General features: G+C 45.5%; 2 protein-coding genes and 2 long non-coding RNA genes across 4 annotated transcripts in view; all 4 read right to left on the reverse strand.

Annotated features, from left to right (window-relative positions):
- Positions 1-26,440: 26,440 nt before the first annotated feature.
- Positions 26,441-54,218, reverse strand: LOC144105022 (venom metalloproteinase antarease-like TserMP_B). Its single transcript, XM_077638236.1, has 9 exons — positions 54,087-54,218; positions 52,819-52,890; positions 52,190-52,311; positions 51,605-51,654; positions 47,350-47,458; positions 38,664-38,831; positions 31,844-31,979; positions 29,980-30,111; positions 26,441-26,719 (listed from the first exon to the last, which is right to left on the reverse strand). The coding sequence occupies exons 1-9, from the start codon at positions 54,165-54,167 to the stop codon at positions 26,618-26,620; spliced, it is 972 nt and encodes a 323-aa protein (XP_077494362.1). The 5' UTR covers positions 54,168-54,218; the 3' UTR covers positions 26,441-26,617.
- A 10,678-nt stretch (positions 54,219-64,896) lies between these two features.
- LOC144103506 (uncharacterized) lies at positions 64,897-94,786 on the reverse strand. Its single transcript, XM_077636206.1, has 8 exons — positions 94,660-94,786; positions 85,491-85,651; positions 83,727-83,819; positions 79,997-80,120; positions 72,234-72,293; positions 70,244-70,318; positions 67,239-67,416; positions 64,897-65,053 (listed from the first exon to the last, which is right to left on the reverse strand). The coding sequence occupies exons 1-8, from the start codon at positions 94,718-94,720 to the stop codon at positions 64,897-64,899; spliced, it is 909 nt and encodes a 302-aa protein (XP_077492332.1). The 5' UTR covers positions 94,721-94,786.
- Positions 92,162-94,050, reverse strand: LOC144105023 (uncharacterized). Its single transcript, XR_013308692.1, has 2 exons — positions 93,465-94,050; positions 92,162-93,230 (listed from the first exon to the last, which is right to left on the reverse strand). It is a non-coding gene; the product is annotated as an uncharacterized LOC144105023 (long non-coding RNA).
- Positions 94,787-136,816: 42,030 nt separating the features above from the next.
- The window catches only part of LOC144105025 (uncharacterized), a 13,374-nt gene continuing 6,011 nt past the window's right edge, over positions 136,817-144,179 (reverse strand). Inside the window, exons 2-3 of the long non-coding RNA XR_013308693.1 lie at positions 141,913-142,044; positions 136,817-137,098 (exon numbers count right to left, since the gene is read on the reverse strand). This is a non-coding gene — a long non-coding RNA (uncharacterized LOC144105025). The remainder of the gene's footprint in view (positions 137,099-141,912; positions 142,045-144,179) is intronic.

The raw sequence follows: 144,179 nt of genomic DNA on the forward strand, positions 1-144,179 counted from the left end.
ACCCAGAGTCTGTTAACAATACAAACTAAATAAACAACAAAAACGCCACCACTCTCTCTCAAGTGAGAGTATACACAGGCTCTCTCTTCGGAGCTAATTCACTAGCGCCTGTCTTTCCACATTCTTGGCGAGTACTGCCTGTCTGTCTGACAGGTGTCCGTCACGGCCCTTCTGGGAAGCTGTGGGTGCCTTCCCGGCGATAGCCCACGACAAAGGGGGAGGAGGGAAAGAATGTTGTCTTCGCGGTAGCGCATAGCGTCGGCTGTGGTACGGCGCGCTCTGGCCCGGAAATTGGGGAGGATAAAGCCTGTTTCCCCGGGGCGGCGGCGGGTCCGGTTGTTCTGGTCGTCACTCAAAGAGCATGGCTGGGTAATTGATGATGCCGCTGTCACGGGTCTCCGTCTACGCCGCGCCGTCGAACGTGGATCCTCGTAGCACACACGGAATGTCACAGTACTCTATTTCCCAGGAGAAATGCAAAACTTAAAAATTAATCGTTAGGGGCTCTGTTTGATATCCCTTATAACGAGTGCCTAAAGAGCAATTTCTTTTTGTGGCTGGAAGCCTGCGCATGAGTGAATGCTAATGAGTAGTTGCTCCTTTCTTTCGTAACTGGTTCGAGTTGGCAAGCAAGATACCAGTTGTTTCTCGAAAGCATGCTACAAATACTTGAAAACAGTGCAATGCAATGTTAGTATTTGGCGGACAAAATGCAGGTGCGTCATCCTAACTACAGTTGAGAGGGAGGGGGTAACTTGAGAATGAAGCGGTAGATGCCCTCAACATTGCCTAGAGTGCCTCCTCATCGTAATTTGATTGAAATAGCAGTCTATGTACGCTGAAATTGAAAAGCAGCAATGATTTGTTGGAAGCCCTTTTTATACTCATGCGATGTGAACATTTCGGAGGCCATCAAAACAAGTAAAAAATTCATGATCGCATAGCTCTGTTAAGACAGGATATTCGTAGCGCAAGTGCGGCAACATCTCGTTCGGAAGAGTTGATATATGGAAGGCGCGCATTCACTGCCTGCGCCTTTATTCAAGGGTAAACCTTGAGCCGTCGTGTAGGAGTGGCAGGGTACCTGCCTCAAACGCCAAAGGCCCTGGTTTGATTCCCAGCCACGACACATGGTTTGTTTTATTCAGTGAGTGTGCCGAGGGGGTTGACCACGTGGTTGGCCACGCGGTCGGTCACGTAGAGCGGAGCAGCTGCCGGCGGCGCGGCGCCGTGGCTGGTCACGTGACCAGTCCCGTGGATGGTCACGTGGCGCGGCTTCCAGAGGATGCGCAGACTGGCGAGGCGCTCCCGGTGGCGGCTCCGGCGCGCCAGCTGTGTGCCCTGTGACATCACTGCTCCTCACGCATGCGCAGTACGGCTCTCCAGGAGCCACGTGAAACTGCTCAACCTCGGCCAGCGTAGCTTACGCTGCAAAATGCTAATGGCCAGTTGAGACCTGCTACACAGGTGGACTGAATGCCATAGAGTCAGCAGTCCACCAAGTCAATGGCACAGTGCAGAACATCGAGATTTCAAGGTCCTTTGCACAGCAGCAGAATGCTCCAATAAACATGGAGCAGTCAGTTACTTGATGAGCAACAAAAATTAGAGCAGTATAATCACTGTGAAACTGCTTTACTCAAAAATATAATCCATGCTGTGGTAATTACTACGAAAATATCTGATCAATGTGCACCAAAAAGTGCACGAGTGCTACAACAGTGTGCCAAAAGAATCTAGTTGGTGTGAAAAGCAATCAGGATCACACTTGGATGAAACTTTCATTACTAAAATGCAATTACCACATAAACTTTTCCCTCTCTGTTCCCATGTCATTTTGTTCTTCCACTGCCCACATAATCCCGAAGGTAAAATACATAATTTCCAATAAGTTTCTAATTTAGGCTCTTTGGGTGTACAACCTGAAGCAACTCAGGTGTTTAAATCGCCAGTTACCGCCTCAACACATATATCCAAGCTTCTAGCTTGAAAATATGTGTTCTAGCATCAGCTTCCAAAACACTGCTGTCCACAATAAGCACAGATAAGCGACGGCTTCACGGCTAAAGGGCAGCATGCATAAACAAGGAACAGAGCTGGGACACCTAACCACAAGAGACCTGACTCGAGCTGATTGGTTCCTCTTCAGTAAAAGACAGGAAGTAGTGCGACGAAACTAGCCATAGGAGACGACAAACGACTGTTCTTATTCCATCCAAATGGTTTGTTGCTACAGGCTGAGTGAACATATAAAAAAACAAATTCAAAGCGAACATTAAAAAAAACCTGAATATGAGATTTTTCCCACATGACAGCAAATTCCTTTGAATCACGCTACAGTGGAAATCATTATACCTCTGGTGGTTCTTCTTGCAGCCTTGCTATCTTTCTCTTGCACAGCCCTCACAGTTTGTACCAAGCAGAAGAAAGCACACTCACTGTGGCTTGCAATCTTGAACACACTGCACAAAACTGTGTGCACACTGAGTGCCGGAAATGTATTGCTGGGGTGGCTTGTGAGTGTTGACGCACATGTGCTTCCTTACAAACTTCAAGGAAACAATCCCCTAGATATGACCACATTATTAACTGGATTCCTGCAGTGGTAGGCCTCTTCCCTTGGGTGACAAAACTGGTGTGCACTAAACGTACTCATGACCTAAACAATTCGGTGTGCATGCACACTCTTGCTACCTTTTGTTTGACTAACTTAAAATGGGGACACTGAAGAGCAGCAGGCTCTTCCATGACTGTGGCTAATAGGGCCAGCACGTTTTGCAGTCACAAAAGAAATGTTCCAGATCTGAAAACCTAAACGAGCTCTTAGAAGGAATCTTTGAGGTAAATTCGGTCGCTAAGTCATGAGCAGAACATGTCGAAAATCTGGAAAGCAGTTTGCCAAGCATTGCTTGTGTGGTAAAGAACTAAACTGCAATCAACATATCTTATATAAAATTAACAATGGTCTTGTCAATGAGCCGGGCTAGAAGACGCCTGTTGTGAAAAACCATCAACTTATTAAAAACAGGAGCAAAGCTGGAAAAAATGAAACTTTTTTTTTTAATTTTCACAGCAATGTCGAAGCTCACCAGACTGCTCGTCAGATTTTCAACATGCTCAGCTAAGAACGTGGTGAGGTGACCGAAGAAGTGACCGTAATCTGATTTTTTTTATTTCTGGAAACCATATGTGCTGGCACTTTGCCAAGGCCCCGAAAGCTGTTTTGCCCTTTCAGAAGGCTCACATGAAATCAGTCTGGTCTGGGGTAGCAAAACCATGCTGAAAGCTGCATTGTTGCGGTCACATGTACGTTCAGTGCCCAACTGGAGATGCCAAATATTGTGAAACTTCCGTTAAAATTGTTGTCAAGCATTGGAAACTCTTCGCTTGGAGATTGTAAATTCTGAAGCTTGTCAGCCTTGACCAACACCCCAAGCAACATACTGCTTGCAGCCCATGTGCAAAGTTTTGCAAAATCTGAACAGTCTCAAAGCAGAGTAAGCATTGGAGTCCATTTTTCCACCCGAAACAAAACTGTGCAAAAATGAATCAGAAAGAAAGAAAGGCTGCCGGAAGAAACACCAGAAATACTTTGTCACCGCAGAACACGGTGTAAGAATATATTTTGGCGCGGACACTGCCCCCGGAGGCGAAGTGTCAACATCACCGTTCGATTATTGTTTTACATAACCGAACAATAGCAGGGCTATTAAACTTCCAGCAATACCTATATTTAACCGGCATCGTGGCACTGAGAAAACAGGCAACTCAGTTGCAGGCCGAAGCAAAGACAACGCGCTGCAACGATAGAAGGGCGCTTTCCCGCAACGCAGTATCGGTGGGCTCGGGCGCTGTCAGCACACAGTCTGGTGCGCTTCAGTGCAATGCAAGCATAGTGCGCTCCTGTACTGTAGCAGACGGCACGAAGTACCGCATCCGGGCCCCTGAGCGCCTGCGCCGCTTTGTTTCGATGCGCGCCCGCGCCGGATGCGCTGACGCTCCGCAGAGCACGGCCACGCTGAGCCGTGTTCGCACATATTTTGGACGGCCCTGTGCATTTCAGTCACGCACTAACGTGCCCTTAGTTGTCCAAAACGTTGGGCTGTCGAACGTCAGCTTCCCGTGAATTTCATATAGTGCAGTTTCTGTATGAGCCGTACATGTCCGTATCAACCATGCAAACGGAGTGCGTATGGTTCGTATGACGTCAGGAAGGAATCGGTATGTTCCTCATGTAGACGTCCATATCGGCCGTACAAGCTCCATTATGGTCCGTAAGGACCGTATGACGCCCGTATGCTCTCCGCATGCAGCCGTCCGCAGCCGCAGTATATAATCCGTAAGTTCCACAAGGACCTCTGTACCGACTGCATAGAATCATTTTGTTCTCCGTACGCGCGATATTGAATACATACAGAATCCTGCAGAATCCAAAATCTAAGCAACTGGCTGCCAGTGCTCGCCGTGCAACTTTCTAAGTGCCGCCCCAATGCTCCACCTGGCGTAATCTTTGATTGCTTTGACAGGTGTCAGTACCAAAGTTTCGCACAGGTGCTTCCTTTCCTTGAATTGAGCACCTGATGAGTAAAACACGCAAAAGTGTTTTAACAGGGCTCGAAGATTATTAGTCCGCTTAGAAAGGTTTGGTATGAACCGTCCAGAGTGGTTTACCGTGCCCAGTAGTGTTTCATTCCATTGTTATGATGGTGGTAGGAAATCTATTACACCGCTAATTGGCCTGTCATCTGGCGGGGTTCATTCTTTTTGAAGTGACGTCACCAAAGAACCCCCGTTCCTCTGTGCCAAAAATCTATTTCTTAGGATTGATGCTTAGTCGCGCCGACGTTTCTGACGGCAGTGCTGCACCGAGGCGCTTATCATACTCCGGTTGCGTTGCGCTCAACAGATGTATGCATTCATTTCAGACGCAGGCTTCTTCCAGCTTGTCAGAAATATTGCCGATCGCTTTCTGGAACACTTCAGGTGCGACACATAACACCAAAAGGCTGCCTTCAAACACGATACATCCTGAGCGGCGTCGAAAAGGTACACATTTTTTAAGCCTTCTTGCCCAAGAGCAGTTCATGATAACCACTGCTAGTATCTAGCTTCTCGGGACGGCAACTGTGTGTCCTCACAAAATTTTAATAATATCCCTAGAAACGTCCACTACCAGGCGGTGCTGAGTCGGAACAAGACGACGAGAAAGCACGCTAAGCCAAGGGCCTGCTCAAAGTTTCTGCTGGTGCAAAGCAACCAGCAGAAATGCAAAGCAACCACTGCCGATCATTGACTGTTATGCATTGCAACCGCAAGAAACTGCAACCAAGTCTTTTATCAGTTGAATATAGCGTTTTGCTGCTGAAAAGAGAACGTATTTGCCATAAAATGTATAGCATGGCCAAGAAACCAGTTGCAATCGTTACTTGAGGAAAACTGATTTTACTGACAGCATTACCGTCATTTAAAAATGCTCTGGAGACGCTAGCTTTAACGGAAACCTCAGTCTAGCGTTTTGGTTGGAGTTTTACTCGTTTGCCCCAGTCCAGGGTCACAAACCCGCAGCAGATAGAACACCACGCAAAAATCCCCAGAACTCGGTCATAACTTGCTTCTCAGGTGTAGCTTCGCATGGAGAACACCCAAGCAGACAACGCTAGGTCCTGTGCTGTGATTGGTGCGCTTGCTCGTTCGCTTTCCCATTTTCCGCTCTGCTTCTCAGCGCCGCTGCGCCGGGCAGTCAACGCTCACACGATATTGGTAAAAAATTGGGAGAGTGAACATGTCTTAGGCTATACTTAGTTTCTCCTCGTCTTCCTTGAGCAAGTAAGTACATTTGAAGAAATGAACAAACTTACCTATAGAAAAGCACTTTTTGATAATGAACGCGTTTTACTCACCGGTTCACGTGTCTAGGGTTCACTCAAACATTAAAACAACCGTCCTTTTTTCCAACGATGGAAACAGATGAAAGCACTCAGTGGCGCCTTGTGCTTTTGTATGTCTTGACATTCCATGCCAGCCAGTTCTTGGCGGAGTAGCTCCCGAACATCATGTGGTATTCTACATCAGGTCAGCGCAACTGGGCTTGCTCCTTCCTTCAAGCGGATACTGTAGGTCTCCCTTATGCAACTAAGGCCTACCAAAAGCTTCAGAAATTGATTGCGTTATGGTAAGAATTTGGGCTAATTGGTACGTATTCATGGTTAACGGGCGCAAAAAAGACGAAGACGAAGGGAAGAGAACACGACACGAGCGCTTGTGTCTTCTTGCCGTTTTCTTCTCTTCGTATTCGTCTTTATATGCATATATATATATATATATATATATATATATATATATATATATATATATATATATATATATATATATATATATATATATATATATATATATAGGAAATGAGGAGCTCGTTTAACAAATATATTAAGGAAGCCAACAGTCACCGAAACCAAGGGGCATAGGGGAATGTTTTTAATCTTTTTTTTTATTTGTAGTGCCAATCAATCGGTTTAAAGAAAATTACTTTAAATAAAGCAGCAGGAAAAACAACCATGCCTCCGGTGGGATCCGAACCCACGACCTCCGAATATCGCGTCCGGTGCTCTTACCAACTGAGCTACGGCGACGGCTGTCCAATCTACTGCTTTCGTGGGTATTTATGCTTACTGCGTGTAAGCGAACCTTGGGAGTGTTCACCAGCGCCACCCTCGACCATAGCGGTGGACGTAGCACGTCCTGTAATACCGCGAGTGTGACGTAGAACGTTATCTAACGGCGGAAATCTGTTTGTTAAACGAGCCCCTCATATCCTTTATCTTGTCTGCTAATAGCTTAACGGGGTTCTCGGCTCTGGCAGTCTTGTTGCCATAGGTAGCATAAGAGGGCTCTCGCACAGTTTCCGTCCTCGCCGTTAGATGACGTTCTACGTCACACTCGCGATATTACAGGACGTGCTACGTCCACCGCTATGGTCGAGGGTGGCGCTGGTGAACACTCTCAAGGTTCGCTTACACGCAGTAAACATAAATACCCACGAAAGCAGTAGATTGGACAGCCGTCGCCGTAGCTCAGTTGGTAAGAGCTCCGAACGCGATATTCGGAGGTCGTGGGTTCGGACCCCACCGGCGGCATGGTTGTTTTTTCTGCTGCTTTATTTAAAGTAATTTTCTTTAAACCGATTGATTGGCACTACAAATAAAAAAAAGATTAAAAACAATCCCCTACGCCCCTTGATTTCGGTGACTGTTGGGTTCCTTAATATGTTTGTTAAACGAGCCACTCATTTCCTTTATCTTGTCTGCTAATAGCTTAACGGGGTTCTCGGCTCTGGCAGTCTTGTTGCCATAGGTAGCATAAGAGGGCTCTCGCACAGTTTCCGTCCTCGCCGTTAGATGACGTTCTACGTCACACTCGCGATATTACAGGACGTGCTACGTCCACCGCTATGGTCGAGGGTGGCGCTGGTGAACACTCTCAAGGTTCGCTTACACGCAGTAAACATAAATACCCACGAAAGCAGTAGATTGGACAGCCGTCACCGTAGCTCAGTTGGTAAGAGCACCGGACGCGATATTCGGAGGTCGTGGGTTCGGATCCCACCGGCGGCATGGTTGTTTTTTCTGCTGCTTTATTTAAAGTAATTTTCCTTAAACCGATTGATTGGCACTACAAATAAAAAAAAGATTAAGAAACAATCCCCTCTGCCCCTTGGTTTCGGTGACTGTTGGCTTCCTTAATATATATATATATATATTGTCAAGGCGTTTATTTGAAGCACAGGTCGGTTGATCTTGGTTGACCGGCGACACGACGGGCACACTCACAAGCGTCGTTCGAAAAACCCAGCTGCACTTCGTCTGCTTCTTCGTTGTCCAGCTTGAACTCGTCCGCTTCATCGCTGCGCTGCGCCTGTCGGTCCCATTACAATTACTCTCCCTCCGAAAAAGGAGCCATCCTGGCGACTTACGGAGAGGAGAGGATTGGCGGGTCATAGTAAGGCTTGAGGCGCTCAACGTGCACAGTTTCGCGGCCCCGGCGACGGTGGTCTGAAGAGGGAACGAGCGGCTCAACGATATAAGTCACCGGAGAAGTTTGGTGGACAACCCGGTAAGGTCCGTGAAGGCGAGACAGTAGTTTCGTGGCGAGGCCGGGAGTGGAGGAAGGCACCCAGAGCCAAACGAGGGCGCCAGATGGGTATGACGCTGGAGGGTCCGGGGAATCCCGACGGTGCTTCTGATCCCATTGTTGCTGTGTGGTGAAAGAGCGGGCAAGTTGCCGGCATTCTTCGGCATACAGGTGAGCTTCGGAGAGTAAGGTGGTCTCGGAAGGGTCAGGGTGATAAGGAAGGATGGTGTCCATGGTGGATGTAGGCTCCCGGCCATATAAGAGGAAGAAAGGAGAAAACCCCGTTGTTGTCTGAGTAGCTGTGTTATACGCGTACGTGACGAACGGGTGCACTTGATCCCAGTTGGAGTGGGCGGTGTCAACGTACATGGCGAGCATGTCACTCAGAGTGCGGTTGAACCGCTCAGTCATGCCGTTGGTCTGGGGGTGATAGGCGCTGGTGTAGCGATGAACGATTTGGCATTGCTTGAGCAGGGCCTCGACGGCGTCCGAGAGAAAAACACGGCCGCGGTCACTTAGAAGTTCTTTCGGGGCGCCGTGACGAAGAACAAGACTGTGTAGAATGAAGTGAGCGACATCGTTTGCGGTAGCAGATTTGAGAGCCGACGTTTCGACGTAACGGGTGAGATGGTCAACGGCAACGATGATCCACCGATTATTAGCCGAAGTATTTGGAAGCGGGCCATAAAGATCAATGCCGACGCGGTCAAAGGGACGGCCAGGGCAAGGTAACGGCTGCAAAGGAGCGGCGGAGGGGTGGGGAGGTTTCTTGCGACGTTGGCAGGCGGTGCATGACCGAATGTTTTGACGTATGTAGCGGTACATACCTCGCCAGTAGAATCGCTGACGAAGGCGAGCATATGTTTTCAGTACACCGGCGTGGCCGCATTGTGGAGCGGCGTGAAAAGAGGCAGAGATTGTAGCACGGAGGTGTCGAGGGATGACCAACAGCCACTTCCGGCCGTCGGGGAGGTAATTACGGCGGTATAAGAGGCCATCACGAACGGCGAAGTGGTGGGCTTGGCGGCGAAGGGTCCGGGTCGAATGATGCGGCGAGGGAGTGTTCAGGAAGTTTAGCAGCGAGGTGATCCAAGGATCCTTCAGTTGTTCGGAGAGCATATCAGGGATGTTGAACGAAGAGAATTCGTAGGCACAGACGAGGGCAGAGGTTGACTCGCATGGGAGTGGTGAACGAGAAAGGGCGTCGGCGTCCGAGTGCTTGCGGCCGGAGCGATAAATGACGTGTATATCAATCTCCTGGAGACGTAAAGCCCAGCGGGCGAGTCGGCCAGAAGGATCTTTGAGGGAGGATAGCCAGCATAGGGCGTGGTGGTCTGTGACGACATAGAAGGGCCGGCCGTAAAGGTAAGGGCGGAACTTGCCAATTGCCCAAATGATGGCGAGACATTCTTTTTCTGTGACAGAATAGTTTGATTCCGCCTTGGTGAGGGCGCGGCTGGCGTAAGCGACGACGTATTCCGGATACCCAGGCTTTCGCTGGGCAAGAACTGCGCCCAAGCCCACACCGCTCGCGTCAGTGTGAACTTCTGTCGGACAGGCGGGATCAAAATGGCGAAGGATGGGGGGAGAGACCAGCAGGCGGCGTAAAGTGCTGAACGCGGTATCGCAGGCGGGGGACCAAGACGAAAGGTTCGGGCTGCCGGCAAGAAGCTGCGTTAAAGGGGCGATGATACTGGCGAAATTTCGGATGAAGCGGCGAAAATATGAGCATAAGCCTATAAAACTGCGAAGTTCTTTTAAGGTGGTTGGTTTGGGGAAGTCAGCGACGGCGCGAAGTTTGGCTGGGTCAGGTAGAACGCCGTCTTTGGAGATGACATGGCCTAAGATTGTGAGCTGCGTTGCACCGAAGTAACATTTTTTCAAGTTTAGTTGGAGGCCGGCGTCAGTAAGGCTAGTGAGTACGCGCTGAAGGCGGTGCAGATGGGAAGGAAAATCTTTGGAAAAAACGACAATGTCATCTAGGTAACACAGACAAGTTTCCCATTTGAGGCCACTGAGAATAGTGTCCATCATCCTTTCGAATGTGGCTGGAGCATTGCAGAGGCCGAATGGCATCACATTGAACTCATACAAGCCGTCTGGGGTGACGAAAGCGGTTTTCGGCCTGTCGTTCGCTGCCATCGGGACCTGCCAGTAGCCGGAGCGTAAGTCGAGGGATGAAAAATACTCCGCTCCCTGCAAGCAATCCAGTGCGTCGTCGATTCGGGGTAGAGAATAAACATCCTTGCGTGTGATCTTGTTGAGACGGCGGTAGTCCACACAGAACCTGATGGAGCCATCTTTTTTCGTCACCAAGACAACAGGAGAGGCCCAAGGGCTGTGAGAAGGCTGTATTATGCCGCGCCGAAGCATGTCGTCAACATTGTCACGGATGACGCGGCGCTCGCTCGGCGAGACTCGGTACGGTCGCTGACGCAAGGGAGCGTGGGTACCAGTGTCAATTGTGTGAGAGACGGCCAATGCGCGCCCCAAGGAGGGCTGGGAAAGGTCGAAAGAGTTGCGGAAGCGGCAGAGAAGTTCCAAGATTTGGTCACGGTAAGCGGACGGAAGGTCGGGAGCGATGTTACGACGAAAGACGTCGATGGAAATCGGATCGGGCGCTATCGCACAACAGGCTAAGGCAGTAACTGGGGAGCAGGCACGGGTATCGGAGAACTAGGAAGCAAGAGGAGGGTCCAGTTCTTCAACAGAGCCGAGGCATTCGCCGCGAAGAACAAACGACGGGCAAGAAAATGGGTTGGTGACATAGATGGCGCAGTGGCCATCGGAAATCGAGACAACGGCGAATGGAATGAGGAGGCGCTGATGGCGAGTGGCTGCTGCGGTAGGTGTGAAAAGAACAGGGCCGCTGAGGAAAGAGTCGGGGCGGAGCGGAACGAGGGCTGAAGAGGAGGGAGGTATGTCGGTGTCGGCAGCTACAAGAAGCTTAGCGGAGCACACAGGTAGGTCACACAACGAAACATCACACAGGGGAGATAGCTCAAGTTCCGCACGGGCACAATCAATCACTGCACGGTGGGTCGAGAGGAAATCGCAGCCGAGGATGACATCGTGAGAGCAGGCGGTCAGCACAACAAACTCGATGGTATAGGCGACGTCGTTTATAGAAACGCGGACCGTGCAGGCTGCGATGGGGTGGATGCGCTGAGAGGTGGCCGTACGTAGTGAAAAGTCAGACAGCGGCGTTGTCACCTTACGAAGTTTGCGGCGAAGAGCATCACTAATTACTGACACTGCAGCACCCGTGTCGACGAGCGCGAGAACGGGGACGCCTTCAACAGACACCTCAATCACGTTAGCAGGAGAACACGGAGGACTTAAAAAGTTGGCAAAACACGCAGTTCTTGCCTCCTGAACTGCGGCAGTCAGTTTTCCTCTGGGAGAGGGTCCGGGCGGCGGAGCATCGGAGAAATGGAACGTCGACGAGGGGAAGGCGAGCGGCGAGTAGGGTACTGGGAGCGATGTGTAGACGAGGCAGAAGAGACATTAGGCAAGGGCGGCCTGGAATCGTAGCGGAAATTGCGCATGAAATCGCCAGAACGAGGAGATCGCTGACGGCAAAAGCGTGCGACATGGCCCGGAAGACCGCAGGAATAGCATATCGGTCGACTGTCCTCGGTACGCCAGGGGTTCGTAGGGTTTCGGCGGGGTCGACGAACCGGGGCCTGCGGCGGGGGTATAGACGGCGGTGGAGCACAAAAGGCCGGGCTGCTAGGGTAGGCGGCAGAGGTGGGCGAGCGCCGTTTACCGGTGACTGCTTCAGCATAGGTGAGCGGCGCTGCCACAGGAGGCGGTGGGGGACTGGATGGCAGAACTGCAGCGACCTGCTCCTGAATAACACGACGGATAGTGGGAGTGAGAGATGGCGCCAGGTCGTGCGGAGGGCAGACGGGGTCGGGAATGTGGTGCAGCAGAGAAAGCTGGCGAGCGATCTCTTCGCGGATGAAGTCTTTAACCTGCTGCATGAACAGGGACTGCTCAGCAGACGAGCCACCAAGGGCCAAGCCAGCAAGACCCCCCGCAGGCGCGCCGGACTGCCGCGTAGATGCGCGTTGCTTGCGGAGTTCGTCGAAGCTTTGGCACAGCTGGATGACGGTAGCGACGGAGGTGGGGTTCTTCGCCAGCAGCATCTGGAAAGCGTCATCGGCTATGCCTTTAAGTATGTGGTTGACTTTATCCGCTTCGGACATGGAGGGGTTGACTCGCTTGCACAGGTCAACGATGTCCTCGATGTAGCTTGTGAACGTCTCGGAAGGGAGCTGAGATCGAGCACGAAGACGTTGCTCGGCGCGAAGCTTCCGGACGGCGGGGCGGCCGAAAACGTCGGCGAAGCTCGTTTTAAAGGACGACCAGGTGGGAAGGTCGGCCTCATGGTTGCGAAACCATAGATTGGCAACGTCCGTTAGATAGAATAGGACGTTGCTAAGTTTCACGGAATCGTCCCACCGATTGTAAGTGCTGATGCGCTCATAGGAGGCCAGCCAATCGTCGACGTCTTGGTCATCGGTGCCACTAAATGGAGACGGGTCACGCTGGCGCTGCACCCCGTGACAGAGTACGGTGGCAGGGATGGGCTGCGATGGTTCACTCGGACCTTCCGGCATGGTGGCGGAGACGAGGAGCGTTCCACTTCGAAGTTCCAGGATGAGGACCGGGACGGGAACCGAGGCACCTCCACCAAGTGTCAAGGCGTTTATTTGAAGCACAGGTCGGTTGATCTTGGTTGACCGGCGACACGACGGGCACACTCACAAGCGTCGTTCGAAAAACCCAGCTGCACTTCGTCTGCTTCTTCGTTGTCCAGCTTGAACTCGTCCGCTTCATCGCTGCGCTGCGCCTGTCGGTCCCATTACAATATATATATATATATATATATATATATATATATATATATATATATATATATATATATATATATATATATATATATATATATATATATATATATATATATATCCGCTGATTATTCGTCTTCGTATTCGTCTTTATAAACATATTTGTATCCACCGATTAGAGATAGATAGATAGAGAGGAGGAGGGAAGGCAGGGATATTAACCAGAAAGGGGTTCCAGTTGGCTACCCTGCACTGGGGAAGAGGGATTAGGGGACTAAAAGGAGGAAGAGAGAAGGAAAAAAAGGCTTAACACACACACGCACAACGCTGTCACAATTTGTCACTCAATCCAGTCGCTCTCAAGTAGGCAAAGAGTGCCTTGTATGCCTTGAGGGCAGTCGACTGCTGTGGCCACGGACCAGGATCTTTTGCTCTGATAATGGGCGAGGATCGAGGCGGTCCAGGGCACAACACAGTGTATGTCTTGCACTCGCAAATGCAGTGCACTCACAGAGAAGATGAGCGATGGTCTCCTCACAACCACAGCTCTCACAGGCAGGGCTGTCGGCCATCCCCATCCGGAGAGCATAGTAATTGGTAACTGCAACACCGATACATAAACGGCATAACAGTGTTGCGTCGCGACGTTCTAAGTTACGTGGAAGACGAAGGCGCAGTTCAGGGTCCAGTGCCTTGAGGCGGAGGCTGCAAAACTCCCCCGTGTTCCACGCTGAAAGTGTGAGCTCCAGCGCCAAATGGCGAAGCCACACGCAGCGTCAGGTCTCGATATCGGGATCCTCACTGGAAGTTCGTCGTTGTGAGCAGAACGCGCAGCCGCATCGGCCTGGTGATTACCCTTAATACCACAGTGTACTGGCAGCCATTGAAAAATGATGTCATGACCTTTGGAAACGGTGCCGTGGTACAGTAGACGGATCTCATCAACAAGTTGCTCCTGCGACCCGCAGCGTAGCGCCGCTTGCAGGGCTTGAAGGGCTGCTTTAGAGTCGGTGAAAACCGTCCAGTCATGTGGAGGTTCCTGACTGATGAACTCTACGGCAGCCCGTAAGGCTGCGAGTTCCGCACCAGTTGAAGATGTTGGACGGGTCGTCTTCACTTTCATGAAGATGGATCTGGCCGGTATCACCACCGACCCCGCAGAACTGGTCGAGTGAACTGATATATCTGTGTAAATATGTATTCGGTGACTGTGGTAAGAATGCAGGTGATTCAATGTTAGTTGTTTGAGAGCGGGCAGTGACACACCAGCTTTCTTTGTAATGCCAGGAATATAGAGGTGAACCCAAGGTTGATGAGGATTAAAACCCACACAACACCTATGTAAGTAGCCGTTACATTTCCAGTATTTCTCTTTCTTATCGTATTCTGCTTTGCTAAACGCGGACTCCTCAGATGAACAACGGGCTTTAGCAAAGAAAGCTCTTTTTTAACTACGTCTCAGTAGCGGATTTAAATAAAGTATCCTCCTCCTCGGTCACCTAATTGTATATAAAGCTCTAGGCATGCTTTAGAAGTTGTTTTCAACTGGACGACTTATTAGCTACGTTAATTACATACTGCAGAACTCCGCTGTCAACCCCATTTTTCAAAGCTCCCAAAAAAGAACCAACCGAATAAGGTTCAGTGTGTGTGCAGAGTTAAGTTTTTGAAACGTCTGTGAAAACACAATGTCAGAATTCTTAATGACTATTTACATGAGCGGTGAAATAGGAACATAATGCTGTATTTTTTCGTTCACGCACTTAACACAATACTAAAATTCTTGCAGAGAGGAAAAAAAGTTTGATTATGAGCAAAGGTTGGAGGAAGGCCCTCAGAGAAACTGAGCCTTTAGTCCAGGGCCCCATTTGATGTAGCTGTCTGGGTGGTCCTGGCTCTCAGGTCATGCGGACCCCCCAGCGCTGCGCTAGACAGGTCGGTTTCCCAGTGGGACGGGGAGGTTTAGGGTATGAGAGTACTGAGCGAGGATTGGAGCATTCTTATGTGGATGGTAAAGTGTTAGATTTACTACACAAAAAAGACAAATTTAGATCCTTTTTAGCGCTGTTCCCAACATTATCGTAAACCAACAAGCCCAACTCTCCACTCTTTACAATCCTTGGTGTAGCTTGTTTGGTAGAATGTGTACCTAAGCTCAACTTGGGAAAATTTTTAGGCACGATTTGGCGCCAGGAGGCCGCCGCATCTCGTCGGAGCTTTTTGTGAGCTGGTCATCGTGTTCTCCGGTTGTCGGTAAAGTGGGAGTATGGGCGAATAGATGAGTTCAATGGGCTCCTCCTCCTCTGGGTCGGGATGACCGTCTACTAACGCCCGGAGGACACGTTCTCGAGATATTACATGAACACCTTCATTGCCAGGGAGAGACGCTTGCGAATGTGTCCAGACAAGGTATGTTTTCGGGAGTTGATGTGTGCGATGGAGAATGCTATGCGTGGTAGGGGAGATGTTTGCTTGTGCATATTTGCGAAAGACAATTTTCTAGTGAGTGATGATAATCACTCGTTGACGCGATGCACTTGGTCGTATTGCTGGGCTTACGGTATATTTTCCCGCCTCTTTGCTCTTTAAAGTGCATCCTGTGGATTCGGAGATTGCGTCACCCTTCCAGAAAGCTACCGTGGTCGTCGCCATCATTGCCGTAGGCTGTGTCACGGCGTCTGTGCATGAGGTCTACTTATTTTTACTGTAGGTATGATGAAGGGGGCTTTTGCCTTTGCCTAAGTTCTTCCCTCGCAAAATTCCAGTTCAACGTTTCTCGGTAATGGGGAGATGCAGATGTGGTATTTGAACACAGGCTGATGCTTTTAGATTCGCAGCATCAATAATAGAGGTAGCGTACCCAATTTACTGCAGAACATACCTGCCCGTTGGGAGCATTTGTCTTTCAAGCAGACTTATTTTATGGGCTTCAGTAAGCTAGGCGACTGTATTGTGGATGCTTAATTTTAGCGGTGAGCACGCTGCATTGTTAAAAGGTATGCCAGTGGCCATTTTCACTGTTGTACAGATAAGAATATCTGATTGTTTGGAGTTACTTTGCGTCAGCCGATGGTAGGGGGCGTAGTATGATAGGTGGCTGATAATAAGACGTTTAAGGCGGTCAGTTGGGCTAGTTGGTGATCTTTAGATTCAATGCACATGGTAACTAGCGCTAACGAAGAGAACAGAAGAGAGACAGACACCACGAACACTAGTGGTGTTCGTCTCTCTTCTGTCCTGTGGCTCAAGCGTTTGCCTGTGCACGCAGTCCAAGTAACAGGAACTTGTTGACCTTCCTAAGAGGCTCTTCCTTCATTTTAATTTATATGTCTGGTGCCCCTGAAAGCGCAAGATTAGTCAGCCGTGATTTTTTTTCTCCTGCTTTATGACAAATTATTTTAAAAATCTTTGCCCTATTTATCCAGCCCAGATCCCCACCACAAATTACATTTACTGTAAGACGGGCGTCTATTTAAAGAAACTGGGACACCTAGACTAGCGGCGAAAGCAGACCGAGGTTAGCTAGGTCGAACACAGACACATGCGGCGATGGCAATGCCGCTGAGGAGGAGGTTGGTCTTCGTCTTTCCCACGAATATGCGTCGTATTCTTTGCGGTCGCCTCAGGGGAGAAGAAGAGCCATCCTGGCTACTTACAATGACAATAAAGAGACGGGATCGTAGTAGAGTTTCAGGCAATGAACATGAACTGTCTCGCTCCCGCGGCGGCGTAAATCGGTAGTAGGCATGAGAGGTTCCACGACATATTTACACACTGTTAGCCATTTACTGCCGCCGTGGTGAGGTGCGGTGCGACAGCACCCGCTGGTATGTACTGCTATGCAGGATAGCCGCAACCTCTGGAGCTCCTTAAACCACTGAGCTGTTGCGTTCAATTGATGCTTTGCGCGAACAGCACGCCTGCATGTCTGCTCAGAATAAAGAAAAGTGCGTAGCTTAACGAATTTTTTACGTGAGCGACGAAGATATCTTACACCTACATCAGTTAAACGTCCCAGCTACTAGTTCAAAAAGTAAATTACTGCGAAAATTGCATAACCACCCTATGAATGCGATAGCAAAAGAACCTTTGTATTTAATATAAAAGGAAATATTTCAACGGAGGCACAGCCGTTCAGTGATAAGCAGTAGCCACTAGGGCAATTAGAAGCAGAATATTTTCATCGATCCTAGCGTGAATACTTGAATCTCAATTGGTGGTTCACATGAAGGTAGCCGGCTTCTTCTGTCCTGGTCTCGCCTGGCGCTCGCATTGTGCGAATGAAAATAAAATAGAGACAGAAAAAATGTGCAAGACAGGCCACCACCGGCTTCACATTTCGAAATCTTCGCTGTTCTCGCAGCACATGGTGGTGAAAACTGAAGCTTGCTGCTGGAGGCACTGCAGTGGGAGCCTTGCGCGAAGCTCTTAAAACAATGTCATGTGTAACAGGGTGAGCACGGATGTCACAAATCAGAGCGTTTTTAAGTTAGAAACATCAGTGGGCATGGTAACAAGAAAAGTAGGAATCATATATATTGAATATAACTCCTTCATGTCCTTGTTGACGCGGGACTACGCAAAAGGCAGCGCCTTTTTTTCTGACCTTGTCGACATACATGATGCGAGTCAGTAAATGAATCGGAATACGCACGTAGCCTTCTTGGCTCCAACTTAGTTTTATACATAGCCTGCTCGGTAGAACATGCTGATTGTCCACCTCCGCCGAATGCAGACAAATGATGCCGATATTGGGCATAGAAAAGAACAATTGGCATTCGAAATAGCTTGACAGGGAGCATATGCTTAAAAAAAACGATGTTCGTAGACAATTTCCGCGTCACACTTTTCGTTCCCCGATGCACCAGTGAAACTGCATATGCGCAAAGCAGCCTTCCATAAACAATTCCTCGATACTTCCCGCTTGAGAGTTTAGAACAGGCCTTCGTATTTTCAGGCCAAGTTTCTACCCAAAGCGCTGGCTCATTACCAAAGTTTAATCTACATCAGCGCCCGCTGTTCCTTGTGCTGAGCTGTACTCAGATTCGTGAAGTTGCAAGTTTTCACAAGGCCAGTATTGTAACTAAACCTATATGGTAGGTCTCTGACTATGGTCTCCTGGGCGCGATGGCTGCGGTTACATTGTGCAAAGGACAACGACCTCATTTAAATGTCGAGAATGGGTAAAAAATTTATGGTAGGTTTCCGTAGTGAGGTCAAATGCAAATTAGGTGCGCTAGCAGTTCTGTTTACACTTCGGTTTCTGGGTTTTTGGATGGCAGTTGTTCAGATAGCGATGGTGTGTTAAACTCCATAGATGCGGAATTGACCATTCTGTACATTCATAGATCCCTTGGATCCTTTCTATCAATCCTTGAGCAATGGTGCAGCGGTCAAGCGATGCGCCTCTGCCCTTCTACGACAGATTCTGCCATAGGTGGTACTTGGATTGCATGGGTCGGGTTTTAACCCAGGTTGCTCTTCTGGAGCAGCCTATCACGGTAAATTGAGCAGCTGCCTGACGCGGAGGGCAGGTGAGCAGCCAACCAGAAAACTGGATTCAGAAAACCAGACAGACAAACATAGAGAAAAGCACACAGAGGCTAAATTTGTGGAATGACTACTATAAGTGCTGGCACGCTAAAAACTTCGGTAAATGGAAACATCATAAAACACGCGCAAACAATGAGGCCTCTTGAAATTGTAGCATTTAAAGAAACTGCATACGCCTGCATATGAAAGGAAATATTTTCCTGCACGCGACTGGCATTTGTATGCCTGTTAAATCAATGAAGTAAAAAAGTTCAAAAATTCTTTCCGCTCTAAACATTCTAGTAACTGTGACAGAAAATTCTCTGAAAAAAATCGACTGATGCTCACCTTTCCATGATTATTACATCTTTATACTTCTGCCATAAAGCATATCTGGCAAAAGGGCCACACAAGGCGCAAGTCTTCAAGTATCCCTTTCCAGCAGGATTTCACTTCGCACCTTCTATGACGGTGGAGATGCTGCTGTGGGGATGGAAACTAGATAAAAATGACCACATTGATGCTCAAATACACAAGAAACAGCTCAGCGGAGCAGTGTAAGTTATGTAGCCAGACTACTCAGGACGTTCTATCTGAAAGGAAATTAGGTTAAAGAATTTTCTTGCCACGCGACTGTTACCAATTGACACCTTTTCGTAATAATGGCGACAAGTCTCTAATAACTTCCGCAATCTGCGCAGTAATTTTTCTGTGGAAAATATTTTTCCAATGCCGCTTTAATCGCTTCTATAAGCAAGTTGCGAGTTGCAACGTTATAAGCAGACTTGAGACAAAGCGGGTAGATTTTGTTTGTACCAAAAAAACGCTCACGTAGCTTGGAGAGCCCACGAAACACGAAAGGTACCACGTGTAAGCTTGCCCACTTTAGTTTTTCCTAACGCTATCTCTTAAGAATGAAAAACGCGCATCTTTCTGGCCAAGTAATGTGCACTAGGAACTGTATTTCTCTTCAGAAATACAGCCTCATTCCTTTTCTTTTCACAAGTTTGTAGTGTCAAAACATTTGCAAGGGTGTTTTTACTGAGGCAATACAGTTCGGTTCATCTGACTTCAGACGCTTTTTAAATTTAGCCTTTTGAGTTAGAAAAGCTCTTTTTCGGCGTAGGATTGTCAGCGGTGGAGTACATCAGAATGCATCTTAGACGTGGCAACTAGCAGGCTGGTTAACTAATATTAGATAGTTAACATTTTGATTAATATTTTTATTACATTTAATTATTGAGAGGTGTGTAGCCTAGCGTAAGTAATATCATTATCAGTTTTTTCGAAATTAGAAAGCACAATTACTCTAAGCGCTGTAGCCCTACAAATTTTGGCTAGTTCAACGAGTTACAAGCACCGAAGGGATTACTTTGCCTGTAAGCTTTTCGAAAGCGCATGTATTTCGGCGTGACGTTTGCTAGGTCAGAGCACCGAGGGTAACCGTGTTTTCGAAATTATAATTACGGATATGGATATTACTTCCGGTGGGCTACACGCTTCTCAATAAAACAGATAACTAATAGATGGAACGTAAATTATTCATTATTTGTTAACCAATATATTGTTTAGCACGCGTTTGCTCTATTTTGATGTGCTACACCGCTAACTATGCTATACAAAAAAGTGCTCTTCTAACTCAAAAAGACGATTTTTAAATAATGTGTAAAGGTTTTGTTAAAACGCCCTGCATAGTGTAGTGTGGTCTTGCTTATTTTGCACGAGGAGCCTTTCGCTAAAAAAATTATAATTTATGCATGGAAAATTTGAAACGCGGGCCTGTCACGAGCTCAGCCCCCATTTCCCTTCCGGTAGTAACCCGGTACGAATGCTCGTTCTACGTGCCAGCAACCACTGCCGCTGGCGCGCCTCAGAGATCCTCGCTTACTCGAAGCCTCCTCAGCGCAGTACATGAAGCATGATCAGATTCAAACCTGTATTTTTTTTCCTGCGCTGAGGTTGACACGCTTTCAGATATTTGCTTCTTTCAAATAACTTTCTTTTTGAGCTATTTATGATGAATTTCGGTCCGAAGCTGAGTGCTCTCTTGGATCAGTTTTCTGCTGTTTCCATTGCAAGGCTATTACAATTGCAGGTCATGGTCGCGGGCCGCTCTTTCTTTGGCAGGTACAGAACAGACCGCGAGCAAATGTCGCTCCGTCGAGCAGTTGTGACTGGCTGTTTTATCCTTGTCCGTATACAGGCAAAGAAGAATACCGGATTCACGAAGGAATTCCACCAAGTTCCAGTGGTGCGGCTCCGAGATTCAGCCTTCTACATGCGGGGCTCGACCCGGATGCGGTCGGCATTGCATCTGGTATTTCTGCCGGAAGGCGTACAGACAAGGGCAAGTACAAAGTGTTGAGTGTCCACGTGGCAGACAGGGGAATTAAAGAAAGGGCAGAAGTCGTTAAAGAGGGCATGCTACTCCACCGGCCACAACTCAGCTACCTCAGAGACGATGGCGACACAGAGGACTAACGTTCGAAGGAAGACGGCTACCTAGCGCGCCAAGCCGCCAGGGAGGTCAGTGCCGCATGACGAGAGAAGTGCTTCGCGGCGTTTCGATAGTGTTTTTTTTTTTTCTGTGAAGAGGCTTCCTTCCGGACGGGTTAACTCCGTTTTAAGAGCACGTGGATGTGTTTAATTCTGACTTCTTCGATGCGCCAAGGTTTTTGTTGTTATGCATTGCTAGGGATCGATTGTAGATTTAATGCGTCGCAAATTGTTTTAGTTATGTGCTCAATGTGCTATTGCAAAAATCGGAACTCATAACACGCCGAAGGCTGCGAGCAGCATCTGAGAAGATTGTGATGGTGCCAATGAGGCTTCTAAATGACACGATCAGAGGACCGCGAATGAGTAATGCGCTTTGAATAACCAACACTTCTCCTGTGTCGACGACGAGGTATGGGAGCTAACAAACGAGTAGTGTGCTATTTCTGTGTATATTTCAGAACAAGCGAAAGCAGAGATCCTGTGGTCTTCGTTCCCACTAATATCCTCCACGTGTCCCAGGAGACATCTCTCAGTTGACGCGCCATCCGCGGCCACAATGGACTCTCTCAAGTGGCCAACAGGTCGTGTGTCTATTCGCGTTATAGGCATTCTCCATAACTTGTTGATAAAGCCACGGCTGTTGTGGAGGGCTGAAAACAACAGGCGGCAAATAGATCTATCTTCAATATATTTTTGCAAGAACTGTGGAGCCCTCCACTACGGCACCTCTCTCTATTTCTTCTTTCACTCACTCCCTCCTTTATCCCTTCCCTTACGGCGCGGTTCAGGTGTCCAACGAGATATGAGACAGATACTGCGCCATTTTCTTTCCCCAAAAACCAATTATAATTATTATTAGAGCTGTGGCTCCAAGGATGTTACGGCACTTTAAGCATCATGCCCGGCGGTAGTGGTGAATTATTTCGTCCAACGCATTTAACCCTTTCCGCCCGGGATTTCCGATTTTGATCGTAGATTTTCTTTGCTCTGTGTTTTTCAAATTCTTAAGGCCCTATAAGCACGTAGTAAGAAATTAAAATTCGTGGTGAAAGCTATAATAACTTTACAGGTATCGTGTCAAAATAGTACATCAGAGTGCAATGGGTGTAAAATGAGAAAGAGATCGTGTTCGTTACCGCAACCGACAACAAAGAAATGAGCGGAAAAAAAGTCTTGTTTTGCAGTGTGGAGAGCCCTAAAGCAGCTTCTTTTCTCTCTAAGGAATAAATGGGTCTTGCCGTTGCCACAAAAGACACCACTCTCTAATGTTTACCTTGTGTTTTGTATCATGTACCTCCTCGTTCTTGTTGCTGACAGGCTTATGCTCCAGCTTGTGTACGTCACATCAACAACACACATGATCAAAACTTGTATCGCATTCCTGGAAGGCGACTGTGGACAGATTTAGGCTTGTAGCTGAAGATGAAGGATATGTATGAACCAACTCTATCGAGCTTCATGAAGCGCTTGCATAACGCCCAGCGCGAAGCTTGGCCCATGAATGTTCTAAGCTTGCACAAGGCACAATGCATCTGGCTTTCACCTATTTTTAAACCTGTTTTAATCAAATCAAAAGAAGCTTTATTTCAAAATCCAAGGAAAATTTGTACGATATATTTGGACCGATAGCCTACATGGCTAGTGTCCGGTCCATTACAAAACAAGACATTTAGGCAACCGCATGAATATGTAAAGTAACGAAAGGAAAAAAATTAAAACAGAGAAAAAAGACAGCAAAAGCATCCAGTGTCCGATCGGATGCAAAACAAGTCATTTGGGCAAAGCTACACGGAAGCTGCACACCAGCATTTCAGCAAACTGTACGCGGGGAATTCATACAGAATGCAAACACAGAAACTCAAAAGAGAAATCACAACGTTACTTGATTAAGCAAGAAATATAATTTCTAAGACAGTTTAAAATTTCTGGAAAGCTTAATTTCTAGTGGCAATGTGTTCCAGTTGTTTACTCTAGAAGAATTCACAAACTTGAAGGTAACCTGTCGTGTCTATCTTGACCAAATGCCGTTCTCTAGGGGTGACAAGAAACTCCTTCTCATCCATAGGCTTATGAGTTCCGGATATCTCTGAGCTGGGGAGAAAACAGAAGTTGTTTGAGAGCACACCAAATACGCTTTCTCAAGAAAACATAGCCAAACACTCTGCATTGATCCCAGCGTCGTGGGCGCGCCACGCGTACTGTTCGAGCGGCGGTGCGCGAGTTGCAGTGTGAATACCACGGTCGCTACTTACATTTTGCAGGAGAGGAGAGCAGTAGAAAAAAAAAGAAAGGAATAAAAGCGCAAGGTCAGGCGTGCATTTATTCTCGCTATTCCTTTGCTCCTATTGCTGTTCGCCGACATCCGCATTGTGACTTCATGGTTCAATCTGAATATTCAATTTGTATGCTAGCAAGAATTTTCATTCTTCAGATTCAGAAAGCATTATTGCAGATTTTTTTCATTTGCCTCGATGATCATTAATCACAGCAGTACAACCAGCTCTTCAGTATAAGCGCATCCTCAAAAGACTAGCAGATTCTATTCCACAAATATCACCTATCATCACTCAATGGCCACCTCTGGCAGCCGTTAAGGCCTGGAAGTGTCATAATCGCACATGTCACAAATTTGGCCAAGTGCAGTGTCTACGCATTCAATAGTATTTACGAAGGGGATGTGTGTTTGGATAAGGGTTTTGCAAATGACTTAAAATCTGGGCCCAAAAGAACGAATGGTTAGCGAAATATAAGCCTACAAATTTGCTATACCTGGCTTCTTCACGGCATGCCTACAATGCTGCTGTTTCTTCTTCCTTAGACCGCACAGCTCAATGAGCATTCTGAACAGTGACGCCGATAGCAAAACGGGTCCCGGAGGAACTATTGAATTAAATTTAATAGCATTTACTTTCGTTACTGAGGCGCGAGTGGAATACTTGTATGTGGTGTCAATTGACACCGCCATGGCTGAAAGGGTTAATTGAGTCTCTGCCTGGAGGGCGTCACTGAAGTAATTCTTGGGAGGCCCAAAATAGAACGGATTTCGGCTTGACTTCAAGGTGCTCGACTTCAACACCTCAAGATATTTCAATTGCTTCTGCACTGCTCGTGTCATGTGTTGGAATTGAGCCTCGTACATATTAATCTTGTCAGTAACACCAAAAGTATGAGCAGGCGGATGACGCTGGATGTAGCCCCACCTTACTTTTGAGCAATCCCACTTATGCGATGCAGCATTTATACGCATTCTGGTGTGTTGTGTTAAGCCAGAAGTCGGCGGTGCCGGAACCACACAGGTGTAGGCCTAGGACTCTTAGTGTGTTTCAAAGGGAATTCTGTTTCCGCACAAATAAAGGCTGATAGCGTAGCTAAACGCACGTAGCCATGCGCATTCACGACGGAAAATTCGGCTGTTTTTTGAAGTGACAGCAATAGTCCTAATGTACAGCATCATATATCTAATTTTTAGCCATTCGAAGGTTGCAGGAGCGCCATGCAGTAATCACGGAAAGACAGCAAGTCTTTTATTAACTAAAGACGCTTTTCTTTTCGACTATATCCTTTCTGCAATTCTCGCTGCGTTGCTAAACTGGACAGCTCATTAGTTTTCTTTCCAAGCGCTCAAAGCTTTGGTCGTGTACTCACACTAATTTGCGCACCCTTTCTAAGTACTTTAAACAAAGGACTACAATACCGCCCTTTCTATTTTTCTTATTTCTTCCTTCCCCAGTGACACAAGAGTCTTATAGTGGTCAGTCTCCTTCCAGCCATAAAGCTGTGCTTGATGAGATGAATACTTATGCCGCGAATTTTGCAGTGTTTGATTGTTCGATCTTTAGAAGTTCTCCGGAAGTTTGTTCATTCTTGGGCAGTTCATTCTCCAACACGGATATTGGAGTAGAAACCGTTGTGGGGAAAGTCGGGAAGGGAAACACAAGCAACCATTCTCCCACTCTTGCTTCTCAACCAGAGGTTCCGGTCGTGCTGCGATTCATATAGAGGTTTTTTTTTTTAGGTCAAGCTCGATGACCACATCAGGGATTAGTGCTAACCCAACTAAAGTTGTTTGCCCTCTTCCCAATTGGAGGGAAAGTTGGGAGCGGAATTTCAATTGTCTCTTGGAGGGTGTGCACACGTCCCCCCCCCCATGAGGATGGGTCCCCTGGACAAATATTTCTTTCTACATTTATTTGCTTTCTTTAGTACCGTTCGTGGCCCACATCTAAATACCTGATAAAAATTGTAATAGCCAGAAATTTAGCAAATTGGGGGGCCAGAGTGCAAACTCTCGCGGTGCTTTTACGGCTTTTTTCTTCTAACCGTACCAAGAAATAAGCAACAATTGTACTGCTGGTAAAGCCCACCGATCAAATTGCCTGGCTTCAACGAATGCGAGCCCTTTTTTGCTGAACAGTGTCTCTTCCTGTACTCGAATTTTAGGTTTCTTCAGCATGGTCAATCTGTTATAAACACAATGTTGAATTTATTGATGATAGTATGATATGAAGCCATACTGAAGTGTCAATCCCGGCTGTTCAACAGGTTACAAATTTTGCTCAGCTCAATAATTGTGCAAATTTTACTGATTCATTTTTATAACTCGACAAAATCAGCAAATGTCGTTGCAAAGTCCCACTGCCGATGAAGAGTGGAGCGCTGTGTATATAGTTCGAGCAGTTACAGTAGGTTATGTGCATATGGCTAGCACACGCCCAAGAAAGCTGCTTTTCAGTGATCACCTCTGAGGCATGATAGTCTGTTCATAGCAAAATGTTCGAGTTGCGAAACTGTCCGCTAAGAGAAGTACACGATTTTTCTGGAAACTAGATGAGGTCAAGAGGAAAACAAATACTAGCATGTGCTGCTGCGCCTATGTTTCTGTACTTCTTAAGCGTTCTAACTCCTAACCATTCTGAGTTTGGTATTTTTAGAGTCAAGTTTCGCCTTTAGACACTATTTGGAAACAACGAACCAGAAAGACAAAACACTACCGCAGCAGTAAGGGTTTTCGTCGTCCCTGGTTCAGAGAAGGAGCGCTCAGTCGAGGACAGTAACCGCTTGTCCCCACAAATGGTGACCAGTTAGGGTGAAATTGCATGTAGCGCTCGCAGTTAAAAAGTACTGTCGTTTATTTCATTCTACCGCAGTAACCGATATGAATTTCTGGATATTTCTTTTTGTCTTCGATGCTAAATAAAGGACAAGTTAGTTGTTGCTCAAAGTTTGAGCTTATTTTCATTCAGGAATTGATTTGCGCATTTTGAGTAAAAAATAAATTAGTTACCGCCTCAGAGCTTCATGAAGTTAGAAGCCGAAGCAAAATGAGCTGCTGGAAAGGATACAGTGGGAACTGAAAATATTTGAAAAGTTCAAACATGTGGAAGTTAGTTACAGGCAACTTTATTAAATTCAAAACAGTTCTTGCGTTTTCCAGTTTTAACCTAGCAGATATGTTGAAGGCGTCACAACTTGATGGTTGGCACTAGTGCCACTGACTGACGTTAGCCGCTCATGTTTTGGAGGTTCGTGTGTAATACTGTCCAATGATATCACAGGATATTTCAGGGTTTCATTGCTTGCTGTTCGAAAGAACATTGCGCATTTCAGGGCAGTGCTATCAAAGATGGCTGTAATCTCCGGAGCTTCTTTAACCGCCGTGCAGTTGTGTTCCAGTCATGTCTGCCGCAAACACCACGTCTGCATGTCTGTGGAGAAGAAGGGTAAGTACATTGCTTCTGGGAGTTTTATACGTAAGAATTAAAAAAACCTAACACAGTGTTTTGAAACGACAGTCAACCACTAGTTAGACTGTAAAAGAGTGATAAAATTGCCTAATATTTCTATCAGTATAATAGGAAACATAGGTTTGTATTCTAGCAGTGAAGCAACTGTTTCAGCGAAATGCGCTTTCGTATGGTCGAAAGAATTACCGCAGGACAGAAAAAATAAAGTTGTTCGAATCTGTCCTCGCGTTGCAAAAACAAACTCCATAAAGAATCAGGACGAAGTTGACTGATGGTACTGATGGCTCCTGGAACCATTGTTACGACAAAAGGAATAAACTAAATCCGGATGATAAATACGACAGAGAAAAAAATTATGAACAATTGATTAAGTAAGGCAGATCATTACCTCTGCCACAGTAGTTCGAATAAGCCGCTATTATAGCGGCATGTGATGATGAAAATCGAAGTTTCCTACTGGCAGAGCACTAATGAAATCCTTATGCTGAGATATTGAAAAAAATGCCAGAAAAAACACGGGTAACACAGAGGTCCCAAACGATAGATTACTCAAGACAGGAACTCCTGCGTTTGTGGTGATCTCAAGACTACGATTCATAGCCTTGAGTTTATCAACTTTAGGCTCGTATTAACACGGGGCTAATCATAAGCGCCGCATCATTTTGTCTAAATTGCTACGGCAGAGAATAAAGGAGTCACTTAGTAAACCAGCCACAGTAACTTCTCTGTGGCGTCTGATTATGCACACAAAATCTGCGTAGCCTGTTTTGCTATACAATGCTATTTATCCAACTCAACCGACTGCGGCCAAATGTTCCGTTTCTGAGCGAGTTTAAGAACAATAGACAGAAGCAGCTTGATAAGGAGAGGCCCATGAGCTACGAATGCCTGTTTTAAAGGACAAAGGTACGGAAGGCTTCCTATGCCGAAGTTTTCATTGTATCGGGCATCGGTGGCCATATAGGCGCATAAGGAAGCCTTTGCAGCTTAGGCTTCCTCACTGGAGGATGAATACGTGTTTGCTCCATCGCTTACTTGCAGAAAAACGACTTCATCAGTGACAGGGTTCAACTATCGTTACGAAAGCAGAATTTATCGTACGTCACAAATTAAATAGGGTCCGATCCGTTATCTAATGGCACACGTTTAACAGCATACAGCAGGTGCTTGGGGTGTAGCCATAGTGGAATCAGAACAAGCAGCATAGCAATATGCTGCCGATTCAACTAAAACAATTACAGTCCATGCTGTTTTGTAGCCTTAACTCAAGTACCCTTCTTTTGCCGTATACGGCGCTGCAGAGGCTTCGAATCATGTGTATATAAAGTAAAGTGTAAAGTCAGGCGAAATGCATGCCGAGTGGATTTTAGAGGCGCCTTTATAAAGGCCTGCGGATTTGTTTAACCGATTGGGTTTCTTTATATGCTCTAAGCACGCGCATAAAAATACCCTTGAACCATAGTTAATCGCAGCACAAGGAAAAAAATTAGATTTATAGAAAAGATGGTCTATATGATCCCCATGTGATTTTGTCGAATTGTTGTCGCCAGTTTTTTATATTTCTTGAATTTTGTTTTCATGATGAAAGTATAAAAACGATGCGCCAAGGTACCCCTTCAAAGAAAGCTGAAGAGCGTGATGTCATAACGGCTCTTCAGGCAGAGCTTTTTGAGCATACGAGAAAGGAATCTCCGTTTTCAAACCTCACGTGTCCAAGTAGGCCCTTCGCGATGGTGGCCAATTGTCGATTTCCACCGGCGCCGATTATTGTCGTCATTTACCGTCATTTAACTTAGAAGGGCTAATTTTTTACACGGGCTCCGGCATTTCAGTTACCCGTATGACTATTCGATACAGACATTTTTGCAACTACATGTATTTTAGTTATTTTGTTGGCAGGTGCTAGAGCGTTCATACTAGCGCGGGATTTTAGCAAGGTTCACGTGATCGCATGTTGCCGCCAAGCCTGGTGAGCTCTAATTTTTTACTCCGTCATACTGCGAAGATTTCACTAAAAGGTACCAATGGGAGATACCCCTTCGGATGAGATCGCTTCAGGCAATTAGATGGCTGAAGCCATGAAAGCGCGCCTTCGCACTGCTGTGCGACATGAAGCCTGCTTCTGAGGACGGAGGAACTCGCTAATGCAAGCAACAGTTCGTCATTTAGGATGATTTATCTGCGTCACACTGCAGCGAATAACTGAGGTAAGGGGATCTGCCGCTAAGCCTTCGCGGACCGTAAATTCGAAAGCTTTTCTAGCACATATTAAATGCCTTTTAGGGCAACAGGTAAAATAATGACGAACTCATTAGTTTTGCAGTCGCGCTCTCGTTTGGGTCGAAAAGTACACTTGAAAAGTTGACGACCAGTGTCCCTTTGCTAAGCTAAATCACAGCAATTGATGCAACTGAGGCGTGAGCATGTTGCAAAAATGCTCAGTTTTTCATCAGCGACATGGGAGTTTATTTTAACACCGGTGAACGAGGTAGCTTACGTCGCACTCTTTTTACTTCGACACACCCAAAAATGACTCGTGGTGCTGGTTAGGACGAGAATGATTTTATATTTCGGAGTTTATTGTAAAGCCATTGTTTTGTGCCTAATTCTGAGACTTTTAATTCAGCTCGTGCCCGTGCCCGGAAGGAGAGCACAATGAAGGGCTAGAAACAGGTAGTCAGGAACAGCCTTTTATTTCACTTCGACTTCTATGTCTTCAAAAGACAACGAAGACATTATAAACAATTCCATGACAGTTTCAGCTTGACATATACACTCATGCCTGTTTAATTGTCGGCCGTAATTCTATCTCTAGCGGCCTCCTAAAATTACAAAATGCTCTTCATCAGATCCCGTATTTCCTTCCGCGAAGCTGTAATAGCATTCTTTATTTTGCGCGCTTTCATAAGCATGATAATTTTCTTCCACAAACAATGTAGCTTGCTGATTATTGTCTACTGGATGTAACGGCTTCGTTTACATTTTATTGAGCGCAACGTCCATAGCTAAGGACCGAGACAAAAATCAACTGGCAAAAAGGGAGACAGCACAGAACAAGAACAAAAAAAAAGAACTTTCAAAAAAGTGGTATCTAAAGGACACTCCATACGCCTGCGCATTAATGTTTGAATGCGCGTGGCTGGCATCTGTGTGCCTGTTTAATGAGGAAAATGAGAAAAAACTTCTATACCTCAAAATAAATCAGTGACATTGGGGCTCACCTTTCCAGGTTCACATCGTAATCCCTCCGCCATGTAGTGTATCTGGCATGTTGTTAAGTCATAATCATAGTCTTCAAATTTTTCTTTCCAGCAGCACTTGACTTCGCATCTCTTATGGCGGTGGTAACCCTTCTATGGGGATGAAAATAGCGTAACTATAACGAAGCTTAAGCGATACACATGAAAACGCAGAGTGCACCTGCGTATGTCTAATATGTTTCTGCACTATGCATAGAATATCATCTGAAAGGAAATGACGATAAAAAAGGCGCTTTTACGCGAGTCTAACAAACTGAGTGCTTTCAGAAAGGGTGGCGACAAGTCCCCAATACATTCAATGCATTCTTTCATCAAAGTAATAAATTGTTTTTTGTACAGTGTTCAGAAAATTTCGCAGTGTTCGCTTCAGTGGCTAGTTATATGTTTCAACCTTACAAGCAGCGTTACCATACAACCAATCAGTTTTGTTATCAGCCAAAAAAAACGGTCATGTGCCTTCTTCATGGGCATTGAATGAGTAGTGTCCTCGCGAGCGGTGGTTGCGCATGTGTGCCAGGAATTCCAGGCCCGCTAAGAAAAGCGACAAAGGAACTTTTTTTTTGTGGAGGAAGTAGTGAACGTGAACGGCCATAATAAGATTTCTTTCTTCATCTTGTGAAATTATTCACGTGGGTGCTATTTCTTTGTGCCCCACATCTTTTACTCTTGTATAGTGTAGCGCGTTGGTACTAAAAGGAGTATGATTTATATGCGGCAATCTGAAATGCCAAGAATCGCCATGACCCCTGCTCGTATTGCACGTTCGTTAGTAACGGAGTACGACCGCTCGTTCGAGAAGCCAGCAGCCCCAGCCCTGTCGCATGAGTGGCAATGATCACAAACTGCAAGCCTCCTCGGCTCAGTTCCGGAAAAATGAGAAGATTCAAAACCTTCAGAGGGCACCTGCACACGCTGAGGTGGCCACGCCTATTTGGTTTTTCTTCACTTGGCTGCTTTTGTTTCTATGTTACTTATAGTCAATTCCAGTCGCAGGTTCTGTGCACTTCTTCATCAACTTTTTCTCCTTTCGTACACCCTTTCTTTGCTCTACATGCGGCATGTTAAAATTGGTTGCGCTGCTCGTCAACATTGGTAACTGAGGCGCTGGCCGAATGTATGCACAACAGGTTTCATGATTTTATTGACACACTGAGCCTATTCTACGTAACAATTTAAAGAATTTATAAAAAGAGGATTTTTGAGTTACGAGAGCGCTTTCTTCGGCATAGCGTTGTCAGTAGTACAGTACATCAGAATACAACTCAGACGTGCTAACTGGCTGGCCGGTTAACAAATGTTGAATAGTTAGCTTTCAACTATTACATTTAGGTTCATTAATCGTTAAAAGTCGTGTAGCCTATCATAAGGATTATCTAAACGTTCATAAAGTTTCATAAGCGCGGTTACCCTCGGCGCTGCGGCCCAACAAATTTCGGCTATTTGGACGAACTACATGAACTTGAGAGGTTGCTTTGCCTGCAAGCTTCTCGAAAGTTCATGTATTTTGGCGCGATGTGCCCAAAATATTGTAGACAGTTACTTTTAGTAATCATGAAAATCGTTCCCTGCGAAGAATATTGTAAGGAGTGCCTTTGCATGCCCTAAAATAAGGTTTATAATGAAAATGCGGAACCTAATTGATTTGAAAATTAATTTTATGCTGTTGTTTTATGTGCGAGAGGCTAACAGCTTGAGATCTGATGCAATGCTTTCCCGCATATTCCAAAGCCCTATAGTGATCCTTAAATCATGCATATTGTTATTTGTTACTCAAGAAAAAAAAACATTTTTTTTTCAGCATTGAGAAGGTTTGCTGTGCACGTACGGATTCTGGCTTCACGGCGGCGACTCCTCTATGGACCATTTGACAAAACCTTTTGCGGGTCATATTCTGCCCTGGGTATACTTCACTGGTATAGTTTACTTTGTGGCGAATTTCAATGCAAGATCTGGAAATATTTCTGAAAAAAAGGGAAACATCGCTGCTGTAATGAGTGCGACCAGTGTCTAGAACAGTGGCTGTAAAGTCGCCAGCAAGGAGCAGTGTAACAGTGCACATTGCTTAATAAACGGTGGCAAAAATAAAGCCTTATTATGCACATAAAAGATTCACGTGCCATATGTGAACCAAAATTCAATGTGGCTCTTCAAGTAAAACCCCATTTACATCATTAATTATGATATCAATATATTTTGAGTAAGAGAAAAAAAACAGCTGCAGCGTAGTTATATGCGCAACTTAGTTCATTTTTTCCAATATACTAAAGGGATTCAGTATGTCAGCTTGTTAAAGAGTGCCAGAGAGATTTGCCTGTTTAGCCGATGCATTCTTGGTTGTAGCAAGTGCCTCCGATAACAGCGCACCGGTCTATGTCACGATCGAGGTGGACAAAAAACTGGTGAAGATAATTGAACGTACCTGTCTTATTTTTTCGAATAAATATAGAGAGGTCATAACTAGGCCGGCTTCAGGAATCGAGCAAAGAACGCCATATTTACGGGGCTGCTGTGTGAACTTTTATGTCACAATGGAGCTGCCACAGATAAGTAATACCGTTTTCTTCCTCCAGTCTTCTCGCCGAAAGAAAAGTTGCATTTAGTTACATGAACTGACATCAGTACAGGGTAAATTCAAGTTTACATTAGGTGATTGCTTATAAATGACCAAACAATTCATACGGGCACTGCAGCGCTTGTTTTCAAATGGCAGGGTTTACTTCTGTTCATTTTCAGATTGGCAGTAAGAAAGCTGGCCGCTTCACGAGTGATAATCGCCGCAATGTTCACCATAGAAAACGTAAACAAATCTTAAATCTGCCTTCCGAAACGGCGACGCGCGAAATAGGAAGACTTTACCAGGCATTCGGCAATGGTTGCTTCAAAGATACAGCTGTTCAGTGCCCATTACCTGTGTTTCACATCTCAGTCATAGCACTGGTAATAGTCCTGGTAGTGGGCGCATCGGATGGGGCGTTGCCCCAGGAAATACTCGGAGGGTGGCTGCCGTAGTAGGAGGAGGGCATTATATGAGAGGGAGTGCAGCGATAGCGTAGAGGTAGAGCATCCGCCTCGCTTGTTAGAGAGCCGGGGCTCGAATCCTTGTGCCGCGCAATTCTCCCCGGGCTGAAAAAAAGCTCCGCTTGTCGATGGAATTGCACACCAAGGCTTAGGGTGCAGCCTAATCTCAGTGACAAGGTCAAACAACACACTCCCTCACCAGAGCAGAATTTGGCCATCCTGGTTTAGTACTCGGCCCAAAACTTCTATTAAGAAACCAACTAACCACTGGTTCTCAGTCCCAAGCGGCTACGGAGGAACTGACCAAGGCGCCGGTCAGACTTGTGAAGCAGTGGAGAGTGCTAAGAATCCCTGGCTGCGAACAGGCAGCCATTCGAAACTGAACTTCGCAACGTTTAACGCTATATTCTTATCCAGTGATGCTAGCCTAGTAGTGCTGTTCGGGGAACTAGCGGATATTCACTGGGATGTGTTAGGGCTTAGTGAAGTAAGGAGGACAGATGAGGCGTGGAGAGTACTAAGCGAAGGGTACATGCTTTAGAGGACAGAAGAGAACTAGGTGTGGGCATCCTCATCAATCAAGATATAGCTGGCCACATAAAGGAGTTCTACAGTGTGAACGACAGGGGGGCAGCTATCGTAATTAGGCTTAATAAGAGGCAAAAGCTCAAAGTGGTGTAGGACTACGCGCCTACATTCATTCATGTTGACCAGATCGTTGAAAGCTTCTACCAAGACGTCGAACCGTAAAAGAACAAAGTAAAATGACAGTACTCAGTTATGATTGGCGACTTCAATTCGATGGTGTGCAAAAAGGAGGCCGGAGACCAGAGGGTAGGTTAGTATGGCATAGGCTTCAGGAAGTGCAGGTTGGAGCTTGTAGGGTTCGTAGATAGAAATAATTTACTGATCATGAATCCCTTCTTTCGAAAACGAGATAACAGAAAATGAACGAGGGAGAGGCCCAATGGAGAGGCTAAAATGAGATAGGCTTCATACTATGCACTCACTATGGCATCGTGCAGGACCTGGAGGTCCTCGGTAAGGTGTCTTGTAGCGACCACAGAATACAAAGCCTCGAATTATCTTAAATTAAAATAGGAGGGAAGAAACTAGTTAAGTGGAAGCCCGTGAATGAGTAAGCGATAAGAAAGTAGAGAAATTCAGGCTATTGCTGCAGAATAGATAATCGTCTTTGAGGAAGACCAACTTAATGTTCGATCCAGTGTCACAGCTATCATTACGGAGGAGGAGGAGGAAAGGTAGGGAGGTTAACTGGAAAAATAACCGGCTTGCTACTCTGCATGGCGGGAAGGAGTGTGAGAATAAAAAAATGAAGGAGAAAAGAGAGTAGCAGGAAATCACGGTCACCAAGCGTTCGGTAAAGTCATAGCCTGTAGGGCAGGCCCGAAGTTCTCAAGAACGTACAGTGTAGTATTTAAATATTTCCATTATGCATAATCTTTTTCTTTAAACCTATAATTTCTATTATATTGTTTTTTACCGCCTGCGTTTTATTTACTCGTTGGTGCTTAATTATCTTTTTCTTTTATACCTATCCTGCTTTTTGTTCCTTTGATTGTATATGTTTTTACATTGACCCCCCCCCCCCCCCCCCCCGCGCCCTATGTAATACCCTCGAAAGAGGGCCTTTACGGGTATCCTGAAAAAATAAAATAAATAAATGCCTTGGAGGATTTCACCGCCGACGATCGCCCCGGCCAGTTGCCAAGAATCTTAATTTCCGTCAGTGTTTGTTGATCTAGACGCCGTAGCGCACAGTATAGAGACTGCCTTTCGGCGCTGTCGGAAGGGCATTCACAAACAATGTGGGCTATAGTCTCGTCACACCCGCAGATGGCACATGCAGGGTTATAAGCCATAACGATTAAGAAAGAGTAATGCTTGGTAAAAGCTACACCAAGCCACAGGCGACACAGCAAAGCTGCTTCACGTCGTGGCAGGTTGATGGAAGCCGGATCTTGAGACCTGGGGTGGCAGGTTGATGGAAGCCGGATCTTGAGACCTGGGTTAAACGATTTTAAACGTGAGTTAGAAAATTGGCCTGAACTCCAAGCGGCAAATATGATATCCCGCGCAAGAACGCGAAGCCTTCCTGCTGTCTGATCTCGAAATGGGGATCGACACAAAATTGCCGTCGTGGTGAGCAGTTCGGGTGGCCTCGTCCGCACGATGATTGCCTGCTATGCCGCTGTGTCCTGGTAGCCATTGGTAGATAATGTCATACCCTTTATTGATGGCAAAGTGATGTAGTTGTCGGCGACCAGTTCTTAATGAGCTCAGCGGCGAAAAGCAGCTTGCATGCCTTGGAGGGCAGCTTTGGAATCAGGGAAAATCAATACGGAGTGCGCAGTAGAAATAGAGGGTACGACGGTTCGACACGAGAGCGGCAAGCTATCTCAGGAGAAGAAAAAACGAATTATGAAACGCCAAATTATGAAGGCGTCTAACCTGAGAGGTATTAGAACTGGCAGAGTTATCAAAGTTAATCAATAAGCGCAAGGTAGCCGATATAAAGAAGTTAAATATGAAGAGAATCAAACATTCGCTAAAGGACGGAGGTAGCTTAAAAGCGGTGAAGACGAAACCAAAGTAATGTTCAACAGTCTCGAACGGAAAATCAGTTCACATTTGGTAACGAGCTGATGGAAGTGGTAAAGGAATACGTCTACATGGTGCCGGTTGTTCCGCTGATCCGCCACATCAGAAGGGAATAACTAGAACAATAAGGATGGAGTGTAGCGCATATGGCAGGTTTTCTCAGATCATGAATTGCAGTTTACCAATAACCCTGAAGAGAAAAGTACACAACAGCTGTATCTATCGGCACTCACCTATGAGACAAAAACGTTGAGGATAACGAAAAGGGTACAGCTTAAGTTAAGTAAAGCGCTGCGAGCTATGGAAAACAAACGATAGGTGTAACGTTAGGAGAAATATATTAGTGTGGGCAGAGAAAAAGAAAGAAAAATTATTGCCCAGCCCGCACCGCCTATGTGAGATGGCAGAGCGGGTGAGGGAACAAACGCATGTTAATCATATCCTAGTCGAAATCAAGAAGAAAAAATGGGCTTGGGCAGGGCATGTAATGCGAATGGAAGATAACCGCTGGTTCTTAAGGGTAACGCACTGGATTCCAAGAGAACGCAAGCGTAGCAGGGGGTGGCAGGAGGTTAGGTGGGCGGAAGAGATGTAGTTTGCGGGTGTCGGGTGACCGCGAAACGGCGGTTAATTCACTCTCCCTTACCTTTAATTGGAGATGCAATCCCCGGTTAATTTGAGAGACGTGGGTGAGGCCTTTGCCCTGCAGAGGGCATAGAGAGGCTGATGATGTTGAGGACGTCAGAGTTGGAGTGCGTAACCAGTTGGTGGTTGCGGTGGAAAGTGGACCGCGAACTTTTCCCCGCCGACTACGATTCGGATGTGCGTCGATAGCAGAACGCCGTGTCTGCCTTCAAGTTGATGGTATATTGGCCTGTGCATTGACTTTGGTGTACCACAACTACCGAACTCTTGCTGGGATCTCTATTGACCTCCTTCCGTATTGCGGATATTTCTCTCCTTCAATGCTACCGAATGGTCGGGCTCCCTTCCCAAACGGCGGCGAACGAACTTTGTGCAAAAAGCTCTTGGCACACGTCGCGCCATATGCTGCGCGTTTTACTGCAAATGCTCAATAAGGCCAATATAGCTGCCTGTTTCTAGCAGTCGCATAGGGTCGGCTCCGAAGTGACGGCCAGCACTATCTTGTTAGGGGGAGGGGGGGGGGGTGCTACGCCGCGTACGCTGCGCACCAGGTGAGCATTTCTAGTTTCAATCCCGACCCCAAAACCCAGTGCAGCGCAGTGATGGTAACAGTTTCTGAAAAAAAGGCCACCACCGTCTGGAAGACGTTGAAGTATCGAGCGTTAGTTGTTTGGTTTACTAGATGAAGAAAGCGATGAAGAACGCGTCGCTCGTTTCGACAAACGGAATGTAATTCCCTTTGAAACGGGGCGGATTTCCACCATGCTCAGCTACGCGTGCACGCACACCACATAGCCGAACGATCTACCACTAGCGCCATCTATGAGAGAAATTACGATGCACGTCTACCCATTGTCGAGTTCCACCCCCTCAAGATACGTCCCAAACGGAATTTGCTTCGTTTTATGGGGTCAAGGCGAGCCTAGAATTCGGCTTGCGGTGCGATATGGTTATGTTTCAATGAGTAATTTAATGTATAGAATGTTTACCTATTATTTAATTGCGCTTTTATTTCTATACAACAACCCATAGCGTTTTATTTGCCTACAAAATAATTCGGTATACATGTGTCCCGGAATGGGTGCCCGTTGTTGTCGGCGTATAATTGCGAAACGAATGTACACCTGTACAGCGGCCCCGTAACAGGACAGTTTTCCGTTTTAGGATATTTTTGAAAGAGCGGGAGAGGAAAGAAATGAGACGACAAAACCAATTAAATCGACGCCATCTTGGATTCTAGAAACCAAAACTATGCCGTCATTTCGTCTCCTGATGTCATACTCACATAGTTCCACCTCTATCCAAAATTTTTGGCCGTGAAGTCATCATTGCCACTCGGCAGGTAGTTGTTTCTACAATGTTATTGTAGATGGCGCTACAAGTTTCAATGCGAAATGCGATGTTTTCTAGTTGCAGCCAGAGATGACGCTTAGACCTCAGGGTGGTAGGAGACCTCACGAAATCTCGAAACGTGATGAGTAGTTGCTGCCACAGATGGCGGTGTGATCAACGGTGGTAGGTAACCCCAAGAACATTCCAAACATGATGAGTAAGAGCTAAAGCTCTTAAAATACACAAGCTCCATGTTAAAATGTGGTAAAACCACTCCCTCAAGATGTCTACCATGACCTTCAGGCGTGAAACACACAGGCAATCGTTTAGGCCCTCAAACTCCATTCCACATTCATTGGCGTGCCTTCCTAAAACTACAGCTTGACACTCGTGTCACTAATGATTCCTTCAAAATATTTCTTTGTTTTTTTGTGAACTGTTTTTGCATGTACTGGCTTAGGTTTATTATTTGGGAAACAGTTGTAGCATATTTTTTCCCCTCTCAAGCCTCTATTCATTTTTCTGAAACCAATTGCAACTGTACTATGAAAATGCGTCTGTGTGCTGTTATCCGCGAGGCAAAACAGGCAGTTATGTTTAGAATACTGAAGCCTAAAAAACTCGCTTAAAGGAAGCATTTCACATTGAAGTTCCGAGATCGGCAGTGGTGCTGATGTGTCAGTGCTGATCGGCACACTGCTGTCTTCAAGCACACAGGGAATCATTCGCACGATGCTTGCTTTAACAAATATATGGACTTTAAAGTAGACTAAACAATGTTGCTAAGACCTATTTGTAGCTTTCCCCAAAACACAATAGTATCACAGGATATAAGCTGGAACCCAAAGCATTATATTCACTTAATCCAACACGAAATGTAGCTGTAGTATTCTAAGTGTAAATAACAAATTGCAAATGGGACACTGCACACTCATTCTGGCACACAGCATAAAATCAAATATAGAAACTACGGGCAAAGTTCAAGGACAAAGAACTCACTGAAAAGTATGTAAAAAAATAATGCTTACTTGTACATAAACTGTATTTGTTCCTTAGAGCAGTTTGATAGTCGGTATCTGTTTCTGTAGTGGTCGTGGTAGCTCATTAGGAATCCATCTTTCCATGAACACCTCTCCGCTGATGGGTAATCCGAAATATTGAGGATACCCTTTTTACTGTCATGATTGGCCCCCAATCTAGCCGAAATGATGGGAAAGCAGTCGCACCATATGGTAAATAAAACAACTTTATAAAGACAGCACTAGGATTATATTAGTGAAGAGTCTTCACAGTTGCAGCAAAAAGTATCAGTGCCGCGCGTATTTAAAACGCTCTTTCGTGCTAAATAATTTGAATAAAATGACGTCCACAACCATTCAAATTCCGGTAACGTTCTTAAATATGTGGTGTTCCAAAACCAATAAAGTTTAGTTGCCATTTCACCAACCGTGCAATCGCTTTTATACCTTCGCTTGTAGTCGTCAAAGCGATTGGAATTTGTGTAATGGTGTTCACCGCGGAGCCTTGGAATCTACCAACAACGTCCCATTAGTAGCACGCACAATCTCTCACAAACCAAACTTTTCTTTACCATTTGCTGCAAGCTGAGGCCAGTAATTAAAATTATGAGCTCAATTGCCACGCATTAAATAAAGAAATAAACGCGAAAGGAAGCATTGAAAGCGGTCGTTGCAAAGAACCATCTGTTCTGAAGCTCAAAAGTGATTTTCTATTTTTGGCTCGTCTCCTGCTTTAAGTACCGCTGATGTTGAGATTGGACGGATGGTTTTCAATGCTGTCAGATTTTAGTCATTATTGCTCTCAGCTGCTTGAATGCGGTGTTTCATAAAAAAATTGGAGAGGGTACTTAAGCTACGATTTAACGGTATGACGCGATAGCGTAGTAGGTAAGGCTTTGAATTCTGAGCAGTTTGACTGACACCTTTGAACGAATTTTTAATTTTTAAATTGTTTCAGTTCATTAATTAATGACACGCTCTAAATTTTCTTTTTACCATCATCAAGCATTGACTTCTTATTTTGAGCATTTTGACACCAGTGAACCCCCTTTTTATTTTATTTTTTATTTTTCATTTTCTTAAGTAATTTATTAATTAATTAATTAATTAAAATGAGTTCATTACCTCGTCATCACGTATCACACACCAATAAAGCACCAATCAATAGAACTAAAAATATCATGATACAATTTTTATACGCAGCCTCAGATTATTCCGACACGAGGTGCTGACTATGCCGATGGCCTTCGAACAAGCAAGCTGTAGACGCTTTCGCGTAGAAGTAGACTACGTCGATGCGTTACATATTTTACAGATGCCCTTAGGCGATTCCCTTCCGATGGAAAAAAAAGGCTCTGTTTTTGTCTACCGATCTAAAGAGAACTTTCCCATTACATTGGATTACAAAGATCTCTTAAGTGGTAAATATTTTATGCCAGCTGTAACTTGGCCATTGCTTTTTCCTCCTTTGTCGGTGTCTGCTGCCCGGGTAGCCCATGATAGCCCGCAACATTAGAAATGAGTTGGCAATGCATGAACCTAAGAAGGCCCACAGCTCCCAACGAAAATCTGATATTGGCTGAACCACTCATTAACACAACAATGATAGCCTTGGTTGCCCGTCGCTTTCCCAGTAATGGCTGTGTGTCATATCCTGGCTATCATGGGCCAGATTAGCCAGAATAATCCGACTCTTTGCAATTCCTGACTGTTTCATCTGATAATAATGGCTATCATGGGCTATGTAAACCTTAGAAGCCCTATTGTTTGCTAGAATTGGTTGTGTCATTATAGAAAGCTATCTATATTGGCCTAGCTTTGCCATCACTCATCCAGTGTTAAAAGTACATTGGCAAACGCTGGTCAAACCTGTGCCATGTAATAAAACAACATGGAAGCGTTCAATATTCCTACCACAGAGCGAGACAGTTTATAATTTTTCGTATTCGTAAAAACTGACTTGAGCTCTCTATAAGAAGTTTTAGGCATTTTTATACATGTCTTAGTTTAACTCAAATTTAAATGTATGCGTTTCCAAACCAGATTTTTAAGTTGATCCTTGAGGTAAAGACACATGTTCTTGAAGCACATTATGGCATACGAGCAGTATTAAGGCTGGTTCACATGCAACCGACTGAGCGATTGAGCCGCGTGGCGCAAGGGAAAACTTCCAGCTTATTTGAACCTCGCCGCTCATCGCCGTGAAGACTCAAAATAAGTTTCTCAGCGGGGAGGCAGGATTCGGTAGCATCCTTTCTTGCATGCGAAACAGGCTTTACAGCAGTAGCGTTGTGCTATTACTCTACTACTCCTACTGGAATTCTATCTTAATACCCGTGCTACGCGGACCTTTAGGTGGAATTTGAGTAAAATGGTATTCGACTCTCCGAATAGCATTCGGACCTAATGGAGTGCTGCGATGAATCACAATTTCCTAACGCATTCCAAACGCACTCGCTCGCTGTTTAGCAATAATGCTGCTGCCGTCGAGGTTTGCTGTCCGTTCACTGATTTTGAGTGATACAGCGACATGCGACGTCTTCGGTAGTGGCCAGTGGACTGTGCATATTCCGCCACAGAGGTACCGGTATGTCTCGCAAGACCGACAACAACACCATCCAGACAAACGATCACCGCTGTATAGCATTATATCGTTAATACAGGGCAGCTAGAAGAGGCTGCGACTAAACACTAAAATTTATTTTAAAGGTCCCATATATTGAGTAATTAATGAATGAGCGCTGGCGTGACCCAGTGGTAATGATTCGTGCAATTACGTATGGCTAAGCCAAGTCGCTAATCAACAAATTATATTCTTTGTTTCAAAAGTGCACATACAGAGCTCACGTTGTTGCCTTCGTCCGATTTTTGGGCATAATAACCCGCCTATTTGTCATGCAACATTATGCGTTCGAAAGCCTTTATGCGCGTCCTAGTCTCATGAGTATCTGGAAACCAGCCCAAAGGCGCTTCCTCCTAAAAAAATTCATTTTATAAAGTTTTTCAATTAAGAGAGACCTTTTTTTACTTCACCCTAGAGAATTCACTGCCACACACAGCACAGCCGGCGTCTGCTTATTTGAGATCCTGACTCAAACGTCATAGCTTAGTGGAAGTGAATTCGCTAAATCTACTTTGTGCGCAGCTTCAGCAACGCACAGAATCAAAGCAGCGGCCTCGTAATTCGGAAAGGCTGGCGCTTCATAAACGCACGCCGCCACGTGCTGAGAGACTTCTACGCTTCCGCACATCGTGCCCTGCGATCTCGCCTTTACCCGTGCTTCCCGGTTTGATATTGCCTCCCTTTTCTGGAAATCGTAATGCTGCAAATTTTTGTGTTTTTTATAGTTCTATTGAGCAATCGGCATTAAGCGCTGTAGCTGTTGCTCACGTCTTTGTGTATTGGCTCGGAAAATGTTTTTGATTTCGAACGTCGCCTTTATTGATTAAAGCGTCGGAACTAACTGCGAATCGCAAATTAACTTGATTTTTGTTTTTTTCGTGAAACTTCCACACGAACAAAAAATTTCAGGATTCTTCTACTACCAGTGAGTAAATCTGCTGACAACTGGTGTTAGACGCATGATAACATAGGTTGTTTGCCACATGTGCCGTGTATAAAACTACGAATGACCGTGCATTCTGCTTGCATATTATTTTATTGCTTTTATATTTTTGTTAGCTTGTGGTAACATATTTTAAGCCACCTTCAACTAATAGAAACCACATCGTACGGCCCCACAAAATACGCGAGTGTTTGAAGTCGTTTTGGTGAAATCCATCTCTAAGCTCCACGTTTTTCGCTTCGATGTTTTCGGGCCCCCAACATGAAGCTTTTCCATCGGCTTTGCAACAGTAATTTCAAGCTACCGCATTTCCCATCTCCTTGCGCGTTCTCAACTGCCCATGACTCTTTCTTGGAGAATTTCACACCCCTTTCACACGTTTCGGCAGCCATCGCCTCTCTCTTTCAAGTACCATATCTCCCCACCTTTTATCCCGCCGCGCCCTTTTCTAGATAGCGTGCGCACTTTCCAAACCTTGAAGGGCTATTGTCCTTTTTGATTTTGCTCACTTTCTCTAAGCTGTTTTTTTTTTCGCGCGCAGCTAGGCGCTTCGCCGTTCGTGCAACCCCCCCCCCCCCCCCCCGAAAAAAAAACAACATATCTCCCATCCCCCACCTATGAGCTGGAAACTCTTTTTGGCGACCATGAAAGCTGTGTAAAAGATAATGACAGTCCCCCTTCAGCCATCCTCTCCCCTCCACCGTCGTCCAACGGGCCACTCGCCTTGGAAAAGTGCTTTGTATCACCATGACACATACTTGACTGGACGCGCCTTGCCTTAACTGGCACGGCGGCGCCCAACCGCACAACCAGAGCAACGAAAAAGCACGCGCACTCGGGCTGGCACCTTCCGTAGTCTGTGCAAGTGAACAGCCACATCTGATACTACATGAGAGCTTCGACTCGGTTCAGTACCCTGGCCTATAAGATCTTAGTTGTAAGTAATGCAACTTTTTTTTTTTTTTGAGGTACGCTCGGAAATGAATGTGATTTTGGGAGTACATGTTGCTTTGACATCATGCGGCTTTATTTCTTCCGGCAGGGACAGAGGACGAGACAACGCACGAGGACGACTTCTGTGTACCTAATCTCTTTTAGAAATGTATGGCTTGACATCGTGCGCAGTGCAATCTGCCCGAATGGTAAGAAGTTTATTTTTCGTCTTTGGATAGATGAATTCACCGAACATTCACTTCTTTGCCCAAAAGCAGGCTTCAATTCATGTGAGCTGACATCTGATGCATTCGGGAATACTGTTGTTATATCCCACTTATGCACGACAGGAATCAGAACAGCTTAGTGTTCTACTGCAGACCAGTCGGTAAGGATCATCCTTACCGGCTTACCGGCGAAGTGTTACGCATAATGTATAATACTTGCGTATTGTTTATCTTTGGTTTACAAACTTGCAGGTGCCCAGAAAATGTGAATTTTCTGATTAAAGCTAATTTTGCTGGAATTTTCAGTCAATGAAAAAGAAAGCCATTACTCTTGACTGTCAGACGGGTGTTTTTTTGTGGTTTTCAAGTCATAGTTTAGAATCCTGTGTCAAATGCATGCCAGAAAAGAAGCTTGGTGCAGTTGGTGACGGTTCACTTGCGACATAGCGGTAAAGAGACACGGACGCAGGGATACAAACAGGACGTGGGTTATCCTGTTTGTCCTCTTTGTCTCGCTGCATCCGTGCCTGTTTAGCGCTATGTGGCAAGTAACTCCTTGACATTTTTAGAACAAAAGTGCCCTTAGTTTCATGCGTTCAGCTTATTTCGCAAAAATGCCAAAGCCGTATTTTTAAACCCATCAAAAATAAAACCTTGTTCAAAAATATTGTTTTGATGTCCTTGTGGACGAGATACTATAACCAGTGCATCTTTACTTGAAAAAAATGAGCTCGCAGTTAAGAGATACATTGTTATGATATTATAACAAAATAATTTATTAGTTGCTTACATAATCACATGAATTTACTTTTGTCACACGACGCATCGAACTAACAATCAACCATTTGGTACAAGAAAAATTTAGTGAATTAAATTCTACTTGGTTAAATTAATGTGGTGTTAGTTTTTAAACATAAATTGCAAATTATTCTTAAAATGTGTTGCAAGCGTCTTCACGCAGATTGTGCCTCATAAAATTCATGGTCATTTAATATTTTTCCTTTTCTCCTGTCACTTTCACTAATTAGGCTCATCATGACACCATGCGTCGATTTGCAGGCTCGACACATCGTGAGATCGTCGAACAAGAGCTGGACGAGGAAACTGTTTGAATGCACTGCACCAGCCTTTTTGCAAAACAAGTGCAACTTTCATTTCTGATATGACTGATCAGTTCCCGTTAAGCACCTTGGATGCCTATAGCCGCGCCACCGCAGCTTGCAGAGCTGCGTTGCCCAACATTTATGATAGACACGCAGTGAACTTGAAAATAAATGATTTGCTCACAGCCTCTACAACTATGCTCTTGAGCCCTCCTTTCCCCTAAATCCCAGGATGGCTAGTGGTAGAGCAAGTCGCCTTGCATGCTCTAGAACCGTGATCCTTGTAACTCGACGCAACAAACAGCTCTTCCTCCAGTTTTTTTTTGGCACCCTCTTTTATGAATATTTGCAGGCTAGAATGGTACTTCCAGAGTGCATGTTATTCATTGGCCAGTGGGATATATCGCATGTGCCAATTTTGAAAGCACCATAGCAATATTTGAAAACTAGATATAAATGTATTAAATTTGGATGTGCCAATGTTTGAAGGCAGGTTACGAAAGTCCGAAAGCTCGATGCCAGTGTTCGAACATGCCAATGAAGGAACATTTTTCTGAAAAACATTTTCGCAACAATTTGCATGTTGCGTTCATTAAATGGGATAAAATATTGTGCAAATCTGAACAGCTATGTGACAAACAGCTGTCTTGACTAATTAATAGAGACTTTACGTGACATCACTCCACAAACAAAAACACAACACACTCTTCAAAGCAGCTTCAATGGTCGAGTGCTTAGTCAACAATGTTTTCGCAAAACCACGCCTATCACTTGTAAACCAGCCCGTAATTTCGTACGAAGAGAGTACTACTAGAGTTATCCTGGCACAACTGGCAGCCTTAAGCGCTATATACCGCCAACCAAAATAAGTTGCTGCTGTCAGTATTATGGCATGTAGGAGGGGAGGAACCCTTTAGGGCAACGCGTGCTTTCGATTTTTTTGGGGATTCCTTGTGTAACACTGGCACCGCTTTTCTGTCGCCTACACTCTAAAGGAAAGAGTAAAATGAACGGACTATTCCTACCGCGCAATGCATAAATGGGCTAGGTATTTTGCCCATAGTACGGCGTAGATTTTCATCACAAAAATTCTGAATACTTGCGGTTGGCAGCGCGACAGATTTCTTCATATTCGGCGATATTCTTAGCCGACGTTTCGATCTGCCCTAAATTCTACCCTCCAGGCCTCTGGTGTCACATTTAATGGTCTTCTTTCTTTGCTGACTAGATCATGTTCTATGCTTTGTGCCTCCGATGCCAACAATCAGGATACGGTAAGTTTAGTGATCGAAATGTGCCCTGGAACATCGACAGAACATCTTGTCTCTAAAAGCGAGTGCAATAGAGAAAATTTTATAACCTTTTGCTCATTTATAGGGTAATTAATAATTTATTAATTACATTGTGGTGCGCGGTACAGTATTCATCACCTTCAGTAGTGTGTACTTCATATTGCTCAGTATATGTTTGTGTTCAGAAAAAGGCGCCAGCCAACATTCACCGCCATCAGCGGCTGGCTGTGTGGCTACAAGAACGGGTACGTTTAAGACGTGACGAAAAAGCTATTTCGCTTCTTAGGCCCAAAGCCGGGAATGTGTTCATTATTCGAGCTCATTCATTACGCATGTAAATAAGCTGTTCTCCTCTTTATTACTAATTAACGCGTTCATGCGGCGGCGACTTACGGTGCGCTAAACCCGGTGCGTTGTGGCCATTGGAGGGCCCTCTTATATTTTTTGTGTGCGGCCTCATGCTCTCAATGAGCTTGCGGCGATGTAAACTTATTGGACGCACAAAAATTGCAATTGCAACCTGGCATGTCTGCTTCTTGCAAGCACTTTTAAAAATCTGAGCGAGCCCGCGGCTGCAAAGTTCCACTTAGGGTTTGTGCCGCCCAGCAGAAAAACACATGTCGCACTGCTCATACACGACGCAGTGTTCTGCTACGCTTGTTAGAAATGCTTCCTGCTTGGCAAGTATTCTCTTTTATTTAAAATAGGAATAAGATTTTTACTGGAAGTAGCATTTCTTATTTCTCAATAAATTTACTGCTGCTTGAAGGAATAGTATTTGACTTTCTGGTACTCTTTTGTTGTTTCGACCAGAATTACCAACGTTCTTTCCGCCGTACTTATACTTATTCCCTTTAGGACGAAGTGATAAAGGCGCTACGGTAGGCTCAAATTTTCGTGAATTCTGTTGTGATAAACCTTCACAGTTCAAAGCACAGACGTGCCCACTGATGTTCGCCAAAACACTAAAGACCCGATGTTCACAACACGGAAGCAGTTTGTTCTTGGGGTGGGAATAACAAGCCACTACAGCCTGGTAACTAAAAGTTCCTTGCAATAACAGCCGAAAGGCGCACCAGGATGAGAAGGCTCTCTGTTGTTCATGGAGGGCTTGGCAGGCAGCCACGAGCACTCGAATGACGGCACTAAGTCTAATACATACGGTGGAAGCTGTTGAGCTCCATTGGTTTTTATTCGACACAACACGAAATCGTAGCATTTCGCTCACCCCTGCGAGCGTCGCTATCTCCCTGGCGTCAGCCCCAAACTATTATTTACTTTCTTCGATAGTTCTGGAACCAGTCCTGTGACTACATATGTGAGCTTCAAGGAATAAGGACTACAAATTTCTGAAAAAACATTGTCAATCAATACCCCTTTTGATACGCGCTCAATATGAGTAATAATCGCTTTTCCATCAAATTATATTCCCTTATGCGGCATTTTGAACTGGCGATGTGGCAATGTAAGAAACCACGGCGAGTTAAGTACTTAAAATAAATGAATCCTTTGCGCAATAACGTTCGCAACGGAAAAGTAAATTTGTTTTGACGCGTGCTTCATTTGCAACTTACAAGTGTCCCAGCTCATGAGCAAGCGTGTGCACTCCATGGAAGGTGTACGGCACGTCTTCAGCGACTCCGACTTTTGCTTCGCCGCATACGCCACCAACATAAGCGACACCTGAAAGGGTTTGGGCTTTGGATGTGTATAAGCAGTACAGAGAATTCACTCGCTATGCACATAGTATCCGGCTTGTATTTTCTTTGTGCCTGTGAACTCATTTTGAAGCACAAACACATAATGTTTAACAAGTGCTACACGTTGTGAGAAGAAACCGCAGTTGAGAGCTGCTTTTTGGAGGAATATGTAAAACAGCAAAATATTCTGCTCTTACTGTCACATTTTAAGCATGTATTTTTGTGAATTTCTGGTTGCACACACTTCTATTCTCATGATGCAATCTAGCATTTTAAAAGATGACCGTAACATTGTTTGCGTAATATAAACATTGATTTGTGGGCCGTTATTCACATTCCATAAAAGAACGTTTACAAACGGCTGATATTTATTTTACTTTCATCTGGACTTGCCGCGCGTTGAATCACCTTCAAGACACCAGTTGGAAATGGTTATCAGGAAATGCATGGAACAAAGTCATCTAGGTCACTCAAAGAATTTTGCGTTTGGTTGCTGGTCCCTATTTTGCGTGATCAGTACCAGCAGCGACCGCTGTAGGCATTTTTATACAGGCAAAATAAAGAGAAAAATTCCCGGGTGCAGCTGTGTGATGTCAGTGCGCTTCAAAAAGTTCCAGGTGGTTAAAACTATGCGGAAACACTCTAATGTGGCATTCCTTATCGCCCTTGTGTCGGTTACGAACCTTGATTCAAAACAATTTACAAATTGTAATGAAAGAATACAGGTTTCAAAATATTTAGCCGAGAGTTCTGAGACAACAGGCATAACGCAAGCACGCACAGGAATCTAATAAAACAAACAATCGCAGAAAATTGTTTCAAAATGCCGGAAGTGAAGTAACGTTTAAAAAACAGGTTGGCCACCAACAGCTTTCATTCAGGCAGATTATAGAGAAAAATCGGTCATTTATAGGTTGAAGTATAAAAAAAATTCCCAAGCGATCCTGCTAGCTCCTCGCGCCCATTTAGCGCAGGCATCATTAATATAAAATATCATCTTACACGAATACTAACTATGGGTATTGCCTGAAAGATCTGCGGCACACCGATAAAACCACAAGAAAGAAAAGGACAACGCATCCATCGTACAAGGGGTCCTTTACTTTATTCGGTTGTCATCGTTGCGCCGCAGGTTTTTCAGTCATGCACCAACTCGCCCCACAGCCGTCATTCTATAGGGCTGCTGTGTTTCTGGGTTGCAACATTTTAAAGGGAGAAAACAGGCGTGGTCTTTTACACGTAAAGCGAAAATGTGGGCTCACTATTGGCGCTATGGGGCATGTGGAGGGATTTTGTATTTACATGAATAATATTTTTCGCACACTAAGTATTACAGTAAATGCCAGCAAACATTGCATTGAATTCCACCTTGAACGTTCCGTGCTTGTATGCGGCTATTCCAAAAGACTTTGTGGATGACTGCGGATAAATTTCGACCAACAAAGGCTTTTTAGCGTCACTGTCACCCGCAGCAGACGGCTGTATTTGCTTTTCGCTTTTATCACAACTTCCGTAGCCGGGATTTCACCTCAACAACTTAAGCTCATCAGCAAAACAATAAGGCCACCGAGCCACCGCGGCGGCAATGTGAAAGAAACTGTATTTAAACCCTAAAACTTTTTCAGTAGTGACTTCTAGAGATTTTCTTTACAAATGTAAATTACGATGTTATTTGACCCAGCCGGATCATCAGTAGCCACTGTAGTCATAGGTGTATGCAGGGTGAAGAATACGCATATATAAATAACGAATTATCGGCATGAGCGTAGTGAAGCGACACCGGAATAATTTGCAACATGCGGGGTTTTCTAAGGACCAATGACATCGCAGAGCACAGGAATGTTTCGTATTTCGCCACCAACGCAATACACTTGCAGGGGCTGGGAGGGACCCGCAACCTTAATGTCAGGATACCAGCCCCAAAAACCACTGAGCCACCGCAGCGGGCATACGCCATATGTAAACATACTGGAGAATATGTATAGCGCTTGGATAGCGGCTATATTCGTTAACCGAAAAAGCGATGCAATACCATAAAGGAACGATGTCAGGCAAACAGGCACGATTCCTGCAGTACTACTCATGCCGTCTTTAAACGAAGTATTCAGATCAATGGCTTGAGAAGAGTTCAAGAATAAGTTAATAGAAAGTTGTTTATCAATCTCGAATTAGCTTGCGAGATTGCCTTGCTTAGTAACTCAAGAGCTGAATTGCGAACCTGATCTAGCACATAGGCAGGCAAAACAGAAGGCGGCGCAAAAATAATGTGAATAAATTTACTGCGGTGTTCAATGTATCAAAAGATAATAATTTACGACAGTCAGCCAAGTATTGGATGTGGTAAAGGACTATATCTAGCTAGAGCAGGTCGTGGCAGCAGATCAGGACCTGACCACGACAGTGAAACATAAGTGAGAACGGGAATAGGACGGAGTGAATTTTAGAGACACAGTCACGTGATGCCAGTTCACCAATATCTCTCAGTAGGAATGTCTACGAATGTATGCCCCTGGTACTGCCTCGGGACAGAAACGTAGAAGTTAAAGAAAAGGATGAGCATAGATTGAGGAAAACGTAGAGGACTGTAGAAAGCAAAGTGACTGTAAGTGGTGGTACCTTTAAAAGTTGTACCGACAACTTATTTCGAACGCCAAAAAACTACATGATTTGTTTCATGGGCATAAGAAGATACCTTCTAGGAAGTTAAACATCCCGGTGACGAGTTGAACATTGTCTAATGAGATTTTGAATCTTCTGCAAGGAGCCGCTCGGCATTTCCACCTGCATCGACTGACCTCAACGCGCATGGCGAAATAATTGCGGCGTCACCTAAACCCTGCTGTGCACTCAGCAATAGCAAGCGCATGCCGGCGACGCAGGTGTCATCAGCATTATGCTAGTGCAGGTTGGCCGGTGTACTCTCACGTTAAGGTGTGCTTTACTTTAATGCTGGAGCCAAACGAGGCCTAAATTGTTGGAAAAAATGGAATGGTTTTAACATGATTATTAACGCTTCGTAATGGTGTTTCCAGCTCATTGAGATAATTACTAGGCCCGTAGTCCTCTTTCAAGAATAATTAACAGCTACCGAGGCTCCTGTGTCAGTACAACTTTTACAGACAAGAGAGACCAGAAAAGCTGACGGTGCTATGTCGATTCATTTTTAACTTATTCGAAATCTAGAGGAAGAATGCGCGTAATGGCAAGGAAAGATAACCGGTGGTCCCTTAAAGCAAAGTTCTGCATTCCCAGAAGAGAAAACGTAGTTCGAGCCGTGAAAGGGTCACTTGAGCGGGAGATAATGAGAAGTTATCTGGAACACGATGGTCACGGCTGGCACATGACAATGTTAACGGGGTCGATATGAGAGAGGCCATTCTATTGCACTGGACGTAATTATGCAGATGACGATGATGCTGTGGTTGTATCAGCGACGCTATGCGAAATTTCTTCCAGGTTTTATTTTTGAGGACAAATTTCAGAGTAACATATTTTTACTATTCTATAGATTCCGTGTAATCTACACTCTTTAGTACCCTAAGTTTGGGAAACGTCCCAGAGAATATTTGTGCTCAATTTAATCAACTGCTAAAAATGTATGGTTATTAAGGTTTGCATACCAGGCTTGAAGTTGAGGTCGAAGGTTGTGTATTTAACACAAAGTACAAAGCAATTAACCGTCAGCGGAAACTTTTTTAGAAGTAAGCAGCACAATTCACACAAAGAATACGCAAACTGGGATGCCAGTTTTTAAAGAATAGCTATAAGATGCAAACTACTATAATTTTTTAAAAATGGGTTAAGAAAAGCCAATGTTACCAAGGATTATACAAAAAGTGCATGTAAGTCAGTTTTAGAAAGTGTGCGCAATTTCTCTCTTGTGAAGGGGTATTTATTTAAAGACTGCGAAGCGCTGGACTGAACCGCCCAAAATCCATAGTTAGTGTAAGATCTTGCGACATGCCAAAGTTGTCAAAAGCTTGTTAGCAGTAAGCGTTTCACTTTTTGTCTGCGTCGATAAGTTTATTGCTCGTGTGCCTTCTCCATGTGCTTAAAGTTAGGTGATAGAAATCAGCAACTGACGTCTTTCTTGTCGACTCTAAAATACAGATGGAATACTCGAACTTACCAGCAACCGTGTTATCCGCTGTGCCATTTACATCCATTACAAAATCTTGGCTGGAGAAATGACCAGAAAATCGTAAAAAATGCATTATTTCAATCACTGCAAACCATCTTAAATCACGTTTCTCCAAGTAAGAAGAAAAAGTAAAGACTCCACGTCTACTTTAAAATTGTCTCTCTCATTTTCCTCTGGCATGATGTATTTAAAATATTCACCAATATAGATCCAAGCTATGTGTATATAGGTTACGGCTTGTTTTAAGAAGTGCGTTTGTCAAACCTGTGTTGCTTGCTGCGAGCCTGATAAAGCTTACCACCTATTTCACGCGAGCAGGCATTAAAATAGACAATAAAGTATGTGTGTTATGAAACAGAACCAAGCGAGTCTTCATACCTGGCGAGAAAGCCCCTTTCTATTTTACTTTTTCTCACTAGGATTAAAAAAAATTTTGCCGAACAAACCCACAGAACTCATAACGCTACCAGGACCTTTGTAGCCCGCAGCTCTTTTCAGTAGCGTTAAGTAATCGGTAACTATTTCATCAACACCCTCGTGACAATCACCCCAATATTAATCGTTATTCGGTACCTTGATAAGAAGAACGCAATGTCACAGCGATTGAAAGCGCCTTGATGTGAAAGGTCTTTCATATTGTCTAACGTCGCCTCTATGTCCGGTTGGGCTTCAGTACTGTTAAGTATTTCGTCACTCTGAGGAAACAAAGAAAATAAATTCAATGAATCAATATAAACCTGGAGGAAAGGAAGCGCATTCTTTGCCCCTAATCGATCTGTGATACGTGGGTTACAGCGATAAAGCTTCATCGTGGGGCGCCAAAAAATGCAGTAATTTATTGTGCCAGAACAAGCGTAATATATCAGAAAACTAGAGACGTGTACAACAATCATTTAAACATGTTCCGAACACCAAATTCTGCATAACAGTGACAGTTTAACTATATTTTCTACATAAAAGAGAAATAGTCTTTCCACACCTCCATTTTGACAGGTCTGCAGGTAAATAGGCAAAGTAGAAAACAGAAAAATCAAAATCTTTACACGGAAACTGCTACTGACCTAATATTTTGTTACGAAATTCTTCAGGCACAATAAGTGAATATTAAACAAGTTGGTTCTACAAGACAAAGTTCACCAGAAAGAGCAAAATTTGTGGCCTATGTAACATTATTTTTTTTCGCTTTTGGAGAAGACACTTACCATATTTGTGAAGACTTGGTTAAGTTGGAAGCGTATTTTGGGATTCTTCAAATCAATAAAACTGAGGGCAGCCTTGGGGCAATAAGAAAACAAGCTTCATTACTGCTTTGTAAAGTTGATGCGTGTCGTCGTTTCAAGTTTTATCCTTATTTTTAAACCCGGAATAGCGCTAAAGATGACGCCAGATATTCTACGGCTTAGAAATCGCAGCGTTTGTTGGGAAGTGGAGTAGAATCCAGAAATAATATTTTCAATGCAATAAAATGACGAAAATCATTTCGGCGGTTATTCTTAACCTTAGTAGATTGGCATATTAAAAAAGATATTTAGGAATAAAAAGCACTTTTTTTTAGTGGTATGTGCAAAGAAGCCACTACTTATTATGAACAAATTAGAAGGCATCTAGATACCAGAATATTCTGTAATGTAGATATTATTTAGTGCGATGCTAAAGTAGTTTTCACCATTCTGCCGGAAATATGCACTGCACTTTCCGTCTCTCTGGCAGGTAGCGTACTGAGAAAAATAAGTTTACGTTTAGTCAGGGGTCCCGAAACGAGCCTTCGCGCATAGAACACTAAATGATTCTATTGATAAAGAAGTTCATGCTAACGAATCAAATTGTAGAACCTGATTCCTAAGCATGAAACAACTTTTTCTTAAACTTTTTACCACCGCGGTCATCAAATTCTCTTCACTGATATATTTTTTTTATCATCGTGTGTATATAGAGATAACTATCTAGTGCGCCTGTTCCAGCTTCGCGCAGTCTGCAATGGAAGAGCAACCAAATGCAGAAAGTCTGTAATATGCAGAAAATATTGATTTTAGGAGTCATTTCATGATTACAGAGATGTTTTCATAATTCTGTAGTCCACACCTAATTTCTGAGCTTGTGCCGTCTTCAAAACTGAGCTTGCAAAAACGTGGAGAGACATTAGTTAAGATATAGGAGTCAAAATAAGGTAGACACTTTTATACATTGAGAAAGTTAATCATTTACAGGCCTTTAAAAGATAAGTGTAGCCATTTACCTTTATATAATTGATATACAAATCATCTATTGAGCACAGCTCTTCTCTTTGGTTACCGAGTGACCAGGAAAAGACGGCAGCTACTGATTTTATTGAACAGCACGAAATCAATGCCAGCTTTCTCAGCCTTTAGGGATATTCTAGTGCCGCGTTTTTCTAGTCTCTGGTACTCATAATGTTGTTTACAAGCGAAACTACTGCAAAAATGTGTAGTAGGTAATGAAAGATACGTACCGCATTCAACATGAGAGCAATGTATAGGATAAGTTCTTCGGTTGAATTAAATTGATTTGAATACTCCTTGCTTGTAACCATGCAGATTTCTACGACGAACTTGTTTGGGCGTTCCTTTCTCGTCTTATTTCGGAAATCTGAAAAAATGGGTGTTTACACTCATTCTAATCGCTGCATTTTCTAAAGCGACATTTTTGTGGGTTTTCGATTAAACATACAGGCCTGCTTTCTACCGTAGGATCTACACCGCCATGCATAAGACATTAAAAAGGTAGTGAGTTATTTCACTTACATTTTAAGAAATTAAATTACTAACGTTATGCTAGGAATCCAAATCACTTCAAACATCAACTACCGCATTAGGTAAATGGTAAAGTGACCCGACGGAAATCTCAAGCTCCACGTTTAAGTGAGAGAAGGGAGTTGGAAGTGAGAGAACGAAGGGAACGAGAGAGGGTGGGAGGCAACAGGTAGCCTAGCGACCTGTGAGGCAATGGCGGGAGTGAACGCATGTGTAGCCTGAGAGGAGGTTCCAAGTTATATTGCTGGGCTGTACCGTTACGCCAAAACTGGTAATGGTGTAGCTGTTTGAAGCGCTATTCCAAAACCCCAGCTCTAAACTACTGTTTACTAAGAGTACTACTTCACTCGGTCCCTCAAAAATGTCCCTCCGGAAACTAACGCATATTACCTTAAGTCAAACATAATGGTGTTCACTATATTCATGGGGGTGTTTTCGAATGAGGCGTGCCAACTGATTTCGAGGCCAAGCCTTTCTCTTCTAGATAATTTACACCATGTGCATTCTCTTTTTTATTATTAAGTTTTAATTTGCTTTTTTTGAAATTTTTTCTTTGCTGCGTAATTTTCGAAAAAAAGCAGTGCCCAGTCTCCCTGTGAAGCAGCGCCAGAATGCGGCCATCCGGCGAGTAAGAAGACAACAAAAAAGGCTTCCAGACAAAATTGTTTATTGGGAAGGCCTGCGTCTTTAAAAAACTGAATTACTTTCTTTTATTGCTGCATCGTTTGTTTCATATCGATTATTTTGTTTACCCGACGTTTTCTGCCCAATTTGTTTTCTTATTGATCTTTGAGTTACCTTTCTGTCGCTTTGTTTTTAAGATAATGTATGTCCATTTCGTACCGCTGTCTCGCCGCCCCCTTTCTGTTATATCCCTGATGGGATCTTTAAGGGTAATTTAACTGATGATGATGACTAGGCAGCGGGGGCGAAAGCATTAGGGCTGCCCGGTGGTCGCCGAACAAAATGTCTGCAATTCTTGGCAGCGCTCACTTAAAGCTGGTAGAAAAGTAGCGACATCAGGAAGGAAACACATCTACAACGATCTGGAAAAAATGTGGAAGTATTTGGCCTGGCTACGATCTACGGAGATAAGTCTTGTCCCGTCTTGCGTCACGAACAAAACATAAGATCGCTGGCTGCCTGCTTTCTGTGTGAACAAATAAATTTGGCTGTGCTTTAGCTCTGGTTAGCCCTAGTTGAATTGCGGAAGTTTCGTTTCCTGGGCACGTCTTCTACGCAGCGTCTCATTCCGACGCTCTGGAAAACTCAAAGCGGTCTCTTCCGCAGTTGAAGAGTCACTCCGGGACGTGGCACAACTTCTTCTAGCCACATCTTAGTTACGACGCTTCTCGAGTGATGTGGCGAGTTCTTCTGGCATCCCTTGAGGGCGTTGTCTCTTCCTCGCTTCGTTCTGTAGTAGCTGCGTCTCTTTCGCGCACTCCTTAACGACTGCAATACACCGAGGCGAAGCGCATATATATATATATATATTATATATATATATATATATATATATATATATATATATATATATATATTGTAGGGGTGTGTTTATTCGGTGAACCCAGATGATTCCAGCCGCTCAGGGGAGACTCGCAGCGAAGCGTCAGGCGTGGCGAAAGAGCAAGGCAGCGAACAACTTCTTCGTCCTTGAGAGCGGCAGCACGCGACGCATGTCAGTGGTTATATCGATGAAGATTACCACACTACAGTTTCCCCCCGGGCAGAGAAGGAGCCATCCTGGCGACTCATGGTGCCGAAAGGACAGACGGATCGTAGTAGGGCTTGAGTCGGTCCACATGAACTATTTCGCGTCCACGGCGACGCAAGTCCGCAGATGGCGTAACGGGCTCAACTACGTAGTTCACAGGAGATGTTTTTTGAAGCACTCGGTATGGACCGTGATACCGAGCAAGAAGCTTCTTTGACAGGCCGGCGGTTGTGGCAGGAACCCAGAGCCACACCAGGGAGTTGGGCGCATATGAAGGCGCCTCACCAGTGTCACGATGGTGTTTTTGTTGCCATTGATTTTCCTTTGTGAGCGAACGAGCGAGCTGACGGCATTCTTCTGCATACTGGGCGGCGTCCGAGAGTGGCGTCGATTCAGAAACATCAGGGCGGTAGGGAAAAAGCGCGTCCATTGTGCAGGTTGGCTCGCGCCCGTAAAGAAGAAAAAAGGGAGAGAATCCAGTGGTGGTCTGTATCGCAGTGTTGTACGCGTAGGTTACGAAGGGAAGAACGTGGTCCCAGTTGGAATGAGCGTCGTTGACGTACATGGCCAGCATGTCACTCAGAGTACGGTTGAAGCGTTCTGTCAGGCCATTCGTCTGAGGGTGGTAAGAAGTAGCGGTGCGATGAATGATGCGACATTCTTTCAGTAGGGCCTCGAGAGCGTCGCACAAGAAAACGCGTCCGCGGTCACTGAGCAGTTCCTTCGGAGTCCCGTGGCGAAGAATCAAGTTGTTGAGAATGAACAAAGCAACGTCTCTTGCAGAGGCAGAGGGTAACGGTGATGTTTCAGTGTAGCGAGTCAGATATATATATATATATATATATATATATATATATATATATATATATACACCCCGCAAAGCAACACGTCTTCTCCCTCTACCACAGCGGATATATATATATATACCCCGCAAAGCAACACGTCCTCTCCCTCTACCACAGCGGAGCCCATCTGGCGGAGCGAGCGGCGTCGACAGCGGCGCCATTTGCTGGAGCGCGGATGCGGCGTTGCTAGGCAACGGTGGCTCAAGGTCATTCGTCGGCCGCGGCATACGGCTGAAGTGCGCGACGAGCCGACATGGGTCGCTGGCTGGCGTAGTAAAGCTTCAAGTTTGAAACAGCACAAAGATGCGCGGTATTACTCCCATCTCAACTGAGCATCGGCTCCATTGCTTTACAGCAATACAGAAAATGCAAAAAAACACAACAAAAGTAATTAGAAAAGAGAAATACACTGCGGCTGCAAAAACTAAGCATTCGTTAGCGTCCACAAGAAGGCTTCAGCCACAAGACATGCACAATTTCTGTGCGTGAATGGTGGCGAATGGGCGAATGATGGCGAATGGGCGTCCAAACCAATACGTGGTAACCCGGCTTATATATCCCGTCACGCCGCATTCACACTTGTTCAAAAAATAGCGGCGAGCGAAGTGGATTCGCTTCGCCGGTAAAAAGGAGCCTGTTCTCATCTGTTGGCGCCCAGGCGATGCGGAAGCGCCGCGCCGCCGATGACTCTTGCTTTTCCACACACTTCACAGCCACCACTCACCGCTCGCGGTGTGCACAGATATGGTTAGTAAAAAGCATAAATCGATGCTGTCTCTGTGCAATAACCGTATGTACGCTTACGCACGTTAAACGCAGGCACATTCCCATGTCTTGTTCAGCGTATGCAAACAGGTTCGCAACAAAAAGCCCAGCCTAGTGGCGCCATCTGCTCCTCAGGACGGGAACCAGTACTGTCAACAAACCCGGCGCTCCTCTTAAGCCTGCGGCAGAATCGTCTTAGCGGCAGAATCGTCGCTCTAAATAAAAAATAAAGCAAATTTATCACTTATACATTTACTTATAGGTGAGGTAAGACAAAGCGATGGAACGGTGTCCCATTTACGGCCAGTGAACGCACTGAAAACGGTAGCAACAACGACCAATTCACTCCGAGGCGAGGGGTCCTGCTTCGAAGTGCGCCGGCATTTTTGTCGCCGCGGAATTTTTCTGGCTCTGGAATTCGGTCCCGGACCGATCGGCCTTGCCGCGCCACTTTCCGCCTTCGTCGGCCTCAAAGATGGCGGAATATGGCCGAATACTCTTCGCTCGCCGGATATTTGGTGTAGTGTGAATGCGCCTTAAGTTGTGCCGTCGGACGTCGGTGCGCTGCTGAATAAGGAATCGAGCAACTAGATGGGTTTCTGTCGCGCGCTTCAAGCAGGCGACAACGTCGATGTTGTCTTCATTTGCGTCATTGGGCAGCGTGGCGTCGAGCGTGTTGGTGGCCTCTCTGCCATGGACGAGCATATAACACAGTGGTGTTGCAGGCGAAAATGCCGGCTGGGAAGATGGCATCCGAGGTCTTGTGTCTGGCGTCCGCATACATTAGAGAATGTCAGCAAAAGTTTTGTCCAGACGCTCCGTAAGACCGTTGGTCTGCGGACGATACTCAGTAATTCGTCGTTGGCTTCTGTTGTTTTAGATCAGAATAGCTTGGGTGAACAAGGCCGGAAATGCTGTTTCTCTATAAGTGATGACAACGTCTGGTGCACCGCGACGCAAAAGTGTCTACTGGAACAAAAACTTTGCTACTTCAACCGCAGTACCACTCCACAGCGCGTTTGCTTCTGCGCATTCAGTCAACTAGCCGTTCACTACAATGAATCACTTCTTCCCTAATTCTGACGTTACCAAGCGGCCGAGATGGCACATTCTAATCTGTTGAAAAGGCTTGCTGTGTGGTGGTATGGGCTTCAAAAGTCCAGCTGCCCTGATTAGCGGCGTTCTTATTCGTTGATATTCCCGGAATGTTTTGATATACCGTGCGACTTCGGCGGATTATCGGGGCCAGTTTTATCTTGACTGCGACGAAGCAGCAGGCAAACCCGAGGGGTGCAGCTGTTAGTTCGTCGTGCGAAGCCTGCATAAATTTCTCTCGCAAGATGTTCCGCACGACGAGGAGGTACGTGGCCTTGTTTGTAGCGAATTTCTTCACGAGCATGCGATGTCACAGACACAAAGAGGACAAACCGCGCTTCAACGCTTCTGATGTTTAGGAAGCCTGGCCTTCCAAACATACTGGATGGGAAGCTGTAGGTCGGGTTGCAAGAGTTGGCAATGTGCGACGTCGATGATGCTCATAGGTCAGGAAAAGGTGATCTCATCGTTGTCTTACGGAGGCACCTCGATATGGACATCAGGATAGGCAGTCCTTATCGCTGTGCTTGTGTCAAGATTGGTAGACGACAGTGATGTCAAACTCCTGGAGGCGCAGGATACTCCGAGCGATGCGGTCGAATGGGTCCTTCAATTTAACAAGCCAACGCAATGCAGGGTGATTGCTGACCACATTGAATAATCGTCTCTAGAAGTAGGACGGAATTTCGACGTAGCGCAAAATACTGCGAGGCACTCCTTCTCGTTCGTCCAATAGTTTGCTTCTGCCTTCGAAAGAGAACGGCTTGCGACGTGATTACTTTCTGCAGTCCGTCGCATCTCTGAGGGAGGACGGCGCCATGGCGCCCGCTGCTTGCGTCGGTATGAAATTCAATCTAGGCGTTCTGATGAACGTGCCCAAGGCCCAGAGGGGTCTTTAAAAGGGGCTGAATTCCTCTGAAGCCCTCTTAACTCTTTTATAATATGCCGAATTCAACAGTAAAAATTCCTTCTTTGCCTTAGGAAGGCAGTCAGCAAACACTTCTCTCCCCCAGCTTAATGTTAAGGTACAAAAACAGGAGGCAGTTTCGCTGAGAAAGCTCATAGGTCACAGGGAGTCCTTTTGTGCGAACAGTTCTAAAATTTTCATGGCAATTTCCTCATAGCGGCCTCTGTCATGTCTGTTTAAAATTTCAGAACAAATCATGAACTTATCTCAAAATCTTTGGACAGTTCCGTCGTCAGTTAGTGATACCAAACTGTAGTCAATTCATGCGAGAAAATTGTTATATGAAACTGGCCTGACATATTGCCGCGAATCTTTGCAGTGTTTGTTCATTCTTGAAATCTGTCGCCAGGCCGCTTTATCACGTTGTTTGAGACGCGAGACACGACTAGATTTTTCTCTATTTATCGCAGCCAGCCAGAGCTTATACTACGTTGTTCCAGACTGTTCTAGTATCTTTGCACGCTTCAGCTAGAAAGTTCGTTATAAGCTTTAATTTGAGCACGGCCGACAGCGGCGGGTATTCTGTTCAACGACCGCCGATCACTATTGTTGCTACGCCGCAGCCGAGTGATTCAGTCCATTGTGGGCGCAAGTCAGACCAAATAAAGACTTTTCTTTAGACAACATTTTCGCAGCCTTCCTGTTCTCCGGAGTGCCGTCACCACTTTGTGACATATTGTGGAGGTGCTGGGTAGCCTTGCATGTTCTGGATGCCCCCTTCAAGTTGTGACGCCAGCCCTCTGCGCTTCACACCAGAGGACAAGCCAGCAGCTCAACGAGCCAGCCGACGTCTCCAGGGAGAGGAGCCTGAGTTCAAAACCCTGCTGGACCACACCAGACAGCGAAAAGACGCTGCTACGAGCACCGCAACCACGACGAAGATGTCGACACCGATCATACTGCCGCAGCCGCGGGTGCCGAAAACTTTCAACGGATCCCTAGGTGAAGACCCCGAAGAACGGTTGGACCAATTTGAGCGCGCGGCATCATTCAACGAGTCGGATGATGCGGCAAAAATTCGACACGTATTTTTCTCATTTGATGGCTCCGCACGCACGTGGTACGAATACCACGAGTCGTCCCTAACGACATGGGAGCTATTCAAGAGGGAACTATACTGAAGGTATTCAGCAGTGTCGTGAAGAAAGAAACAGCCGAACGACTCCTCAAGTCCAGGATCCTGCTCCCGAATGAGTTCGTCCGTGGTTACGTCGAAGAGATGAAGCGCCTATTTCGCCACGCCGACCCCGAGATGACCGAGGAAAAGAAAGTTCAGTTTTTAATTCTTTGGCAGCCTCGTCCGCCAGCGCCAAAAACAGTCGAGGAATTCATGGCTGAAGCGCGCACGATTGAGAAGACCCTCCACGTCCCAGCTCGGCGGTACGATCGGCCTTCCTCTGCCTGTGCAATTCGCTCGGACACGACGGCTACCACCAGCGACAACTTGCGGGAATTTATCCGCGAAATCGTCCGAGAAGACCTACGCTTATTACTGCCTCCAAGCCGCCGTAGTGGCTGAGTGGTTATGGCGCTCGACTGCTGGCCCGAATGACGCGGGTTCGATCCCGGCAGCGGCGGTCGAATTTCGATGGAGGCGAAATTCTAGAGGCCCATGTACTGTGCTATGTCAGTGCACGTTAAAGAACCCCAGGTGGTCCAAATTTCCAGAGTCCTTCACTACGGCGTCCCTCATAGCCTGAGTCGCTTTGAGACGTTAAACCCCCCAAAACCATAAACCATATTACTGCCACCCTCCCCAAAGCTACAAGCAGCGACTCTGATGGATGTGGTGCGGGAAGAAGTGCAACAGGCACTTGGCACCCCGACGGCCACAGAACCCCAGGTCATGACCTACGCCGCTGTAGTAAGGACTCCTCAGCCCCAACGACAACCCCTACGTCCTCCCTGAGATAAACCACTAGTTTCACAACGCCGTCGCCCTGCACCCTCCACCCCAGCCTATGAGCAACGCTCAAGCCGCAGGAAATGCGACGCCTGGAAGACTTCCGACAACCAGCCGCTGTGCTTCCATTGTGGTGAGGCTGGCCATATTCTTCGTCACTGCCCGTACCGACGTATCGATCTTCGAAGATTTGCCGTTGACGCCCCACGACCACGCTTCGCTCAACGTCCGCAGGAAATTTACGAGTACCTGCGTCGAGAGAAGTACACACCGAACCGCCTTTCGCGCTCACCATCGCCGTCAACCTCACGCTTTATGTCGCCACACATCAGCTACGCAGCCGTGGTACGAGGAAGGTCTCCCAGCCCTCGTAGGGGAAACTAAAGACAGCAACCTCTCGAGGTGTGGTTGCTCACGAGTGAAACGCCGAAGATCCTCCACCGGCCACGCCCTATGACGACGCTGCACCCGCTACGACGCATGAAGAACCTACACTCGCTGCACCGACGCCGCACAAAATGAGAACCCCTACCCCGACGCAAACTGCCATCAAAAGGACGCCGCCACACAAAAAAGCTTCGACCCCAAGCCCCACCCGCCACTCGTATACGCGACGAATCCGTGACCCGACACCGAGGGCGACATGCAATGGAAGAGCCCGGACATCTGACATAGAAGTGATCATCGACGGCCGGAAAGTTACCGCTCTACTCAACACAGGAGCCGATTACTCGCTAACGAATGGAACATTCGCTGTGCCGCTGAGAAAAGTCACTACGGCTTGGGACGGCCCAAAAATTCTTACCGCAGGGGGCCACCTCATTACGCCATCAGGACGAAGCACAGCTCGAGTGTCTGTCAAAGGACATACCTATCCTGCGACCTTTGTTGTGATACCGCAATGCTCTCGCAAAGTAATCTTGGTCATGGATTTCGTTAATGAGCATCAGGCGATCATCGACCTGCGATCCAAGCTGATCACACCTTCAACGGACGTACGAGGCGATCCCTTCGATGAAAACTCTGAAAAATCGCTTTGCACTGAGTGTCCTGGAGGAAGAAGTGAGCGTTCCACCCCGTGCAAGCGTTATCGAGACCGCAGGCGCGACGAAAGTTAACGCTGAAGCCACCATCGAGGGGAACATGCAGTTGCTTCTAGACCGAAGAATCAGCATCGCAAGACGCATCGCGCATTTCTGCAATGGCCAGGCCGAAGTAGTGCTCATAACTTCAGCGAAGAATACCGGCACATTAGCAGAGGAACGACGATACAACCTACGAAGACGCATCGCGGAATACAAGCCAGGAGACCACGTCTGGGTTCGGACGCCCATTCGCCGCCGTAGATTGAGTGAAAAGCTTTTGTGCCGCTATTTCGGCCCGTACCAGCTTCTTCGTCGGCTAGGTAAACTGGATTATGAAGTCATCCTTGACGCAATGATTGCATCCCAGCGACGCCGCGTACGACCAGAAGTTGTCCATGTCGTCCGCCTGAAGCACTATTATGCGCGCTAAAAGGCGCTGTATTTCCATACTCTTATTTCACAAGATTCGTTTTGTTTGTTGCTGGTCGCATTATTTGTTTTAATGCATCGGGTCGATACTTCTTTCAGAGGGCAGTAATGCCGCGAATCTTCGCAGTGTTTGTTCATTCTTCAAATTTGCACCCACGCCGCTTTATTGCTTTGTTTGCGACGCAAAATGTGACTAGATTTATCTCGAATGATCGCAGCTAGGCAGAGCTGATTCTACGTTGTTCCAGAATGTTCTTTTAACTTTGCACGCGTTATCTCGAAAGTTCGTTATCAGCTTTAAATTGAGCAACACCGACAGCGGTGGGCATTCTGTTCGACGACCACCGAGTGCGCCTGTTGCTACGCCGCCGCCGAGTGATTCAGTCCATTGTGGGCGCAAGTGAGCCCAAATAAAGAGTTTTGTTTAGACACCATTTCCGCAGCCTTTCTGCTATACGGAGCGCAGTCACCACTTCGTGACAATATTAACCGATGCAAATGCCCTGGCGTTGTAGAAACCGCCAGCTGTCAGGCTGGATGGGGGTGGCATCAATGTAAAGCTTTAAAAGTGACAAAATTGACAACTTTCACCCCTGCACCCGCATTTTCATCATGAACTGCATCACACTAGTGCAGTTTTACAATGTGTTCACACCTTCTGTGTTCTGAAAAGCAGTAGTGTCACTTGCTTCAATACATTGTCGAACAGAAATGAGCTGGTCGCTATGGGGCACAGAGTAAAAAAAAAAAAGGTGTTCAACAGCTCTAGAGAAGACACAACAGATCTCCTTTTCTCTCCCTAACACTCTGGCTACATTAAAGGAATTTTTCGTGTGAAAAAGGGTCAGAAACGTGTCCATCCTTCAGATGCCTAAAAAGAGCAGCTAATGTGTTGCTACCAGGTGCTATCAGCCACGAATGAAACGGAAACAATAAAACTGAGGTGGTAACACAAATATACCAGCATTCTAGCTCCTGGAAAATAAATAAAAGAGAGGTTGATTAAGACTCCTGAAGAAGATCTTCGCACCTTCAATGTGAAATTACCGTCTGATAGTATTGTGCTTTCCCTGGCTAAGATCTTCTTACTTTGCTATTCGTGGCTGAACTGTCTTGTTTGCGTTTGATTCCTCGCGGATAGTACCCTACTCACTAGCAATGGCCGTAAACGATGCCTATGGTATGTGGGTCTTAACCGCGAAGAATATTGACAAGTTATGCACCGAAAAGTTCAGAACAGCTCTTCTCAGCCTCTGGAGCTCCATGGATTGACACAGGGCAACAGCCTTTCCCTTTATCCTGGTGGAGGACGGTTTGACTAACACATTAATATTCGAAAATTGCTTTCAAAGCTTTCTCGTTGTAAAGGCCTGAAGACAAGATAACGAAGTTCACTTCTTTGTCCGCTTGCAGCAGGGACACACCGCTATCCCCGCAATATGCGACAACCCTGTCAACCAAGCATTTCACTCTTGGAACGAGCTTCTGCTCTGTAATCCTTGTCAAACTATCTTAGCTGTCGAGAATGCACTTGTCTTCATTTTATTTCCCCATTTTTTTTGCCACGCGCCGGTTAAAACCAACAGCGGGTGCGCCAGTACGGTAGGCTCAAAGCTGTGTTTCGGTCCTTTTTTCAAGGCGTCTCGATGCACTTTGGCACGTTGACGTTGCTTATAAACACCGCTCCACTATTGGTCTGTTCCTTCCTAGGTGGCTTCACACCGGTGTGTGAGGTCTGATTGAACATGCGCCTCTATAATGCCTCCGTAGTCTGGGCCGCTTGTCTTCTTAGGAGCAGGAGGAGGAGGAAGAGGAGGAGGAAAGGCGGGCATGTTACCCGGCAGATGAAACGAGGTTGCTACCCTGCACTGGGGGAAAGAGATGAGAGGATATAAACGTGAGGGAGGAAAGCGATTTATCAGAAAATGCAGAAGGTGACAAGGCTTAGACAAAGTAATACCTTGTCGTGCAAGCTCGACACCCATAAGAATTGCAGGGCGGCCTTGCAGGCCATCACCGCCGATGATCGCCGCGGCCATTGTCCAAGAATCTTGAACGCCGTTAACGGGCGTGAAATGATGTGTTCCAGCGCACGGCGCAGAAAATATCTTTCAGAACTGGACGTTGGGTACGAACAAGGACTTTGAAATGTGGTCTCATCGCGGCCACAGATGTCACATGCAGGGTTATCAGCTATGCCGATCGCTGTAGGCTAATGGATTGCAAAGTATTGCAGCTTTTTCTTAGCTAGCCATTCCACGTCTTCTCTTAAGCACACCAAGTTTAACCAGTCATGCAACAATCGTACATGCCTCCATATATACACACCTAATATAGGGCTAACTCATCTTCCGTGTCCTAAAGAAGGCCTAACAGGTCCAAAAAGGGCACTCACTTCATCTTGTGCGAGTCCTTTCATGAGAAGTTACTCGCGATAAAGAGTAATTTAGTCTCTCTTTTCCCTGTTTATGTTTTCTTCTGAGCGGTGCTTTTTTTTTTTGCCATGTTCAAAATGCGCATGCGTTCACCTTCTTCGACCTCTATATAAGCAACGTAAGGCCTTTGATAAACACAGTTGGAGGCAGAGCACGTCCTGCCCGTCTTTCTGTGTGGTTTTGTTAAATTCGCCCTGTTTTTATCTTTTGTTAGACAATGTTCCACCAACATGCCCCGCACAATGCACTGTTCTACGGCGAGAAGCACTCGCTGTAACTTTTAAAAAGGTTGCATATTTGATCCTACCTGCTCCGATGCAGAGATGAGTTGTTGTGGAAAGTGGGAGAGTTCTCTTGGTTAGACGTATCTTCTAAGAATCGTTTGGAGAGGGCAAAGGCATCTCGTGGGCCGGATAGTTTTTTGAAGAAAGCAATCATCGTCCCTCTGTTAATGACATGGAATTTGTTAAAGTTCATTAGCCACGATTCAGCTTGCCCTTTGCAGAAATGTGCGATTCCAATTCCTCGGTCTTGGGTTTAATGTTCTGGGCTTCTGTGGCTCCTGCGGGGACGATGATGCTTGCGCAGGACAGCATAAAAAGTTCCTCCAGGACACTATCGGCAACATGATGTTCCAGGGCTGATATCGAAGAGATGGCCTCATCCAGCGAATGCGGGATAAGCTTGGATCACAGGTCGGCCATCGCCTGATCCTAGTTAAGGAAATGCATGGCGAAGGTCACCTCGCAGGAGCATTGCTGTAGCACTTGGAAGGTCGCAGGATAGGTAAGTCTGTTGACTGTCACTCCCGTAGGGCAATATCTCGATGGCGTAATAAGGTCACTTCTTGCGGTTAGGATTTGCAGACCATCCCAAGCGGTCATGGCTTTCCTTTTTTGCGCGGCGAATGTTCCATTCATCACCGAATAATCGACCGCTATGTCGACTATACCGGCTCTTGCGCTGCACGTCGCCCTCGGCGTCTGGTAACGGCTCCGTCGGTTTTGTCGTGATTTCTTGCGGCGTCGACGTAGCTCGTGCGACGCCTTCATGCGGTGTGGTCGGAAGAAGAGCTTTCTCGTTTCGCTGTTGTACACCCTCATCTCCAAAGGGTGCTTTCTTTAGTTTCCCCTGCGAGGGCTCGGGACCTTCGGCGAACAGCACCTGCGTAGCTGCGACCTGGCTACTCAAAACGTGGTGTGGACGGGGAGGGTTGGCGGGAAAGGTTTTTCGGCACGTACCCCCCTCGACGTAGGGAGTCTTCGATTTCTTGAGGGTGTTGACCGAAGCATGATCATGGTGCGTCAAAGGCAAAATCACGAAGGCCGATATGTCGGTACCGGCAGCGACGAAGAATATGGCCGGCCTCATTGCAGTGGAAGCACAGCCGGCGGTTGTAAGTAAAACAAGCGACGCATTTCCTGAGGCTTGAGCCTCGCTCCTAACTTGGTGAGCAGGCGCCGGTGGGCGGCGTTCTGGAACAGCTGGTTCCCATCGAAGAGGCGGACTTAGGGGGTGTCTTTAATGATGAGGACTGCGTACAGCAGGGGTGTAGGTCATGGCTTGAGGTTTTCGTGGAGTCGCCGATAACGAGGACCCAAACGCACGCGAACCCAAGCGAACGGTTGGACGATGGTAAAAGGCGACGCAGGTCTTCCCGTACAATGTCGCAGATGAGATCCCGCAGGTTGCCTCCGAATGCTCTGCCATCCGAGAGGGTTGTGGAGGTCATTTGCAGCTGCAGAGGAAAGAGGCGGGCTGCCACTTTCAAGGTTTTCTCAATGGTGGCCGCTTCGCCAGGGAATCCAGCGAATTGTTTTTGGATTGCGGGTCAGACCACCGTAAAGTGCCTCTTTAGAGCGTTGCATAAAAACCTCCACCTTCTTGTTTTCCGTCATGTCATGATCGGCGCGTCGAAAAAGGCGCTTCATATGGTCTATGTACGCACTCACTGCCTCATTTGGGTTTTGGATGCGTGACTATAGTAGCAGCTGCACTCTTTCTTTCCTGACGATGCTTGTGAATGCCGTGAGGAACTCATGCCTGAATGACTCCCACATCGCCTGAAAAGCTTCGTAGTTTTGCAACGATATTCTGGCTGAACCTTCCATGGCGAAGAAAACATGTCTAACTTTCGTCTGGTTATCCCATCTCTTTAATACGACCCACCGCTCAAAGTGGTGCAGCCATTCTTCAGGATCCTCGCCCGGTGAATCATTGAACAAGGGCGGCAGTTGGGGCTGGTGCAAACTAATGGAAACTTATTTCGTTGCCATGGTTGACGTCGGCGCTGAGGGCTCCCTTAATCGCGTGCGGTCTGGTAGTAGCTCGTATGCAGGCGAACGCCTCTGGAGACTTCTTCGCTGTCCGTCTTTGTTTACGGTTGCTTCTGTGGCTTTCTGGGCATCTGCTTCGTCGGTATGGCTCGTTACGCTTTGGCGACTACCAGGTTGCAGGGGCGACAAGGAGATCCGTCAGCCACGTTCCCTGATGTCACGTAGTGGTGGCGGCAGTCCGGAGAGCAGGAAAACGGCGGAAAGGCTTCCAAACGAAACTATTTATGCGGGCAGACCTACGCCCACAAAAAACTGAAAGACTCGGCAACGAGCGACAAACAGCAAGCGTGCTCTGCGGTCGTCGAACACAACGCCTGTAGTTCTTGGCCGCGCTTGGTTTAAAGCGGGCATGAAACCTTCAAGGTAAAGAACCAGAAGCAACTGTAACAAAGTGGAATAATAATGAAAGCAGTTGCGCGTGTCCGCGATAAATCCAGATAAGTGTCGTTTTCTCTTGCATCACAAACTTATAAGGCCGCCTAACGGCGGCTTTGAGACTGAACGAACAAACAGTTTAAGGTTTTTCTTAGTTAATCAGGGTTCTACGTCCCAAAGCGACTCAGGCTATGAAGGACACCGTAGTGAAGGGCTCCGGAAATTTCGACCATTTAGGGCTCTTTAACGTGCACTGAAGTAGTACAGTACGCGGGCCTCTTGAGTTTCGCCTCCATCAAAATTTAACCGCCGCGTCCGGGATCGATCCGGCGTCTTTCGGGTCAGCATCAGAGCGCCTTAACTACTGAGCCACCGTGCCGTGTACACTACAAAGATGAGCGGCAAAATGCAAACTCATGGGGAGCATTCGAATATCTACACTACTAAACACCGGAATTAAAGCTGGGCTTGATCGGATTCCTTAGGAGTAGAACAGTCTCACTGAATATATTAACTAGCATAGAAACTATATTCTGTCTTTAATAAGCAGTTTGTATGTGACAAAAATACAACCATAACCGTGAATTGGATGCTCCTAGAATGCCGGCTATGTTTAGGTAATTGTAAATAAAATGCTACGTGTAGCTCAAGTGGTAGATTTCACTGGATGATGAAACACAATGTTCGAAATTAGGAGCTTTGAACTATGATAAATTACTAGACATAGTGTGCGCTGTGCTCACCCAGATGCTCAGGGCAGCGAGAGCCGGCAAGGGAATCTTGATACCACGCTGTTCAGCGGCGACGCATGCAGAGCATGGGTGGATTCGTAGCCGATGGTTGTGGACACGTGCGGCGCCTTGCTGTTCCGCATGAAGTGGGTGGGCGTAGCACACAGTTGGAACGTTTTCAAAACCGTCGTGGGGATTCTCAACGGAAGCGCAGAAATAACTGGGTGCCGGGAATCTATATCGCGCAGGAACTGCCGGGTGTCACACATCCACCAACGCGTGGGCGAAAAGATTACCACGCATCTCACGTTCATATTCAGACGTAGCGTTGCCTGACGTCTCAAACCGAGGCTTCATTACCAACACCACCTGCGGCGGCAGCGTGTCGCTCGACCCATGATGATTCATCGACGGTGCTACTCGCTGGTGCCTTCGATGCCGTCGTGCCATGCGCATATACATCCAAACTCTTCGTGCGGTTTACAAGTGGCTAGATAGAGTGTCGGCCATCCAGGAACGGCCACAGCCACCAACATAGCCTCCGGGTGTCGCATTCGTCATTGTATTACAGCGACGCCTAGCAACTTGCGGCGGTGTCGGGTCTGGCCCCTATCCCTATCAGCATTGCGTTCGGGAGCGTGCACGGCAGGATATTTGCTTCGGCTCTTCCAACGTAGATTTTGAGCTGAGCGACGAGCGAGAGCCTCTTGCCTCTTATTCCTGTGGAAGCCGTTGCTGCGGCTGCGCATCTTCCGCGACATTATTAAGAAAAATGCAGTGCCATTCATCGCGCCTCCCGCTACCTTCCTAAAGTCCGGGTGGGGCTGTCTTCACATGTGATCCCGTGCCCACCCGTGCGCTCCTATTGTTAACCGTGCGAAACAGTCTCTTGTGTTCTACGAGTGGTCGCTTCGCAGAATACTTTATATAAAGAGCTATCGCTGTAAAAGATTAAGCCAAGAACCCTCTTAAAGGATGTTCCCTCTAAGGACAACTGGGCGCCTCTACTTTTCAATGAGTATTTGCCTGCCCAAGAAACTCGCAACACAGGCCCTACCAAAAATGTGGTAGCCATTGAAGCTGCTAAGGATCGCACTTGGCTGTTGGCATATGTGTCTCCGGCTCTTTGTAAACGTCGCGAGCGAGAAAAAGACAAAACATTTCAAATATTCTCACCAGTAGATGACTTTTTCTGGTTGCCATGTTCCCCCTCGCTGGAGCTAGGTTCTTCTGGTTCAGGCAGCACTTCTTCTGTTAGAAAAGCATTCAGCAGGTGTAAATATGATTGTTTATACGCTACTACCCACGGCTACGAAGACAGCCGATTTCGCGTTATCTTGATCTTTATTCGTAAAGACAATTCAGTTCTGCCGCATACCGAATTGCTTAATTTGTCTTTTATGAAAGTGTTGTTATAAGAACGAGAAAAGAGAAGTACTTCAAGATCTCTTCTGGCCTGATGATAGAAATCAGGTAGTGCACTACTCTGTACCCACTCTATTCCTGCTACTATTATTACTAATATTACTGCTACGGCTACAACTACTTCTGCTGAGAAAAATGACCGCCTGTATCAGAAGTCTTCAAACCCCCAGGTACCTTCCGGCAATAAAGTGCTAAAATGTCCGCTATTCAGTGATACGAAGAACTCAAAATAAGACTTCTCTCCCTCCAGATTTCCACAAACGATTCTGATGCCTCACATGTACCACATAGGTAGAAATCACGGTTATTGTTGTTTATGTTTATAGAACATCTGTGCATGCAGAGACCAAAGGCTTTTAGCCATTAATACTGTTAACCTTTCAATATTCTTCAAAAATTGCGGACCTCTTTGAGATCTTATGTAGGCGCAAGAGAGCTATTTTTGCGCCATTCATGTGGAGAAAGATCAAATAGATAATTTACACTAACACAATTGACAAGCAGCATAAGCAAGGTGTTGCACAGAGGACGATTTCAATCATTGTTTGTAATAATTCTCTGCCTCTTTCTTTGCATTTTTGCTAGTAGCATTTATGATTCACCTTTAGACATGTCTTAAGATGCATGTAAACTAGCTGGAGGCCAAACCTTTGAGCGCAGATTAGAAGGTTAGTCTTTAATATATCTTTGGCAATATGTAAGAGCTTCGTGCTATTAAATTTATTTCTCTTCTCAGCGGTCACTTTTAGCGGGCGCTGTTAGACTTCGAAATGAACTTAAGCCTTGTATTCTGTGAGTTAAGCTAAAATAGGACTAGTAAAGTAAGAAAGTCTACTTTTGTGTGTAAGCAGCGGCGTGAAGCTTCCTCTACCCATCTTAATGAATCAATTTGCTTCTAACCTCGTGTACTGAAATTAAAAGCATTGTTTTCAAGAAAGTTTTTCGAAGAAAAGTTTCTTTTTTACTGTTTTTCAAAACCATAAGTGGACAACAATTGAAATATATAACCTTTAAAAGACTAAGTACCATTTAAACGTCCTTGCGAGGTGCTCATCTTGTTGTCAAGAACAGACGTTTTTGTTGTTCTCATAACAAGAAATTAGCTTTTATTCTTTTGCTCTCTGAGTAACAAAAAATTACTGCTGGCCGAAACATAAAAGAACGCTCTATGCTCAGGAGACGTTCAGTAGAGAATACGGAAGCATTTCTTTGCTCATCTAAAAGTAGAGCATCCTAGAGTAACGTTGTATTCCACGGGCATTCATGCACCAAAAGGAACCAGATTATCTTAAATCAGAGGATTAGTGACCAGTATGACGCTTGGTTATGCATGCAGCCAAAGTATCAAGAGAGCGCTCGACTCTGATGTAAAAAACCCGAACTAACAAATTTGATCACTGAAATTTCTTGGCAGCATACTATTGCCAGCGGATAAAATATTGGACTGCATCGTCGGTGCGAGAAAGCGCATGCAGTATATATTCTTAGAGAGAGAAGCTATTTATTGTTTTAATAGTTCTGCTTAGTGCGGTGCAAACGTTGACATGTTAGAGGAAGTTCACCCCGATAATATATTGCACTGTAGAACCAATGATCAACACTCATAAAGATGCACCATTTTAGCTGAGTAATGATAAGGTCGAAATATTTTCTGTCCACTAGCACGCCTTTCATAAGACGAATTGACGTCTTTAACTTCTGTGGGAGCGATTCGTCAAAAACATCCTTGATAGATTCTTACCTGAAAGTTCAGAAGCGTCATCTGCATTCGATAAATCACCCTGGAATTGTGCTTCTGATCCTGAAAAAAACCAGAAATACATGTTTTTATGGCCCTGCAGCACTCCGCTTAAGAGAATACTAGTACTTCCTGCAAGCGATATCAACGGCGGAAGATATTGAAATAATCCTGTTCCTTGAAACACGTTACACCTGGAACTGTAAATATTTGCAGGCACTTGATTCGACAAAACCTTAATCTCTTTTCCGTTAAAAAAAATTGTATTTACTGCCGAAACATTTACAATCTCAGAGTTCTGAATCAACACTAAAAGGAGCCAAGTTTGGAGCTAAAGTAACCTAAAATAATTGATCGCAAGACCTCTTTCTTAGATGATTAGCTATTTGTTCCTTTATATATGCATTTTTTCCTGTCTTATTTTTTTGTACGCTAGATTTTCATTTTTCGTTTCAATACTGTAACTGCTGAAGTGGTCCATTCGACATGTATCGCGAGTCTGTAAGATAAACACGCACGTGAAAACCTGGCCTCGTTTCCGTTGGGGAAAATCATTAATGTTATAAGCACCTTTTGCTGCCCACAAATGGCCGTTTCCAGTAAAACTGATTTTACACAGCAGCTGTATTCAGCTTATTCCTTTTTTTTCTGGAGAATATACGCAAGACATCACACTTGTGTTTCTAAATTCAGAAATATGTCTTTCGCTTCCAAATATCATAAGGCACATAATATAAAACTTGATCGAATCATTTACTAAATATTTCTCCACAGTGGCAAGCGAAATATAAAGACGACATGATGTCAGGATTAGATGTTCTTTATTGACCAGAGGTCCCAGCACAACTCCGCACCGCGCTATTGCACAATTCGCAGTCGTCTTCGTAGCATTGCTCGGGACCACTCAGCGGTTGTTGTGATCGTATACATGTGTTGTGAAGCATAAAGTGTCAATGGGAATGACCAGAACAAGAGAGAAGAGAATGAAAGGCTTGCCACAGAGACGGACGAGCTCCTCTCAATAATTCCGCTTCGCACAGTTTGATCACCAGCATTCGCCTCGAGCTGAAGGCCAGGGCCCACGGATGCGCCCAGCAGAATCGTCGTGGGTGCCGCCTACATTGATGTCGTTTCGTCGTGGCGGCAGTGCGTTCGTCGTAGGGTCGTCGTTCTTGTAATCGGGCTCGGATTTCGATTCGTCGCCGTATTATATGTTCGGGACTGGTTTTGGAATAGCGTTTCGGCTTGGTTGGACGAGGTCGGGCTCTCCATGGGTTGGGACGTTGAGCAAGACTTTTTTATTTTGCAGGAGGGCGTCCTGAGGCAAGAGCCCGGGCTGGCAGCCGTAAGCCGTGTGCGGTAAAAGATCGGTTGCTTCTAGGTAACGCTGCAGTTGGTTGTGGACAATACGTTCTTACAACTTGACAAAGCAAAAGGTTTTAGTGAAAGGAGGCAGATGGCTGCTAGAGCTGGGCATTTTATGGGTTTTTGAATGATACCGCCGGTTCACCGGCACTGCGCCAGGATTTCAGGTTTCATTTTGGGCACCAAAATGATGGGTAATCTGAACAGGGCCGAGGTTATGGATGAGGGCACCCGATATTTTATCCCCTCCGGGAGCCGTGTTTCTGGTGGCAGTCTGGATGGCCGCGACCACATCAGCGTCTGCAATAGGCCGGTCAAGTACACCATTAGGGAGTACCGTATAAGGGACATTGCTGGCGGGACATATCGTAGACCCAATGTAGCGGTCTGTTAGGGCTGCCATCAACGAAAAAGGCGCGCAATGTAAGCAAGTACGGGATGTGATAAGGGTTCCCAGCAGGGCGTCGCAGAACTACACCCAGCTTGGCGGGAAAGGGCAACGGCGTATTCGTCAGCTTGCATAATAAGTTTGTCTATGCGGCGTTTAGACCGTCGATTGCATATGGTGCTTGCAATATTGGGTGAGGCTGCAACGAACCTCCCGCTAGTGCGCCAGGAGGGGATCGATTTCCGGAGCCTCTCAGGTACGAGGGAGGAATTTAGAAGTACGGATGGGTGTGTCGCGCGGAGGTGAGCTCCACTGGGTGATTTCTGCAGATGGCGGCAGGTGGAGTCATACGACAGATCAACTCGCTGTCCGTGACACGAGTGGTGTGGGAAACTTGGCCGATTGGGGAAGTACAGAAGATGGTGGATAGAATGTAGTGGTCACTTTCGTGTGGAGTATTAGTTCTGATTCGTGTGGGTCTATCCGCGTGGGCTCATACCAGTGTGGTAGAAATGTTGTAAATGATGGTTATATTGGGATATTGGGACACGCGATCCATACGGTAGCAGTGTCGACGAGTTTGTGTGTAGTGCAGGTTGTGAGGAACTCGAGCTCAGATGTGAAAAGCGTGAGAACGAGACGGCGTGATGACAGAAGGAGATGCGTTTTCATCGTCAGCATGCCTAGCGCGAGCGGTCCGTCCTTGCCACTGACAGCTTCGTTGTTTTGTCCTTGGTAACAGTAAAATCACAAGGTGGTGACGGCAGTCAGTTGAGAAGGCCGAGTGGCAAAGTTGCTTCAGGGCACAATTTCTTGGGTTACCTTAGCTAGCTATTTGAAACAACTCAGCGATGGTGAAAATAAGTGCTCTCAGCGCTGGATTAAGAATAGAATCACCGCCGCTGTCAACCGCGTTCAATTTAAGCCCGTTGACGATAATCTTGAAGACCTTAGATCAAGTCGCCCGTGGCTGATATATCTTTCCAAAAAAATCGGACCGCATTTCGGGTCACGAAGAAAGTGACGAACGCGCACGCTTTCGTATCACAGCATAAAAAAAAACATTACAAAGCTTCGCGCCATTACAAACATTCTAACCAATCCTTCGCCCTATGCTTGAAACAAAACGCGAGGTGCTGAAAATAAACACTGGGCATAAAAACGCTAGCGTTGTAGAGTTTTAGGCTCCCGGAATGCAAAACTTCTGTGGTTCCTGGGATGTCCTCATTTGTTGCGAAAAAATTCATGGCCAATTTCTCCCAGTCATCGAAGGATCATAAATTGGGTAAAGCTGAAAATTGGGCGAGTTGGAAAGCATTCATGGGGGGTGAACAGCGCAACAAAGGTGGGACAAAGGCAAGACAAGCGCTGACTAGCAACTGAGTTTATTGAAGAACGAAAAGTTGGGATATACTGTGAACGTAAACAATAAAATAAAAAACGAAAAAAGAACAGAAAAAAACGTCAAAAAGGGGGGTAAACAACCTATGTCATATGCAAGTCCAGATATTTAATTTCTTTGTCACTTAATGTCACAGAATTATTGCTGACGCACTTTTCTGCCAGATTCGCTTCCATGATTTCTCGAGTCACCTTGTTGTTGGTGCAGAAAAGTGCATCATCAATGCTTCTGTGACATTAAATGACATAGAAATTCAATAATTGCACTGGCTCTTGACGTAGGTTGTTTACCCTCTTTTGACGTATTTTTTCTGTTTTTTTATATTTTATTGTTTACGTTCACTATATATTACCACTTTTCATTCTTCAATAAGCTCAGTTGCTAGTCAGCGCCTGTCTTGCCTTTGTCCCGCCTTTGTTGCGCTGTTCACCCACCATGATCATAAATTGTTCTAATGAGGCCGCACTTTTTGACTGCCTGGGCCGGCGAACGGGCGTCGAAAACAAGGTTTCATTCACCTGGCGCTGTATTCAATAAGGAGCCATTATCCACATTCCATTTCTTTTGGACTGACGTTAGCATCAATGCAGCATTAAAACAAAAGCAGAAAAGGCCCAGTCTGATAAATAACGAGTTGGTGGTCTTCATTTCTGCAATATCTATCGCCCAAGGCAGCACACGCCGGTTACCATTGGCGGCGCTATGCTGCCAATGGTGAGGTACGGTCGCCAATGAATCATTCTTGCTGAATTCTTCTTATCATTCTTAGAAATATATTACAGCTGTAAAGGCACCATTAGTTCATTCTGGCATTACCACAGCTGCTGCTCAACCTTCTTACCATTAGTCAGCGGAAAAAGATCCTGCCATCCCCCTTTGCACCCTGGACACCCTTGCCTCTAAGGATAAACCAGTACATAACAGTTACAAATGCGAAAAGACACATGCCAAAAGCGACGCTATTACAAGCTGCTCCCACTTTTTTCAGTGAGAAATGCTCTGCCTACATCGACATCTTCAAAGATGGCTCGAATTCCAGAAGTCTTTGTCTTGTGGTGTTTGAGTTCCCTAGACAGGCCATACATTTTCACATCGCATGCAGCAGGAGACACCTTCCACGGCAGCTGAGGTCCACGGGATTAAAGAAGGTGTCTACTACATCTCGCGCCAAAGCCCTGGCTGCCTGGCTATTTTCACGGACTAGAAAATAGCGCTCAATTTCAGCCCAACCTAATGAAGAAAATAATCGGCAGCCAGTTTCTTTCGAAATTATTTATCCACATCACCGGGCCTCTGTATTAAATTTCAATGGATTACAGCTCACGGTGGAATGAAAGCTAACAAAACCACGGAAAAAGCAGACCGCAGAGTTAGTCAGCACCGGAAATACAAGTTTATCTTTTGCACGTGGTCTTAGAGGTCTTAACTAGCTGAAAAAAACTGCTCACGAAGAAAAAGACCGGATGTGGTGCTTGCCGACACGTAATCACCAATTTCTGCTACTTCATCGACACACAGCTCAAATCAAGACTGTCACCCAGACTTCCTCGACATTTAGAACGACTTCGTCTAAGCGCTGTTCAGTTCCTGTTAGGTCAAGCGAGCACTCCTTGTTGAAACAATGGCGGTTTAGTAGAAACAGTGGAGCATATTTTGTTAGAATTTCTGGCGCGTCCTGACTAGTGTGCACTTTGTGAACATTATGGAATCTCTTCCACAAGTGTCTCTAACATTCGACTGTGTATTGCAACCTTTAGCCGGCCATCGGCAGAAAAGGTGTGCTATGAACCTTTTATTTCTTTCTTTGAATAACACTGGTCTTCTAGGCAAACTTTAATCCATCCGTTCAGCACTCCCACTGAGCGTTCCCAATGCAGTGACCTTTGTCATCCCATTTACTACACCTATCTCATTTCATCTTTCTGTTCCTGAATCCCTTCCTTACGCAGAACAACAAGGCAATGAATTTAAACGTTGGCTTAATCTGTTTTTCTGTTAAAAATTTGATTTCTCTCACGTAGAACAATACAGTTATTTCCCGTTCTCTCCTAAACCAGCACGAACTCGAGAGACTACTCTACAAAAAACGGTGGCTTGTACCACGAAGCGCCTCATGTGTATTACGCTCGTCTATTTTTCACTACTGGACCACATGGACATCGGCTCTGGCGCAGTCATACAAAAGCTTTGCGGTTACGCAATTCTCTCTAACACAATGGGGGAGCTTAGTACGTGGCGCAGAGCTGCCTCGCGGTGGTGCTGTAGTCAACCGAGGATCATGTTTTGGCGAGCGGCAGAGCGGACGAGCGGCCGCCTGTGCGTAAAATGCGGCGTTTCTCGATTTGTCCTTGCATAGTTTTCTTGTTCCCGCGTTTTATCAGGTGCACTGTAGAAGTATGTGATGCCTGTGTTGCTGTGAACAGAGCGCGTGCTGTCAATCATGCCTTCACCGTGTTGCCCGACGCGCGGCCACTCTAGCTAGACGGGCAACTGCACAAACATGTCAACTTTTTCTTTTCCCGCCAGACACAGAACTGCGAGACAAGTGAAGATGCGTCATTCTCCGAAAAGAAATCGGTGGCTTCTCTTAATTTTCCGTACGTGCGCATTTGTAAGAAACATTACGTTACCGCTGACATCGTTCGGTACGCATGAGTTCGTTGTGAACGAGGGCTCTGTTTTGCTGTGACGGGAGCTGCTCGAGCTGCAGCCTGACGCTTTTCCAAGCTTATTCAAAGGGCTTCCAGGATGGCTTACAAAGAATGAACCACGCTTTTGGCTATCACCAAAGTGACGCCGTGTCGCCACGGATGCCTGCACGGCAGCGGGCGCTCGGGATATCTCCCGCCCGAACTACCCGGCCATCAACGGCGCTACAGACGCCTTAATATCAACACAGATCGCTCGCTTGTGTCAGTACGTCAGTGCTTTAATACAACGAACACATGGCTGGCGTTCAGATGTGCAAAGTTTGGACAACATCTGTCAAACTGCTAAGTCTACCGGCAATCCCGAGCTGCACACACTAAAATCGCAGCTTCACAAGACTAAGTACAGCTCCACGAGAGTAAACAGAAGCTTGCTAAAGTCGCAGCACATGCAAACAAACTGAGCAACAGTGCATGTGAAATGCCCAGCCAGTGCGGACAAAAAGGTGAGCCACTAACAGCTCTTATGTTGGCACTCAATTGTCTTTCTGTTTTCTCTAGTTTACGCGAAGAAAAGGTTCATTCTGTTAAGACATTTCTTGTTCTATTTTGCGCTGTAATGCCTCAGAAAAATGTGCAGTTGACAGGGAACGAAAAATCAGTTATCTTATATTGGGATCGATTCTGTACTCGTTTTTTACTCAGAGCAGTCGCTCTACTCTGAACATTAATTGTCATATTAAGATTTGTTTCACCGCCAAAAATAATGCTCTTGTAACTTGCTTCGTTTAGAAGAAATAGTCAAACCTCTGTAAATGGCGAGTGTTCACTGAAAAATATTCAAGCAGCGACACTTTAGAAGCGGGGGTCTTTGCTGCGGGACAGCGAAGGTGGTGACCAGTACCACACTGACAGAAAGTGGGACGACTTAAATCACTGCCATCCTTATCGCTCACCCTTTACGTCTCGTAGAATAATCATGCGCGTCCTTGTATTAGACGGCATTGGTGCTCTACCGTTTTATGAGGCATGATGATGCGAAGCCCTCAAGCGTCTTGAAAATCTTTACGGAACATAGGTTTGACACCGGATCCGAGAAAATTTGACAGATCGATAACGGCTACTTGCTACAACCCCACACGAACTCCGGAATGCAGCCATGCGCACGTTCCGCCCAATACAAAAACACAACAGCGCGCTAAACAGGTATGAAACTAGGAGGGATCCGACTGAAGTAGTGCGGCTAGCAGCATGTACGACCCGCTCTGCATTGTTCAAGCTGTTCCTGGGATTCAGTGCAAAGTATAAAGTTTTAGCATAGCGCGTACCATCTATATTCAGCGCTTACATCAGCCATCAGCCGGCAATGTGCGTGCGGTGGGAGGACAGAGATGCACAAGCATCTGGCTTGGATTAGGCCTGTCGGGGCCATCTGCGCATGCGCACTGGAGGTTGGCTGCGGCGCTAAGCCCTGACGCGAGACGTTATAAGACATGCATAAACCTTTTAGTTTCAGCACAGCGTGTGCATTTTGCCGTCACCGCTTCGATATACCCTAATGCTTAAGCTTACATGGAGCCGGCGGACAAGGCGCAAGGCAGTTTCTATTTCACATGGCTCCACGGTGCGACCTCTGTGCTTGCATTGGCGGCTGGCAACCGAGGTAAGCAGCGAAGACAAACGGCACGTACTATGCTAACGCTATCTATTATATATTAAGCCTAGCTGGCAGATAGGCCGAGCATTGTTTTATTTAATCTAGTTCTGCTAAAGTCTAACACCATTCCAGGAAATCGACAGGCCTTGGCTCACCAACTGAACAGCCTGTAAACAGGGTATCCACGGTGAATGGCAAAGTACAGGCGCTCTCAGCAAACAGGCACGTACAATGAATGCCATTTTCGCGGTAAGAAGTGATTTTTCCGATGAGCAGAATAAACTTAAGAAGATATTTGAAACGTACGTTCTTTCAAGAGAGCTTTCCGTCTTTCCTGCAGGTTAACCACATGGTGCAGGATAACACCGTCGTCGGAGCGCACGGCACCAGCAAGAGGAGCAATGCTCATATCATGGCTAAGAAGTCCTCTCTGAAAACGCAAGAGATAGTTCAGACTCATTCCAACACTAACAGCAGGAATACGTCAATGCAGTGTCGTAATTGAATCATTTTTGAGATGTTCCCCTTTCCTGTGCATTCTGCTGGTATTGAATGCTGGTATAAAAACACCGCAATTACAGCTGCTTCAGAATCAATGATCCAACGTACTTTTCTACCAATGGCTGTCAGAAGGCTTTTTGAGGTTTCTTTTTATGTGCGAACTCTAGGCACATTTGTGTTTTGAGTTGCTATATCTTACCACTGCCGATCCTCTGCACCTTCATTCTCCGAACTTCTGTCTATTTAGCCTGTGTTGTCTGTTTGGACCCCCACCGATCTTCTATTCAGTTCTATCAAAAGGTGCACCAAGGAACAATTATATTAGGCGTGTATTAAGAAAATACCTTGCCTTAATGAGAACAATAACTTCTTTCACTAACATAAGGCTTTCGTTAGACTAAAAAAGTACAACAAATTAAAATCAGGTAAGGCTGCGACAAGCGTTTTTCCTGCAAAACTGCACTGAAGTCTAGACGTTTTCTTGCTGTGGACATCTGAGCCTATGCGTCAATTAACATTTAAAGAACGGTAGCAGAATGCGTCATTTTGGTTAGTAAAATTTGAATTTTGAATCGAATTGCCACAAAAATTGTGTAATATAAATGTGCATTTTCCTCAGCAATAAATCCATCATTACTTTCCGATCAAACGTAAACGCAGCGACAAACAGCCAAATATCAAATTTTTCGACCAAGTTTCAATAAAACTGCCTTTAGTGTTACTTGAATATGAGAAAATGGAGGGTGGCATTCGCGGGGATTTTACCGAAGCAGTAATTACCAACAAAGTTTACAAAAGGCTCCAGCTGTTGCTCTCAGTATCTCAATTGAGGCTTCGGTGGCGACCGGCGTATACTCGTAATAAGCCGTTTCAGCCATCCAGTCACCTTTACGGAAGAACTTTTTTCGTCCTTTTAGCTGCGAGGGCTGTAGAAGGGCCAATCTATGGAAATTCCGGTGTCGTGGTTCGACACGGAAGCTGCATCGTAGGACAGGCGGGAGCGAGGAGGAAGAGAAAAGCGTCATAGAGCCCGGTGTCGAAGCGAGAGAGCAGAGTCGCCCCATAACACCCCATGCGAAGTAAACAAGTTCTCACGAAGGACTGCGAGGAGAAAGCAAGAAAAAATGAAGGAGAGCCATTGAATTCAATGGAAAACTGCGAAAGAGGAACTGAGTAGAACCTGAGGTCACGGAGCTCGGCGCGTGATGTGGTCGGCGGATCAGAACTACTCACGCGCATGTACGGACACTAGATGCACAATACAGTGTGGACTGGCGACAACTGCAAATTAACTCCCATATGTTAGCCTATATATTTCGCCGCTACCACACCCACTAGCTTGACCCTTGCACAATCCTCCACATGTGGGGCGGCCAAGATCACCTCCATGCGCTACTTGTGAGATTGCGCCAACAAATGGCGGTACCCTATTACCTAACTTATCCCAGTCCTCGTGGAAGGCAACTTTCTGGGTTGCTCGCCCAAGTGGCCAAACTTGGCTATTGGACAGAGCTCTCTGTCAAAAGGAAGCCCATGTAGTCCTGGATAAGTAGGCTTCTACCATTGAGGACCTTCTTTAATTTTGTTTCAAATAAAGGATGCAGCCTCCACTACCATCACGCACACACGGCCAGGTCACCGGCGCCACACAAGCATTTAGTTTTTGACTGAAACATTTAGAGAAAGGGAGGAGGGACATGTTCCGTATGAACTGACATGCTCGCTTCCAAGTGTTAATAATGGTAGCTACGATTCCCAGCATTAGGATCTCTTAGGCAAAATGTATCACAAGATATGCCTCCGAAGTCTGAACTCTCCATCAAGTAATGCTGAAAGAAACAAGCTTCAGATACTGCTTCAACAATTGAAGAGGTGGCAACTTCAAGTTATTTCACCCTTAATGATTAGAGTGACCACCTATATATGACGAAGAATTACAACGCAATGTGAATAGAAACCACAAAAAGACAAGTTGACTCACGAGCACTAAATTGAAACTATATATTCGAATGAATATGGACCTATGTACTAATTTCGCAGAAAATGGACAAAGGAACGAAACAAACAAAAGTTGGTGCATTATATGGGAAAAAATCGAAATGAATGCTTTGGTCAGGGGTACCGAAGGCGTGCTAATACAATAATCAATCGTACTATGAACCTCAGCAGCCTCCACAATCTCCCACCCCATCTTGCAAGACCCGGTGCGCACTGCCTTTTAATACCAGAATCTTGATCATCTTATTTACATTCATGGCGACGCAGAACAAGATTTCTTGTTCCTGCATAGCAAGATTTACATTCATGTTTCTTCAGGTACTCATTCAGCATATTCGCGTCTGATCGATGTGAAACGTGCCAGAGGAAAGGAAAACAGAGTATACTACGCCCTGCACACAATCAACAAGGGATTTTGATGCTCAGTCAGACAGTGCCAACGCCCTTTGTCATCCCCTCTGTTCTTCCACGCGCATAGCCTATGCATCTTTATAGTTGTTGTGAATGTATACTATGCTGACGTCACAACGGCAACTAATCTTGCTGAGTCGATGCTACACGTTCTGCTATGTAGACAGCGACGGCTGCCTACTTCTTTCCCGAGGTTCTTGTTCATTTATGTGTCTGGCAGTTGCACCTTGTTTCTGCTCCTTCAACAGGCGTTCAACAAAAGACGTAACTGCGGGTTGAGGTAGACAGTTCGGGAGCATGTAGACTACGCTGAGATATGTAGGTTGCATGACTGTTATGTTAGGCTGCCTTCAATATTACTGATCAAAGCAGAGCTGAGAATATTTACGAGGTAGATTACCACCTATTGCACGTTTCCTGTTTGTGTAGTACTCCCAAAATCCGTGCTAAATCGCGTTTCTTTCCACAAAATATCAGTTGTTTCCAGCGCTCATGTGTCAACTTGACTGTATGTTGTTTATTGTGTTACATTGTAATTTTAATCACGAATGACCAACTAGCCTGCACCCGTACCTTAGCCCCTATACATGAATGATGTGATTTCTATTGCAGGCATCAACAAACACCCAATAGTTTTTAAGTGAAAAAGTCTGACACGAAGTGTGGATTGACAACAAGCAACAGCTGGAAAATTGTGGATGGTTTGGATTGCACAAATCTCTTCATGCAGTGAGCGAACCTATAGGAGTGATTCTGAAGCCTGGTTTTGGTGGTGTGCCTTGTTAATGCGTACGCATTTCTCAAGCGCACTTCATAGCTTGAGGTGGTAAATCAACTTCGCTCTCACATTTTTTGCTGACATGTGCGCATTTAGAATTTTTCTTTTTATGTATGGCAGAATTTTTGATTTTAAGTAGCATAAAGTACACAGATTTCCGAAAATGGGATAACGATAGGATAACCATGGAATTGCTCGCGTTGCTTGTCGCCACAAATTCTGGATGCAGCAAACTTTTTTCACTAATAACACTGCATAGAACAAGGCTACATTTAGGTATAGGTTCTACAACTATGACTCCATCACATTTTACTTTTCCCTTTTGTCTGATGAAGAATCGATACCTACTACTTCCAAGCCGTCGTCAAGTTGATTTATATGAACAGACGCTTTGTGCTCGCTGTCGTGGTACAAGTTTTCTTCTAGTTCCGATCCATTTACCTGTTAAAGAATATACCAAATCAGTGCGAGTAAAATAATATTTTTTGCAGAATTTCAGTAGCAATACATCTGCAGAAGCACCTTGCATTAATCCTTGTAAAAGTAGGAGCCGCAAGCTATCCATCATTGTAATTAAAGAGATCCCCTCACCTAGCACTTGAATGAACTATAATGAAAAAAAAGCCAACTACTCAAGAATTTTTCTTGAATTAAAATTTGCCTACTTCTGCTCGTAGTACAAGACCAGGTTTCTTTTGCTCTTTAAATGGAGAAATTTTTGTTCCAGTTTCGCACCCAAGCTTCTCTATGCTTGATACCTTGGCGCCGTCGCGGTAGCTCAATAGTTCTGCCTTTCGACTTCTGACACGAAAGACGCGGGTTCCCCGGCCTCGGCAGTCGAATTTAGATGGAGGCGAAATTCTAGAGGCGCGTGTACTGTACGATGTCAGTGCACGTTAAAGAACTGCTGGTGGTCGAAATTTCTGGAGCCCTTCACTGCGGCGTCCCTCATAGCCTCAGACCCTTTGGGACGTTAAACCTCTTTAAGCCTAAGCCTGAACCTAAGGTGACGTCTTAGTATTATTACAGTTTAAATACACTTAATTCTCTCAACACAAAATTACAAGCCGAAATCAAATTGCAGGAGCGACCTTAAACAGCCTGATATAACATCGTTATAACATTAAAAGTAATTACATCAAAACACTGACAGTTTAATGAATTTCTCTTTACTTCAGTAGATCGTACAGTTTTTCTTCAACGTATACACATGACATGAGAGTGGAGAAGCAAACTAGTAATATTAAGTAACAAAAGCGCTGAAAAAAAAACATAGAATGATGTCTGAAACTTTCTTCCTAGAGAAATGTTATTTACTGCGGTCTCCTTCGAATACACAAAACACACTCCTTATCACATCAGTACGGCTAAATGCTCTGGAAAGATTTGATTGTCTACTGTATACCAATACCAGAAAAATCCGGGAACTCGTAATGCACGGGATTTAGTACACAGCGCTTATAAAGCGTAGACATGCAATGGAAGCAACTGAATTCAATAATAAACGTTTGAAAAGGTAGGAAACAAGCTAGCAGTACTATTTTCAAAGCAAACATGTAACGATTCATTTTATAGTCAACCGTTGACACCTTCGACTGCTATTTCAGGACAAACAACTAGGAAAAAATAATTTTGTTAGCATTGTTATCAAACAAAGAGTTCTGAACAAAAATTTATTATCAATAATGCCGTACTCACGTATTTCAAAAGCGCTAAAGACGTAAGTGTCAGCTGGCAGTTTTTTTTTTCACATTGGAAACGCCCTTAAGGGCACAAGCCATGCTAGACTGTACTTTGGGCAGCGAAAAATGACAATTCGCATCAAGAATTTCCTCATAATTACTTATTTTTCAATTTGTATTTCACAGTTTGGCAGAAATGTGCAAAGCGTTAAACCTGGGCAGCTCTTGAAATAAATTTTCATATGTAAATTGTTCGTTCTTTAATGTGTAAAATAAATAGTTATAGGCAGAACTTGAGAAAAAGTAATATTCATTTCATCATATCTAAAACCCTTTACGCAGTGTACACTTTTTATGACAAAAAAAACGATTTTTTTACAATAAATTCTGAATAGACATGACTTTATTACGGTATTGAAAGTAAGCTCACGACTGCTGAGTCAAAGTCGGGGCCTGCTGATGAAGTGATGAAGAAGTCGCGTGCCAGGAGAGAACTTTTTTGCAGGTTAAGGGTCAGGTCTTCGTGAATATGCACCAGTAGGGCATTGTCGTCTGTACTACTTTGCAGAATCCTTGGATAGACTGAAAAACCTGCGAGAGGAACGCATTGCAGATTCTTGCTTTATAAAGTTAAATCAGGTTCACGAGCCTAAATTCAACATATAAGAACTTAGGTGCTCGGAACAAAAACCAGCTTACAAAATTATTACTGTTTGCTGCATTTGTTCCTTTTACTTGCAGTCGAATTCAACTCGAGAAAGATTGATAATATGCTCCCAACATGCATGATTTCTATTTAATTAAGGTTGAGTTCTTGCGCTGTAGTATCTGTTAATGATATACTAATCTGACAACACTTCTCTAGCGATAACTTTAGAAGTGTCCACGCCCTCTTGATGAAAGGCCGACAATATGATTCAGTAAGTTCATATGGTCACGGCCTTTCTCCTCCGATATATCTGGATATTTCTTTGGCTAGTAAACAATGCAGACTACATGGGCGCATTTTGTTTTCAAGCCTGACTTATTTTGTTGCATTTGCGTTCGGATTTTTTACAATCACAACATAATTTTCACAAATCATACTAATGTGAAATGCCATTCTTAACTTTCACGCCGAAACAAAATGAAATCTTTGATATCTTTATCTAGCAGACCGCATTTCCTTGCACTTTGTAAAGAATTCAGTAAAATTTGCCATAAGCTACTACAGAACAAAATAGGTCTAAATAATGAGGGTCCTCAACATTATTGACTAAAACGTCGCTAAGAACAGTGGTCACAATGAACGCCAACAAGGTATTAACTGGGATCATACCCCCGTACAGTCTAGAGTACATATAAATTCGGTATTGGATGCTATCCTGTTTCTTGATGTCATTATCTATGTAGCCTTTCATCTCGTCCGAAGTTCACTTCTCTGCAGATGCTGTCTTGTTTCTCACGAAATTCAAATAATCGCTGCATAGCTACTCTCGAGTCATATTGATTTCTATTGCTTCGTGGCTCAAAAACATCTAATGAAAATGAACACTAAGAATTCAGATCAGTCACGGTATAGACAGGATGCAACTATTATTCCGTCTAGCGCCTCTCCGAATAATATTTTTTTATTTATTTTTTAATCGATGCTTATTGCCTCCGGGCATAAATGTTATGAAATGAGGGATGAGGAGGATTCTTAAATGAAAAAAGTTGAATGATCTAATGAAATCAAGTAGTGAACGATGTAGTGGTCCCTTTGTCCAAGCGATATAGAAATCGGGATTGTTCGGTGATAGACCCACAGCCGCCAGGTGCCGAATTCGCGCCGGCTTCAGCGCCGGGAAAACCCTGAGCAACTGGTGAATATCCGCCTCACTATCTCTAATCTTGCAGACTGGACTCGCGGGGCGGGGTTATAAATCTTGGAATTGCGGCCACTTGCGTGTCAAGGCTGGAGTTAAGGCATCCCGACCTGTAGCCTTCGAAGCGCAACCTCCTCTGCACGGGTAGGACCACGGGGGAGGGTTACCGCACACAGAGGGATTAGAGCACGTGTTCGGCGCCGGAGGTGTACCTTCTTGTTAAAAAGAGGGTGTTGTAATCCAGAGTGAGGACTAGAGGCAAACACGATGTTGGGGTCTAAAAGTGGATCGCAGAATCTGCGCGGCTTTGTGCGCTCAGAAGTTCCCGCGGGACGCACTTAATATGGATTTGCTCCGGGATGCGTGCCGCTAGACAATGGATGTCTTGGCAGATTTCTGGCGTGCGACTGACGCGTCGTAGTAGGCGTGTGGCATGAAGGGCGTTGGTGCGAATGACAATGCGGGCCGTAGGTAGCATGGAAACGGCGGCCACAGGAAAAAGTGCCTCTTGAACTGCAAGCACCTCCACACAGGAGGAGGAAGGAGGTTCTGAGAGGTGAAACCTTGACGTTTTGTTCAGGGCAGGCTTGCAAGGACAGCAAACAGCCGTTGTTTCGCAGGCCTGGATGCTTACGTTAACGTATGTAATGATGGAGCCATGCGGCAGATTGGCGCCTTGCTCTTTAATTTGTTCCCCAAACGACAATGCCGCGCTTGTAGATGATGGTCGACGTAGATCAGCTGGTTTGTTGGCGCTTAGCTGCAAAAAAACGCCGGGGAGAGAGGCCTGGTGGGGGCGGCTGTGGAATGAAGTGCGACAAAGCATATGCCCTGGGTGCACACGTTGTGTGTGTAAGGTTTGACTTAAAGGCAAGCTGAAACGGTTTTGAAATCGCATGAAACGCTGTGGTTGGGAAGAAAAGACCTTGTCCGCAAAAAAAGCTGCAATCGCTTCTTAAAAACCCGCCGCCGGCACGCCCTCGTCGCTTCCGGAAGCGCCGGGTGGGAGCACGGCAAGGAGGCAGTACTGGCGGAAGTGACGCCATTCATGGAGAGTCGGCCGGCCGTACGGCTGCGCTTGCTTCGCTGCGGACCGCTCTTTGGCGAACCACAGATCAACGTAATTTCTGCCAGTGCCGTTTAGTTTCTCTGGTTCAAGCGTTAGTGTAATGCGTGAAGCCTGTATAAAAATCAGTTTTGGCATGGTATCTTTCGAACAGTTCTCAGCACACAACTTGGTCGAATCCGTCGATTGTTCTCCCCCAGCCTCTTCCGCGTTAACCAGACAGTCTGGTAGTACGCAGCATGTCGAAACTGCCGGCACAAAATGTGTGTATCAATATTCCTCTTTTAGTTATATTACTTTCTTACCTGTTTGTCAACTCTTTGCCTTTTCCAGCTTGTTCATATCCATGCTGAGCTAAGGCCACTTCCAGCACTGCCTTTGAGGCACATAGCCTTGAACTCTTTTGCGCTCGTTGCGCACTGTCAGCGCGCAACAGTACAGCAGTGAACCCACTCCAACTCATCCAGTTTGGCATTCTTTTGCAGTTATGGAAGGCCTTAGCGAGCAATTAGGCAAGCAACTATAAATAAGTGAACAGACAACTGCTTTACTTCTCGCGACTCGTGTAAGCGTGCCGATGATCTGATCGATCATGTTAACAGGCGTTACAAGATGTTGGTTGGTGGCCACGCTTTTATGCAGCAGTGGTACAAAGCAGCGTTTCTGTGCAATCTCCTTTTTTTTTTAATTGCCACTTGCACATGCACCTACACAAAGGATATGCACGCGCATGCAGGTATGCAAAACACACGTATCAGTCGAGATTTCGTTTTCGTATTACCCTGGTAGAACGGGAAAGGCCCATACTGGGTAAACAAAATTTCCGGCTTGCAGGCGCCGCCATGTGGTCGCTTCTCTATTACTCAGCTTCTTATCCGGAGGTGGCACCAGTTTCCTGTTTAGTCTACAGTTTACGATTTCGGAATAGGTTTGCGCGCGCTCCTCCAGGTTCCGTCAGTCCGGCGGTTCCAGGGTTACCCGGAAGCAAAGAATATGGGAATGCGCTGACTACTCCGGAGTCGACGAAGATATTGATAGCAGAGAAAGCTGGGAAACCCTGCTGCGCAGTGAAGAATCCGCTCGGCAGAAACAAGCTAATCCACCTGGCGGCCGAGGCCACGAAGAGGTAAAATCTATTTGTTCGCCTTTAGTCGCCGAGGGTCCGGCCCCCGCCCTCCAGCCCTGTGTGCCGGGGGCGGTGAGTAGTAAGGGGTCTCTATTTTCGGTGGAAATAAAAGCTGTTATCCATACATCCATCCAGTCGAGATTACCAACATGTGAAAATGTCGCGACTTGACTTTCGCTGCCGGCGCACTCAGCGGCGTCGTTCAACGCTGCTTCAATTGTTCGGCGATTTCAACTTCCCATCTATCACTTGGTCCGATCTTGCTTCTACGCTTTCAAATACTAACCCTCCAAGTGAGTTCGTCCGCACTTGCCTTACCTTCGGCTTAGATCAAATAATTGACTGTCCTACCAGAATAACACACCATTCTGCTAATATTCTCGATCTATTACTGACGTCACAACCTGATAGCTTCTCTCCGATAACTTATCTTGAAGGACTTAGCGATCACTTGGCCATTCATGCCACATTCTCTTGTCATTTTGAAAACAGCAAAAGAATAAAGAAAACGCTTACCTTTTATGATAAAGGTGACTACACCAGTCTTAACCGCGACCTCGCTACTTTTCTTAACACCTTTACATCTGGTTTTTCGCTTCGCTCCATCGAATCTAACTGGTTACTTTTTAAGTCCGAAATGCAGCGCCTAATAAGCATACATGTTCCGACTATCACCATAAAAGAACGACCTGGGTCCCCATGGTATAATAAAACACTTAAAAGACTAAAAAACAAAAAGATGCGACTATTTCGTGCAGCTAAAGTGACAGACACGGATCTCGCCTGGAATAAATATTACACTACCGCTGCTAACTATGACACTCATGTAGCCAAAACTAAAATTAACTTCTTCTCTAGCACATTACCTAACATGCTGCATGATAATCCAAAGCGCTTCTGGAAAACTATTAGCCCCTCTACTCCTAGTATAATTCACCTGGAAGATCATTCTGAAGTTCCCGTTTCCGAATCAGATGTTCCCAATATCTTAAATGAGACATTTTGCTCTGTATTTACTCACGAACCGCTTGATAACCTCCCTGAAGCCCCCTGTTTTATCCATGCACCAATGGATACCATTATCTTTGAGCCGCGCGGCATTGCCAAGATTATTGATGCTTTAAAAAGTTCTTCATCTGCCGGTGTTGACGGCATCAACGCTAAAACTTTAAAAAACACAAAGGAACATTGTAGTGTCATGTTATCTCTCCTCTTTCAGCAGTCATTTTCTTCGTGCTCGTTACCTCGTGACTGGCGGATTGGGAAGGTCATTCCAGTCTTCAAGAAAGGTAACCGATCTTCACCATGTAACTATAGGCCAATCTCATTAACCAGTGTTTGTTGTAAAATTATGGAACATATAATATATTCACACACTGCCCAGTTTTTGTCTTGTCATCGCACAACTTTTTTCATCCTAATCAGCATGGTTTCCGTAAAGGCCGTTCCTGCGAAACGCAACCTACTCTCTTTCTTCATGATATACATGCATGCCTCGATCGTAACATTCTTACTGATGCCATATTCCTAGATTTTGAAAAGGCATTTGACAAAGTCCCTCACGCGCGCCTAATTCTTAAGCTATCACGACTAAACCTGCATTCCTTAGTTCTGGGCTGGATTCGGGCTTTCCTAACTGATCGCTATCAATTCGTTCATGCTAACTCTCACTCATCATCTCTCTCCCCTGTCTTGTCTGGCGTTCCCCAGGGTACTGTTTTAGGCCCTCTTCTATTTCTTATTTACATAAATGATTCACCCCTTAACATAATGTCTACCGTTTGCCTATTTGCAGATGATTGTGTTATCTACCGCCCAATAAATAATCCATCTGACATCACCACCCTTCAAGAAGATCTTGTACGCGTCGAAGAATGGTGCAGTACATGGCTGATGTCGCTTAATAGTACTAAAACTCGCCGGCGAAACCGCCAAGGTACCACTTATACTATTAACAATATTCCTGTTGTGTCAGTTGACTCGTACAAGTACCTTGGTATCCATTTAAGTAAAGATTTAACCTGGTCTCTACACATTCACAACGTCACTAATTCAGCTAATCAAATTCTAGGGTATTTACGTCGTAACCTTTCCTTAGCCCCCTGTTCCATAAAACTTCTTTCTTACTTAACATTTGTCGCGTTCTAAACTAGAGTTCGCATCTGCCGCGTATGATCCCCACTATGCTAACCTTATCACCACGCTCGAAGCAGTCCAGAACCGCGCTGTCAGATTCATTTGCTCGGACTACTCTTATCACACTAGAGTATCAGCACTAAAATCACAGCTCCATCTTCCTACTCTGGCCTGTCGCCGTAAAATCGTCCGTCTTTCTTTATATCATAAATTTTATCACACTTTCCACCACGAACCTACCCCTGTCGCACGCCCCCATCGGATTTCTCGTCACAGTCATCCCAATGCCGTCTACCCTGAACAAGCCTGCACCGAAACATATCATCAATCTTTTTTCCTTAGAACAGCTAAAGACTGGAATGACCTTCCGTCCGAAGTGGCAACCATCATCAATCCCGTTCGCTACAAATCCGCCATCGAAGACCATCTGTATTCATCCATTTAAAACCCTTTTGTTTGCCCACCCCTCATGTAATGTCCTTTTTGGACCCTTGAGGAATTAAATAAATAAAATTAAAAAAATAAATAAATAATAATTTCCAAAACCTAGTCCTTAAAAGCCAGCTAAAGAAATGCGCTACGCAGCAGCGCTTCAGTAGCAACGCCTTCGGTGCCGTCCGGAGATCCCCGTGGATGACGTCACGACATTCCCGGCCAATCCCGGGCAAGAGCGGCGTTGGCTCTTCGCCCTGAAGCGAGGGGGCGCGTTTTCTTCTAAATAACAGCTTTTTGCGTTTATTTCCCCTCTTTTTGAATGAGATATTCCTTTTCAGCGGACTGAAAGCTATAAAATAACGTAGGGAACTCTTTTTTTTTCGAAAAGTGCTTCAGCTTCCCTTTAAGCCGGTGAGCATCGCGTCGTTGCTGCACCAGCGCATCTAGTGTATTCAGCTGCACATGTTCTTGTAGCGCCACGATCGGGGTGATGCGGGGAAGGCAAATAATAACCCTCATTTTCTCTTGATTAACAGCTTCAAGACAATCCCAATGAGCCTTCGTCAAATGCTGGAATTGGGCATGGTAAACAAGGCGCGGTTGCACAACCGCCCGCAACAGGGCAACGAGAGTTGGTACGGGGTGATGTTCCCTGGAGCACACCAGAAAAGTCGGAGCGCTCCATCTTGGGGTAGTAGACCAAGCGTTGCAAGAGAACAGATTTCAGATAGGATAGGTGGGTAACCATGAAGCAGAGTACGGATGCTGTACAGTTATCTGGCAGTGTAGCAGGTACTCTGGGAGGAGCTGTGAAAGAAGCTGGTGGGCGGGACATGCTCGGTGCTGTTCATCACTTCTAGTGGCGGTGCAAGCAGTTCAAGGTCTTCTCGAAGACTTGAGACCTCTGCCAAAAGGCGCGTTATTTGGTCACCAACTTCTACCATGTCATCGTTGGGAGGTTCCTGGGTGCTACGCTGCTTTGTAGCCTGCTGATGCCGACGATCCTTACGCATTTTATCGCTCTAAGTCTGCTGGGTAGCAGTTTCATGCGTGTGCAGCACGGAAAGTTTGGGCCACTCGTCATCATCCGACAGAAGAGCTGCAAAACGAGTGAAGGTCTGCACAGCGAATGTATCCACATTCTCAGTCATTCGCTTAGAGTACCCACGAAAAATCTTTTCTGTTGCCTTCAGCTTTGTGGAGCTAGTGTGCGATGCGATGTCGTGGTTGTCAGTTTTGCAGAGGCCACATCAGTTCCACTCGAGTTGTGAAAGGGCCGGATTTATGCATATGGCCAGGTCTGAAGCAACTGTAGCAGTAGACAGCGGTTGGTTTGTATGACCGAGGCCGCAAAATATACCCATAGTAGTGCAAGCAGACTAGCGATGTCCGCGGCCCTTACAGGATGACGATGCAATAGCACCCTTTTCACATATAACGAGCTTGGATCACTCGGCGGGTAGGACAATAAACCTCAAGCTGAAGAGCGGCCTGGTCCTCATTAGCATCGACGTTGTAGACAACACAACGCTGCAGGTCGCATCCATCAACCAGGTATACCTGCACCGAAACAGAGACCTCGCTGGTAAATGTAATGCATTGTAGCATTTGCAGACGTATCACGGCAGCCAAGGTCGGGAGCCTCACAGCAATAATATTCGACTTATTTCTGGCTGTAAAGCCGCGAAAACCTTTAGTTCCGGCACACGCATCCAGATTTGCCTGCATAATACTGGTCGGTATATCTGCAAGGCTTTTCGTTGCCAGAGATTTGATAGTTGCTTTGTAACTCACTGAGCCATGGGTAGACACATCTGGGCGGTCTGTGGTTATGCAGGAACGCTTGCCTTGTGAGCCGCCGCTGACCGAGGAGGAACCCGTTGCAGCGTCACCCAAAGGGCGCTGTTGAGAAGAACGGAGGACCGGCGGCCCGATTACAGGTCGATTGGAGTGCTCGGCGTCTTATGTAAAACTGGTAGAGGTCGATCCAGAAGTATAGGCTGAGCAGCCGTATCTGTGTTCCGTCCAGAGGGTAAATAACTCACGAGCTGTTGTACATCTGGAGAAGGCAGGGCAGGCGCCGTATCCGAAGGAACAAAGGCACGATTTTGGAGGTCTGGCCCATGCTCAGGGGGCACTTGTACTGCCGGGAATGCCACTGAGGCAAGCGGCGCAGGCGGAGCTACCCCCGCCAGCACGTCACCGGAGGCGCTAGGCCTAGCCTCAGTGCGCAGTTCAGGTCCAGGAATAACTGCGTGGTATTTGCTGAATGCGACGCAACCTGGCGGCGATTGGGCGTCCGAAACCCTTCCGGATGGCGTGAATCTAGTTCGTTTACTATAGAGAACGTATTTACGCGGCAGGCGTGATTTTCACAACAGCGATGTGAAGACACCTTAACAAAGACACTTCGTCTTCCTTCCAACTTGGTGCTGAATAAAGAAGAGCGAAAACGAAGCTACCTAGGACTCGCCAAGCCATTGCTCAGTCAATGGCCTAGTTGAGCCATTCATTTTACTTATTGCATGCATAACAGCCGCAGCTATCAAATTTAAGCTGATGATATACGTGAAGGCATGTTAAAAACAGGTGAAAAAGCCCAGTTATGACCAAGGTAATGCGTTTAGTGTCCATGCATATTGAGAATCAAGCGAAAAGCAAAATTTAAAAGCGACGTCGACATATTGGATCCCACTAGAAGAAAATATATTCATGCTTTTCCAGCCAAAAAAAAAAAAAGAATTGCTAGGGTAATGATGAAAATAAAAGTTCACAACGGGCTTGTTGCCTTAATACAAAGTGTCCAGATTCCTTAGACAATAATATAGGTTATAGAATATGAGCGCACTCAAACAAACATGCGCTTTGCATAAACACGTATGAGCGCAGCGCAGCTAATCAAAGAGGAAAACGTTACCTGTTCTGAAAGGGATCCACAGTATTACGCATGTGAGCAAAAGTCAACTATTTATCGGAGAAGAAATCTTACCAGTGCAGGATTTCGCTGCTAGAGAAACAAACATTGTAATAAACAGAAAGACTCTTCGCATTGTGCCTGTTCTTTAACGTCCGCACTCTTCCTTCAAGCGTGTTTCTAGAATATGCTTTATACATTGAATAGTTCTGATGTTGTTAAACCCCGCCAAAAAAAAAATGCACAAAAGCTATTGTTTGTTTTCCACAAATATGCCATGCATCATTTTTACATTTCAAATATAACCATGTCTCACAAGTACACGACTTTGAAGTGGGTTTGAAATCTGAGTTATTAAGTAAAACAGCAATGCTTGTCGAGGAGGGAGGGATGTTTTGTGCAGTGAACCTTAGTACAGTGGCTTCTTTGTGTGTTCAGGACAATTGTTCAGGGAAGCTACCGTATACTGTTACGACTGGAGGCGAAATGAAAGGAAAGCAAGTGCGGAAGGTGGACACGCATGCGGTCCCATTACACGAAAAATTATTAGGTGGGCGAAATAGCATAGAAAACTATCTAGAAAGTCCCGCATCGTCTATAGAGGAAATATACCAAGCTTTTTGTCGCACAAATAAATAACGTGAACATGCAGTTGTATGTTTACTTGTGTGCTAAAGCCATCGCGTTGAAGCCACCGCCTACTTCAACCATCAATATGTATTATTTTTTTCCTCGCGCATGGAACGGTCTTGTTCCGGTGTGTGCTTTGCTGATGATAGAAAATACTACTGGGTATTGTGTGCTGAATCAGAGAACAGCAACGCCATGGCATAAAGCGCTCGCTATAGGACGAATGTGGAGTCAACTATACTTCACATAGCGGTACAGTAGTCAATAGAAGTGTCGCGCTAGAAATAAGAAAACCATCACCAAGGGTCACAAAAGAATCTTTTTGCTCAACTTGCCTTATTTAAATCGCATGGGCTTATTGCAATCGATTTTCTTATCGAATGTGGTCACTTGTTCAAGGTGCAACTCCAGCTGCGCTCGCTTCGGAGGTCGCTAATCGATTTCTCTAGTGATGCTAGGAGGAAGTCTAGTTGGCCTGCCTTCGAACATAGCTGCGCGAGTTCCTTAAGTGGTTTGTAGAAAAACGTTGCCGGCTACGCTTTTCAGCACAGAAATGGTCATGAAGAGTGCGCTTCGTCTTTGCGGCTTGAGCCGATACGCGGAGCCCACGTCGAGCCGTCGCGTGAATGAAGCCGGTCCAAGGTCACCCATAGAACCGGCCTGGACAGAAACAAATTAAGACATAAGAAATGGGTGGTGGTTGTCGGATAACGAAGAAAGAATGAGAATAAGGAGGGGATAAATTAGAGTTAGGCAGTTAGGGAGAATTAGACTGAAAGAAAAGATAAACGAACGATGACACCCACCGCACGCTATAAGAGCCGCGAAGACGATCAGCCACCAGAGCCGGTCTGATTGGTTTTTTGTGTTTCTCTCTCCCCACGAGAGCGTACAATCAGGAAGCGAAGTGTTCGCTGACAGGCAGTGCAGCCAGGTCTCCCTGTGGGGGCAACCGGAGTAAGAAATACCATAACACATCATACTCTTGTTGCAGCAGCTACCCTTCTTTACACCTCATTAGTCCTCCAAAGAAAAAGCTATGGATATAATTGAAACAGAGAGCTGACGCTTCAACTGAATTTGCAATACACTCTCAGGCTCTGAAGTGTACATTGTCGCCTAAAAGAACTTCCATCTGCAGCTCGAACAGATCACATCAGTTTTATCTCTATCAGAGTTTAACCTGCGTCTAGTATCGTTGCCAGACCTGCCGACAACCAGCAAAGCAAGACCGCGAGCCGTCCAGGCTAAACATATGCTTCCGCACGTCAAAAAAGTTTAGCTACTTTAAAATCCTACCGATTTTGCGTATTTCTTTGATAGTGGTACATGTTATCTTTAGTTACATTTTTTAATGCTACACTTCTAACCTAATGTCACCTCTCTGCTTTTGAGCCAGCGATCTTCCAATCGCTTTTGCTAACTCTAACGGTAGATGCGTTCACGTGACCATTGTTATCCCTTAGCGATAGGGCATCAGGGAGAGTTATTGTACCCGCATTTACATCATAATGCATAGCCTAGCATGCCAGTGGAAGCTCTCCAGTTCTTTCTACAGATATACCACACACTGCACACGTGTCATCTGCTTGGTAATATTTATTTTTGTAGCTGCGCGTTTTAATGCACCCTTAGATTGCTTCAAAGAATAGGGCGCTGTCTCTTGAGTTATCATGGAACGATACCTTCGTGGTCTGCCTTTTCCAATTTCAATGATGCGTCAACTCTCCTTCTTTTCCTTTGAATTAATCAAGCTTTTACTTTCTGCGTTTCGGACCTGTGGTTTATGGCTCTTTACCTCTCTATCTTTTTGACCTGCATACTCACGGGCTTTTTGCCTATTTCTTTTCCGCTATTGTCATTCAAAGCTCTTTCTGTATAAGTATTTAAACAGGTTACCTCTCCACCCATGATCACCAAACATCCTCAGGCTTTCTTTATATATTTTACTCTACGGTTTCGTCGCTTCGAGTGATGCCCAGCCTATATCCCTCTGTACTGCCTCATTTGTGGTGTTGCCGTGGACACATGGTGAAAATTTTTCAACAGTTCTCTGATTTATTTCTAATCCCGACTGAACTTCTGCCTTTACGCAAAATACCGCATTCCGAAGGTAAGACCTGTCCCCATTATTTTCTTGCAAAAATCACTGGGCATTTCATATCTCAATTCATATAGGCCGCCAGCCAGAATGGCGCTGGCCACAACGCGTAGTGGGTGAACCTTAAAAGTACAGAGCGGTCTCATAAGAGGTTCGTGCTTGGAGGGCCACGCTGAAGCGAGAGCACAGGTAGTGTCAGCGCGATGCAGCCGCTGCGACTGCAATCCGGCCGTCTGGTTATGCCGCTACGCAAAATAGCCAGTTTTATTTTCTGCAGGGGAAGCCAACTGCTACTCCGGTTTCTACCTCTCCATGTTTATTATTTCATGTTTTTGGTTTTAATAGAATTTATCTTACAAAAACTGCTCAGGTTATGACGGACGCCATAGTTAAGGGCTCCGGATAATTTCGACCACTTGGGTTTTTTTTAGCACGCACTGACATCGCACACCACATGGGCCTCTAGCATTTCGCCAGAACCGAAATAGGGCCTCTGCGACCGAGATGGAACCTGTGTTCTTCGGGCCTGCAGCCAAGCACCATAACCGCTAATCCACCACGTCGGCTTATAATTTTGTGAAAATGTTTGGGTAAAAAGTGGTGTGTTCATTTAGAATTAAACGTGGTATCTCTACTTAGGGCAGGCAGCGACCGATGATCCAGATCACGAGGGAAACTATCTAGAAGAATAAGAATGATGTGGAGCACTTATGGCAGGTTCTCTCCGATCATGAACCTGACAACCTGACAACCTTTCTCGCGGGCGGAGAGCTGAAAATGATATAGGCTTTTACATTAAAAGCAGAACTCCTAAAATAAATTATAAATGGACGCTTTTTAGTCTCCACAAAACGGCGCCCCACATGATTTACACGGTTGCTGATCTTCAGTCAAGCCCGTCTCCCGAGTTGCAAACCTCCACCTCACCTCTTCCCAGAGAACCACTGCGAGCACACCACGAGCACTTGTCTCCGTCCCTTCTCAGAGCTAGAGCAGAGAAAGCGTAGTGGCTCTTTTTTCCTTCAGGCTCACCTCCCTCCCTGTCCTTACGGCTAGGTGGAGCTGTACATTCAGAAGTGAGAGAGTTACAGCGGCACTTAAGCTCCTCAAGACCCAACAACTTCAGAGAAGGCGGAGATATGCCCTCAGAACATTCCTCCCATCGCCCCTCGTCTTAAATGATGGGTGTCTGTGAGCATAGGGAGAGACGAAGTAGTGACGGTGTTGGTGTTGGACTCCTCAGGACCCCGCTGGTAGCCATAGCAGTCAAAGTGACGACGTTAAACATTTTCTACTCGCATGCCCACCGGCACCGCTCCAGATCTACGTAAACATTAGGGAGACTTTAATACGCAGTTTTTCCTGCAAGCTATTCATCGTGGCCACAAGTGTCGTGGGAGCTAGAGGAGTGCTTTAGTCTCTAAGCGCTGTAATCTCTTATTATTTATTGCAAAAAAAAACAAGGAAAATATCGACAAGTCGAAATTATTTGTGCAGAGTGGAGCCTTTCGATCTCTGTAAGACTGTCTGATTTATCCGTGTGTAACTGTGTGTTCCAACATACTTTAGTACTCATGGAAATATGGAGTCTCAGCAACAGCCGGCCATTGTCTCTGCGAGGGAACTTTCGGTTGCTTCCCTCGTGCACTTAACCAGCGCCTGAAGTGACCGTCTAATGTCTCATTATGAGTCTCTTCTCTAAAAAAATCCGAGAATTTATACTTTTCTCCCTTGCGGACCTCAACAGGATAATCAAGGAACCGGCAATTGGTCGCTTCAAAATGCTTCTCCTCTCTCGAAAACAGCAGTAGCAAGTGTTGCTGAATTTTGTTCCTCATGTTTGAAAAACAAATGTTTGACTTGTGAGAAATCAGGAAATTAGGCTAGATAATCACTTTTCCTGAAATTTAATGACTACAGTTGCACGCATTACGCAATGGAATTTCATATCTTTGAGAGCCGCAATAGCCTGCGCTCACAGAGCATTTGGTTTCTCGAAAAGACCGTTCTTGTAAAGTTTGTTAAAGTTTTTGGCTATCTCCAACACAGGGGTGAGGTTTTAGGCAAATTGTGTTTAATCGGAGAAAATAACGCAATCTAGCTTTGCTTACTTTAACAAACTACAGTAGTTTTCAAGCAGCAAATTACGTGCACTTATTAAAATGCTTTTTACGTAACAGTGTTTAGAGATAGAATTTAACATAATTTAAATTATTTTCATCAATTTAGGAAGCGAATAAATGATATTCGATACTTAAGAGGAGCTCCAATTCATTTTCTCAGGAACGACCTGTTTTCAAAAGCAAAGCAGATGGCTGTGTAGCATAAAGCCCAACGCTTGCCAGATGCGGACTTGGAAATACTCTTTCCTCTTCGTGTTTCCACCAGAAAATGAGAACTGTACTCGCATGCACGCACGTTTGACGTTCTTCGTGATATTTCAGGTTACTGCAGATATCGAAAACATTTTTCTCCGGAAATACCTGCTTTCAAAAGCATATCCGATGGATGTGTATCATAAAGCCCAACGCTTGACAGAAGCGGTGTTGGAACCATTCTTTCTTCTTTGTGTTTCCACTAAAAAATGTGAACTGTACTCGCATGCACGCGCGTTACACGTTGCGCGGGACATTTCAGGTTACAGCAAATATAAAAAAATGTAGTTCTCCTGAAAGACCTGTTTTCGAACGCATAGCCGATGTTTGTGCCGTATAAAACCCAAAGCTTAGAAAAAGCGGAGTTGGAACAGTTCTTTCCTCTTCGCGATTGCGGTAGAGGATGCCAACTGTCCTCCTATTCACGCGCAATTGACGTTCTGCGTGACATTCATGTTACTCAAAATACCAAAAACATAGTTCTCCGGAAAGGCCTGTTTAAGAAAGCATAGCCGATGGCTGTGTAGCACAAAACCCAATGCTTGCAAGAAGCAGAGATGGAACGGTTTTTTCCTCTTCGCGATTGCAGTAGAAGATGCCAACTGTCCTCCTATTCACGCGCAATTGACGTTGTGCGTCACATTTTACATTAATGAAAAAATCAAAGACATTGTTCTCCGGAAAGACATGTATACGAAAGCGTAGCCGATGGCTGTGTAGCATAAAACCCAACGCTTGGAAGAAGCAGACATGGAACTGCTTTTTCTTCTTCTTGATCGAAGTAGAAGATGCCAACTGTTCTCCCCTTCACGCGTATTTGACGTTGTGCGTCACATTTTACATTACTGAAAATATCAAAACATTGTTCTCCGCAGAGACCTGCTTAAGAAAGCATAGCCGATGGCTGTGTAGCATAAAACAGAACGATTGCAAGATGCGGAGATAGAACCGATCTTTCCTCTTCGTGATTGCAGTAGAAGATGCCAACTGTCCTCCCATTTACACGGGTTTGACGTTGTGCGTGACATTTCATGTTTCTGCAAATATGAAAAACATTGTTCTCCGGAAAGGCCTGTATACGAAAGCATAGCCGATGACTGTGCAGCATAAAACCCAAAAATTAGAAGAAGCGGAGTTAGAACTGTTCTTTCCTCTTCGTGATTGCAGTAGAAGATGCCAACCATCGCGAAGTTTTGCGAAAACCTTAGCTGATGACATGCAAGCTCGCTTAACGTTTGTTTTCTAAATGGTGAAACCTGTCCTTTTTCATTTTCGAAGATTATAAATGGCCGACAATCTGTTGTGGAATCATAGTAACTACTGCGATTATCAATCAGCTAAATAAGCTGGTCTCTAAACGATTTGCGATCAAACAGCGGGAAACAGCCTCATTTACTTGCGCTGCCTGACTTGCTGCAGCCATCCCCCCCCCCCCCCCCCCCACCGTTTTCCCAGCATGCTCAGGCCAATGTGGTTGCAGTTCCAAGGCTGTCTCCAGTTGTCGGAGTGGTTGTGCCGGGCCCAATTCTGAAAGGGGGGCGTCAATCCCAACGGCACGTCACAGTGTTCTCTCCACGGCATTATGTGCGTGCCCCAGCCAACATAGCCGAATGACCGTGTGCGGGGGCAGTTCGGGCTTCCGCAGGGCACTTATTAAGAGTCAGGTTTAAAAATTACTAAATTCACAAAGTCAAACTATAAAAGCCGGAGATCTTCCTCTGGATGCGAAGAAAGTACCAACCAGAAGCAGACGTGTTGCTTTCCGAATCGAATGGAGAGCAGCTGTTCGCGGCAGAACGCACGTGGGCTAGCAAAGGGTAGGTTCATGGGAGGTTGCGCTAAAGCCTGAAGCAGTGCAAACTAGACAGAGTAAGAAGCCTGATCGGGCGGCCAGTAAGGCCTGAAACTCAGAAAAGCCCGGCGGGAAATATGAAATAACCGTTAAGAAGCGTGAGAAAATGGCAGAACAGCCCTTAGCCTTAAATGCGTGTGCTTGTAGGGAGGGGTAGAAGGAGGCGTGCAAAAAGACCTTCAGATAGCATCAGCTGCGAATTGCGGACATACAATGATACGTCAAACCTATGGAGATAGGCAGGAGGACGATGTTTCAAATACTCTATTAAGGGATATTTTGGGCGGTGCGATTCCGTCAGCCCCGTGAGTGGGTCCCACTGCGAGTGAGTACCTTGGAGCAAGAGCCGGAACACTAACCGCGTAGCGAGAAAATTGTTCTCTCTGTAGAAGCGGAAGCTCTGGGTGGCGGAGCCTGGTGTGAGGGTGGGGAGCTTGGTCGTCAGTCCTGCTTGGTTAACTTGTCTCAGAGGCTCGGAGGCCCCGGAATTTCCCGTGATGTGAAAGTGCGCTTGGAGGCCGAGGGCCGCCCATCTGGCTATTACCGAGCGTTTGCCCTGTAGGGATGCCTGAAAATGAGATCGAGTAAATCATGATCATTTGGAAAACAACAGTTCTGTCTCCATCTTTGCCCCTTTTCTCATAACCCCTCTGTGGGAGCAGACATCCTGTTCTTACATACTACCCTTCTTTTCCAAGGGAAGACCAGAAAAGTGTGCCCGGGCCCGCACGCCGGCATGTGGTTTTATGGCTACTGGTTTTATTTACCAGTTCCTTTAATTTTAACGCGAAGGTTCAAAGAATAATTTGCCCATCCTTGTACGGACTCTTTTATGCTCTAGTTGGATTTAACCTGTTGTGTTCACGCGGTGCAGGCTAGGGGCTATCATTCTATAATTCATTCATGGCAGCACCAAAGTAATGAACGTGCCAGTGTTCCTCGGGAGCTGTCTGGAATTTTGGTCCGGGTTGAGCTGAATCTTCGTGACTTATCATTCACATGAAATGGTAATAACAACTGGATGTTCCTGTTTGTAACTGTTTTTTGAAGATCATCAATAGCAATTCTTGCTGGGGGTGTGTTTGCAGAGGAATCATCAGTGCATCCCAGAGCAGACATCTGCTTAATTGCCAGATATGTAAGTTAGAGCCATTAGTTCGTCTTTGTACTGCGTGTGAAAGCAGAGCGCGTGCCTTTTACGACTTAGAAATATGCTTCTCTGGTTGTGAGTTCTCACTATACATCCTAGCTCTAGCCAGTACTAGAACAGTTGCAAAAAGGCACTGCTGCTGTCTCTAAAAAAAAAAGAATTTGGGATCAAGAATAATCAATGGATTGTGATCTACGCACGAGAATATTGCCCAGCATCACCATCGTTGCCTTCATCCGACACTTCTCTTTAGTTTTCTATAGACGGAAATGCAGAAGATAAAAGACATTCCAATGAATAACCGGTAGTCCTCATTCATGATTGTACGTTTGTTCTACACTGCTACATACTTGGTCACAGTAGTGGTTCAGCCATTGAACGGAACGGCAAAGTTCTGGAGCTGGCACGTGTTTTAAAAAATATTATAGCGCGAACTTGACGCTGGATCTGAAAACGGTTTGAAGTTTTCTGACACGAAACTCTTCTTGGACAGCAAATATGTAGTATTGCATCGCCCAAGAAGTGGCGCACCAAGAATAAAATACCATAACGGACGCTTTGAGCCCGGTCTAGCCCAGAAGAAAGTAGCACAGCCCCACGTCACACAAAACAAATAAATGGGGTAGTTACTCGGACGCACGCAGGGCCACGCTGCAGATAGGGAATGAGCATGCGTCCCAGGTTGATGGAGTTAATTGGATCAGGGCATCAGCACGACATTCAGCCAAGCAGCCTGACCTAAAAAACGCAAAACTGCGACTACCGTAATTTCTGAACTTCCCAACAATACGCTACGCCTGCCTGGCGAACTAGTCTTACTGTTGTTCAAGTGTTTCTATAATATTTGGCACTGCGTTCACTGATATGAGAGAAGATGGTCAGTTGGGCAAGTTGTACGTTATTAAAACCACTATCCGCATGCCCCAACCAGATGAAGGTTAAAGTTGCTCACCTGATTTCTGAAGGAAGCCAGCTTCTTTCTAATTCAATACATCAGAAGATTGTGGAATTGAGCCTTTAAATATGAGCCTTTCAAAAAAGACACGTCCAAGACTCCGGCACTGTCGTTTCCCGCTATTCAAGCATATTCCGCTCCTACCCCCTATTTTGGCATTTTGTGGCTCTTTATGTGCATCTTTGGTGAACACAGTCTGCTCTTTGTGTGAAATTGTGAACGCCGTTACTATGAAACTGTGTACCACGTAAACATTTGAAAATGTCACGCAGTGAGTGCTGTGCGTGTGGTCCTGTTGTGTGGCCTAGTGTTGTCCTGAAACGCGTTCTTTTCTCTAGCGACGCACCGTGTCAGTCAGCACCGAGGCGAGCAAGGGATCAGCGACAAGCGGCGTCATCCAGTGCCACCAGAAATGAAGACAGTAACACACGCTTGGAGCCTGGCCGAAGGTCGGCGCTTAGTGCATGATGGAGACAGGCAGGCAAATTCGTTTAGGACGGAAGGCATTCTTCCTGCTCCAGTCGGCGCCGTCCGGCCAGACTTTGAAGCGACGAGAACTGTACTGCTACCATCGCAGGTGGTCAGACCTGGCTGCCAGCAGTCCCAAGTCCGGCGCCCTGGACCAAGCACTCTGAGGTGATGCGTTCGACGCCGTGCTGAGCTCTCTCGCCGGGCACATCTCGGCCGCACCGCATCCCGTTGGCGCTGGCCTTCTCTTGCCAGAACTCGCACTCCTTGCCCAGGGGTGTCTTCCTACCAGACAGTCGGATCTTCGTGCCTGGTACGCAGAACTATGCCCGCACTCGCGGCGGTAACTGCCCTGCCCGAGCAATCATCATCCTGGGACCTAACAGCACGCTCTGAGGAGGACCGGTTCGCCTGTGCCTGCGCCACTGTCTTCATCCGGTGGCTTCGTCTCGCCCATGTTTTTTCTCCTACACTGAATCCTCGTTTTAGTTACGTAAAAATAAGATAGACGCCGTTTAACTCTAGCTGTACACAAAGGTCGAGAGACAGCTTTTTGGTGATGTCCCGGGTCAAATTTGGATGGCAGCAGCATATCGGGCATACTTAATTATGATTGGCGGTCATTTTTGGGCCACATCGACCGAGACCAAATTTCAGGGGTTGCACCAGCAAAATTTTTGCAACACCTGGGCCAAATTCGGAGGTCGCCATTTTATCGAGCATAGTAAATTTAGGTTGGACACCGTTCTTGGTCTCTATCGGCAGAAGTCAATGTGTAAACTTGTTGCTATGTTGCGCTTCTCAAGATTAAACAAAAGTCAAATCAGGCACGCAATGGTGAACGACTTTTGCTTTGAATAGAGCTCCCTCTCTGAAAGGTATACGTTCTCAGATGGCCGATGAGGCTGGTTTCTTAGTCACTTGGTAGCGACCCTGCGGTCATAATCAGCATCAACATCAGCCTGACTATGCCCACTGCAGGGCAAAGGCCTCTCCCATGTCTCTGCAATTAACCCTGTTCATTGCCAGCTGCGGCCACCGTATCCCCACGAACATGTTAATCTCATGCGCCTAACCAACTTTCTGTCGCCCTCTGCTACACTTGTCTTGTTTTGCAATCCATTACTTCACAGTGAAGGACCAGCGGTTATCTTGCCTTCACATTATATGCCCTGCCCAAGCCCACTTCTTCCTCTTGATTTTGGCTAGGATTCCATTAACTTGCGTTTCTTCACTCACCAACTATGCTTACTTTCGGTCTCTTAACGTTGCACCTAACATTTTTCAATCAATAGCTTGCGGCGTTGCCCTTAACTAAAGCTGAAATATTTTTGTTAGCCTCCACGTTTCTTCCCCGTAGGTGAGCACCTGGAGGATGCAGCTTTTTTATAGTTTTTTCATAAGGTATATTAGTAAACTGCCATTAATGATCTGAGGGAACGTCCCATATGCTGTCCAGCCCATTCTTATTCTCATCGTTACTTTATATAACTTCCTGCATATAGTTACCAATTCTGAACTTCATTTTTGTCTAGAGACTGCTGACTATTACTTTGGTTTTCTGCTTATTAATTTTTAGACCCACTGTTATGCTCTGCCTAATCATTCATAATGTTTTGCAGTTCGTGTCATATGTGACTGGTTTGCTGCATGTTGATTTTTAGACCCACCGTTCTGCTTAGTGGTGTTACGGTGGTGACATTATAATTTTGTCAAACATTCTCACACTGTAACAATATTGCTGCCAAGATGACCGTACAAAATTTTGGTGATTTATATTTCTTTCTTAATATGTTACGTTCCAACTGAACCCGCGATTTATGCATATTTTTTGGTTCCTGCAAAGGCACCTTGCTGGTTATGGCAGCAAGAGTTCTTCCAAAAGTAGCTTTTTCGTCGCAGTTACCACGTTACGCTTTTCATTTAGATTTATATGCAAAAGGGACGATTGTTGGGCTAGTTGGTTTATAATACTGGAAAAAAAAACATCCCGAAAACACGGGACTACAGAAGGGAAGAACACAGGTACAGCTCTAACTTACAACAGTGCTGACGTACGGTACAAATTCTTCCGCTTCTTTATCGGCACGCACCCATCCAGTTAAATTAGCTCTGAAGAATATTTTTCCCGCGGCATCAAACAACTTCATTTGTATAGCTTTCGTGCCGTTCATTTCGGAACCATTTATATACAGCATGCTTTCTACCCTCCCTGTAGACGCATCCTAAATTGATGAAACGGTAGGCGGCGAAAAAAAAATTGTGGTTTGGCCTCAGAGCATACAGCTTTTATGAATCACCTAATGTCTCCGCATTCACATATTTTTCCAGATTGAAACATTCCTTTCGCTTAAATCGTCCGTTGAAAATTGTTTAGTGCACTTTACATGTCCCCCAGAACATAATTCCAGCAAATTGCTGCAGTAGAGAAAGTATTTAACAGGAACTGCAACATTTGGGTCTAAAATATATTAGTGTGGAATTTAATTTCATTTCAGTGAGCCAGGGTAAGATAGCCACTGCTGGCGCCGGCCTTGACCAGTTTGCAATCAGCTGAGAGACATCTTTCCTACATTGGACGTAACCTACATCATGGTTATGATAATGTCGGATTTATGCATAATTAGGAAAAAATTGCGCTCTTTCCGGTGATCGGTGCTGAGTACGGTACGTGAAAAACAACGCCCACCGTTTCTGCCTGATGAATGCGTACAACCTTTCTTTACTGATAACGACCCGCGCATGCGACGCGGTTTCCACGTGACTGCGACGTGATACGCTGGCTGCAAGGCGAGAAGATCGCGTTGTTTGCAAATGTTTAAATTTTCATCGTGTTTTATTTTTTTTTTCAATTTTGAGGTCTTGCTGTCAGTGACATGGCATTTATCCTGTGTTTCATTACAAAGCGTTGACGCTTGATGCCTTCAACACATAGCGTGTGATCGATAGTTTGGAATGAGCCAGACAACAATTTCAGTATTGTCGACATAGGCACTCATTCCGTGCATACCTCGGACTTTTTTTTTGTACGAGAAGGAAGCAATGGTGGAAAGAAGTAAAATGCACATGTTCTCAACATGAAACTGGTGCACTCTTATACAGAAAGTTCGCAGAGAATAGCTTCTCTCTCTACTGTATTTGTAGAAACCTTTCTATCATTATTCATTCCCAGTCGCTCAACAAAAAAACAACTGCCTAGAAACCATGCACAGGACGGTAACATTAAGAACGCTGCCAACGACAGGGACTTCTGTGTGTCGTGACAGTGCTGCCGTTCAGATATATTTGCCATAGATGGTTTTCAGCGCAGGATTAAATATATAGCACTGAGACGTGGTGATGAGGGGTGGTGTAGTAGTAAGTATAATATTGGGAACTTTTCAGTGCGTTTTCTATTTTTACTCAGTGATTACGATACTGTCCTTGTGATTCGTGTAATTGGCAGAAGGAGGGGAGCCGGGCCAGATGTCTTCGTTTTGCCTCTGCTCTACCACACGCCATTGCCTCTCCTTAGACAGCGTACGCACTGTGTGTGGCGTGACCAGGCTCGACGACCCACTGGTTGCAGGTCCTGATCTAAAGACGCGTGATCAAAATGGTGGCCCCGGCAGCAATGTGTCCATGGAGTCGAAATACAAAGAACAAAGCAAAGCATTATGCATGCGAGTTGAACATGTCCAGCTTTCTCAGCCAAAAACTGTCAAAATTGAAGAATTGTAAGACAGTGCTATGAAAATAGTGAAGGTATTGTGAACGCTTTTCACGATAGCAAAAATGTGAATAGAAAAACAAACAAGACAGCTGTGGGGTGACCTGCGGATATATTGATTGTTATAGTGGAATCTTACAAAATATGAAACAACTGCGTTCATAAACGGTTTCCCGCTCAAAAATGCTTTTTTCCCGAATTGCTGCATATGAGAACCTGAAATAGCCAAAATTAATCTAAAGCCTTTAACTGAACGCTCTTTTCTTTCAAATATTCTTGCAATATTTCACCCTTTCAGTGATAGCCATGCATGATCGCGCTTTTCCATTTTTCAAGTAAGTCAATAGGATGGGCCAGCCATGTCAATTAAAAACTGAGCGAAGGCAGCACTCTGGTCTCAAGAGGGAAGATAGGCGTTTTTGGGCATCTGGTGATGTGAAAGAAAGGGCGGGAACATGTATTCCCTAACCGGCGCACTGTTTTATTATATGCTAAAAAGGGGCGTTTAAACAGTTCAGCAGCTTTTTTTATCTACTGAAAAAACCTCTATACTGCCATGGTTATCTCCTGTGATGAACAAAATAAATAGTGGCATACAATGTCACGTCATCCGCAATGTTTAATTCGGCGTAAAATCATGAACTGTTAAAGAGCACATTAAAGGTTAATGGATAAAAAAAGCAATACCCCACCTAAAAATGTCAATATATGCCAAAAAACGTTTGCGATACCCTTGCGGTATCTTTTTATAATATATGCGCGAGCTACGCAGCTTTACACGAGTATGTAGTTCATATATCGACTCAAAACAGATATACTGCACAAAACGATAAAACCTGCCTGCGCAGCATTTCACCGCGAGAAATCTCGCGCACAAAAACATACCAGGTGCCATATTTCTGAGCTTCGTCCAGTTGTCTGCGCGAGAAGAGTCATTGGGACGTGTTTTCAGAATGTAATTTAGCACTGAAAAATTACTGAATTTTCTAATTATAAAACAAACACAAGAAGAGATGTACTTATTTGGCTTCCTCTGAAATCAAATATATTTTTGCAAATTTGATTGGCAATCTGAAAAAGATGGTTGCCAGCTAAGGATTGATTTGTCTGGGAAGTTCATCGAAGACAATCTTAATTTTAACAAAAGCGGTCTATATAACAAGTTTCCGCGGATTTTTATGTCATGATTTACAATAATCTCTTCACAGGAGCTGTGTGTTAGCAGTCCCAACCGAATAAACGCATTCGAATGCCTGTAGTTTGGTCTGATTATACGTTTATATCAACATAAAAGGGCGCCTCATATCTAACCGGTGCAAATCTTCGACAGTAAACAGGGGACACTAAGCTACGGCATCAAAACGATTAAAAGTTGATTTTGACAGATAAATGGCATATTTCCACACAACTAACATCTCTAGTGAGGCTTTCACGCCGCTGTACATTATTATTTGGCGCTTGGCCAGCTTTTGAACACGCAAAGGGTTAGCTGTTTCGTCTTCGTCCTGCCTAGCTTCCTGCTCCTTTGCACGTTCTAGTACACCTCAGTGAAGTTTCCTAAGTACGTCAATCGACTGCCGGTGTCATATTTGATGGAGCGGCTTCGTAGCGTGTCATGTTCGTTGATTTCGAAGACACTCTTGAAGCACATTCTGAACGCCTCTATTCAACATTTGTTCACAAAGCGGGCCGCTGCCTTAGATGTCTATAACTGTAGTCCGGCGGACTGAAAACTCCAGCAAGGGCGCTGACTACCACCACGGGTATCCAGCAAACGCACCATCCAGAGACTCCTTGCCGTTCGTCCTTGACTGAAGTGGGTTGCCACTTTTGTTCTGCGCTGACAGGTTTGAGGACATTGAAGACTGTTTGGCAGTTCTGGCCGCGCGGCCTGCTTCTACAAGTGGGACCGCAAGCGTAAGTTCAGAGATGTGTACATCGCTCTCTAGGACTCAGCCGAGACGTGGTTCGAGAACCGCGAGCCTTTCCTCACCAGCTGCGATGCTTTCCGCTGAGACGCTGAGTTGTTAGCGACATTCAGTAGCAGAATGGAGAAAAGAGAAGGCTGAAATCGCCTTGCACTGTAGACCGCAGCAGAGGAATAAGAGAGTCGCTAAGTTAATCGAAGACAAGACGCGACTCTTTAGTCAGGCCAACCTTCAAAAGCCCGAAGCCAAGAAGGTGCACGAATTAATGCGCGTTGTAAAGGAGTAGTTAGTTGCCCGGAATAGTACATGACCCTCCAAGAACAGTGGCCGACTTTGCCAAGAAGGCAACGAGCATGGAGCCACCTCTGCAGGAACAAGGTGCGCGTTAAGGGCGCCAGGCTAGTGTAGCAGCTGTTAAGCAATGCAAGCCTTTTCCGGCGCCCACCGAGAGTTTTGAAAGCTTGCGAGGACCATTGAGCATTAGGGACAGAAGAAACTTCGCTTCCAAATTCCACTGGCAAGCGCCCCTTCCACACCGAATGTGGTCCGAGATGAAATTCGGCAAACGCTGAAGCCCCCACCAGCCCACAACCGAAGCTGTACGTAATGCACTAGAGCGAAGTACTTATGTCAGGGACCAGTAAGGCCAGCCTTTTCGCGCGTCGCTCGTGCGCCTTCTCTGCGGCACCCAGTCGCAGCTGTACGCGTCCAGGCCAGGCGTACTCTACTGCCTCTACTGCACAGCTCATTTAATGGGTTTTTCACCTGACACACACCTGAACGGTGCTACAGTGAACGACCGTGAGATATCGAACTGTAACAGACCGTAAAAGTGCAGCCCTCGACCTCAGAGTGTACGGCAGTCCCGATCGCCATTTTCACGCCTGTTTTCTCTCCTCTCAGCCGCTCATCATCAACTGGCCACTTAGAGGCGCGTCACCAGATATGGAAAATAGACGACGGCGTCCTCCTGGTGCAGTGCGGCTACTTGTGGGCCAAGTCAAAGCTTTCACCCGTCAAATCGCTGCGCCGTTCTGACCAATGATGACTTGACCCAACGACGTCAACGACACGCTGAACAGACTCACATTTGCCTACATTCCACTAACCGCTGACAACTATGACGTGACCGTGCATACCGGCGCTGATTTTCCCATAATCAGTAGCCGGCTTGAGTGGGGTATATAATGCCAAGGCAAGATAAGCGCTTGTCCTGAAGGGTAACGTAGTGGATTCCGAGAGATAGCAAGCGTAGCAGGGGGCGGCAGAAGGCTAGGAGAGCGGAGGAGATTAAGAAGTTTGCAGGCATAAGGCGAGCGCAGCTGACAAAGGACAGGGTTAATTAAAGAGGCATGGCAGAAACCTTTTCCCTGCAGTGAGTGTAGTCAGGCTGATGATGATAATGATGAAGATTGGCCAAAATCATGAAAATGCCGCGAATATTTGCCGCGAATGCCGAAAATATTTCCAGTGTTTGTTCGTTTTCAAATCAGCCGCCACACCACTTTATCGCTTTGTTTGCGACGCAAGACGCGACTAGATTTATCTCGATTGATCGCAGCCAAGCAGAGCTGATTATACGTTGTTCCTGAATGTTCTAGTAGCTTTGCACGCTTTATCTCGGAAGTTCGCTATCGGCTTTGAATTGAACACGGCCGACAGCGGCGGGCATTCTGTTCGAAGACCGCCGAGCACGCTTTGTCACTTCGCCGCCGCCGAGTGATTCAATCTATTTTGGGTGCAAGTCAGCCCAAGAAAGTTTTCTTTAAAAACAAACAAACAAACAAAAACGAACAAACGCTGCAAATATTCGCGGCAATATCAAGTCTGACACTTGGTAGCAAGAAGACGAAGCCTCTTTGACACTATCAACCTGGTTGAATACAGACTGAAAGTATTCATTCATTATGTTGGAAGTTTCCTGTGGGTCAGCAATCACATTATTGTGCTGCCTTATTTCTTGCAAGTGTGCGCTCTTATTTCCAAGTTACCGCCAAAATTTATCAAGGCTAGTTTTTATGTAGTTCAGCAAGGTACAGGAAAAATATTTCTGTCGAGCTAGCAATAATGCATCAAAAACCTTGATTTGCAGTTGGCGAATACCTACGGGGTTTATGTTCTTCCACTTTATTGCGCGGTTTAGCCTACGCTTTAAATGTATAATTTTTCTGTCAGCCCATGGGTTTGTTCGCTGTGCTTTAATGCAATTGGTCGGAACAAAGCATCGATGCAGTATTTACAGCAAGTCACAAACGCCCGCCGTAATGAAGTAATGGCCGTTTTTGGTAAGTTGTCAACCAGCTTCCATAGTTCATAGAGAACGGATTGATCAATGGCATGACTGAAGTCTTTAACAGTTTTACAACATTTATAGTATTTTTTCTCGCAGTTACCAAAGTTGCAATTGAACAGCACAAGCTTGTGGTCCGATAATCTCTCCTCCACGCAAACCTCGAACTCTGCAATATTCTTGCTAACAAATACAAGATCCAATATTGATCAAGTGTCACCATTATCGCACGTGTTTTCAAGTATGACTTGTTTTAAGTCGCATGCAAGCATTATGTCGAAAACAAGGCTACCAACAAGCTGTATTTCAGGCCTATGTAGCCAGTCCACTGCAGGTAGGTTAAAATCACCCGCCATAATAATTTGCCGGTTTTGCAGCACAAGCCTGTAGTCACGTAGTGAGATCAAGAACTCTGGAGGCGATGGCGGTGGCCTATAAACTGCACATACCCCAACTACGTGTCCCCAACAGTTAATCTTAACAAATACGCTTTCATGGTTATCAATCTAAGGAAGTATTGCGGAGGTAATCGTGCTTTTTAAAATGATAGAAATACCACTGGCCCTTGATCCACGATCCCGCCGAAATATGTTATGCGATGGTGATACCAGTATTTCGTCGCTAACACCATCACGAAGCCATGTTTATGTGACAATTGTAATCTGTTGGTCATACTTGAGGAGAAGGAATTTAATCTGTTCATCTTTATTTACTATATTTCTAGCATTGAAATTTAGAACTCTCAGATTGTTAGAAACGACGCAGGTGTTGCGTCATTCGCTATCAGAAGTTTGGCGTTAGCGTCTGATGGCAATTCGTTGATATCGAATACCATCCTAAGCAAGGAGCACTCATCAATTTTCAGTTTGTCATTGATAAGAAAAGCACGTTTCCCGCTGTCGACATCTGGTTTGGCAGTTTCGCATAAAAGTTTGCGTTTTCTCAGAGTTTCTTTGCTGTAGTCATTCTGAATAGATATACCACTACGATTTAGCTTACGTACATTTCGAAAAACAGCCTCTTTTTCTAAATAATACTGAAAATATACAATAACAGGCCTTTTTCCTGGCTGTCTTCCAAGACGGTGAATACGTGCGACAGACCTGCAGGACTGTTGCAGTTTTTCTAAAGATATGTCACTGATGACAGTTTTACGCAACGCCTCATCATCCTCCTGATCTTGCTCTTTGACAGCGATGGCAATTAAGTTTGATCGGCGACTGCGGTCTTCGAGATCAGTCAGTTTTTCATAATGTTTGCTAACTTCCTGACTTAAGGGTATAACTTTTTCTTCTAATGTTTGAATTTGGGAGGTTTTCACGCCAATTTCTAGCAGCAACTTGTCAATTAGATGCTGTGGACTGTTAACAGTTGTAATAGCTTGTTCATTTGATGTAAGACGCTCCCGAATGCCATCTAGCTCAGTTAATATGTTTGCCTCCTTTCACATATGACTCCTTTCACCAGCTGCACCACGCCACAAATTTCTTACCGCTCGAATGAAGCAGTGCCTATTGGCAAAATATTTTCCGTCGAGTTGATCATTCTCACAAGGTTAACATGGTAAAATGCCATACCATAGCTTTTTTTTCAGTCTCACCTTCTCTGCCGCCGCGGTGGCCGAGTGGTTATAACGCTCGGCACCTGGCCCGAAAGACGCGAGTTCGATCCCGGCCACGGTGGTCGAATTTGGACGGATGCGAAATTATAGAGAACCGTGTACTGTGCGATGCCATTGCACGTTAAAGAACCACAGGTGGTCGAAATTTCCGGAACCCTTCACTACGGCGTCTCTCATAGCCTGAGTCTCTTTGGGACGTTAAACCCCCATAAGCCAACCATAAGCCAAACCTACCCCGCATCTCGGTCGAGTACAATGGCGTCCCGCCGATACTTCAGCCATTGAAGGTATTCTACGTTTCCGCTATGCACTTAGTGTATTCTGGAGAATTCTTCGTATATGTGCAAAGAACACTCACTGAACTTTATTTGTTGTTATTTTCGAAAGTTACCAAATCCTCCATGTAATGCGTTGGCCCGGAGGATGCAATAAATAAATACAGTTCCCAGTCGTGGTCTTCTCTTCTTCCTGAGAAACAGGCTCAAAAGCTAGAATATATGATCCTTTCGTCTTCAGTGACAGATAAGGTATTAGAAAGCGTTGCTTAGTTTACGTTTGTTGTATTCAGGAAGGCAGTGGGGGATTTTGCATTCCAAATAAACTTGCGCTCTCATTTACTTTGTTGACGTTAGTGAAGTACTTAAAAAGTCTTGCTGACGGTTAGAGTGCTCAATTAAGCACAGAGAAGAAATTATGGAAACACACGCAAAAACGGACACCGTGTAAAACATGGGTCAGAAATAAGAACATTTCAGAAGTCAGTAATTAGGAAACTTAAATCATCTGCGCATAAAAAGAAAAAAATGCGAATGGGCGTGGCTGGCACCGTTGTGCCTGTTTGATGAAGAAAGCAAAACTAATAATGCCGCCTCATAATAAATGAGTGACCTACAACTGTCCTAGAAAAACATATAAGATCCGTGCACTGATGCTCCCCTTTCCCCTGTCACATCGTAATCCTTCCGCCATGTAGTGGAGCTGACAAAAGGGAAGGACAAAGTCCAAGTAGTCATCTTTCTCTTTTCAGCAGCATTTGACTTCGCATCCCTTTTGACACCCGGGACGCTTGAGTTCGGACAAATTAAAACATTATTCAGCCCTGCACAATAAACAGCAAAGTGGAGCAATGTATGCCTAATATGCATCTGCACTACGTATAGTGTCCCAGCTAAAAGAACTCAGGATTAGGTATAGACGCTTATTTTGCGAGTGTAAACAACTGAGTGCGTTTGGAAAGGCTGGCGGCTTTTTCTGCTCTTTGAGAACAAAAGCTACTCCAATCGCAGACCTGAGCGCTGGTCACTTGTCGAAACAAGGTGGCTCCTCCAAGGAGAAGTACGGGACAGCAATCAGGGAATTTGATGTGCGTTCATCAACGCAGCGTGCGGGCGGGAGAACGTTTGGAATGCTGGGTACTTCCTCGATGAGCAGCTTCAGCGCCCTCGCCTGGAGCTCGGCATGAGCACGACCCCTCCCCCGCACCGAAAGCATGTTACCGGACCCGCACGCGGGCTGGGCTGTAGCCACTTGAAAGTCCTCTAACTCGTTCTTCCGCTGGGCTAGGTCCAAGATATCGGCAGGATGTTTCAGCGCACTTTATTTTCAATAACAATGTAATTTTGAAAAAATAAGCTGACGGTTTAGTATTGCCAAGCACGAAATATTGTGCAAAAGCATACTGTTTTGCAAGTTGACACCATCGCCACGTATTTGAAACCACGACTGAGGTGTACAGTGACCCAGGGAACGACTTATGCGTGTCCTAATATTTTCCATCATCACTGCCAATTTAACGAATGCACCTGCGGCTTATGCTCCAGTGCCGCGTTTCTGCAGCAATGCTGTCAACACCAACGCGTAATGCTCTAGTGCCACGTTTCCGCGACAAAGTTGTCCACGACAACACATGCAGGGCATATTTTTCTTTCGCTACCACCACATAGCTCAAAGCGTGAGTATTAGTTTTGTGGTAGTGTTAGTTCATGAAGATGATGTAGAATGCACAACGCAAGAGTATATTACATTTCAACACGAGGTGTGTTCAGCTGCAGCGATAGCCTAGTGTTCTGGGTGAGTGGCAAGCAAGGCTTATCTGTTAGCACCTGCGCGGGTTCGAAATGCAGAAGAGGAAATGTTAATTTCGTTTATGTGTTTGTGCTTCGCCAAAAGTGATCCCCAAGGTAAAGGTTCACACAAACCGTTGACGCACTATCATCTCGTGAAGTATTTTCGGACTGAATTACATTTTTAGAGGTAGCATCGCCCTCACGCGACTATGAGAACGTCCCGGGCGAAACTAATAAAACAAGTTCCAAATTATAATGAGCGGATTCATTAAATAGCATCTATTTAATTCCTGTCTAGTTATGGCAGTTAGGTGTTTGCTTTTAGGAAATTGAAGGGTGTCATCTGTGCAACTGATATCGAACATTAGTTCTGAGGAAATGCAATGACAAGCGGAGCTAAGGTGCTTTGAACTTCAGCTCATCAAATGCACACACCTGGGCTCCTGCGGCACTCCGCAGCCGGGATGAGATGCCGGCGGGCTGATGTCAACCGGAGCGGCATGCCTCAAACGCATTTCGTGCTTTTTCTTCGGTTCACGCGATGCCAGGCGGTGTTTCGTCGCCACCGCCTCCCGCAACCGTCCAACCCCTCAAAATGTCGTCACTCATTGCTAGCGGCGAGTGCTGCTGCGACCTGCGAATGCATCGCTTGATACAAAAGCGTTTACGCTGTGGTATAGTCTTGTTGACGGAGTCTCCTTATACCTTGCAAAAACTCTCTTTTACTTCTAGTACCTGTCATCTCTCGCCTCGGAAGCGTCTGTACTTCTAACACAAGGAATATGTTTTTGATTTCATTTAAGTTGGCAACATTCTTGTTGCCAGGAGTCATTTGTTCCCAAAAATAATGTCGAAACCGAACTTACGGCATTGTTAGCTGTACTAAATGCCTCTTTTCAAACACATATTCTGTTAAGCGTTGTGTGTTACATGCTACGCATAATAGAAAAGGATTTGACAGAACGCGAATAAAGTATTCTTACCTCCGTAGTGAAAGAAATGTACTTTTTATCGACCTTAGGGGTTACCGCACTTGCCCAACCCCGTGGCCTTGCAAGCTGACCCACATCTCTGTATCATCTTTCATTGCAAATCCATAGCAGAAACGAAAGTCGTCTAGCCATCACTGTGGCCATTCACTCATGTAGACTGTGAGACGTGTGGGCACTGTGTGGTACAGTTCATTTTTAACATACCGTAAAGAAAAAAGTCCATCTCAATAAAGTCGAATACCCTCGAAGCACATGCAAACGGCCCGCCGCACTCATTCCAATGCAAAATAAAGTTCAAATCAGAAACATTCACAGCACTGAAAGAAAAATGTGGTCGTGTACTCCAGCGCTGGCACCCAATCGAGCACAAAAACTCAGAAAAAGCTTCGATGCTAAGTCCACTGCCATAACTTATAAATGTAGTGTGTGGAGCGTTCGCCCGTCAGATTTTGATCACGACAGGATTAAGCATTCCGTTCTTCAGAAACCTCCCCTCATTGTCGACAGCGTCGCGAGCGAAAAATCCCCAGAAGAACAACCAGGGTAATTTGACTTGGCGACGTTATCACAATCTGCCCACAAGAGAGTGGGAAAAGTGCCCACCGTGGCAGCTGGTAATAAAACTGCAGCGATCATCATAGCAGCACCGCACCACCCGCGCTTGCGAGCGCGAGCTTGGAACACTTATCACTGGCGAGCGCGAGCATGGAACGCGAGAGAGCTCTCGAGGTCGGCAAGCAGCTCGGACGCTTCGTTCCTCAGCTGGCTAGGCCTCGCTGCATAGGTTCCCGTCGTCCAGCGAAATAAATGTGGGCGCAGGAGGCGCAGTGCCGCAATCATGATCGCTACAAAAATAATTTGTCCCCAAAGGCTCTGCGAGAAGACCAACCTGGATCACACATGCCCCGTCGGTTGCTCTGTTTGACAAAGCCACATGCATGCCGAGGCAGTGGTGGATCGCTTAACTGCTCAACCACAGCGCCAGGACAGGTATGAGGACAAAAGAACTACCAATTTCGCATATATCGACATTGGTTCATTGCAACACTTGCGTAAAACCATTAATGCAGAGCTTAAGTGCCCTTCCAGCTTTTTTAAAATGGTGTTACCCGACTACACAGCTGAAAAAATTTATCACCATACTTTGGCACACTACTTTTTCTAGCACCTTTCTTGGGTACAACGGTTAGACTATGTGGCCAACATGTTGGCCGCAGAGCTTGATTTATCGCAATATGGAAGTAGCAGGAAAGTGAAATACACAAGTCTGCGTACACAACCTTTCTAAGAATGTATTATCCACTACGTCTAGCAGTTCGACAACCGAACGAAACTTCAGCGCTCCCTGATTCTTAATGCATGAGCAACAAGCTTTCATGAAACCTTCGTAAAAGGAAAACTTCCTGTTGCCTAATAATTTGGCGTGCGAATAATATGCATATGCTTTTTCCATGCACCTAGAAAAATTTTCATCTGGAACATTAGAGCTCATGAAATAAAGGTCATTTCTATAAGCTGATTTTTCTGAATTTTTCCTTTCTGTGTAGTTGTAACATCATAGCAAATCGGGTCTGGCCCGGGCCTTAACTGAGAGCCAAGGACAGGTAGACTTTGAGGGCTCGGGCTGCTTTAGCGTGGGGCCGGAGTCGGCCTCAATTCTGCAGCATAGGGCCGAGCTAAGGCGCGGACAAAAAATTGGGGCCTTCACATAACTTTACACCCGTCTGGCTCCGGCAGAAGTACCAGTGTTCCCATCCCAAATCTGAGAAGTGTGCTTGTCGGCAAATTCAGGTGCTGCTTCGGGGAGCTGGTACAGTGCTCCGGGTCTGTTATTGGAATTGACTGCTGGAAAAACTGCGTAAAGCAGCCTTGTTTTATATACACCAGCGCCGTGATTTTCTGCCAAAGGCTACTCTTTTCCAAAGCGCTCATTCTTCATCAAGTCTGACATATAAATCTCGCATTGCCAGGTCGTGCATAGCTGCCCTGGTAGACAATTACGTAGCGCTCACGATATCGCGCATAGGCCGCCATGACCTTTCCTTTCAGCCTGGCTCTCGATTTTCAAGCATGTATCTCTTACAACTATGACTATGTGAAAGTATATAACTCACTTAATTAGTCATTGATAATAATTTATCCATGCGGGACGGCAGAAGCGCTATAGCATGAGTGGAACTACAGGCAACAGCCCTCGTTAGAGCTCGCTCGCATAGTAACCTCGACTTTATCATAACTCTGATTATTTAAAATCCCAGAGATGCAAAGCGGCTACTAGATACGCCGTAATGGACAGTCCCGGATTTATTTCCACTACTTTGGGTGAAATAGCGGTTAGTCTTAGCGGATACAATCTGTATAAAACCCATTACAGAAATGGCTTATGAGAAGGACGTCAAGTTCGAAAACAAGAATGCCTTTCTGTGCCCTAATCGGGTATTTTTTAGAAAGTGAGAAATTTTAAAAAGTTAAGCATTCGCAAGTCGCAATTATTTTTGTTTTTTCCTCGCAATCGCAGCATTTGAAACGAGTCACACCATCGGATCTTACGGAAAGCCTTCACTCCAGTATTAAAGCGATACAGCAGCCCTGAAAGGATAGGTATTATTAATGTCATGCGCGACAAGAACAACCCTTTGCGCATTGTGTATGGTGCATAAAGGACGTACAGATTGTGGATTCGCACCGATGGTGCTTCTGTGGACCATTTCGCAAAGTCCTCGTGTCAAATTCCAGGCAGAATATAATTCGCTTGCTATAGGCCTTTTTGCTGTTTAGAAGCAAGCGCGTCTGGCGCCATTGGATGCTTCCAGGCAACTTCCGGAGAAGGACTTCCGGCAGGGTTTCACGCAGTGTTTTCCAGACATCCGGCGGCACGAAGAGAATGGACGGCTTGGATACCCGGAGAATTCGTGTTTGCTTTCGTTGCGTGCCGTGATGGCACGCTTGTAGCACAAAATTATGTCCAGCAGTTACTTTAGGATGCTCGATGCCGAGGCGCAAGGCCGATATCGGGCGAAGCTTTCTTTTGGAGGCGAGGAGCTGCCCGATCCGCTTGACGACGACGGTGTGCGTTTCGCCTTCACGTCCCGCCCAAGGAATCAGCCCCCTGTGACAGCAGGAGATATTTATCTGTACCTCGTGGAAGGAGTGTGCTTTTAAACATGGCAACAGTTTAAATGTTATAAAATAGGAGACGTGTACAACATGTTCATCCGCGTCAAGGTGAAAGAGTTCAAGTCCTTCAAGGGAGGAAAGCGCGGCAGCGGCATCGTTCTCGTTGCGGCTACCGCAGAGGCCGGCCAAGCACTGTCCAAGCAGTACCAAGCATGGTGCGTCGTAAAGGACGACGGAACTGTCGAAAGTGCTCACTGCACTTGCATGGCCGGGTAAGTAATGCGAAGCGCAGCGCCATAGTCCCTACCTGCTATTGTGTGTGTGTTCGCACGCGCGTGTAATCCGATTGTAGTTTCAAAAATTCAGCGTACATCATGACAGAAACCAGAAAACCGCGACTGCTTGCTCAGCCACGCTTGTGTAATAAAACATTTTCGGACTAGTATGTGAATTGTGGGGTTTTAAAGTCCAAAAGCGACTCGGGCTATGCGGGAAGTCGTAATGGAGGGCTCCGATTAATTAATTCGGTTAAGTTATATTACCTGAGGATCTTCAACGAGCATTCAGAATTTTTGTAGTTCGCCTCCAAAACACAGCCGCCTTGGCCGGGATCGAACCCGCGGCCATTGAGTCATCCACCGAACGGCAAAGCAGCCGGTGGGAGCAGTTCGGGGAATTCGTTTTTTATTCGGTTGGGTCATTTTCTCTCCTCGGCTGCGTGAAAACAGTGCATTCATTCTAAGTGAAGCATGTTGTGGATAGAGAAATCATGGTCCTATGCTGTAATATTCTGTTGTACCAAACTCTTCCACTTATTTTGGTTGCCACATTTCTCACCATTGTTTGTGTACTTCATAATGCTTAAAGCCATTTTTAATGCAACTTTAAGCCTTGGAGAATGCTGCACGCACGTGGCTCCACTCTTGTTTAGTGTCGAGGCAAATGTTCAGTATGGCCTGAGCAACCCATCCCCAACCGACGTTGCGTGTAGATGGATTGAGGCATCGAACGGAGGCAAAGTAAGTTTTTGCTCTTATTTTGTCACATGTAGGCTTTTAAGCAAAGTAGTAACTAAGCACTGAACTTTTTGTAGGCAGCACAAATCTCCGAAATCGAAATTTTCAAGCCGAAAATAGGCCATGCACCACCTCAAGTCACCAATACGCACGACCACGCAGTACCTGCTTTCACAGATGAGCAAGTGCCCAGCTTTCTGTACAAAGTGAAGGTAAGGAACTCAGAAGATCAGGATACAACTTTTTCATTTATGCGCCGGAAATCAATCTAACAATTTAAAGGACTCCAGTGTTTACCCTGCTGCAAAGAATCAGATGCGACTGCGTCATAACTAGAGTACTAATTCAAATACTGTTTTGCAGGAAATTGCACCAAATCCTTTGCTCCTGACCTCAGTCACAGACAGTGAGGAGACTGACTCTGCCTCCGAGACATCTGTCCAGGACCCTGCACCGTCAGCCAGGGGTCAGCACCTCTCCGAAAAACTGCCTTTTGGGGAACTCTACCAGGATACCGACTTGAATACGCCCAAAAAAGTGAAGCTGATAGCTGAATGCTGCAGTCTAATTGAGGAGTCTACTCGTGGCCAGGCAACGTCTCCGAGATGGCTAAAAGAACGTCGAGGCAGAATTACTGCCTCTCTATTGCACAGTGTGGCAGCATGCAGCACTGGTGCAGCCAGCCTTGTTGCCGAAATTATGAAGTACATAAAAGCACCTCTAGTTTCCAACTTGCAGTGGGGCTCTGAAACAGAGAAAAATGCTAAGCAAGCATACATCGAGCTCGAGTCGCCAAAGCACGTTAACTTTAGTCTCAGGGACAGTGGGCTTTTTATTGCAGGAAGCATGCCTTTCATTGGTGCATCTACAGTTGCTATAGTGTCTTGTGCATGCTGCGCACAGTCAGTGCTAGAAGTAAAATGCCCTGCAACAATGAAAGCTGCTTCACTCACAAAGGGATGCACTAAACGAGCATATCTGAATGAATGCTTTAATCTCAGGCATAATCATGCATATTATATGCAGGTGCAGGCCCAAATGGCTCTGACTGGACTGCGTCAAGCATATTTTGTGGTGTTCACAGGATCTTCACTGACAGTAAAAATCATAACCTTTGACGAGAGCTTTTGGGCACATGCTAAAGCCAAAGCAGCAGATTTTTTTTTCAACCATGTATTACCAGAGCTACAGTCAATGCACATCTTCAAGCAAATTGAACATGCAAAGAAAACATGCTACTCCAAAGGCACTAAATCAGGGAACGTTATTGAATGCTCACTTTGTCAGGCAACATTTCACTTAAAGTGTGCAAAACTTAGGCGTACACCCCGGCAATGGGCTTTCGCCGCTTGCCAAGGAAATGGTCAAACAGGTGATGAATAAACACAGAATTTTCTTATTGCATTGTCTCTTCACTTCATGCAGCGTACTTCTCTGACTTGAATGACTAAGCAGGCTTTCTGTTCTTTGAAACCAGCAATATGCAGAAGTCTGAACTCACCGGAATGCTTCCAGACTGCTGTATGCTATGAAACCAGGTACCACTGCACTACGTCTGCAATACTGTGGTGAAATTTATGTCTGTTCCAAAGTGAACTTTTTATTAAATTAATGAATGAGCTGTTTATTTATAAAGGGAGGTTCAAGGACGTTTGCTGGGGAAGTGGGTTGTTAGGGAAGAGAAAAGTAGGGGTCTATTGATACATGAAGGGACAGCATGGGTGGTCTAGCCACGCTTTACACTGCTTTGTAGAGGCCACTTATCTTAGCATATTTTGCAATATTTTCCCAGATGCCGTTCGCTCCGGCTCTCGTCAATGCACGAAATTCCTCACCATGGGTGGGAAAACCATGCTTGGCGACGAGGTCGTCGCGTCCCTTGCGGAACTCTGAACAATGCCATACTATGAAATCATCTTGCTAAACTCCTCGGGTTAGCGGATAGATGCAACAGATTTAGCCTTTATATATGTAGTGAAGATACACTGCTGGTACAGTGTAGCAGATAATGTGTGCAATAAAGTCCATTTGCGATCAATTTGTGCGCACGAATACATATAAGTATATGATGTTTATCAGTGCGTTGTTTCTGTCCATCTTTTTGCACAGCAGCATGCACTATCACACCAGCTAGTTATCAGTCACCTGCACTCTTACGGTTGTTGATGATCGGGGTTTGCAGAATAACTAATGCGCTGCATACTACCACCAATTTTTCAATGGTTGCAAAGCTCATGTCGCCGCTTCTTCTCACGAAGTTCAGTGGTAAAACAGTTTGGAAAATCCGGAAGGCTTTCAATCTTTGTAATGCCCTTTCGACATGAATGCGTACTCTAGACTGTTTTCTTGACGTTGTAACTTCAGCACCTGGTAGCTGGGCATGATTATTGGTCAAGAATGGCATCAGCAGTGTTGCGCCTCGTGCAGCAAAAAGGCATTGCATCGAAATCCTCGGTCAACCAGGAAAACGTCCCCTTCCTTAACCTTGTCTAGAAGGCCACTACACGGAGTGACTTCCTTGTCAGATGCCCTTCCTCCCCATGCTTTTGACATAAACGTTATGGCTCCTGAAGGCGATATCACGACAGGTAGCTTCACTGTAATGTGGTGCTTGTAGCTGGAGTATGTTTGTCTCCTTGCAGTCATTACCAGTGGCCTTTATATAAATATCTCAGTGCAGTCAATGATACCTGTGACACCATAAAAGAGAGTGTCTTGAATTGCTGCTGGCCAATTGGCTTCAACTGTGCGCTGAGATGGCCAGACAATGAACTGCTTCATGTTGGTGGCGAGAACATATAGCCACGTATGAAAAAAGCCACGCACAGGGTTGTCTGCAATATCAAATCGGCACGCCAGGTCTTGGGTAAGCAGACCCAAACGCCGCCTCATGAGGACAAGGATTAATTGTGTTTCTGGGTCAGGGCACGTTGCAGACGGTTGCCACGTCGACAGCACTAACTGCAAGAATGCAGAGAATATAGCTGCAGGCACGAACCCTGTGTAAAACTTCACAGTTCTCGTTGTCAGCATGACCATATCTTTTGTTATCCCAACAAGATTTGCTGGCTTATTCTCAAGCTCAACAACTTTTTCATTTGCTGCTAACATATCTTGCTCTCGGCAAGCCAAGCGCTGCCTTAGTGTTTCATTTTCTTTGATTAACTCTGACACAACTTGCATGCTGAGAGTCGTTTGTGTCTCCATATCACACTTCTGTACAATTCAGACATCTGAAGTTGCAGATGGGGCAGGGTGGCAGACATCTGGTCCTGTATTACTGTATCTAGCCTAGAAGCGCATGCCACTGGTCCAGAATCAGATCCACTAGGCCCGGGAGCACATGTAGCAGGTGTGCATGTTTGCTTCAGTGCTTCTTTTCTTTCAGCACTTTGAAATCTGGCAATTTTTTGAACAATGTTCCCTGAAGCACGATAAGGAAAGACAGATGGTATGTAGTCTGGATGCGTAGGTTCAGATGATGGTCGGCCTGTAAAAAAGAAAAATGAAAAGGTCGCAATATCCTTCGAGACGAAAAAAAATATTAGCTGCGCCTGGATGACAGGACAGCGGAAGAGAATGAAGGAAAGAACTCTAAGGGTGCTTGGACAGAAGTATATTCTTAGACTGGGCACGTATAATTAACTGACAATATTCCAGGCACTGGAAACGCACCAGAATAAGAAATTACGTGCACAAAAGGTCGTTCGTTCTAGCCACAGCAGTTGCTTTTTTTTACTTTCACTCTTCACAAGAAGCACGCATGGCATGACAACAGTCAGGAACTGCACTTTCGCCTTCAACCTGCATTTTTTCCCCCGATCAGAGGCAGGCCAAAACTAAAGAAGCTACAGCGATTTTGTGCTACGAGGCACGCCATACCGCAAGTATGTTTGGACTACCGTGGGCTCTAAACGTCCGCCGACGTTGAGTGATTCTCGGGCGGTTTAGGATATCGACTCCGCCAAAATGCGCTTGCCGCGGACATGATCGAACACGCGATCCCGAAAGAAGAACGTCTCAACTGCGGCGCCAAATATTCAAACAAAGGTTAAAGAAACGCCAAACGAGTTTTGCTTTAGGCGAACAGGTTTTCGGGTCCGTTTTGCAGCGTCGTGGTCTGTACTACAATGCAAAGGCCTCAGGCTTGTCTCGAAAAAAGACGAGACAGGGTTCTCCGGTTCAGCACCAAGCGAGTGCAGCAACGGATGCTGCTCTACGACGCCTTGCACGCGCAACACAACCGCAAAAAACTAAACCTAACCTTGTGAGGGTCCAAGTAGCAGTCCCACTGATACATGTAATCATTAAATGAGCGAATGCGGACGTTAGGATAGGTCACTCATACCATTCAATCGCTTCAACGGTCATGCATCAAAGCGAACATAAGCAGAGCGGAAACACTCTACGGCACAAGCGGGCTCTTAAAATGTTTCTCACCTTGAACGAAGTGGGCAGAGCAAACATGCGAACTTTTCGTCGGCAGCCGTTTGTCCCGCCGCAAAGCTGCGATCCAGGCATTTCTGCGCTGCGTGTCCGTAGGGAACCTAAAAGCGCGCACTTCCGACAGGAGGTTGGTTCCAGGCTGCAAGCTTCAACCTGGTACGCACCAACACGGTCCACGTCGCGATGGTGTCACAGGAGACATTTTGGCCGCTCAAAACAGGTTGCAACGAGCATGACTTGTACCCGCATGACGCAAGCAACACACGGACCAAGAAAAACCATCCGCGCTCGCTCGCCTTACGGGGAGGCCGGAAGTTTCTAACCTTTCTAAGTACCCTTAACAAGGGACTACAATGTGGCCATTTCTGGTTTCCAAACTTTTACCCTCTCCAGTGACCCTAGGGCATTATACTGGTTAGTTTCCTACCAGCTATAAAGTGCTACTCGATGAGATATGATAGGCGGAAGTTGGAGTAGGAACCGTTGAGGGGAAAAGCGGCAAGAGAAAGACAAGCAAGCCTTTGCCCGCTGTTGCTTCTGAACCAATGGTTGCAGTCGTGATGCGATTCAGATAAAGATTTTTTTTAAACAAAGCTAAAGTAAAGTTCCAAAGCTAAAGCTAAAGTAAAAGCTAAAGTAAAGTGCCAAGCAAAGTAGAGTAGGGTGGCCTCTTCGCCGACGTGCCTCGACAGCAGATGCTATCTAGTGTTACGCACAGGTCAATCGGTTCCCCATTTCATCGCGTCGCGGGGTCCCGCTAGTACTGTGCAGTGCACGTGGAGCTACGCACGGCAAACTATTTGAACCAGGCTCAAAAGATTAAAATATGTGGTTATGCGTAACGGAGCTGGATTGCACAGAAGTGTAACCTGGAAGCCTTGGTCTTTTGATCTATAAAAAGAGCACATGAATGCTTGGAAGACAATGTTTATGTGGGGCAATTTGCTGTTTCGGTATTTTTTAGAAAACTAGCAGGAGTACGTGTAAGTGAGATTTGCCCAGTACATAAATTGTTCGAAGACACGAAGTTCAGACATTTTTGAATATTTCGAACAAGTACTGCGTTCAGAGTATTGTAAGCTCCACGCAAACTATTGGCTGCACTTGAATTTTGTGGTGCAAGGACACCACCGGTTTTATCAACGCACTTTGCTAAAGTCTGCCAATGTGGTCCATGAGAGGTGTTTTCCCCCCCCTGCATACCCCCCAAACGTAGAGCGTGTCGTGGCACTGAATGCGTTCGCTTTTCTGAGAACGAAAAGATAGCAATGAGACGTGAGTTATTCCTTTGCATCTGTTGAACTTTTACTCCTACATTTAACAAAATTTAATGAAACTAAAAGTGGCGTGCAAGAAAACATGAACAGCGACAATTCTTCACCGACGTGACTTTTGAGTTTTCCACCTGTTTGGGCTGTATAATATTCAAACATACATTTTTTCTTTTTTTTACTGAACCACCGTCGTCAGGTCAAAAAGTGCTTGAACGTCTTCAAGCCCGAGTTCATTCTTGGAAACCCAAGGAAACGTTTTTATCTCAGTGGCGTTAGCACACACACGTCCATCAACAGGAGGAAAAGGTAGCTACTAAAATGCCTTAATATGAGTTCAGTCCTACGCTAATTTGTGATAGCCAAACAAACTCTTGATTCATTGACTGCTGCATAAATATTTTTTTATTTAGTAATTTTGACTGCCCTGAACAAGGAGGCGAATAATATAGCCTGCATTCTGGAATACGAAGTATTGTTTCACTTTCAGAGACACAACATCGTCGTCACATCGTGCCGTTTGGGTACATGCCCCAGGTCGCACGAACTTGAAACAGACCGTGTCAGTTCTGCGTCTCACTTTTTACTTCTGCATGCAGCAACTTCTTAAAATGGCTTTATTTTTGGGTCCAGGCTCGGTACAAATGAGCATTAATGAGCTCGCAAAAACAGATGAACTCTTAAACGAGCCCGCGGCATGTGGCTTCGCTGGAACAATTTCTACTGTTAGAGCTATGAGAGCATGGACTAATCTCTGGAGCTCAGTGGTAGTACGTGCTTACGTAAACCGCGTGAAGGAGGGCTCTAGAAACATAACAGTTAGCGCTACGTTGATAGACGTTTGCAGCAGTACTACAACAAGAAGTCAACCGCGAACAAGGTTATTTATTGTCAAAAAGTCGACAACAAATGTCTCCAAAGTGCTTTATCAAACTTTTCGCCGGCGGAAGCTAATGCAACCAAGTTTTAGGACTATATTACCGGCGTTCATTTTAGCTGTTTACAGATCTTTTTTTAAACCCTGCGAGATGTACGGAGATGCGGTCTGTGCTGTTAAATGTACAGCAAGCCGGGCACTATGGCATTCTGTACGTGATTGAGCTCAGTGAATAATTAACAGAAATTAACTCATCAAGTTTTTCTTAACTCATAAACATTATCGTAAGAGACTGAATTCTTATAGAAGGTGAGTTCAGTTTATACATTTTTATTGTCGGCAATGCATTTCCAAATATTTAGCGTTAAAATAACACATCTTTTTTTTGGCTCGTAAAGTTGCTTTCCGCATTTCATATCTTTAGAATAGCCTCGCTGGGTGTTCTATTGCCGCAAAAATTCAGTTAAGTGCTTGAATGGCATAATGTAAACTAACAGCTGCTGTATTTGCTGCGCTAGAAATGCAGACGACGTCATTTTAAAAATGTGCATTGCAGGGAGTCAACTTAAAGAGCTAAAATGAAAATTATCGGTGGACACCCGAACCGTGCTGTAAGGGAAAAGTTAAAGGAGGGAGTGAAAAAAGAAACGAAGAAAGAGGTGCCCTTGTGGAGGGCTCCGGAATAATTTAGACCACCTGGGGATCTTTAATGTGCACTGACAACGCACAGCACATGGTACCTAGCGTTTCGCTTCCATCGAAACGCGGCCGCCGCGGTCGGATTCGAACCTGGGCACACAGACTCTTTAGACGATCGCCAACTTCAAGACCCAAAATTCACATTTTTTTCGAACTATTTATATTTCTAATCGCATGGCCGGCACAGAAAATTTGATAACTGGTCTCAGGTTTTATGTTGACGATATTCAGTTTCTTATTATCATGTCGGCCCCTAAAATGAACCGTAAAATTCGAGTTGTTAATACCGGTTAAATTTTCGTTTAATCTTCGTGACCTCGAAAATAATTTTTGCTTTGCCGTACAAGCATCCTGCATATACCGCCGCTAAGCATCTCTCGTAGGGTTAAAATAAAAATCAGTAAACATTTAGAAGAAATACCGCGTACAGAGGGTGATATTTTTAACCCCTCCAGATATTTATTTTCAGAAACTGAGAGATATGTCGGTGCGGTCTGTTGAAGTAGATTTTACAGCAAATCGCTCATTATCTACATCATTGGAATCAATCATTATACGAATAAATAACTTGAATATATTAAAGAAGTTTCTATTTTTGTTTTTATAGGGTACGAATACATATCGAAATCAATGGCCGTTAGCACTGAAGGTTAGTTTTGTTTTTAAATCTTCTTAATCCACAATGTGGTTCGAAACATCGAACGACAAGAATACGTACTTCAAAGCTTGCTGAGTTGGCTTTGAGGCAATATCTATCCAGAAAATTGTGTCGCTGAGCGTGGATTTTTGTTGCCAAAATGAAGTTAATTTCTGCTACATCATCAAACGCACTTACTGTACCTGTATTGAGCGCATAAGTGTGAGAGACGCCATTTTACAAGTCTGTAATGCGGAAAGCCAACTCCATGAGATTTCAACTGCATATTTTTGATTTGCTCTATTTGGATACACATTGCCAGTAAAGAAAATTTAAACCCAGATAACAAATGTTCGAAAAAACCTACCCTGTGTATACTTATGAAGTAAGCAAACGGTCAACAAATCGAATGAGAATATCAGCTTTGTCTTTTATTTTCTAATTTGTCGTTTTGATCAGTGGGAGATTGTTAGTGTAGTTATTTTGTCGCCGAAACATAAGTGATTAGAAAGAAGTAAAAAACCACATGCCGCCGGTGGGATCCCTTCCCATGAGCAGAGAATTTCGAGTCCGGTGCAATTCCAACTCAGCTATAGCGGCGGCTGTCCAATCTGCTCTCGGGCTATTTACGATGCCTTAGCCTAACTTTGAGAGTGTTCACTAGTGCGACTCTCATCCATAGTTGCTGACGTAGAATGTCGGGTGCTGCCACCAGTATGACGTGAAACGTCATCAAACGGTGAGGGGCGAAGCGTTGCGAGAACCCTCTTATGCTACTTAAGGCATAAAGACTACCGGAACCGAGGGTCTCGTTACACTATTGAGCAGATAACGGAAGGCAAATGATGGGCCCGTTATGACATGCACACAAAGGAACCGAAAGGTCACTGAAACCAAGGAGCACGAGGATGTTTCATTTATTTTTTTATTTGTGGTGCTTATAGATGAGAGGTTAATAGTGCAATTATTCTATCGCTTAAAGAAACTTGAAAGAACTCTAACAACAAATTAATATCCTTAAATTATGCAGTTATAAACCCACACATCAGTTACTTCACTGTGTGCAGGGGAACCGCGTATGCTACTCATCTAAAATCAATGCTGATAATTCAAAATCAAGCCGTTCGTATGCTTACCTACAGATCTTATTACATCGATGCAGCATTTATACTTCAGAATTATAACATGCACTGCGTCTCACAGCTTGTTAGATACTGCCTTGGAATTATAATGTAAAACTTCTCAACAAAATAATCTCTCTTCCTCTCATACCACAGTGGTATCTTGTAATCGACAACATAACCCGGTTTGCACTAAATAACAATGTTGTCCACCCTAAACTGCGCACCAATTACGGGAAATAGACCATTCATTTCTCATCAGTTGTTGTCTGGAGCACTCTACCAATACAACAAAAAATTATCGTTCAATCCTCATCTTTAAAGTACGCTTTAAACGATCAATTCTTAATTAAGGGCCCTCATTGTGATTAATTCGCTTCCTTTTCTTCTTACTTGTATTTTGCACTGATTCCTATCATTCGTTATAATTAAGTATGATATATAATTCAGTATGTCTCGGTGGTCCTTTGTAATAGTTTTTTCATTGTGTTTATTTCTCTCCCATGTGTCTGCTTTAAGTTGTAGTCTGTATGTACATATCCAATTTCTCATATTATTCTGATCTGTCTGAGTTGTTTAATGTTTTACACGATGTATTTGTTTAGTAGGTCCCATTAATGTCTGACATCGGGACCTCCTTCTGCACGATGTACTGTACGTACGAAATATGTTAACAAATAAAGACTGATTTTGATTATAAATTTGAAGAAAAAGGAACTCATGCTGCCAGTGGGGTCCAAGTCCACGACTTCCGAATTTCGTGTCTGGTGCTCTACAAGAAGCACCGAGATGTCCGCGCTTTACTATGCCGCCTACAACAGCTTTTATTTGTGTGTGTGCGTGTGTGTTCGTGTGCGCGTGCGTGCGTGTGTGTGCGTGTGTGTGTGTGTGTGTAATTTCGATCTGGTTACACCCGAGAGTATTTTACCAAGCAGTAAACAGGTGTTTGCCATCAGCCATGGTGGACCAGTTTGTGATGACGTCAAAAGCTTACCTGACCTTTGTGACAGGTCGGCCACCTGCTCCACTCCGACGACTGCTCCCTATTTTCTTCAGTACGGGAGGCGTGACCGATATGGGTGCATATAACGATTTTAATAAACACTGTCTTCTACCTACAGCGCTTCATCCTTTGCATGCAAACACACACAGCACAGAGTATAGACTTGGTAGACTACGTTAATCGCATAGAAACATTATGAGCAACAAAGCATAACAACAATAAAAATTCAAAACGAAGATAAAGTAGGCAAAACAATACCTGCACTTTGCTAGTGCTCGTAATTCGCATTTGGCCTACCTACTTAAATCGACCGCCATTTTTCTCTTTACAAATGCTTCAGTTCGCAGAGTATTTGCACAATGCTGCACTAAATCCTCAGCAGAGACTCTGTGCAGAGGGCGTCCTGAATGGTCGATCTTGCAAGCAATGCTTTTTGCACCAGTCTCGGTGGGTTTATAAACGAAGGCGAAGAAGGGAGTTTAAAAGAAAGCCATCTTCCATCGTCTCATTTCTTCAAACGGCTGCAAGAAAAGGGCTACCAGGCGTGCCTTCTTGCTCGTGTGGCCCCTTCAATTCTGTAACCAATAAAATTATTCCTCCTTTTTTCATTTGTCATGAGTCAAAAGCGCACACTACTAGCGCACATTGGGGCCATAAGAAAGGGTTGCGTCCTTGCAAGAGCTCCTCTCATGAACAGTCTTCGCCAGCTCCTATCTGTACTTGTTACAAAATGCTTGTAAATAGGCTATTGATATTTCTCTGTTATGCATAAAGTTCATCAACGACATAGTGTTAAAAGGTCCCGTTACCAAGAAAATCTGGCATCCTCCTTATCGGCGTTGTGAGGGAAAAATCACGAGCATGACTGTGGCAGGTGGTTCCCAGAGAGCAATTTATAGGAGGCAGGTTGGTCACCCAGGTCACGTGACCTTGCGGCATCACCACAACCTGCCCATCGGGTTCTGAGCACACTTTCCACCGTGCCAGGTGGCAGTTAATTACTGAGTTGTCGTTCCGGAAGATCAACTCGGGCTGTACAAGGCGCACCGCTGCGAGCACCTGCCATCCCAGGGCAGGAGCGCATCGTTCAAGCGCTGCACCACTGCGCCAGATGTGTCATGCAGACTCCCAGGGATCTATGAATGTGAAGCAGAGGTCTGGTCCATATATGGCGATTACCTCATTAAGCTACAGCGTCATACCCTTAAGGCGGAGCTTAAGTGTTTCCTCCAATTTTTTAGTTGAATGTACAGTCAAGATGGAAAAATTGCTATATAGCCAATAAAGCGCTTGACTTAATCTGTTTTTTTTAGGCTTACTGCATGGCGCCAACGAGAAAAAATTTCCTCCTGTATGTCGAGAGCCTATCGGATGACGAGCAACACTCAGTGAACACATGGCGCATAGGAGAGCAGTAAATTATGTTTACACATGTCAAAAGACTTTTCAATGGTTGCCTGCGAACATGAGTGCGACTGGCGGAAACAGTCAGACAAATTGCAGCACAGGTCTATGAGAATGCAGAGGGCACAGTTTGATCGAAAGGTGTTTGCAAATAAAAAACTGACAGCCACAACTGCTACTCCATACACGCTGTCAGTTGTTGTGTTGTTGTCTTCAAGTGATTTTGCCAAGTTCCTACTTCTGGGACCTGGCCAAGACACAGGAAATGACTAATAGATACTCAAAAGCGTTTGAGAAAAAGAAATACAAGTAAAAAATGCTGCTTGCGTGATAATGTCGCTCCTTCCTTCTGTTTACTTCCGCGTTTTTCACTCCTGCTTGTGTGTACTGTCGAGGCTGCTGCTTAGAGTAAGAGTGTCGATACTGCTGACAGGAAAAAAGCCCACGCCCTTACATCTTGATTTTCCTGCGCACTCCTAAAGCTATTATTTATTACTTAGCCGGTGCAGCGTTAGAAATGCTGTTCGTATTTTTCAACTAGGTAGACAAGCAGCTTCGAAACGCCTGCCTATGTGTGCGCGAGTTTTCTAGGTCCACGGTTCCCATGAAGTTCGACGGCGGAATACTGCTGCTCTGGCCAATTCAGTTTCAGAGCCATGCCGCTGCCAATGCTTTCTGGTAGTTACCATTTCTTTTGAGGCGTCTTGGAAAACAAAGTGAGATTAATAATTATGATAGACAGACAGTCGGTTTAGTCCGATGCTCCAAGGGGAGCTTGTCGCAATTTTGAATAGGGAAGAATTCCAGATCGTGCCTTACAAATTTCATACAGATGTGAGTACCGGCATTACCCAAGACGGTGCACCGTCATCTGGGACCAAGCACGTGCGGGGAGAGAGAATAATAAGGTAGCGGATGCCCTCGCCTGCGCGCTTAACCACCAGGCATCGCCTCTCCTGGTGCTTGAGCCCGATAATAAAAATAATAATAATTTGTTTTGGGGGTAAACGAAATGGCGCACCATCTGTCTCATTAATCGTTGGACAACTGAACCGCGCCGTAAGGGAAGAGATAAAGGAGGGAGCAAAAGAAGAAAGGGCGAAAGTAGATGCCGTAGTGGAGGGCTCCGGAATATTTTCGACCACCTGGAGATCTTTATCGTGCACTGACATCGCACCGCCCGCGGGCGCCTTAGCGTTTTCGAATCCGGCTATTACTTTTCGGGAGATCTCTCTCCTATATCAAGCCGATAACGGCCGATACCCACTCCCCTGTAAAGCCCTCAAGAAGGTGGAGCAGCGTTGGCTTCGCCTCCACACAAACACGGCACTGTGCCCGGCAGTGCTTAAATATTTCAATTCGGCCTTTTCGGGCGAGTGCCCACACTGTGGGGAGATGTTTGCGGACACATATCACATATCACATATCACGTATCGCATGGTGTGGCATGCCTTGCTAATCCTGCTTTTCCACCCCACCCCCACCCTACCCGATAGGGCTAGCAGGCTGCCCTGCTCGGCTGCTCAACTCTCCAGGACCAACGAACCCTGGTGACAAGACGCAGGGCCGCCGCGGGGGCCACAGCGTTCCCGGACGAGGGATCCCTCCTAGTGATTGTGAGGGCCGGGCCCTTCATGCCCGGTCCAAGCAACACCTCTTTTGCAAATATTATAAGTAAATGTTTTACACCTCCACCAGCTATAAGACGGAACTCGTTAAGGTACCTCCTCGGGAGCTGGAGGAGAAGCGCTTAGAGGAAAAGCCTGAAGAAAAACACAGGTATGTCGTCTTCTGCTGATTCGTTTTAACCAGCGGTACCATTCTCGACGCTATGCAGTAAGTGTTGCGTTTTCTCGGGACCAAGCCTAATGAGCAGAGAAGGGAATGTTGAAGGCATATTTGAAGTAACATGTACGGAGCAAAATTCCAACTGCCTCCAGTCGAAGTTGCACATTTAGGATTTCTGAAGGGTGCATTAATCAGAAGTTGTGATTTAAGCTGTACTTTCGATGTACTGACCAACGTATACGGGCACGCGTCAGATAAACGCTCCCTTCTGCGGCCAAATCTGTTGTGAACATTGTCTGCCTTAATTCCCAACATTGCTTTGGTTAGCCCACGACCCCCGCATGCAGACCGTTTCGTGAGATGGTTATTTTTTTTCTGGGGGGGGGGGGGGGGGGGGGGGGGGGGGGTTCATTTAATGTTCCCACTATCAATCATTCACATCATGTATATACATGACATAAATGGGCAAAAAAGTCGCAGAGGACGCCTGGCGGAATAGATAGACTTGCAGTGCCATTCACAGCTCTTTCCTGGTAACCGTCTCAATATCTATGCAACAATTTCAACTCCACAATAAGCAATCTGGAAATTGATAAATAAAATGTGGTTCCAAGTCGTCCTGCAGTGTAAGTCTATGCTTTTGAAGCGCTCATAAGTGGTTGTTCAATCAAATATTTACGGGCATTCTACTGATGGCACATGACCACTCGACACAATAACTACGCAGCTCTAGAATTTTGGAAAGATCTAGTGGCGACTGTCCACTGACTGTCCACTGACGACGAAGCAGTCTCTTGCCTATTCTTCAAGCAGTGTCCACAAGCAAGTCTCCTGAAGCTGGCTAACATACGCGCATAACAGCTGTATTTTGAGGGATCTCCATTCAAGCTCGACAGGCAGTCCCCCGCAAAATGCTGGAGTTGTGAACCGGCATTCTGTGAGAAATAGAAACCCGACAGGTGATTAGACGGGACCAAGACAAGAAAAAAACTGCTGATGGTTTGCTCTGGTTAACCCTGATCGAAAGCGAAAAGCTGCATCTCCCTGGCTACGTTTGTGCTCAGTGACTGGCGGTTTCCATAGATAGCCATATTGACACACGCCGTAGTAGGCATCTTTTTATTTCTTAAATATATTGATTTCTTCCAAGCGACATTAAAGGCGCTCACACAAGGCAGTATATATTTAATATAGCTTCAGCGATTTTTAGAACTGTATTATATCTCGTTGTATGCGGGGATATGGAACCAAATCCGGTTCCAAACGACGCGCAAACCCTGCACAAAATTTCAGAGAGCCAAATTGAAAAAAAAAATTGGTTTTTTGGGAAAGCAAATGTCGCAATGTGAGACAGGTGTCATTTTCTGTTCTTAAAACCAACGTTCATTTTCCTTCGCTTAGGCGCGGTTCGGGAGTCCACCGAGATATGTGAGACAGGCGTAGTTTACTTCCCTTAAAACCAACTTTCATTTCACTTTCCTTCCCTGAAGACGGTGCTCGGGTGTCCATCGAGATATGCGAGACAGGCGTCATTTCCTTTCCTTAAAACAAATTTCCAATTACTTTTCCGTCCCTTACGGGCGCGGTTCGAGTGTCGGTCTCGAAAGCAGGTGTCGCATCGATCCCACCTAGCGTTCGGGTTCCACTGGACACATCAAAGTGCACCACCGTTTTATGCACAACCCATTTTCATTACCTGCGCATGCGATGCCGGCAGACGCTTTGCAGCTTCACCATAGGTCAAGGTCAAAGGTCAAATTCGAGATGGTTGGTGTAACAGGCACTCGTGCCGCTGCTGTGGCTGATGTCATGTGTAGAACCTGACTACCACCAGTCATGCTCATGGTTTGACCTGTACCTACATTGAAGGTGAAACTTGCGGCCAGCGTGATCTCTAGCTACATTCAAGGTCAGACTTGCGGCCCCACTGACGGCTCGAAAAGCTGGCGTGTTGAAGCTTTTGGTTCAACAAGACTGGCGGCCGCTGTTGCGCTGTTGTTTCTTCACTGCTTTAGTGTGATAACTTCTACACGGTGAGATTTTTTATTTCGGCACGCAGGCCTCGCCTGTGAAAAAAAAATCGGAAAGATTGAACTCGAAAGAGAAAGGGCCATCGGCAGCAGTGCTAGTTTTCTCCGCCTAATGACAGAAGGCGAGCTCAGACAGGAAATATTTTCGCTGGTTTCCACATATATTGGCCCTTTAAGGTGGCAAATTATGTAGTACTCTGTATAAAAAACTAGCATCTCTGGTTTTTGTTCTGCTCAAGAAAAAGACGCAGAAGCTTGCAATCTGCTTGCACATGAAGATTGCACATCTTCGAGTATGAATAAAGGACAAAGAGGTCTTCCTAATAGTTTACATTTATTTCTATTCAGCAAAGCATTGGCCGATTTTTCCAGCGAAATGAATTAACTTTTTATACCTTGCTGGGACAAGAAACGCTTAAAAAGCCCTGCTGGAAGGGCCCACTGAATGCTGGAAATATTTCAAACGCGCAACATCACGTCCGGTATTTATATGCTCCTGCATTATATTCCAAACATTCATTGCGCTTGCGATAGGAACACTACAAATATGGTGGCAAAATCATTGCTTTATAATTGCTAATTACACTGTTTGATGTAACCTGCGCATACTTTGTTATTCTTGTATATGACTGCTCAATGATATGAAGGGTTCACAGAGAAAAACAGCGCGAAATACGGGTACAAAAAAGAAACAAACACGACAGGATTGGCGCCGGTCCTGTCGTGTTTGTTTCTCTTTTGTCCACGTAGTTCACGCCGTTTTCTTTGTGAATCATCAACTTACTAGCCCAAACTAGAGTTCTCCTTGGATATGAAGGGATTTCCGAAGATTTTGTTGGTTGTGGTTCTAAGGAATGTTGCTCGTTTTATGGCAGAGCTATGGAGGATTTCCGTATCAGCTGGAGCTTCTTCAATCGCCGGGCTGTTGTGTTCCACTCATGTTTGGCGCAAACACCACGCCGGCATGTCTGTGGAGAACAAAGAAAAGTGCATAGCTTTCAGGAGTTTCATATGTAAGGAAAAAAAACATTATAACGTATCGATTAAAGAGAACAGCCAACTGGTATTTAGAGAGTAAATGGCAGGTAAAATTGTCTAATCTATCAGGAAAAGATATTTTTCCGTATAGATTTCGAAAGATCAGCGAACTGTTATTTAGACAGTGAAAGGTCGTTAAAATTGTCTAATCTACCTGTGCCATACGAAACACAGGTTTTTATTCTAGCATTTGAGGAAATTTTTCCGTGGAAGCGGAGTTTTGTTTTTTAATGCAATGGCCACTTGGGCAAGAAGACGGAAGTTGTTTGAATCGGTCGTTGAACGACAACCACAATCTTCATTTGAGCACGGAGGGAAGTTCAGCGGTCTCCTAAGTATGTATGTGGCCTGCTACTCAGATTATGGGAAGGTGAATATTACAGAGGTGTATGGTGGCTCAAGACAGGGTCATTTAGATTGGTTTGAAGAGGTTTTTTTCCTGCAATCGGCATAGTCAGGCTGATGATGACGATGATGATTGTGTGTTTTACTGAGTTTATTGCCATCGTGGAGTCTGTAGGACAGTTTACGTGATTGGTTACTGCTGTCAACGTACTCAGCAAGCCTCCCAGATCTGGAACAGTCCGAACGCGGATTTTTCAATACATGGTCCTAACGGGAGAAATTCCAGCTAGTGGGATTTGGTTAGGAAATCATTCAGCTGGGGCATTTCAAGCGCGCCTTGTCAGAGTTGTGCAACATGAACCTGTTTTAGAGGACTGCGGGATTCGCTACTCCCGCTAAGAACACGACTGTGTGGATGAAGCACATTTGCATGCGCCATAAAAAAAAACAGGGGCTATCCCAACTGGTCGTCTACGTGACGCTACCCCGAGTAATCAAGCTAAGGGAACGTTCCAGTGAGCAGTTGCGGATAGCAAGCAACATGGTAAACGTTTCTGACCAATATTCAACTTCTACTAGGACAACAGGTAAACGAATGACGAGTTCATCATTCATGCAATTCTGCTCTCGTTTCCGTCAAAAACGACGCTTTGCTAATTTTCGATCAGTGTTCTTCTAACATGCACATGATTCACAGTAACTGAATGATGTAAGAATTCGAATTTGCAAATTCTCATTGTCTTCATGAATGATACTTTGAGGCTTCAGAACTCATCCTTGATTTTTAACACAGAAACAAAAGGTTGCTCTGGTCGTGCTATTTTACCTTCGACAGAGCAAGGAACGCCCTGTAATGCTGCTCATGCCCAGAATGCTTTTACATTTTGGCATTTAACGTGAACCCGTTATCCTCTGCCTTCCTTCAAGTAGCTTTCACTTTTGGGCGCTCGTGTCAAAGCGCCGAGCAGCAATAGAGGCATAGAAACAGAATGCAAGGTACTCCCTTTTGAGACTCTCGGAGTTCCTGATGTAAAAATAGGAGCTTAGGGGAGAGAAAGAAACCCCTTAATGAAAAAGCAAAATTGAGCCAGCGTTTAAAAACCGCTGGCGTGCTACTCTGCGTGGGGGAGGGAAGCTGGGAGATGAAGACGGAAGACGAGTGGAGCGGGAAAGGCAAAATAAAAGAAATAAAAAGGAGAGAAAATAGAATGCGACCTTTAAATGCGCACTAAGCTGCATCGGAGTGCAGTGATGTAACATTTGAAATGAGGAAGCTCATAGTGCGACAAATGGACTAACAAAGTTCACTGCGCGAAGAATGCATGAGGGTAAAATTAAAGGTGAAATAAAATGGGACTTAGGGAATGGCTTTTCAGTATGCAAACAAAACGTTAGATGCACGTCTATGTTGCTTACCGCAGACTAAGGGACGTAAATCACTGTCCATTGCAAGAGGCACCGGGGACAGCTTCTCCATGCAATGTTCATAGTACGTACGCTCGTCAGCATACGCCAGACACTCAAACACGATATGTTCCACAGTTTAGATCGAGCCTCATTTATCACAAAGCAGACTGTTCATTTGACCGAGACGGCACCGGAGCTTAGGAATCAGAAAGAATTCCTTACGATCTCGCGCTTCAAATTTCAACACAGGTATGGTCGATTTCCAGTCATGGTCCCACCTCTAGCGGCGGCCCATTACCACAATATATTCGCTTTCAAGTGGCTGGCACCTGTGTGCACGTATAGTGAGAAAATAAAGGAGAGGAACCCTTCTATTTTCTCGATTTTCGCTCTGGGTACTAGCGGGTCATGATGGCAGCCAAAGATCGCCTAAAAACCGCATTTGTGAACCCTGACTGCCGGTATGAGTTTAACGTCATGCCTTCCGGCTTATGTAATGGTCCAGCTACTTTCGAGAGCATGATGAGCACCATTTTGTGCGGCCTGAAGTAGATGTCATGCCTGTGCTATCTGGACGATGTCGTGGTCTTTTCTCCCGATTTTGAGACTCATCGGTCCCGGCTCATGCACGTCTTTACCTGCATTACGGACGCAGGCCTGCAGCTCAAATGAAAAAAGTGTCACTTTACTGCTCGGGAATTAAAATTTTGGGCCAAGAATTTCTAGACGCCCGTGTGCTGTGCGATGTCTGTACACGTTAAAGAACCCCAGATGATCGAAATTTCGGGAGCCGTTCGCTACGGCATCCCTTATAGCCTGAGTCATTTTGGAACGTTAAACCCCATAAACCAAATCAAACCAACCATTTCAGGCCTCGTTCTGTAGAAGGAGGGTGTCCGTCCCGATACCGCTAAACTTCGTGCTGCGACCGCTTTTCCTAAACCTGCTCTTATAAAGGAACTGCGCAGCCTTCTAGGACTCTGTTCCCATTTTCGACCTTTTATTTGGTTCTTTACTGTCATTGTTGTCACTTTAACTGAGCTCCTCGGCAGCAACGTGGATTTCTCGTTGCCTGCATGCGAAGATGCCTACACCACCTTGCGCAATCGCCTAACGGCACCATTTGTGCACCACTTGGACCCGCAAGCACCAACCGAAGTACACATGCACGTCAGTGGTACAGCACTCGGTGCTGTGATTACTGAGCGCAAATCTGGATTCGCACAAAGTGTAGTCGCTTACGCCAGCCACACTCTGACGAAAGCCGAGTCCAACTACTCCGTCACAGAAAAAGAGTGCTTGACCATCGTTTGGGCCCTAGGCAAGTTTCGACCTTACCTCTATGGCCATCCTTTTGACGTGGCCGCGGACCACCATGACCTTTGTTGTCTTTGTCGAATGAAAGATCCCTCCGGCCGCCTGGCTCGGTGGGGTCTCCGCTTCCAAGAATATACCATACATGTCGTCTGCCATTCGGGCCGCGAGCATCAGGATGCCGATGCCTAGTGCAGCTCCCCGCTACCGGCCGATATTGTCAGCCGTCCGCCCCCGAAGCCAGTACGCCTTCGCTCACCATCAACGAGCCTTCAGTGCAGCGTTAAGATCAGTGGATTGCCTCTCATCTCGACTTTCTATCCGATTCATCTACGGTGCCGGCATCCCGCGCTATTCGTGAGCACCTGCTTTATTCGCGTAACTATGACCGTGATGGACGCAAATGGCTTCTCACCATTCCAAGATGTCTATGCTCCCTAATATGCGCCTCTTCCCGCGTTGACCCGCAATGTGGTCACGCCAGAGTATTCCAGGCATACAATCGCATCCATCTCAGGCACTACTGGCGCGGCATGTGCAGTACAACTTTATAATGTACGACCGCTCGTGCCTGGCCTGCCAACGCCGTACGCACCAGCCTTATCGAATCGCTATCGAGTTGCAGCCACTATCCGTCCACCTCATCCCGCTGCGCGCCCGGCTGGTACAACTTGTGATGTGACGTCATTCTTTCTGCAGCATTTTATACTTCGCCTCGGTGCTCCTCGTGAACTCCTCAATGACAAGGACGAGCTTTCTTGCTGACGTCATTGAAACTGTGCTCTCAGAATGCAATATAATTCTACGAACTTGTACCGCCTACCATCCACAAACAAATTGTATAACCGAACCATATAATCGCATCCTTGGTGACCTGCTGGCCATGTACGCCTCTGCCAACCCCACGAACTGGGATTTCGTTCTCCTCTAAATAACGTACGCCTGTAACACTCCAGTACAGATTGAGTCTGTCTTTTGTGCTTTACGGCCGGCATCCACACGCTCCCATCGACACAGTTGTCCCACTACCGTCCTGCCGCATCTGAATGTATAACTGTCTCTGATGCTGCCCAGCATAGTGAACAGTGCATGCCGTCAGATCGCAAGGTCGCCCAAAGTAGACACTCAGGGGCGCCTCAAAAACCGCTGTGGCAAAAGTGGCTTGCACCGGCCTTCCCACTCGGCTGACTCGTGTGGCTGTGGTTATGCTCCAGTACTTCTGGCCTCTTCAAGAAACTGATATCGTAATATCAAGGCCCCTGCCGCGTCCTGGAGCGCACGTCCCCAGTTAACTACATTATTGAGCCACTCATGCCGTCTGCCGATCTCCGCCGCCGTGGCATTGAGACTGTCCATGTTCAACGCCAAAAGCCGTACTACGACCCTGTTGTGTTGTCGGCACCATGAGTCGCCAGGTTGGCTGCTTTTCTCTCTGGGGCCATTGTGAGGAAGAAAATGTGCATTATCCCGGCCGCACTGCCATCGCTCCGGATTGAGACCCTTGCTCAGGCTGACCGAAGGCCGGACCACCACATCATTACTGCTGCTTCCGTCATCCTCGTCGTCACCAAGCAAACCACTCTTACTGACTAATAAACATAATTCTAATTTTTAAAAATATTTGAGTGGCCGATGTCTGTGCCACGAATGCATGTCAGAAAAATCAACTGATGCTCACCTTTTGAAAGTCACATCGTAGTCCTTCCGCCATGTAGCGTAACTGGCACTTTGTCACTTCGTAACCATAGTCTTCGAGTTCCTCTCTCCAACAGCATCTGACTTTGCACCTCTTGTGACGATTGTGGTGCTTCTGTGGGGATGGATTTATCAGTTATGATGAAGATACAGACTCATAAATTAAAAAAATCAGAGGAAGAATGTATGGCTAGCATAGATCCATACTGCGTAAGGCGTCACAGCTGAAAGAAAACAACGTTAACAAATAGGCGCTCCTAAGGCTACTGTAATGAACTGTCTGCTTTTCAAATTGTGCCACGAAGTCTGCAACTTTCTTCCATCTGAGCAGATAACTTTTTAACCAGAGTGTTGTCCTCACTTTGAAACATTTGCTTCAGTAGCAAGATGCAACCTGAAACGTTATAAAGAGCTTTAAAAAAAGTGGGCTGAGATGTGTGGAGCAAACTATTAATGAGGAAAAAAATTTATGGTGTTTGGGCCCACTGAGAATACAACTATTCAAATTTTATTGGCTAAAAAGGTTTTGATCGTTTCAGCAGCTCTAAAAAGGTGAGGTTTGGGATAAACTAAGCATCAGAAAAGTGGTCTAATTTTTCCCTACATCTACACAAGTTCCAACGCTGCGCTGTATAAGACATGGAATAAGTTTAATTTGCTTCTTTTTGAGTGCTTATTTATATACTAATTTTATTTTGCGGTATTTTGCACAAATATAAATTCCTCGCTGGTTTTTAAAGCAATTTAGGAGACATTGGGCTACGCAAAGAATAATTAATTTGGCTCTCGATGTTGGCGCATGTCATGTTCCTAGAAAATATAACAGGTAAGAGAAATACACCACTGTTAATTATGTCCTGCGACCGATTTCACGCACTGGCGTGTCATAAAAATGGGAGACGTGGCTAATATCTTAGCCCTGTTGATCTCATTTAGGCTTGTGCTGTTTCATTCGAAATTTTTTTTATTTAACAATGAACCAGTTCTTGAAGTTTACACACGCTGCGCAGTGTACGGCTCGGCACGTGCTTTTCGGAACATCAGAAGTCTGGTGATGGCGCCGTATTTTGGGGCAGCATAACGTATTATACTATAAATCCTGTCAGGCTAAGTGAAAACGCAAAATATTCCATCCCAACTTACTCCAGCCCTTCATGTTCAACCTTCTTGCATAAAAATTTTGAATATTGCAAAAATGAAGTTACTGATGTGGAAATATAGAAGATAATGGTCCATACTTCTCATATGTAGCACTTTTTTCTTTTGTAGTGTTCCCATCGGTCGCATCGAGCAGCTGAGACTGCAATAGACAACTAAGGGGGAATGCCTTTGACGATAGCTATAACGTTAATAGCAAAAAATAGAAGCCTGCAGACGGGATATGTGCGATTATAATTATTATTATAGTGAAATTTAGAGCGCATGCAAAAAACATGCGTTAATAAACATTTCCTGTTGGGCAAGTTACCGATTCTGAAAAAAGCGATGGGCATATAAAAAAAAAAGAAATGACAGCACCTGGTCGACCAAAGCACTGATTTGCGAAGAACGATACTACGTTGACACCTGCATTACCGCTCTCTGTAGGTCGGGTTCCAGGCTTTTTGTTTACGCACTGAGGCGATAAAAGCAAAGCAATAGGAACGTGTAACTTCAGCGAATGCCTCTGGTTGTCGTCTGCTTCGATACAATGTGGACAGAATGGTCTGTGAGAGGGGGTTACGAAGCGAACGGAGGATCCTGCCCGCTGATGACAGCTACATTTTTTCAAAGAGAGCAGACCAGTCACTGCCGCGGAACCTGTGTATCACAGTTTTCCACGCATCATTCGCATGAATGATATTTTTTTCTATGAAGACAACCTAGACCGTTTCTCCAATGGTTCTAACGTGTCCAATCCCTGTTTCCTCCGGGCGGCCTGGAGCCAACTGTGCACAAGTCTCATAATCTGCTTCCTGCTCAGAGCCTCAGTGCTAAGGATATCGAAGAGACCAACAAACCACTCTTTTTTTTAAAAATGCCACGCACAGGTATTTTCTTTCCTATGCTATCCAAACGCGAGGTGCGTAGCATGCCTGAGATGGAAAAAGCTAGGGCTTCAATGGGGTGCATGGCGAATCAATATGCAATGCCAGCGAGATGTTGGGCAAAAAAATGGAGGGGATAATTTCCAGCTCAACCGAAAAAAAATTGTTCCTTGTAAAATAAAAATTATAACGCTTGAACAGCACCAGCATAATGAAAATGAAG

The sequence above is a fragment of the Amblyomma americanum genome, chromosome 9 (assembly GCF_052857255.1).
Source record: "Amblyomma americanum isolate KBUSLIRL-KWMA chromosome 9, ASM5285725v1, whole genome shotgun sequence".
Classification (NCBI taxonomy): Eukaryota; Metazoa; Arthropoda; class Arachnida; order Ixodida; family Ixodidae; genus Amblyomma; species Amblyomma americanum.

Excerpts from the sequence above, each read along its gene's own strand:
- LOC144103506 (XM_077636206.1), bottom strand. The coding sequence starts at position 94,720 with ATGCGAAGAGTCTTTCTGTTTATTACAATGTTTGTTTCTCTAGCAGCG. Across the intron at positions 80,121-83,726 it reads TTGACGACGGCTTGGAAGTA|AGAGGACTTCTTAGCCATGA; the intron begins GTAGGTATCGAT and ends TTGCGTTTTCAG. Across the intron at positions 67,417-70,243 it reads CCAGAAAAAGTCATCTACTG|CGGCCACCATTGAGAAAACC; the intron begins GTGAGAATATTT and ends TCCCTGGCGAAG.
- LOC144105022 (XM_077638236.1), bottom strand. The coding sequence starts at position 54,167 with ATGGTTACAAGCAAGGAGTATTCAAATCAATTTAATTCAACCGAAGAA. Across the intron at positions 31,980-38,663 it reads CAAATACAGTTTATGTACAA|AAATATTTCCAGATCTTGCA; the intron begins GTAAGCATTATT and ends CCTTTTTTTCAG. Across the intron at positions 26,720-29,979 it reads TACGATGTGAACCTGGAAAG|ACATGCAGACGTGGTGTTTG; the intron begins GTGAGCCCCAAT and ends TCTTCTCCACAG.